The sequence below is a fragment of the Xiphophorus maculatus genome, chromosome 22, assembly GCF_002775205.1.
Source record: "Xiphophorus maculatus strain JP 163 A chromosome 22, X_maculatus-5.0-male, whole genome shotgun sequence".
In the NCBI taxonomy this organism is placed as follows: Eukaryota; Metazoa; Chordata; class Actinopteri; order Cyprinodontiformes; family Poeciliidae; genus Xiphophorus; species Xiphophorus maculatus.
Genome location: NC_036464.1, coordinates 8,427,980 through 8,572,158, shown reverse-complemented (window position 1 = coordinate 8,572,158; position 144,179 = coordinate 8,427,980). Strand labels below are relative to the sequence as shown.

Here is a 144,179-nt window from a genome sequence, read left to right as displayed (position 1 = left end):
AGAAAAGTTCATGTCTTGTCTACAGCAAAGAATATAAAGCGAGACATTTAGTTCCTGATAGATATCAATCCAATTTTCTTCAGGGGAACTCCATGACGTGGGTGTGCAACAGCTCCACAAAGTATTGTCTCTTGCACGCAACTCTCAAATGACTGCTATCTGCTGCTGCTGCCACTCCTGTAACACCTTCAGGGTTTTCAAAAGTGCCATTTCTTTAAAGAAAAAAAAACGCAGACTGAAAAACAAACCGAAACACGACAGGCGAGCCATGTTCATAAAAGTGATCATATTTGTCGGGACACAGCCCATAAAGTCGGCCGCCTCTCATCGTATGCATTTCACACAGCTATAATTGTGTGTAATTGCTGTGCTACCTTTAAGTTAAACATAAGGGAAGGATCCTCTTCAGCAGCTTAACAGTGAGATATGACGGCGTAATGAGTCCAAACTGGTTCTGCTCTGACATATTTCCCATGATAGGTAAATATGAACTTGAAGCAAAGCAATGGGGCTATCTGTGAAAACAAGCAAAGCCATATATTTTACTTGGAAAAACAGCGATCAGCTGTATCAACACTGGTCCTCCTACTGCAGCCAGCCACATCAAGTGAGAAACTGTAGAGTCTGGAGGCATCCTCTGAGCATAAGCACAGACCTGAGGAAAACATCGTCCGTCAGATCAGGGGCTTTCTGGACATATCAGGGTTTAATGACTAATCCCTACTGATTTTAACTGTTTACTCCTGATAAATGTTCAGACATAATAAGATTTTAGCAAAGAGAAACAGCTATGGGAGCTCTTCATCGTTGCTGTGTGTTCAATAGTGGTATTATGATAGTGAGGCCGGTCCAACTTTTCCTCTTGCAAATAATCTGTGTGCTGTTTGCACTGGCACAGCTGTTTGCTTCTCCTTTTTTCAGCTGTCTGTGCTCTCCCTCCTTTCTCCCAGTTTGATAACATAATACTCCAAGCATGTTTCCAAAGGGTCATAAAAAGAGAGGGAGCCGCTATCTGCTCTTTGATTGTGCAACAAGCAGATTTAAACACATCCTACAAACCTGGAACCTTCTGCCATCCCATGTTTTATTTTTGTCGGGGGGGGAGTTCCACAGTACTTACTGATTTCTTCTATTTCTGATTTTTTGTTAAATTTAAATGCTTAAATTCATCAAACAAATTGTAATATCTGGGGAACATAACCTGAGTAAACATAAAATGCAGGTTTCAAGCTAAACTGCCCCATGTGAAGAAGTAATTAGAAGAAAAAGAAGTCTTTTAGTATTTGCAAAATTATTTTAACTACGACACACTGAGGGGTTTGCAAGTTTGATCAACCTGATTAAAATCATGTCAGCAATCATGTCCAGACTTTGACTAGGCCTTGTTCAGAGTAAGACAATGTTTTACTTCTTCTGTTGGTCAAGTAATCACGCAAGCAAATCAGGTAAGTCAATAAAGTACACTTGCACTAAAACCCATGCTGTCTACAGCCAAACTATTCCGGTTAAGCCTGTTTTCATCTGATCACAGAAGCTAAACAGAGTCAAGCCTGGTCAGTACTTGAATGGGAGACCACCTCCGAATGGCTGAAATCCAGGTGCTGTAGGCATTTTTTTCTTTACCACAAAAGGGTGTAAAATGCCGGTTAAGGCAATTTTATTGCCTAAACCAGCAATAAAATGCCGGTTAAGTTCCTTTCAAAACTTTTGTGATTTTGCAAGAAACTTGTAGCATTCTATATTACAGCAGATCTGGAGAAGCCTCCGACTGTAGAACAGACTCATGAAGAGGAATCCTTTTTTCACCATCATGTGCAGAGGTTCCACAGCAGGCCTCAGAACAGAACCAGCTTTCTGTAGCAGGTCATTGAGTCTTTTTAAGTCCCTGATTATAAGGATATTTTCATATAGGTCATGGTTGGTTTGAGGTTTTTTCCCCCTTAATTATTGAAAATATGATTTAAAAATGTATAGTTTTAAACCCAAGTTATCTTTGTTTGATAATTACAATCACTTTGATGGTCTAAATCATTAAATACAACAAAAAAACAGAAACAGAACATATTCACAGTGCTGTATGTGTGAAACTGGTTTAATGTCACACAAACTGTTCGAAGCACAAGAAGACAGTTTATGGCTATAAGTTTCATAATGTCTCGTGTGTAGCAGCCATGTTGGATTGTGAACTCAGGGTGGCTTAGGGGCTCATATGGAAATCTGTCTTCTTTGTATGTTCTGTTTTATGTTTTACTTGCAATGTTCTTACTTTACGTTATGTAACTGAACTTGAGTCGCTATGTTTGATCTGACTGATTATATGTTTCTGGACAGAAATTGGATCTGCTTTTAAAGGGATCTGAGAAATTTGTTTGGAACTTGCAGCTTCATAAATAAATAAATTTTATTCTACTACTTTTTTCCAAGCAGATGATGCCTGTCGGATATTCTGTGAGCCTGTGAGATTGACTGACCTGTGTGGATTGCAAAGCCTCTTGGGACATGCAGCACTGCTTATCAAACATCTGATGTTGTGGTTGGATATTTCTTCATGGTGTAAATCCTTTTTAATGATCTCATTGTCATTTTAAAAGAAACTTGCATGAGTCAGTGACATGCCCACACATGGCTCCCCGCAGGGATCTTATTAATGAAACCATTTGTTGCATTGCATTTGTAAATCAGAAAGAATCTGAATATTTCAAAAGCCAAAACCAAGAACTTTTTGTCATACTAAAAAACCTTGGGAATATCTTCTTGATATCCTCTTTTTAAATGCTCCTCCCCATTCCCAGGCCAATATACCGCTTTTTTTGACAACTTGACAACTATCTGTCATCCTGCATGGGAATGAGGTAAAAACATGCTTTTTATTCTCTTACTAACATTTTAAAAAATTAAAAAAAACGTTTATTTATTTTTTTTATTTTCCAACATTGCGGATACTTGATAGCCACAACCAGCTAAATGCTGTTCACCACACCTTATGGAAACACACCCACAGGACATGATTTATACCTCAAAGTATTGAAAACATCATCCACATCTATGTGCTGGGTAAACAAATATGTCACTGGCCAAAAACCTTTGAATAAGCAACAGCTATACTGCTGAAAAACAGCAGACTTTTTCTGTTTCTTCTCCCTTATTGATTTATACTCGTTAAGAGTTTGTAAAACTTTGCTTTGACTTTAACCAGAACTGCACGCTTTTGTCAAATAAGACTAAAAAATTTCAAACACAAAGAATACCTAACCACTGTTAGATATGGTGGAGGATCTTTGATGCAGTGGGGCTTTTTCTTCTGCAGAGGCCCTTAAAAATATTTTTAAAGTGTGCCATCATGAACTGTCTGAAATGCCAGACAGTCTTAAATAAAAATCTCAGTCCCCAGAACTAAATGCTTAAAGAAACTGGGGTGAGCTGAAGACAGGAGAGAAAAACAGAGGACCTATGACAATCTGGAAAATCTCTCCAAATTATTTATGGAGATTGTGCAAAAACGACCAAAGGCAATGGATGAATAAAATGTGCTCACAAAAAAGGCTGAATTTTTCTCTTTTAGATTTATATTAAGACTTTTTAACACTTCTTTACCGGGGGTGCCAATGAATGTAACTATATAAACTTGCCTTGCCCTTTAAATGATGTAATGGATTCCAAATCCAATAAAGAGACACATTTTTACTGACTTTGTTCCACCTCCCTGTAGGACCCACTGCACAGCAATGAATAGGATAAATTAAAACTTTGTTAGACCGTAAAGCTGTTCTGTTGTCTCCACAATGTACGTGTCTGTTAGAAGTGTAGTGATGCATTTGGAGGATCAGAGATGATTCCCAATTAATTCATGAAAAGAAGGTTTTATTTTGTGTAAGTTCTAAGAGGTAGGACCCCACCTTTGACCTCCAAAAATGATGGTCATTTCTGGTTGTGTACTCATTTTCCTCATCAGAAAGCAAAGTAGCTTCTGCAAGTGTTGGGCATTTTTGAGCGACTTTCTGATCAACACCCATTGAAGTGAACACCGGTGTATTCACTGAAGCAATAAAAAAAAAAAAAACAAATGCGTTCAGATTTTGAGTGATGCCACTGGCAAATAGGCATGACAGCACACTCGGTCCCATGTCTGCAGGCGGTGGTCTGCAGGGGCTCCGTGTTTTGTTTCAATCATCAAAGCTATTGGGTTAGGGATCTTTTCTCTCTGCCTATCTCTCAGCAACACTCATGGCCACTCGGACCTTGAAATCTTACTCCGAGCTGCTGAGAGGAGTGGACGGCTGGGCCAAAGAAACGTCTGCCTGGCCTTGGTCGGCGCTGCCGGGGGTCACGCTGGCATTCTTCTGTTACACAAAAGACTTCTTCAAGTGGCCGTGTGACAATGGGCTTTAGATCAGTGGAGCGTTATGATTACTGGGTAACTTGAATGCATTCTATCTTAAGTGAGCCAGAATTAATATGAACTTTTTGATGTGTTTCTAAAGCAAACCTGCTTGTAGCATCCAGTAACTTTCAACAGACACGCATTATGTATCAACAAGACAAACTGGGGTTCGTTATGAGCCTGTTAATAAGCACAGCCCCTTGCTTTCAACCTTAAGCGCTAACATTATGTCACTCACAAGCCCCTCATAATGAATGTGCACAAACCACGTCTCCACAACGGCATTGAAGCATGATTTCACAAGACAAGCCTTTAACTGCACACAAAGGAATGTCAGATGTGCTGACACAAAAGATCTCCTCTTTTTCTCCCTGATTTACAAAACGTATAACGCACCAAGGGGAGTTGAGACTCTCATGCATTAGCGCACCACATTAAAATGCATTCAGGGACTCTGATTGGGGCAGAATGAAAAACATTATCAAATAAAATTAATTAAAACAAGGCGGTGAGTCTATAGCTTCCAGACTGCTTTTGTTTAGCTGTCGTAAACAGAGTTAGCGGCGTCTGTCAGTGAATTAAGAAAACGCTGGGCCCCTTCTACTGCGGCGGCCTTGATTCGTGAATCCTGTGAGGCCTGCCAGCGCTTTGCTCTCACTCAGCGCGAACCGACTTGGCCGGTGACAGACAGGCAGCCTCGTGTCAAAACACTGTCTGCTTCTGCCAGAGTGCAGGACGCATGCAGAAAGGCGCATTAATGTCACCATTTATATATTTCTGTGCATAACAAATGTATTCTGCATTTTATGCTAGAATTTAAAGCTTCAATGTTTTTTTATCAGGATTTCATATAGTAGACTAATGATGAATGTACAATTGTGAAGTGGAAAGAAATATGTATACTTAAAATATTTAAGCTTGTCATACCTTTATATTTAGCCCCTTTTACTTTGATACTGCAAAATAAAATGTACCGCAATCAATTACCTCTGATGTCACAAATAAGTAAAGTGTAAGTGTTGAATGACCTTGGCGCATCTGCAAACCTAAAAGAACACACATTCAAACAAAAACCCGAAAGCTCATGGTAACTCTGGAGGTGATGCAGCGGTCCACCGCTCAGGTGGGACAATCTGTTGACAAGGAAATTATTAAATGTTAACTCAACAAATCTGTCAAGGAGAAAGCCAGTGTTGACAGAAAGCAAATGGAAGTCCCATTTGAATTCTGGCATAAGCCCTACATTAAAACACAGTTTTGGCAGCATCATACTGTGGGATGCTTTACTTCAGTATTAGATGGTGCTACACACAAGAAGAAAATCTGTTAGAGGGTGCAAAAGACTTGAAGGGTGAAGGTTCACATCCCAGCAAGACCCTAAACATGCTGCCAGAGCTTCAGTGAAACGGTTTAAATCAAAGTATATCCTTTCGTGTGTTAGGATAGCCTAGTCAAAGTACAGAACCAAATCCAATTGAGAATCTCTTGCATTGATGCAGAAATTGATGTCTACAAATGCTCTCTTTGCACTATTTTTGAACTATTTTGCAAACAAGAGGGGACAAAGACATAAAAAAAAGAGTCACAAAGTGATTCTTAGTTATTGCATTTTGAAAATCTTTGGGCCTTTTTTCCTTTCATGTATTATGTGCTGCTTTGTGTTGGACTGCAACATAAAATTGAGGCACAAAACACTAAGATTTGTGGTGGTGACGTGACAAAATCTTGACAAGTTCAAGGGGTATAAATACCTTTCCAAGGCGATGTGTGACAGCATGTGCAATATATCAATGAAGCAACTCTGCCTCTCTGCTGTTCCATAAAAAACAGCCATGTCCAGGCAAGCATTGTTATTTTGCCATCAAACATAAAATCTGCTGCAGGTAAAGGCATAAGTTCTACATTTTAGCTTCGTGATCACTCTTTATTGAGTTCTGTTTAATTTGTTAACCATTAAGCCATTTCATTTTAAAGTTGGCGCCCATTTTGTATGGGTTGACCACAAAACCAGGCTACAGAGAAAGTGTCTAGTAAATAGAAAACCTCTTTAAAAAGCAATGTGTTCAGTTATCTGAAAGCTTATGAAACTTCACACTAATATTTTTATTGGAATATTTGAGGTAACTCTTTATTGTATTTATTTATACTGAAGGGTGAATGATTCACTGAGTTGGAGACTTGATTTATAGTTATCTAAGCAAAAACAGCTGAAATTGGCAGATCAAGACAAAGAAAAAAATCAGGCATGTAGAAATTACTTGTAACTTTATTAAAACTAAATAGATAGTATTCTGAGAACAAGCCAGTAATCCAGGCTATCAAAAAGGAACAATAGTGTAATCACAATGTGCTGTCTCTATGGCACCCATGCTTGTATTGCCTCTGTGCTGTTTGTTATCATGGTGTGTGGAAACATTTCTCCCCCCATTGACAGTTTTATGACTGCTTCACAGCATTTTGAAAGTCAAAGCCAAGACAAAATAAAATACATGATAATAAAGTCTCCTGTTGTCTCTTAAAACCCAGTAAAATTTAACTTTACTCTAGTTTATTGATTATGTTTCATATGACCAGCTTTGCGCACGTAGAGACTAAACTTTACCCCCATGAAAGTTGTTCACTTAACTTAATGGAGAGCATCTAGGGGAAAGAAATTCCAATCAAGACTTTGACTGGCCATTCCAACACACGGAAATGCAGTGCTCAAGTATTTCTGAAGACAACTGGGTGCTCTGGATTTTATTTAAGGATATCAGAGCAAAGGGGGTCAAATAGAAGTGCATGCATTGATTTTCAGGATTTTATTTGCAAATAAAAAATAAAAAAAAAAACATTCCTCATTTTCCTTCTACAATTACTGGCCACGTGGTTTTAATCTAGAATGCTGATTCCCAATAAAATACACTGTAGCTTGCAATGAAACAGAATGTAAAAATGTTTAAATTACTTTAAATTCTCTTCTCTGGGTTTTTTTCTGTTTACAACAATTAGTGCATTGTAAAGAGCCTTGAAAAACTTCATCTCTTCAGTTTAACTCTAACTACTTCTAGTTATACATCAGATTGTTGTTGCACATTGGGGTATGGATAGCTTAGCACACAATGCTTACTTTCAACATATCACCTGTTTACTTTTTATCATGTAGAATAAAAAATGTACTCTCTTCCAACTTCCTTCTTATCTCCACTTTTTTCCCCTCCCTGCTTGTTTTTCTCTCTGTTCATTTCCTCCTCCCACCAGATGAGATCCACGCTATATGTTCACACAGCAAGTCTTGATGGTCATTACCAATTTTTTTTCTGAAATAAATTCAGAATGGTTTTGCTTTTATTTAATAAAATTAAATTTATTTAATTAATTAATTAATTAATTAATTATTGGCTGGTCGTTCAAGCTACTAATTTACAGCAGCGTATTAGGGACATAGATGTTCTCTATGTCTGGATGTTCTCCAGTGAAGCAGACCCTTCACAGAAAAAAGTTTAATTATAGAATTATGAGAATAAAGTTATATTTAAAAATAACAGTCATAGTAATACCAGAATAAACTCATGTTTTGAGAATAAAGTCATAGTATGAGAATAAACTCCCAATATTATCAGAACAGCCCGAAAATATGACTTTATTCTTTTACAAGTTTATTCTTGTAATTTTATGACTTTATTCTAATAATTTTATTATATTATTTTCTAAGCATGGCCCTAATACTCAGTTGTACTAATGAAACCCGACCGCATTGAGACTTCTGTGTGAAGGGTTTACATCTCCACATGCGCAGAAGAAGAACATTGACGTCACGCATTGTTTACGAAAGTAATACTGGGTTGATGGATCGATTTTAAAGTTTGTAAAGCAACGGAAGCCGACGGTATGGACCTTACCACAGAGGCCGCTTTTCATTGGCTGATGCCCATTCTACGTGTAGCGTGGCTACCACGTGCGTAGCCCTCTCACAAACACACTTAGCTTCCCGTTAGCTACGTACAGCATAATGGCAGTACTGATGCAACTTCTACACAGTTTTACGTTAGCTAAACAGATCAATGTGCAATGTGTATTGTATCTGACATACACTAAAGATTTTATTTTAGCAGAAAAGGCTTTAGGCTAAACTGTTACTCGTGTTAGCCATTCTAGCACCAAGTACAGTGTATCAGGCCTAGGCACACTCTAAACATTTGCCAACAAACCACAGGAATCACCGACTGATTTCAAAAGTAACCTACAAAACGATAAATGCCCGACTTACCCAGCCTTGCAAGAACAATAGGCATCAGTGATCTTGTCCACAGCTATATTGTAGAGGGTGTGTGGATCTGCCGTTTTTCTCATCGAGCGAAAGCGAAAGTGACGTGCACAATGTTGAAGGCATCGTGTGGCTCAAACACCTTGATCTCATCCAAAAAAGATGACATGAACTTCTTAGTTCCTCTGTCCATTGTAGTAGCTGATAAATTGTGAAAATCTGGTAGAAATGATGCACTAATCGAGTCAGAAATACACTGCAGAGAATCAGTCAAAGTGGAATATGCCACATTTACATAGAAACAAGGCGCTGTGAGGCTTTGTTTGTGAGACTTGCGGCCACTAGGTCAGTTGTGGGCGGAGCTTGGTAAGGTCCATTGTCACAAGATCATAAAAATAAGAAGGAAGCTAATAAAATGAAAGGACAATTTATAGACCGTGGAGTATTGATTGCAGTTTCTCTAGGAAAGTATGTAGACAGAGTCAGAAGTGGTGGGATTAAGATGTAATGCAGAGACTTCTTCCTTAATTGCATAATTATAATTTTCAGCCATTGTTTGCATTCTGATTTACTGCCCCTGACTGTTTCTGGTGCAGAATTATGGTGTTTATGTCTCACCTTAATGATAAAGAAGCCAATGCACATGACCGTTCAAAGAGCTGATATGAAAGTGGTATGTATCAGATTTCTTTTCTTTTTTCTTTTTTTTTGAGGGGGTGAAAAGATCGAAATCGGACAGTTGTGAAAAGGCCAGATATATAGATCGCATATGGACAAAACAGTGGACTTAGCTTGTATTTACTTGCTGTGTGAATAGCCTTTAGTCTAATCAGCCAGCAATTTCCTCCTTAGTTCTGCTCTATATCCATTCACTGCCAGCCTGTTGACCTAGCATGGGGATGTTTAGCTCCTGTCTTTCTGTTGAAAAGGGAAAAAAAATCTTAAGTAAATTTCCTTTATTTTAATGTTCATCATAAACTTCATCATATTAATTAAGAAATATTACCTTTTAGTAGTCATAGTTACAGTGGACCCCCATCTACTTATTGTTCAGTTTTCAGTATTTTTTTTTCCACCACACAATTATTATTCTGAATTAAACAGAAACTAACTTTGTCAAATGACATCAAATGAGTGTTAAAGTATCTAAAAATATTGCTGCTGTGAACTATTCTGTGCCACCAAGCACATTTACGCCTTTTTGTATTGTGATTTACCAAGTGTGTTTACAAAAGCCTTAAAGTGACAACCCTAGAGAACGGCTCATTAGTTTAACATTAACAGGTAGTTGATATGCTCCAGTGAAGCAGACCCTTCAAATATTCAGCTGTACCCATTAACGGAGCAGTTCCCACATATTTCCACGTTATGCTCTGGAAGGTGACCGCTCGCATGCCTCCGACCCGACTAAGGTCTGTAAACAAACTCCACACTGTCCATAATATGTTAGGCAACAATCATTACACTGACACGCCTCATGTTGGCACTGGGCCTAAACCAGGGATTAAATATAATTAGAGAAGGGTTTATTGTTATATATATACCTGATCTTTTGAAGTATTTTATTGTATCTAATTGTATTTGAGGAAACATCATGACTTTTCCCCCTTTTTGTATTAAAGTAAAGCCTCTGTGTATTTTTAGTATAACTATACAGCAGAACCTGATACTAAAAATGTAAAATTAAACAATATCTCTATTTTTTTAGAATTACCTTAAAGTATGTAAGAACATATAAAATATGTGGACATCCGTGTGATAAAATAAAACTACAATAAATCACTTCACAACCTTTTCCACTTTTATTCTGACCTATAAATGTGCAGACCTTTAAATACTTTGTTAAAGAAACTTTTAATTTAGTTGTACCATTCAGTCTTTTTCTTAAATTTGTTCCTCTCCATCGTTACCATGGAGACATGGTTACCAAGGATCAAAAGAATTTCAGTCTTCAAAGGTAGCAGTCAGAAGGTGGGGACCAAATCTCCAGACTATATCAATCATATTTCAGGTTCCTCAGATTTAAAAGAATTTATAGCAGGAGTTGAAATCATGAAGCCTGGATGTTGAAAGAGAAACCAAAGTACATTTATGCAATCAAATTATGTCACCTTTGTTACATGTTTCCTAATGAGATTTGTTTGTTTTCCAGCTGAATTGTAAAGGATATTCATGTTCAAAGTGGAAAAGACCTTTGAAGTTAATGTCTCACACTAATAGGAGCATGTCCCCTGTAAGACACTTTTACAGTTGTTTTAGCTGTTTTTGACTATTTGGAATGCACGTATAAATATTTAACAGTTTTGTAACACAGTAAAAATGTGGTAATTTGGGTTGAGTTAATTTACATCTGCCAATCGTTTGTTACTATGTTAATAGAAACTGTCCCACTTGGATCAGATCTTCCTGTTGCTGATATTGGTTTGTGTCATCTGGATCTCTTCAGACATTGTAAGGATTTGAAGTTTGCTTTTCTATTATACTTAATGTATATTTTCTTTCCTATTGCTTACTAACTTGTGTTACTCTGTACAATTTGTTTTTAATTAGCTTGTTAGTTTATTATTTTTGCTTGGAACTCAGTCGCTCCATACGTTTCCAGTCAGTTTGTGCTCAAGTTTCCTGTGTTAAGTTTGCTTTGTTGACCTTCTTTTATGAGCTCAAATTTATTGCATTCCCTTGATATTTTTTATGTTTTGTGTAAATAAACTGAGCAACATTTTTGCAGATCCCCTGCGTCTCTGTGGTTGGTCCGTGTGCTCCCTGACATGCCACATGCTGGGGTGTAATGCCATTTCATGGATTTACATCCAGTTTCCTGGAAATAACATTGCGGCCGGCTTTCCATCTACAGGCTTACAAAAACAGACTCAGTCTCTTTCAGTCAGGAATGAGAAGACTGAATATCAAAACTGATATCAGCTTGTGACTGCCTGTTCTTCTTCAAGAGTTATTCCTGGAGTGTGCCTGCTAATATGTATGAGCCTGTGGATTTAGTTTGCTCTAGAAGAAAGTGAAGCGAAGGGGTCATCTATATTGAAACTGACAGGCCCATTTGGAAACAATCATCAAATGTGTCATGGAAAAACCGCTACGTCATGGTGCAAAGGACGTCAAGAGACTGCCAGCATCAATATTTTCCCCTCAAGGCTGGCAACGGATGTCGTTCTGATGGAGCTTATATTCCTCTTGGCAGGCCTGTAGGCCATTTTTCTTTCCTTTTTTTTTAGTAAAAGTTGCTGGTTTCAGAATCCCGGGGATTTCTCACCCTCATCATCCAAAGTGCAACATGACTGACAACAACCGGGACAACAGAGAGGAAGAGTTTTATCAGTGTCACCTCCTCCAGATAGGAAGTTCAGGTAATTAGGTGCACTCACCTCAAGCGGGGCCCAATATCCTGTTTGAAGAGAGCACTGTTCTGACTCACTGATCCTGAGGACACGCAAACCCTTCTAACTTGAGGAGACCACCTCGGTTAGTGTGATGCACAGTGGATCTAATCTTCTTGCCTCAATAGTTTCCCTCCACCCACTTGAGGAACTGTCACTATGATCAATAATGAAGCAGCAAACATTCCCCTGAATTCTGGCATCTTCTTGATTTAATCACAAAGTGCCTTGGAAAAATATTCACAGCACTGAAAGTTTTTCACATTTTACATATCACAACCACAAACTTTAACGCATTTTCTTGGAATTTGATGTACGGAAAATAAAAGGGGTATTATGCATATTATGATGTTTTAGCAAAATAATTTTTATCAAAAAATCTGAATTGCAGATTCATGCATTTGAACCCCCCCCATTACTTTAATATTCCGAAATAAAAACAGTACAAGTAATTGGCTACTAGTTCTTGGTTACCTGACAAGAAAGCTGCTGTCAAAAATGCAATAAATTCAGTTTAATTTTTACCTTAAGTCGTGTAGAGCGACACAAGTCACCCATTCTTCCATTATTTCCCACTTGCACCGTCCATCCATCTATTTTCTTACACCCTTATCCCATTGGGGTCAGAAAGGGTGCTGGTGCCTATCGCCAGCTATCAACGAGCGAGAGGCGGGGAAGATTGATCAACCTAAACAGGCAACGAAAGACTTGAGACTGGGGTTACAGCAGAGCAGAGTTAAAACTCTAAACATAAAACCAAGCACACAATCTGATGTATTAATAGATATTTCATACATCAATAGCCAGAGCTAGATCAAAGTATATTCACATGCTAGAATGGTCCAATCAAAGTCAAGATCTAAATCCGGTTGAGAATCTGTAACAAGACTTGAAAACTCATGCTCTTACACTCTCTATCATTGAACCTAAAGGTTTGTGCAAAAAAGAACAGGCAACAATGTTCCTCTAGAAACGTACAAGTTCTACAAAGTACTGATTCAGGATGGCTGAATACAAATGGACATCACTTTTCAGTTATTTTTTCCTTCTTTCGACCCACTTTACAATTAGGCACCACTTTGGTATATCACATAAATTCCCACTAAAATGCAATAGAAGATTTTGGCTCTGACGCAGGCTCTGGATATGAATCCCCGGTGAAAGGAACCTTCCTGCACACACATTTGGCCTAATCACAAGGGTCAGCTCAGCTGTATGAGACTTGATACTGTAGACCAGGTGGAAATGCAGCTATAGCCTAAGACAGGATAATCTATCTTCCCGCCCCTCAGAGGATCAAACACCCCTGGCCATTAAGGATGTGAGGGGACAGCACACAACACACTGATGATCCATTCACAGGGTCTTAACCTAACACGTGTGCCTGTGCAGAGAGCTGATCCTGTAGCCTTGTTATGACGCTGTTGATATGCACGCTTGCAGGTAACCATCTAAATCCTTCTGCCGTCATTTCTCCTCACTCCACTCCCCGTCCTGCTGACATATGTTGTACCACTTTAGCATGGGGGAAAAGACTAAAGACACTTCGAATAAACATGACATAAATGAGTCACCCACAGAATCACCACAGCAATTAGGCACAGTTTGAACCAATGAAAATCAAAACCAAACCCCTCAACATGTAATCCCTCTTTTTTACTCAACCTCCACATGGCAGCTAGGTTCCCACCACACCGAGGTGCTCACCGCATATTCACTCAGACATCCAAATACCATCACCTCACAGAAGAGGCTTTTGAACTGCATGCAGCCCTGCTTTAAGAAAGGGGGGCAGGGGGACATTTATCTGAGTGCAAAAAGCTGATACCATCTGTAACACATTTTGTAAGAGCAGCTCCCATAAACACACCATGTAAACAGTGGTGTATATTTAAAAGGAAAAACACCCCAAATGACAAAAGGGAACCTCTCTGAGCTCTAATCGCCCACTCAGATGTGCTTCATCACTTCCTACATTTACTCCTGCCCGGTATTTGTCGTAATCTCCTTAAAACTCTTAATACATTAATGCTTACGCTCCACCTTATTTTTACTGTAAGTGAGGTGGGAACCCTGTAAATTTAGGCAGAAGCCGAGTTTCTTAAACTAAGAGAGAGCCAAATAGATATCTATTACACCCATTTCATTAAATAAGAGCGGGCTTTATAGAACAGAATAGAAAGATTCAGGTGTAACAGAATCAATTCAAAATTAAGTGGGAGCATGCAGGTTTACACAAAAGTAAGAAATATGTGAAGATAAGAATAAGAGGCTGTTCAGTAACTTTACAACATAAGAGAAATAATACTGTATAGCTACTTAAAGCTATAGATTAACAGAAATGGTACATCTGAACCCCCCCCCGGTCCGCAGCTAAACTGCGAAGGGCTGACCAGTCCGCGCGACTAAAAAGGTTGGGGACCGCTGACCTATGACATAGTTGGGCTTCCTGATGAACATATATGATAAAGTATTGTGCGTCTTGAATGCCTGAAAGTTAGAATATACTAATTTTGTTTCTCAAAATAAACGTTGATGTAGAGAGTTGGTCGGACGTTTATATTATTCCCATACTAATTTTGGACTTTACACAATGTTTTTTGTGTAAAGGGTCAGATGATTATGTAGCAAACAACTTCAAGTAGTTTGTATTTTTAGAACTGAGTGTTCAACTTTCTCATGGCTGTCTCTAATCTTTCTCATGGATGTACATGGATTTACATGTACATGGATACACATGGATTTACCCAAACATTAGTGGAGGTAAATCTCCACTAATGTTTGGGTAAATGTCTGTTAACATATTGCAGAGACACTGCATTATATTTGTGACCATCAACAGGCTTCTGTTATAGCTCTGGATGGATGTTTGACTGCTCATCTTGGTGGAGTTTATTTAAATTGGTTGGGTCTCCCTGCATGGACTCAGTTTTTAGACATAGTCTATAAATTCTCAACAGGGTTGAGATGGGGGTCATTCCAGATTTATGAAAGCCTGCTTAATTCATCCTCAAACCAGTTTTGATGTGTTTTTTGGATCCTTGTCCTACTGAAAGAACCATTAGTGTCCAAGTTTCCATCAGCTAACCCAAACTGCTCCCCTGAGAGGGAAAGGTAATCGGTTAAGATGTTCAAGAACAACCCAGGAACCTCCCAAATGTAAACTACTTGAAGAGCAGTGCCACTGCCCACTGTATGTAACCATGGACTGAGAGGCTGCCAGCACTTTCAAGCATGGCTGAAATCTGCAGCTACCCACCCAAAGAAACTGAACTCCTTGTGAGAAAATGTTTCATGGCCAGATAAGGCAAAGAATGAGCTGTTTGGCCACGATGACAAAAGGATGTTTGGAAGAGTTGGGGTGAGACTTTCAGATCTAAGAACACTGTTCCGGCTATCAAGCATAGTAATAGAAGTATCATGCTGACAGTGTATTTAGCTGCTTGTTGTACTAGTGAAATGTACAAGATGGAATAATGAAATTCTTCAGCTTTACTTCAGCTCAGCTCTGCCAATAATGGGGATCAAACCTCCAGCCCTATTTTCCAGCTTCTCTGCAACTTGCTTAAGGACTTTTTTCCAATATTTACAGGGTTGCATGCATATATTTGATTCTATATGAATATATTTGACCGGATGTGGATTAGAAAATAATGCTGTTCACTTCCTGAAGTTGTACCTGAGTGTTTCAGTCTAAACCAGGGGTCTCAAACTCCAGGCCTTGAGGGCCGCAGTCTTGCAGTTTTTAGATGTGCCACAGGTACAAAACACTGGAACGAAATGACTTAATTACCTCCTCCTTGTGTAGATCAGTTTTCCAGAGCCTTAATGACCTAATTATTCTGTTCAGGTGTGGTGCAGCAGAGGCACATCTAAAAGTTGCAGGACTGCAGCCCTCGAGGACTGGAGTTTGAGACCCCTGGTCTAAACTAATGACATTAGGTCCATGGTAAGTGTATGAAACCTTCTGACTGTATCTTTGATCATGTTTAATTATATATTATGGAACATGTTCTCATCCTTTTGGTTTTTCTCTTTATTCTCACAGTTCTGAAAGCTGACATCTATGTGTAGCAGTAGTAAAATATTAGCAAAAAAACAAAATGAAACATTGTTTTCATTTCTACAGTCATCAGCCTCTGCTTGAAGAAAGAGAAGAGCCTGCAGAGGTGTTTCACGAGACTGACTGTGGTCGAGTAGGCTTCATGGCTCCAAAACGTGACTGAAGAGCACCTCATGTACACATCATTTCCTCCTTAATGTAATGCTGAAGGGTAAATGCACAGTCATGTTGCTTACTTGTATTTCTCTGTTGACTATTGAAACAACACAGGATCCTTTTGTTTGCTATGGATGAAAGAGGAAATTAACCTCTTCCTTGACTTTGGTGACTGAATGTTAAATGTTAAAAAGATAGTAGCTGTTATAAATCATTTCATGGGAGCATGTGTCATGGATTTTAATAAAAAGTAGGGGGAAGGGAGCACACTAAGCACCTAATCCACCACATTCTTGTTGAAGTCTGAACTCCAGCAGGCTTCAATGCCATGCTCTGCAACAGAAGGGGTTGCAAAAGACTGAGGTAATTGGATTGGAATACGGCATTGATTGTCAGACAACAAAAGGTATCCATCTCTTTCTCCCTCTCATAGCCTTTCAGGTTTTGTGTCCCTGGTCTGGAATGTATTTGGTCATTCACTTATCTCATCCAAGCAGAGAGAGGACACAAGAACAGGAGAGAGGGGCCACCAGGACCGGCTCAGTCTGCTGTTCTCATCTGGAAGTCACAGCAGACCCATGTGTGAGGATGTATGAGCCATGGATCGCCCCCCAAAAGCCCAAGGGTCATTTCTGTGATCATTACCATAATCACATTAAGGCTGCAGGAGATTAGCACCATGGCCTCAGAGGAGAAACCAGGTCTGTGCTCCATGAGGACAACACACCATGCTCATAAGGAGCAGCAGACATGCTGCATGATAAATGGGAGTAGTTATGATTAAACAGAAGAGATCCAGGTTTTTCCAGTTCTTTTTGCAGTTGTGTACCACTAGTTTGGATTTATCATTGTAAAAGGAAAGAACAAATTTATAACATGTTGCCAAAAGTGTACCTACCCTGTAAATGTTTTATTTATTTGATAAACCAAGACAAAATTGTGCATAGCTCTGGAGATGAAGAAACAAATTGTGATTTTGTTTTCACCCTAATTTTCTCCCCCAAAATCCTCCCAAAACTTTTAGATGTTCTCCCCCAAAATCTAAAAAGTGTGTCATCTTTAGATCTCTTTCCACGACTCTCCAAGCTCTGTTCTAGTTTGCCAAGGCTCGGCCTTCCATCTAAACTGACAGCATTAATCAGATAAGCAACTAATAAACCTGCAGTACCCCTGAAGGACCTGCAGAGATCCTTTAGAGACTTAATATGCCAAACAAGGCAAAAATGTGTAGTTATCAGCTCTAAGGTTGGTTTGAAGGACTGATGATAATGAGGAAATACTTGAGGTAAAAAAGGAATTGCAAGAAGCATAGTTTTTAAAATACTGACATAACAATATTGCAAATAATCAAATATCAAACAAAAAGTACATAATTGGTTAAAGGGCAAGAAGTAAAGTAAACCCTGAATAAGTCACTAAGTCATTACAAAGCAATAAAGAGACTAATGACCAAACAGAAGTGTTTTTGGATTGTAGGAGGAAACTGAAGTACCTAGAGACAACCCACCATGCATGTAGGAAATATGGTAACTCAAAGAAAAAAAAGAGCCCACACTGGACTTGGAACCTAGGACCACTGCACCACTTGAAATTGCAGATGTTAATAGATATAATTCAAACAACTGGTATAAACGTGTGTTTCTACAGAAGAGAAGCTGGTCAGAGTTGATAGGTAGGCAGATGGAGATTAATAGAGGAAAATCCTGGCAGGAATCCTGTTAGAAGATGTCAAAGAGTCGGCAACTTCCACCAAAACAACAACCGGAAACATAAATAGACCCGCAGATATTTGGTCTTCCAAATAAAAGACCATTAAATTGCCGTACATTAAAGTTTAGAGTTGTATAATGTGACAAAAGGAGAAAAAGTCTTGCTAAGAACTGTATAATCTGTATACATTTACCCCCTCCTCTCACCACAGCTCTCCCCCACCCCCATCATCCTCCCTAGCAGCATCACCTCTGGGCAGGTCGTGGGGGCACTGAAGGCAGATTTCTGACACAACCCCCTCCCCAAACTGTCCATAGCGTCTAGACTCAATTTCAGCTTTTCCCATCAAGGAGAATAAGTGAAAGCGAGAGAAAAAAGAAACTTACCCAAGGGTTAAAAACTTTTCCAATTAACCCTAATTACCCAAAGAGAGCATTTCAATGAGGCCTGTAACCTGAGATGTCTATCAGCTCAGTGGCTGAGGCCAGGAAGTGGTATCTTTCATCTTGAAGTTCAACTACAGGAAACGTGACATTTGAATATTGACGGCAGTGATTTAAGAGCGTGGAAGTAACACCTAGATACTCTCCCTCCTTGTGAAGGAATACAAGTTGTATCACGGCCTCTGCATTAGATAAAAATCCAAGCCCTGGCTGGTGTGCATCCCTGTGTCGCTGATGCTTCTGCAGATAAGATAAACCCTGCTGCTTTCCAGTTTAGGTGAAAACACAAAGCAAAGTAGAGGTTGTACAGTCTTATAGAAAAACTACAAAAAAATTATCTTTCAGCTTATCTAGTGCAAACATATACATCTACACAGTGCAACACCCTCATAAACAGCTATAAACTGGGATGGTGAAGCATTACATAGTTACTGATTGATTCGCTCCTTACTATGTAATACCACGGTTTCCAACGGTGCTTCTTTGATTGTGACCCTTTGAGTGACCTGTGTAATTGGTTCGCACAAATCACTAACGACAGGGGCAGAGGGGGTTTCCCACCCCTCATATAAATGTGTGTGTGGGTGGGTGAGTGCACAGTGCTGGCCACTGATCTAGTTCACAGATTACCTTCTAGAAGAGAGACACCTGGCCACAGTTACCCTTTGACACCAAAAGGAATATTTCCTTGATCACATGAAAATAAAGCGAATGTTAAATCTGTTAATCTGGTTAGCAGGAGTTTCATTTAGATGGACATCCATCCTGGTAGTGCCATGGATATTTGGCCTTACCATGACTTGTGGATATATTCACCTTTCTTAGATTTTTTTTCTTTTTTTTTTTGCATTTTGTTTGATTAAACCCACAAACTGCAGTGCTATTTTGCATAAGATAGAATCAGCACAAGATCATGTGTAATTGTGAAAAGGAAGGAAAATGAAACATGTTTTGTACGTTTTACATGTAAAATATTTAAAAGAAAGACATATTTTTGGATTAATTTGCCACATGTTCTAAAACGGATTAAGCTCTGAACTTTGACTAGGCCATTCTAACGCATTAATATGCCTTAATCTAAACCAGGTTAACTTCCAGTATTATTCTGCATGTAGCTCCATCCATATTCACTTCAACTCTAACCACCTTCCCTGTCTCTGCTGAAACAATGCAACTCCACAGCATGATGCTGCCACCACCATTTTCCACAGTGGATGCGGTGTGTTTAGGGTGTTAGTTTTTAGCCACATTTAGATCAAATATATTTTTAGTTTCAGTTTACCAAACCAACATTTTCCGCATACTTGCTGTGCAACTTATTGTTTTTTATTTTTAAGAATGTCTTTCTCCTTGCTGCTCTTCCATTAAATGTGTAAAGCGTTATGCTTGTATTTGTCCTGTTGACAGATTCTCCTATACCTGTTGGTCTTTGCAGCTCCTCCAGAGTTATCATGGCCATCTTGGCTGCTTTAATGCTTTCTTTGGTCAGCTTAGGTGAACATTCATATTTTAGTAGGCTGTTGTGCTCTATATTGTCTTATGATTCATTGAACAGACCTCTGTGAGATGCTAGGAGGTTGGCATGTTGTTTTCTTCATGATGCTGTTTGTCAACTCTTACAGACCTCTGTAGCCTTCAATGAACAGCTGGATTTATTCTGAGATTAAATTACACAAAGATGAAATCTGCTTACTATTTAGAGAATTTCTGAAGCCTATTGATTTTATTCGTAACTATCAAAATAAAGGCATCTGTTTAGAATATTTTCAGATTTTTATTTGTAGAGAAAGACCATGTATTATTTTCTTTTTACTTCACGATGATTCTCAACTGTTTGGTTACATAGCATAAATCCCAATAAGTACATTCAGAGTTGCCTTTGTAATTTGAAAAATGTGGAAAAAGTTCAAGTACAAATACTTTTCCAAGGCACTGTATATTCTGATTAGCAACTGATTTACAATATGTGCTCTTGACATTGTTGACATTCCAACAATCAAAGCATTTCTAGCAGGAAAAATATGCTTAAAATTTGCAGATGTTTAAGATGTTTCAACAGTAGAATTTCACAATCTCCTTCCAGGGCTTGCCTAAAAATGCCATGCTTTCAGCATTTGCCCTTGGCTCACTGCTGGCCTTGATGCAAGCTTTCTTTTCACTCCACATGATTTAGCGAACTGCCTTTACTAATCAGAGTGTGAAAGCTAACATTGGATCTGTCCACCTTTCAAGCAGACATAAATCTTTACGAAGTAAAAATTACTGGAAAAGCTGTGGTGAAGTCTATTAGAACAAGAGGTAGATGCAGTAAGAACTGAGGCATGCTTGAAAAATACATTAAACTTTTGTTTAGGCTTGTGGCTGTGGAGATTTATGCACGTCAACATGACTTCGGGTCATATGAGTCTTCACACTTTATTGTGCCAGCACTGTGATGCTAGAAATTCTTAAAACTACCATCCAGGTGTGTATTTTTTATCATTCCTGGCAATACAAACACAGTTTGTTAATCAAATATAGATTCCCACTGCAAGATTTCACAAAAAATAAAAGTAGACTGTGGCAATAAGAAAATAGTCATTCAGTTTTGATTATTATTTTTGGTTTGATGACATCACAAAAGACACAAAGATCGAGCTGATTATCTGATATTTGTAAAAGCTACATTAGACAAGCAACTTTATGGTGGATTTTGATTGTAAAGTGAGTTTGGGAAACTTTAAATAGAAAAGTGGTTGTCTGACTTACAACTATGACCCACTTTTTTGGGACCATCATCATTCCAAGATTAAATTTTGGAGACAATTCTAATGCTTCATGATGGCCCTTTTCCAAACGTTCTAGATGATTATAAGGGTTTTCCACTAGTATTGGCTACATAGTGCTAGTCTCTGTTTTTAGAATTTCTTTTGCTGGGGTTCCAAGTGTGCAAAGTGGGGCTTAAAATGTGACATCAGAAAAGTGTCGGTCACTGCTTGGCTAGGGTGTTGCATCACAAAAGTGACTCTCACTCCCCTTTACTTCTCTGCCCACAGACTTCTCTGGTTCTTTTCTTTTTTGAGTCAAAAAAAGCCCCACACTGAGAAGACTGCTCAACATAGCCTCCTTCACTGTTGCGTTTGTACAGCATATAGATCTCGCTGCGCTACGTTTCGGACTCTGGGGTCGACCACTATATGTCGACCACACTCACTAAACTTGTAATGGAAAACCACCAGAACTGTAAATGAGCCGAATCGAGCCACGCTTTAGAGGTGCTAGTGGAAAAGGGCCATAAGTCTCTTTATGTCAGTGGCGGATTTAATAGCAGCAATATGGTTTACTACCCAGCAAGGCATGACCTAGGGAACACCTGGAATAAAGTCGTCAGTCTGATACACCCCAACAATTTTTTGTTGCTTCGTTTACATGTCAGTTCCACAGTGAATAGAATGTTAGTAATGTAAAAATAATGTAATTGGGTATTAAATCTGAAATTTTATTTCGCTTAAATGTAATACTTCTTTACATGTTTCTTAATAACGTGGAACTAAACCCGAAATTCCACCAAAGTGGGCTGTGCTAAGAGACACTGAGGGGCGTGGCCAAGTGTGTGGAGGAGGAGCAGAGGGAGTTAATGAGGGGTGTGGTCAAGGACAGGGAAAGTGACGGCTAGCTTGAAACATGAAGAGCAACCAGAGTGACACTGGTAGTTTTGCCAAAGATCTGTCTTTTAAGGTGAAGGATTTCTATCCGTCGTCATCAGAGGTGAAGGTAGGCTTTATGTAGCCCAGCGGGTTTAAACCTTATCAGTTCAAGCTCAAGGCGCTGACTCAGCGAGTCCCATAGCTAGCACAATGCTAATTAAATTAAAAGACTATGCTAACTAATAGGTAATAAAATGCAAACCTGAAAATTTTATCAATTAATGCCTAGAATTCCAACTCCTGACTTGCTATGTCTGAGTGAGATGGTTTTATTCCTGATGCAGGGTTGTGACGTAGACATCAACCAAGCTGTACATTTGTTATCAACAGGAAGATTCACCTGCAGTAGCTAACCTCTAACCCAAAAACATCCAATCGAAATGATATGAAAATGTCACTTTTTGCACAGTAACATAAAGAAAGCACCATTAAAGTGCAGTTAATCTGCAAATAAAGTGTTCATTTTGTTCATTTGGGATTTAGCTAATCTTTAAAAAACTTCATTGATTGTTATTGAAAATACAATTTGTCAATCCAATTTATTAAGGCAATAACTTATAAAGTTAAGTTAAATAATAGAAAATATATATTTTTTTAAGAATAGACTTTGACTGGTTTGCTTAATCTCAACCAAAATCACTGGTAAAATCACATTTTCTGTAGTTCTCTACACAAAGTATTTTGATGAAAGCATATTTATTTATATTTTTTATAAGTATAAACAACAATATATATATATATATATATATATATATATATATATATATATATATATATATATATATATATATATATATATATATATATATATAACCTCCCAGTCAAGCACCACCACCGCCACCTGCACCCTGATGGTGCTTTAAGCCCCAATCAAAAGTCTGCAGCCCTGATCAGCCCAATGTGATGTCACCAGCAGAGACAAGTACCTGTGGAAGCTCAGGGAGGCTGGGTTTTATCTCGATTAAAACCGTTCACAGCGAATTTGCTAAACAGCGAGGTTGTATATTGTCCTGTAGGCGGTAACTGCATCTAAAGTGATTGTGCTGTTTTTTACAGAAAGTGTGAGAAGCAGCTTTAAGGTTGAGGGGCGGTGCTGTGTGCTAGCTTGCCTCATTAATATGGAGGAAACTCCCCTCCGCTGAACTTGTGTAGCTTGAGCTCAGACTCGGACCAGCAGTCAGTGAGTCAGTCTGCAGTGGGATCGGCCGCCGCATGGCTTCTGTGTAAACTTTCCTCAGCAACAAGTGGAGACGAAGAGCAGACGCTCCGGAGTGTTTGACGGACCTACCAGGAAAGAAACCACAGCTCTTCTATGAATCTGGAACCTGTGCTCCGCTAAGCAAACTGCTGTTTCCCCCCATTCGTGCATGTTCAAACCAGAGGAGAGCTCTGGTGCCGTGGGTCGGCCGGACGACTAGTACAAACGAGTGGCAAACAGCAGGCATGATTTTGAGACGCAGCTCCGCGGTTGCTGCCTTCTTCCTGCTCTGCTTTCTTGTGGAGGTATGTGCATCTGTTGGTCTGGGAGCAGCGGGAAAGGTCACTCGGTTCGGCTGAGTGGATGCACCGCTGTGTTCTGTGTGCTAGCTCGACATGCAGCCGTGCTTCCAGGAGAGGTTCGGGTCTGCACGCTGAATAACCACTCTTGTGTCTCCCAACAGGTGTCGCAGGGATCGGGACAATTCGAGCTGCAGATCTTGTCGATGCACAACGCGAACGGAGAGTTGCCCAACGGCATGTGTTGCGATGGCGCACGGAGCGCCGCGGATCGAAAGTGCGCACGGAGCGAGTGCGACACGTTTTTCAAAGTTTGCCTGAAGGAGTACCAGTCCAGGGTTTCCGCTGCGGGGCCCTGCAGCTTCGGAATGGGATCTACGCCTGTCCTCGGAGGGAATACGTTTTCTTTCAGGAGTCCTGTCAGGAATGACAAATCCAGGATAGTTTTGCCCTTCAGCTTTGCCTGGCCGGTGAGTGGAGGCTTCGATAATCATTTTAAAAAACAAACAAACAACACATTTCCTGATTTTCATCACCAAATAAAACGTATAGAGAAGTGAAAATAGGTGTTCGGAAGGCAGATGTATGTCCTTACATCACCTTCACTGAGGCCGGGTCGAAACATATGAAAACTTTGTGACTTTTTATGTGTCTCATGTTTTCCTGGGAATCCCAGGAAAGTTTGAATTTACAGAGGACAAGTTTGAAAACCTACCAGAAGTAAACACATTTTATGTATGAAAAAAAATTCAAATTAAAACAATAAAACTTGATGGGGGAAAAAAAACTATGGAAAAAAGACTTTAATGCACACTTAAACTACTTGTAAATACATCAATGGCTAGTTTCTTTTTCTCATTGTTGCTTGGTAAAGCAAAATCAAATAAGACATATAAAATGCAAAAACAGAAAAACGTGATTTAAAAAATAAAGATGTTAAAAAAATTAAGCATGGACAATATTAACAGGAAGTCGGTGCTGCTGTGGTGACTTGTGGGGTCCCAAATTAAATTCTGCTCCGGGCTTTGTTCAGACGTGGACCGACTCTGACTTTAACGTCCCCCACCCCCTTTAAAAAGTGGGTAGAAAAGGCAACAAACAAAGGAAAAGTTTCCCTTTGGAATCCTTCTTTTTTTGACACCCCTGACCCTGGTCCTGAGATTGTGTGCACTAATTTACAACGTGCAGATATTTTAGTCCACCAGGTTTAGACCTGTCCATCTTAATTGGTTTAGAGTGTTAAAATACTTTGCATATTGTTAAACTTGGAATTTGACTTGGGGTGAAACTTAGTTGCTAATTCGAAAGTATGATTTGAAGTTAATTATAGCTATCTGGCACCCATCAGTTTAAGTAAAGATAAAAGTGGCTCGAGTTATTTCATTCCTGTGTCCTGCTTTGTATGTGACGGTGTTAAAAGCAGTCGTTAAAATAGAGATGCACAAAAGTCATATAATATTTCTGCAATCAGCTTTAATCTGGTGTCAGATGGTGTAAAAGTGAGCATTTATTGAAACCATGCTTTACACATTGACTGATGGCATGTACTGTTCAGATACATATCAGAAAAAAAAATCTTGTAATTCCTTCAGTTTGTGTTGGATGCAAAACTACCTCTATCAGAAAACCTGCAGCACATCTTTTTCTCCACTACACATCATACTCCTTAGATTAACAAAAAAAAATCATTCTCTTAGGAAACCCCTTTTGGTGCTATCTTTACTTTATGTGATCCCGTTTGCATAATCTTAACAGATAACAGTTGACATGAAACAGTTTAAATCACAGATTTCCTCTCCTCTGCCTCTTCTGGTTGCTTCTCAAGTTGCAGCAACTCCAGAGTAGAAAGAAAAGAGAAAACTTTCTGGTTTTTTTGGGTCACACATCTCGTCTTCTTTTGGTAAATAAACGACCCTGACAAGCGGGAGTGCTGGAGCTTTGTGAGAGAGATGATTTGCCATGCTGGAGCACATTTCCATGAAGTGAAAAAAAAAGAAAAAAGGGACCCTGCACAGACTGACTGGCCCCAGAGCTTGGCCCACAAACTCCTCCACTGTGCCTGATAGCTGAAAGGCATAGTCTGCTGGTATGTGTGTGTGTCCAATTACATCAAGGCTATTTTTACCTGAAGTTCTTCTTGTAATATCCAGCATTATTCAACGATGATTTGTTGTTTCTATCAATCATGATTGGTTTTTGACTCTGATATCTGATGTAGATCCTTTCAGTTCATGTCGAAAAAAAGAAAAGGACGTTTGTGTTGGCTTGTGGGAATTTGATGCTTTGTGCTTTTTATTTGTGCTCTACTTAGACCCTGGCGTCTTGCATATTTTTTAAACGACAAAGGTTTCTGTTTACATTCCCATTCTGGCAGCATTAAGTCTGCATGAACCCTTGCAACAGCACTAGAGCAGAGATGGACAACAAACTTGGTGCCTTGTGAAGTTTGAGGACTCTTGGTTATACTCTTTCAGTTTCATTAATACTAAAAAAAACATTTTCTTGCCATACAATGAAATAAGAACATCTGGATTGCTTGGCCCACTGTTCCAATGCAAAGGGCTTTGGCGCAGACAGCCCTTGAATTGGTAAAGACCAGATTCTCTCATCCTTCACTTCAAGAGCTTTACTCCAGTGCACACTAACAATTGTCAGGTTAGGTATGATATCACTCTTTGTCCTTTTCATCAGTTGATTGGCTGTTGTGGACAGATGGTAGTGTGGTGCAATTGGGCTTGTTGGGTCCTGAGAGTTCATGAAGCCCTCTCCCCCACCCCTTTTCGTCCCTTCATCCTCTCTTGTGAGCTGCATGAAGTTGGCCTCTTGTCCAGACCGAGGGCTTTGTTTAAATCACGCTCGGTTGGACCGCAGGCATTTCATCGCTTTAACCTTGCCACCCACGGTAACTGCTGCACTTAATGAGGCTGCACACATGTCCTCAGATCAGGTAGGGCAAGAACCAGGCGTCCAGTTGAACTGGATGATGTTGGTTGGACCTCTTTAACACAAGCAAACCGCTATTTCGGAGACTTGTGTTGGGTTCAGGGTGTCTGCTTGGGGCTTTTATTCCACAAGAGAATTGAGGTCCCAGCTCCACTGGCCCTCACGGTGTATCAAGTAGAGACAATAGGGTGCCCTCTGTGACTACAGTGAGGATTACAGAACATAATGGAGGTAGCGCAGCTGTAAAGCCAGCGCAGGGCAAGCAACAGGAAGCAGTTGTCGTAGACTCAGCAATGATGGAAGACCGCATCTCTTTGGCTTCATCAGCGTATTTGGTCACCTAGGAAAAAGTGAGAAGAATTTTTACATTTATCTTTTGTTTAGAAGTCAGTAATTGAGTAAAGACTGAACTCTTGACATCTCAGATTGGATTTTGATTTGTCTTCATGTTAGGCCAGAACTGATATCGAGAAGTAGCAAGGTTGGGAAAAAATGTCTGGTTTCACGTTGCTTATGACTTTCTGTTAAATCTTTTCTTTATCTTGAAGTCATTTCTTTAAGGAGAAATTGGAGCAATTTTCTAATTGCTGTGGACTGCTGGTCAGCTGATTGAAATAAGGCTCCTAGACTTACAAGAAAGACAAATGCGGCCGGTTGAAAATATTTGCAGTTGCAAAAACACAGAAAATCATTGTGTAGAAGCAAAAGATTTATCATTCCTATTAAGGTGTATTTTTAGGCTACAGCTGGCAAACCCCAAACTGCATCTCCTGCAACTGGAATAGGTAGCCTAATTAGGTAACTAGTCAATACCAGCTTGTTATACTTGGGCTAAGGTCCTAAATGACAAAAAGCTGCACATAGATTATTACATATGCATGAATTAATTGGCCAAAGATCAGAATCATATTTTTCCTTTATCAGATTTGAGTGGAAAATGCAGAAAAATCATATTTTTGTTTGGCTTTGTTTTAATATTACCAAAGAACTTCCATCATTTTCTATCGGTATCAACTAAAACTGCCATCGCAATATTAATTGTCCAGTCTTGGCATCAACTAACATCATCCACTTGAATGCACTTTTAAAAAATAAGATTACATGATGGTAGGAAGATGTGCGTTGAAGCTTAAATTGAGATTCTTTTAGGATTCTGGTGTAAAAAAATACTCTCGCTCTCTCTCTATATATATATATGTATATATAATTTAAAATATTTGTAAATCGCTATTTAACCTGATGAGTGCATCTCTAAAAGCTATTGTAGAATTTTGCATCATATTCAAAACAAAAAATGTTGTGCTGTGCACTGCTGGTCAGATGATTGAAAGAAGGCTCCTGTATTATAATTTAAGTAGTAGCACAAATAACATTTTTGTTTTAGAGCTTTTGTAATTACTATAGCCTTATTTTTAGTTCTGGTACTGTGAGAACTCCATGCTGTTTTTTTTGTACTTTAACTATCTAATCCATTTAAATCAAATGACATAATTAAATTTTTCTTCCATCTTCCCCTTCATGCACAGTGTTGTAGTGTTACACTGAGCTGGGACATATTAATATCCCTGTGATTGATTTTTGTTGACGAGCCAAAGCGGTCTGAAAACATGAAGGTGTGTCGAAGGATAATTGCTGTTGGCTGCTATGGGAGTAATGACATGTTTGTTTTATGTACTCTTCTCTGATGTGGCAGTTAAATGCAGATTAGTCAAGTGAACGAGGGAAAAGAATGTCTCTCTTGTACCTCACCCTGTTCTGCTTTCTTTTTTTCCCACCTTTTTAAAATTTGTACTTGCAGTGCTTTTCTCTGTGACATTGCATAATGGCTTCTGATGCTTCACTGCTTATCAGACTTGTTTTGAAGTTAAACAGAAGCATGGCATCACATGCATTCTGAAGCGCATTTTAATCAGGATAACCTGTGCTTTGTTTGCATTTCCGTTAATGGAGGCTGACCCGTGGCAAAAAGCAATCCCTCGCTCTCTCTAAGCTTGTTTAGTTAAATGCACAACATGGCTTTCATCTCTTGTTTGGGGTTCGTGTTTTGATCTTGTTTGCCTTGTGAAAAAAAGTCTGTTTGCGGTGCCTTTGTTTATGTTGGCAAAAGGTGAGATTCCTTGCAGTTGAGATTCCGGTGTATCCTGTACCTTCATGGAATACTTAATGAGCTGTTATTTAAATGGTGCATTTTCTCAGGGTTATGTTGGGATGGGAATATTTACAATCTTTGCCTTCATTTTGGCTACATTAGAGTTGCCATTTTATATCTCAGACTGCCACATAGGTGATATATAGACCATCTTGCTGCTTTTTGGCTAGAGCTGCTAAAGAAATCTGATACAAAGGGTCAACGTCTCTTTGACTTGTTCTGTTTGCATTTCCTTTATTCTGATTGCAGACCTTTGTTTATCTTCAACCTTTTTCAACCAAGAATAAGCCCTTCTTTTAGATCTTGAAGTTAGGCTTGGGCTGAATACCTTTTTAACAGGATGTGTTAGAATTTAAAAAAGAAAATTCAATTAAACTTTTCCTTCCATCCTTTGTTTTATGGTTGAAGTCCTCTCAGACAGATGCCAGAGTGAGTGAAGTTTTCTTCTGCTGTTGCTGTGCACTGCTGACCATGTCGTTTAAAAAAACAATACACTTGCAAAGACAAATTTGGCAGTTTAGGAAAAGATGCAGTAACAAAACAAGCACCCATGGCGTATAAACTTAACAAATTTGCATTTCGTTTGTTTTAATTGAAGACAGAGAGGTTGTCTCAGAGCTAACATTTTTGTTTTTCTTTTATGAGCAGTTGCTTTCATATAAAGTTGATCTACTTAAAAATCTCAAAAAATGTATTTAGAAAGTTTCAGAATGGTAACATTTCCACTACGCATTTTCAAAATAAGATTACTGGGATAACTTAAGTTTTCTCTGCCCGTTGCCTGTGCACTGCCAGTGAGCTGGCTTAAAGAAGGCCACACTTAAAAAGAAAACCAAAAAGCTCCTCCTTTGGAAAGATTTCTAGTCACGAAAAGCAGTCATAATGTGCAAACTAAAGGAGTTTGCATTTCCGTCCTGCAGTTTGACGACCTCAGTTTATTTTCAACCTTTAGCTTTTCCCTGTTTTTCCAAGACACATGGCTCTCCTTATTTTGTTATATTTCTTAATAATAGCACATCAGATGGGTTCATTTTTTACAGTGGAGGACAGGGGGAGTGTGTTAGAAAATTCCCCTACTGAGAGGATTTAGTTGTGTTCTTTGGCAAGTGAGTGTGGTTTGAACTGGAAGGATCTTTATCGCCTGTGTTGGTTGTCTGTAGGACAGAGCCTGCTCGGCCAGGAAAGATAAGAAGACGTATGGCCACACTTACTGCACTTGGGTGTGTGTGTTTATATGTGTGTGTTGGAGAGAGGGAGTGTGTTCTCTGTAGTTCAAAGAGAAGCGGTGAGTCAGCTGGAAGCCTGGGAAAAGTGAACCTGGCAGTGGCAAGACGGTTTCAAGCTGATAAGAGCAGAGGAGTTATGGAGTGTTAGTGAATGAGGAGTGGGACTGTGTTTTACTCTCTGCAACTGTTTTTTTTTTGTTTTGTTTTGTCTGTCTGAAATTGTGACATTTTAGGCTAACTGAATTCAAAATAACATCAAAGATGTTTTAATCATTTTTAGGGCTAAGACTAATGTATAAACAGCCTTGTTGGGATTAAAGTGCTTCAATGGCCTCCATGTCAAGGCAAGTCCAAGTCGTTCAAGATCTGGGTGTGTTTTTGTCTTTTGTGAATGTGCCTTAAAGGTATTAAGATCTGAGGCGCCCTGTGAATTTAATGTGCCAATTTTTTTGTCTAGTTCAGCTTATGACAAACACAGAGCAGGGTTTCCATCCTGCCAGTCATTGACACAGTATGATGTTTCCTAGTACACCTTGTGTTGGAGGTGTACTAGGTTTGTTGATGTTTTCTCTTGGCAGAGATCCAACTAAAGCTGTTGTGTTTATAGCACAACAATTAGGGAAATGCTTCTGCAACGTAAAAAAACATGTACATGTACAGATCGCTAAAGGATTATCCAACTGAGATAGGCTTTGGTATTATGGTGTAACTTACCAAGGTTTTAAAACTGTGCTTTGATTTTTGCATACCATTTTTTTTGGTTTAAATTTCTTTTTAATAAAATGCCTGTGGAAATACAGGCATTTAAAGTTAAATTGTCTTTCAACTTATCTATTAAACTGTAGAATTTTAAAGTTCATGAATGTTTAGTCCATATAATATTAAGCCATTTCTAATGCCAACAAAGTATTGAAAAAATCCCGTTTATTGTTTTTGCAATGTTTATGCAAGTAATTGAGTTCAAGTTTGAGTTAACTTCAGTTTGAGTATTTTAGAGTTTCAACAAATTCTTTAACATAGAAAACTTTGAGATTTGTTTGAATATAAAATTAATTACAAGTAAAATATAGTCCAACTTCTTTAAAAACTGTAAATTCAGCTTTGGTTTAGCACCAATAGAATGTGTTAGCTGCTAACTGTTGATGTTTAAGCATTACTTGAGCTAGCTAGTTGCATTGTTAGGCGGTTACATTAGCATTGAGGAAGCCGGAAGCGTCAGACACATTTGTAGGTTTTGTGTTGTAGTAATCCCGGTCACCCAGTAAAAAACTGTGATAAATGATTTGTACGCACTGCAAGAAGATCAAGACTAGCTAACTGTTAGCTGCTAGCAATACTAACGTTAGCATCTGTTTCAAGAAAGTTATGTCATAAATCACATGAACATCTGCAGTATGAACTGCAGATGTTCTCTTCTAGTTAAAAATGAAATATTATGGCCGTCTAACCTGAAGTGGAAAACATTAGACTAAAAAAACGATACTTTTAAAATGATCTAAGATTTGCTAAACCAAACAAAAGACTGTTTACAATGCCTTTGTTTATTTATGTCTTAAATTTGAGTGCAAATATTGTGAAATTGTGGTATTTTTACTTAAGGCTGTCAGAATGCCATAGCGACCCACACCTAAACTGGGGTGGAAATCAGTTTTCCCAAATGCTAAATTTCAAAAAAGTACACTTGAATTCCTAATGAATAAATGCCTTGTGTGGGCAGTGAAATTGCATTAGAGTTCCCATTTTTAGGATGAGATCACTGCTTGTATTGAGCTGCTGTCACATGCGTGGGAGTTATTTCTGTTAGTCATTCCTAGCCCAAAGAGGTTTCAAAATGTCATGCAGTAAAATAGCTTGTAATGATGTTTTTGAGTGCTCTTGTTTAAGCTTGAAATTTAATCTGCCAGCAACTAGCACGCTAAAAAGCTAAAGTTCCTTTGCTGGGTTTTTAGGTGTTGGACACTGTGGAGGGAGGGAGGGAATGCCAAAGCTTTAACTTGATACTTGCCAGAACACTTTTTGTTCTGACTGCTAGAATAACTAGCTGCAGGTTTCAACAATGTAGAGGATGATTAGGGATCACATTACCACTGACTCGGTGCAGTGTTAAGCAACTGCAAGCAGTTATGAATCAGGACTTACTGTAAAGTTTTGATGAGTGTTGCATTTCAAATAATGGTTGTCCTGATTGTAGGGAAATGCTGGCAAGGGATCAAACAAATGTCTCCTGGTAAAATGGAAAGCTGAATGCCTGAGAACAAGGTGAAGGCAAAGCGAGAAAAAAAAATCCACTGGAGTGACTCATGCTCCTTGCTTTCTTTGTGTGGAAAGTGAGAAGGGGTTTTCCTTTGGAGCAGGTTTGTTTACCATGAAGTCATCGCAACGAAGACGGCCTTACTGACACTTCAGAATTTTTCAAATGCCTCCATGCAGCGCTGCAAGGAGCTGTGCAAGTACAACAAGTGATACTTATGTCTAGTAGTGGATGCTCGAGCACCACAAGTGGATTTCATTTTCTCTCACTTTGCTGATGCTTTCGTTCTCTCATAACTGCTGTGCATGCTGGGGTGAATGTGTAAACCGATATTGGTGTGAGCTCGATCAACCCTGGATTGGACAAAACGTGTTTTTGGGAAATTGAAATGTAGATGGGTGAGTTGGACACATCACTTTTTTTGTGCCTTGTGCTGGTTACTTGAAAAGCTTCAGAACTCTGTCATAAGTTACTTAAATTAGTATAAAATAAAATGGTTTTCTCAGAATGAGGATGTGCATGTTTTTCTATGAACTTCTAGATGATCTTTGGTGTTTTTTTGTTGTTGGGTAGGCACTCAGCTTGCCCATTGGCCCATACGTCTACCTTTCTAATCGTAGGGAGACCTCTGCACCACCTCAGGCTTATCTGTTAATCAGATCAGTAGGAACATTGTTGTGAGTTGACAGAATTTTCTGGTGGAGGCTTTGTTATTAGCCATTCTAGAGAAAAGAGGGGGATGAAACGTCACTAGGAGGACGGGTAAGTCTTTGGGAAATGGGGAAAGTTCTCCAAACGTTGGAAGTATTGTAACATCTAAAACTAATGTGGTGACACTTTTGTGATTATTCAGGTCCAGCAGTGAATGAAAAGACTTGGATAGCGTAGGGTTGGAGCCAACAAATTGAAACTTGCAAATACACATGCATGTCCTAATTATTACCAATGATTGTTTTTATTTATTTTTTTGTTGTGCTGATTTTCACTGACACTTCTTATCTCTCTCTTCTCTTCCTCAGAGATCCTATACTTTGATAGTGGAGGCCTGGGACTTTAACAATGAAACCGGTGGTGAGTATTTCTTTCCATTTGACATCTACGTCCTGCCCTATTTTCTCTTTACTGTCTTTTGGCTGTCCTTCTGGCAGCACCTGGGAGACATTATGTTGAAGGTCAGGGAAGGAAGTTTATCCTTCCCATACCCCACTACCCTTTTGCTCAAGATCCACAGGCTGTTTTTTTTTTTTTTAAGTGTGCTGACAGGTGCTTGTGAGGGCAGGAAGAAGAGATGGTGAGGCAGAGGAGGGGAGCCTCACTGCCCACACCGGCCTATAAAAATGTTTTTATATGGCCGATGACTGATAGCAGGTGCTGCCAACTGAGGTCGGGGTCACGCTGTCTCACTATCACTGAGGCGTAAAACACAAGAGTTCATCCAGAATGTGCAGCCCGGCCTGCAGTCTCCATGCAGGGGTCCGTGGCCTCTGAACCATGACTTCTCGCAGATTAAAGTTCCTGCTGGTGCAGGTGAGCTCGGAGCGCGCTCACTGGGAGGACTCAGTGCGCCATTCAAAGACTTTGCACGTTTTTCTCATGAGTGTGGGAATAACATGGTGGTCACACAAGGCAGAAATCTAAATCCTGGCTGCTGTTAGGACTCCTGCTGGTTGGTGGTCAGGTTGGAGATGGTGTGGTGACCTGCATTGAGGGCAGGGCCTCAACTGGAGTGTGTTGTCTGAGCTCGACGAGGTTTCGGTCTTTTCTGCTGCATTTGCCGTTCCCCGGAGAACTATTAGGACAGTAGTGTGAAAAGCCCTCTGAATGTGCTCTCACTGTTGGTTTAACTTTTTTATGGTTGGCAGGGTAGCTCACAACTCTGCTACCTTCATGTATGTGGCTGAGCTTGATAGTTTTCTTAATTTAAATACCAACTTTTAAGGAATCCCAATAGTCAGAGTTACTAGAAATGCATCTTATGAAGACTCAAATTTAGCTATTTTCAGTGTTTGTGACATGTTTAACAGTAAATTCAGAGAGAGGGCATGAGAGTTTATGAAAATAACAGAAAGACTGAACGTATTACAACAACGTTGCTTTGTTTTTGTTCTTTTAAGCTAAGCTTAGTGTTTGTCAGTTGTGGCACATACCTGATCTGTAAAAACTGACATCCTTTTTTAAATCTGAGTAACTTTAAAGATCTCAGTTTTCTGACCAATATGCTCAGAGATTTTTAATTTAGTAATACCAACCATGCTAAATGTGGCATTTACTAATTTAAGATGTTAAAATTAATCTGATTGATGCTTTAATTAGGAAGTCCTGGAAGTACTTCTCTAGCTGGAGCACAGAGAAACAGGGCAGTGCTGTTTCTTTACCTGTTGCTGATCACTAAGTAAAAAGAAACAATTCGGAGAAACTTTCGTCACAGCACATGCAGATAGTCATGGTGTAGAAACTTAAGGAGTGCCACCATCACTCTGGTGAAGCTTACAGTTGGCAAGTATGCACAACAGGTGTTAGGGAGACTGGACATGCTACCTGGGCAGAACGAATCACCAACTAATTAACTGGCTAACAACAGCAGGAAAAACGTTTTTGAACTGTATGCACTTTATTAATTCAGCATCCAAGTTTCTCAAGATCAAAATGCCAATGAAGAAATGTTAGATATTTTGCACCTGTAATAAGTATGTTTTAGTAGCCATAGAAATAATAGTTTGTTTAAAATTTGATGTGAAGCTGGCATATCAATGTTGTCAAACTGTCTCATGACAAACCAATGCCTAATTTACTGTGATACTCATCTTTTAATTCTTTCGTCACTCCAAAGTGTTAGAACAGGAGTTGCTTTTAGATAACATTGAAAGCTTCAAAAATGTTTCAGAGCCAGAATGATTTTTTTTTTTTATGGAGCTGGTGTGATTTATATTGGGCCCCACGGCAGGCAGCAGGTAGCGCGGCTCTGCTACTCCTGACACCACAGGCCAGCAGGCGGTAGAGAAATGCCACACAACTCCGCTCTGGATTCCACGGTACTGCGAAATGTTGCCGGGCACTGCGATTTCAGAATCCAAACGCCGCAGCGTGGTAAATAAATAACAGCGTGCACACACACACACACACACTCGGCATTGCGTCACACTACAGAGGGAGCGAGTCACCTCGCGGTCAGCCACCTCTGCTCTCGTGTGAGCCACAGTAAATAATGACTGACATCTTTTTCATTCTCTCCCAGGTGGAAGATTAGACATCAGGTAGTGAGTCGAGTGCTGCATGTGAGGCAGAACGAGTAGCATTTCATGTGTGGAGCTTGTAAGCAGACGGCGTCACGTCTGGAGATTGGGTCCAGTGTGTTTGCACAGTTCGAGTGTGTTTGCTCTCTGTGTGAAGCTCATTACTCCTGGCACAGCCAGCCCATAAAACTTTCTCTATGTCTGAGAAGATTCTGGGTTTGTCATGATCTTGAATAAAATACAGCTGTTTTATGATATCACAGCATTCACGTGCAGTTTTAAAACAAAAATAAAGCCATCTAATCACCTTGAACTTATAAGAAAGCAGCAAAAATATCCCCACTGCTCCAGAAATGGTTATATATTGATTTAATACAGTTTTATTAATGTTTTATAACATAACTTATCATTCTAAGTGTGATTATAGAGAATAAACAAGAACTAAAACTGCCAATTGTTTCTAAATCGGAGTGATTGGTTGCACTTGTTTTTTACACCCTTACTGTCCTGATGAACAAGTATCCAAGTTGATACATCTGTTTTCATGCACAGAAAGAAGCATTTGTTTATCAGCCAGCTGAGTGGTGGTGCTCAGCAACTTGTGTGGAAGGGGCAGCACAGCTGCTTCATACAGCTGAAAAACGCTGGTCCTAACAGCTCTTTCTCTGTCTTCTTGTTAAATACTGAATCGAGTTGCACAGAAAATTTGTCCAATTTCTAGAATGGTGAAATTCGGAGATGCAATGAGTTACTGGCTCATTGACAGGAAATACAGTGGAGAGAGAAGGGGAAGATGTGCAGCAAATGACACAAGATTGGGAATTGAACCAAGGACAAATGTGAATTTGATGTTTCAGTCTCTTTGTCATGGGACATGCAGGATTTAGAAAAGTTGGCACCCTTTTGGAAATCTTAAAGTTGAGCGTCTATGATCTGTAAGGTGCACATGTAGACTTGGATATGTGTGTCATCGTTTTGTTTGCATTCACCATGAAATGGTGAGTGCTGTTTTACATTGGGTCATAAGGTAGTTCTGGGCGATACGGGTTAAAAATCTCCAGATTTTTCATACCACATTTGGTGTCTGATTTTAATTGATTTTCTTTCCCCTAAAAAATACACAGCATCATAAAAACTCAGTTGACCTGAGTTCATAGTTGAAAAAAATCAAAGCTGTAAATATGCTATAGTTCTTAGTTGGCTGACATCACTCTAAAATATGAAATATGGAAACCCCAAGGAATGCATTGGTTAAAAAAAAAATAAATCAAGATTTTCCCAGAATTAAATTTTCAAAAACAGAAATGTTATTAAATTGACTTATTGCCTAGCTCTATGAGGGTCCTTCTGAACCTTCAATGCTTATTCTGACAGTTGAAATTTTCTCATAAGCAAAATCAAAGTGACGCTGTTTGAGGGAGCTGAACAGCAGTGTACAGCAACATGTGGGGGAAGGGTTACACCGTGTTAGTCTGTGCTCCCTTCACCTGGAGCTCTCATTAAAGGAATTTAACTGTAGGAATGGTGTGACATAAAACTTTTAGTGACCTGTGTCAACTAGTATCATTTACCGTGGAGACGGAGTGTGTGAAAGTGTTGATTTTAATACTTTCTGTTAACAAAAAAATGCATCTGAAAGAGGCCGGGGAAAAAGTCCCAAAGGCATGCTGGCAGCTCTCCCAGCAGTGACTGAGGCATCAGTGTCCTCGCACTGTAATTTATGGCTGCTGCGGTTCTGTCCTCGCCTGAGCAGATGCAGAGAGCAGCATCAGAGACCAGTATTATCCATGGGCTGTAAAGCTTCGGATCAGAAACCCAACCAGTGAGAGCTGGACAGGGAGCGTGAGAAAAAAAAGCAGTTAAAGCGCTCATTAAAGGCATCCTTTTCCCTTTTTTTTCCTGCATTTCCTCCTTGTACTTTTCTTCCTTTCTAGCACACATAGTTGCCTTAATTACATATAATCTGCTGTATCAGAGATCTCCTGCAATTTGTGTCAGAAATTTTTGAGGCAGTTTCGGGTTTCCAATTTATGGTCGAGAACTTAACAACTTAACAACACCCAATAGCACAATGTCGGACGTTGCACTCTGCACAGCTGTTCTCTCAAGCATTTGAAGAACAGTGAAAAAAGTTCTCATTGTGCTGATGTTGATGTGTTGTAGGTTCTGATGGGAAGCTGATAGAGAAAGCCTCTCATTCGGGCATGATCAACCCAAGCCCACAGTGGCAGAAACTGACTCACAACGGCCCGGTCGCTCAGTTCGAGTACGAAATCCGGGTCAGCTGCGACGAGCACTACTACGGCTTCGGCTGCAACAAGTTCTGCCGACCCAGAGACGAGTTCTTCGGACATTACACGTGCGACTACAATGGAAACAAGACCTGCCTGGAAGGCTGGTCTGGACCTGAGTGCAACACAGGTAAGCCCAGCGGAGGTGGCAGGCTTAAGCACATCACTGCGGTGGAAATGGTGACGGGCGGCAGCTTGAGGCAGTTGGGTTTTAAGCTGATGAACAAATCTTTAAAAACTTCACCACACAGACTGTGTAATCTGTGATTCATGCTGATGCACTGTCTGTTTCATTCAACAATGCCTTGTTTCAGATCTCTCTCCGTCTGTAGATGTTTCAAGATTATCTGTTTTTATCCTTCTGTACAGAAAACAATGTTTCATGGTAAAATAAAAAAAATCAGTCTGCACAGTAGTCAGTTTCTGATTAAATATTTTACTGTGCTATAATTCTGGGTGTTGGCAGCTGTGTTTATTCATACAGACAGCATAGTAATTATATTTACTGCTATAATTACAATGCAACCAAATCGAGCTAAATTTAAATCTAGTTATGTTTTTAAATGATCGTGTTCTTCTTCTAGCTATTTGTCGACAAGGTTGCAGCATTGAACATGGATCGTGTAAGGAGCCAGGTGAATGCAAGTAAGTGTCTCGAGTTGCTATGTTCAATTTATCCTCCTTAAATGAAAATAATCTCCTTTAATTTGGGATGTTCATAAAATTGCCCCTTTTTATACCATCTTGCTCATATGTATTGAGGTTGTTTTAAGTTCTGCTTTTCAAGAGTTTATCATGTTCAGGGCCATGACTAAGTGTTCATATTACTTGAAGTTTTGCACATTTTGTCACTTTTCTCACATTTTGCGTTGTATTTTATTGGGATTGCATGTTGTTTATCAGCGGAAAGCAAAAATGCAATTTGGAAGTGGAACAATTAGGAGGCATGCATTACAAATAAAAATCTAGAAAGTGTTGGCATTCAGCCTCTTTTACTCTAAAGCCGCTATCTAAAATCAAAGACAACCAACTGTAATCAGATCTTGGCACTGTGTATAAATTTTTGGGGGGATGTGAAGGGAGCTCCAGGACCATTTCCAAGGCCTTAACTGAGTTTTGGATTGAAGCTGCTAGACTGGGCCAAGACGATGCTAAACAGCCACAATTCAGTGCTAAAACAATGACATTGATCCGCTTACGTGGCAAAAGTTATCAGTCAAATCTGGTTCAACATTTGGATGAGCTTTTTGTGTAGCTAATGGCTTCTAATGCTATTTATTCACACAGCCAGAGGAAAAGCTCAAGCACAGATGGGTATCAGAGGCGCAGTTACATCTCCTCGTCCCGGAGGAGGTCCTGGTGATCAGCTCATTGCACAGATCAAGATTTCATTGCTTGCTTTAGCTGTCTGATTTGGCCATAACTCACTCACCAATGGATGATCGTGTTTGCCTTTTTCAGCTTTGTTGTTTTTCCCAAGCTTTTGACTGAATCAGATTTCTTGTAGGAGCCTGTGCTGCTATTGGCAGAACAAGAGGTTGACTCGCTTTAGTCTTCTGACAGGTGTGGCTATATTTAAAGCTCGGGGTTTAAACTCTCGAAGCTAGGTCCTCTGCTATTGTAGTCAGTGAGCCGTTTCCCACCACTGGGGCGGTTGCGGTGTGTTTAATAACAGCAGTACATAGCAACACTGGCTTCAGGCGAGGGCAGCCTCCTTGTTCCTAGTTTAATGTCTGCAGTTCCTCAGCAGATGATATTCCTGAGGGTGTTTTTTTCTTTCATTTCAGTCCCAGTCCTCTTAGAAAACTATGAAGGAATTTGCTAATGCAGATTCAGTAGCAGGGTACAACGTAACGTCACATTTAGGCATGGACTAATATGACGAGATTCGTAGTATTGTTGTATTTGGATAAAGAATAAAAACCGAAATGATTTCCAATGTTTAACTGATTCGATCCATTACAGAATATTCAGGATACTGGTGAATTATGCTGACATTCAATGTTATAACATTTAAGTTATTACTGAAAGGATGTTAAACCACAGAAATGATGTGACTGAAAATGTCTTGTATGATGATGCATCAAAATATCAGCTGTTAGCTGGAATTCAGCCTAATCGTCTCAGACCAGTTGGAAAACAAAAAACAATCCTCAACACTCCTCAATGTAAATGCTATAATAAAGAGCCAAAAAGCCAAAGCTAGGCAATGTTTTGATCAGTAAGGATTTAAAATAGTCATAAAATGCTTAAAAGGTCTTTTTCAAATATGTCCAGACATGTTTTTGATGGATTCGCGCTGCAAGAAGGCGAGAGAGAGCAAGACTTTCAGCGAACGGCTGGAAGGCTAAACAGAGTTTCTATTTTATTCTTCTTTGATATTAAACATGCTGGACTTGGGAATGGGAGTGTATCATAGATACCCGCTATGAGACTGTGCTAACACTTTAAAATTGTTTTACTAAGTAAAGAAAACTGAAATTACATTATGAGAGATCTAAAAAAACTCTTTGAAAGGCTTGTGTTTTCTATGACGTGTTCAGTCATGTCTGTGGTTTATTTAAACTGTGAGAAAGAAAAATACTTTTAGCAGATAATGGGAAAGCTAAACAGAATAAAGTGACATTTCTTCTTTATCCCTTTGAGCTTAAAACTTTTGTTATTGATTTGAAATGCTTAGAAATGTTGGTATCCTTTAAATCTAGGTCTGTTTTGTAGGGAATTGCACACAGAAACTACAGGTTTTTTTGTAATGCTAATAAAACATGCTACAGGCAGTCACATTCACTGCACTAACTAAGTAACTTGAGCTTCTGCTTCAAACCTTCCGATAGAGGATTTGCCCATTTTTAAGAGCGCAGAGTGGACTGGTGTTTACTTAAGCACCATGTTTATTTTTACTTTCCACTCGTTTTTTTGAGGCTAATCAGCGTGCCGCTCCTCCAGGGGGACGCTGTTTCCTGTCACTATAGGCTCCACAGCAGCAACAGTATCGTAGCTCCGCCACCTCCAAAGTGCGGACAAATCAGTCACGCTGTTGCAATTATGGAGCTGAGAACAAAAAGGGCAACGTTATCGGTGTAATTATGGACTCTAACGTTTGAATGGTCAGCAAACAGTTTATCCTCCTCCCGCTCTCAGCCTCGAGGCACAGGCCTGCTCACTGACTCATGGGAACCAAGACGAGCAGCAGTGAAACAGCTGAAAGGAGGGCCGAGCGCTCCTCTCTGTGTTAGAGACTCCAGTGCCAAGCCGCAGGCACAGCATCGTTAAAGGGAACGTCTGGTCGCATGCTAATGTTAGCCACCCCCAAGGTCCCATTGGAGCTGTAATTTAGTGTTTTTCTTTGTTTTCTGTTTGGTTAAAATGCTAAAGCACCCATGTATCCTTGTGCCCACGTATTGTAAAAATGCAGTTGCATAAACACTCGGCTGCTTAAAATTTATTTGTGGTGTTTATTCTTGTGTGAATACTGCCTCTTTGTTTTGTCCATACAGCTCCTGGGCTGCAAATGCTGCTGTGTACTTCATTAGGATCAGATTATTAGGAAGGAATCTGGAATAAGTGGAGGATTAGGATATTTACAGATGCCATGGGGATTATCTGGCCTTATTGTAAATAACATTCTGCATGTGCTGAAGTTTTTTATTTTTGACCTCTTGTCTCGTTTCCGATTGTGTTGCAGGTGTCTGTATGGATGGCAGGGCCTGTACTGCGATAAATGCATCCCCCACCCGGGCTGTGTGCATGGCACCTGCGTTGAGCCATGGCAGTGCCTGTGCGACCTCAACTGGGGCGGCCACCTTTGTGATAAAGGTTATTCCTCACTCTCCTTAGTTTCGGCTGCATTCACAGTTGCAGTGGATCTCAAAAACAAACATATCGCGGTTAAAGTGGCAGGTTTTTGAAATGTAAAAACAATGAAAACCGTCTTAAATGTAACCCATATCATTAATAATGCTACAAAACAGCAAAATGAATCTATTGGGATGAAAATTCTAAATATTAAACTTCATAAGCTTGGTTGTTCAAGTTTGTGCACCTTAAATATTTTGTTAAAGCAAACATTTTCATGATGGTGTTCATTCTGACATGAAAAAATTCTCACATAAATCAGATTGTGAGGACATGTCTTGTTTTTAGCCCCTCTCAGGGACCATACAGATTATTTTCAAGAAAATGACAGTAAGCTGTCCTAAAGCTTTAGTTTTCTGCTGATGAATCCATAATTATGTCAGTTACACCTCAGAGCATTATGCTGCCACCATTGTGTTTTGGTCTTATGTTTTTTTTTTGGTTAACACATTGCTGTTTTTGTGCCTAAAGTACACTTAATAATAATAATAGTAACACTTAAGAAATACTTTATTCATCCCAGCAGGGAAATTAATTTTATTCTATATTCTATTATGAATTGTTGTAAAAAATTCAGGTTCTATTTCACCAGATCAAAATGGATTCTCACACAAGATATATAGTGTGTGTGAAACAGACATATACAGGTGCTTTCTGTTCATGTGGAAGATCACCAATATTTGACCCATATTTTTTCACTCCCTGTGCCAAGGTGTTGGTATATTTACCTAAAAGTGATGTAGAAATGTTTTGTATATTTTCCTGACTGATATATTTGTACAATAAGATCTTGTGTAATTTATCTGCCAACCATGGTTTTAAATAATGGCAGCAAAATGCTGAACTTTATTCAAGGTTTCAGTCAGATTAAATCTAAATGTGTCTGACCATTTATTAGCTTAATCGCTTTTGCATGTTTTTTATCTTCTATTTTTTTCCCCCTGTTGAGTTTTTTTCAGCAGAAGTGTCATGTTAACGTTGCTCTCTGTTAAGGTCACATCAAATAAATCTGGCTATTGATAGACTATAGAGCAATGGATGTTTTAAAACCTCATTTCTTCCTTCATCCAGATCTGAATTACTGCGGCACTCACCAGCCATGCTTGAATGGAGGAACGTGCATCAACACAGGACCTGATAAGTACCAGTGTACCTGCGCTGAGGGTTACTCTGGAGCAAACTGTGAGAGAGGTGAGGCTCTGGGACGGATATTCTCAAGGGGTTTCAGCTGCAGAGAGCTAGAAGGTTTGGGCTCTGTGAGCCTGCAGACTAAAGGTCAGAGGTACTTTGGGTTTGTAATCAGAGGAGGTGGTAACTTGCAATAATCTGTTTCCACTTGAGTGTAAGTGCCCTCCTCCTCCTCCTCCCAAGTCAGGTAATCCACCGATTTTGATCTCTAGAGGCCGGTCGTCCTTTTAGCTTCTTCAGATGAATGCGGTGCTAAGGTTCAGCTGTTGTGAACACTTACCATGGAGATGGTTATTTTCCTCATTAAATCTGAGCCTCGTGAGGTGCTGACAGCTTAACTGCGGGGATGTCAGGAAACGATGCCCTTTGTAACGTGAGGTCTGCTGACCGGGACTATGGTAGCCCCTCCCCCCTCCTCCTGGCATACCAAGAGATGATCACCCCTCACTGCTCTATTTGTTTCTGGAGTAAATCATTCATTTCTGATTCATTTGGGATGCAATCATCCCTAAACCCGTCCGCGCCTCTCCGTTAGAACGGCGGGGAGTCTGAGGGAAGTTACGCTGCACTGGTCAGGTCAGCATAGCATGAAGTATGGTCTCCTGGCAGTCAATGCTGTTGAGGCGGATAGCGAGAGGGAGATTGGGGCGGGTTTTTTAATGGCGGGCTTTTGGAGCGGGGGAGGATGATCTATGGATGTGTTGTAGTGATAAAGGAAGGAATTTTGGCTGACTTAGTAAGTTGGGATTTTATGCGATAGATAAAAAAACAAATATTACTGCATAATTGTGACGTGGAAGGATGAGAATTTTATGTTTTGATATCCTTGGCATGCATTCATATTCACCCCCTTAACTTTGAGATCCTAAAAAATGGGTGTCTACAGTACGATTTTGTGCGGCTCTTTTCCACAATTCGAGAATACTACAGATTTATTTCACTAGACTGACGGTGAAATGCTTTAAACTAAGTGAAGTGGAATTTACTTCACTTGCAAATTAAAATAGTAAAGTTAATAACTTTAACAAAAGTTGATGGTTATTAAAAGTTATTAAACTTTTAATAACCATATTTTTTTATGTTCATTTTAACAGTAACTTTTGACAGTAGGTAGCACCACAAACATCCGGTAACTTTTACTCTGAGGTAGAATAGGGCACATTCATTTATTAAAAAAGACAAAATAAGAGGGTTTAAAAAATAACAACAAAAGGAGGGACACCTGTCATATTCTTATAGCAGCTTAGAATACATCTAAAATGATTTACAGATTCTTTTTGTGTATATATAAGGCTGGTGAATTTCATTAAAAAAATGTGTAGTTTGTTTACAATAAAATTGGAAGAAGAGCATTTTTTTTTCTTTTTTGCACACAACTACATTTTGCTCCAATTGTGGCCCTACTAGGAAAACATTTGCCCTCGAGTAAAACTCAGTTAAACCAGCAGGCCTCAGAATATACATTCCTTCCATTTTTCACTACTTTATAGTGTTCTAACACATTAAATCTACTTGTAATGTGACAAAATGAGAAAAATGTATTTCTATTGTATAAAATGATGCGTTTCTTATGTGACTTGTAAAAAACACTTTTTTTTTCTTTTTTTTTTTTTAGCCGAACACGCCTGCCTCTCCAATCCGTGCTCTAATGGAGGGAGCTGCTCAGAAACAGCTCAAGGCTACGAGTGTCAGTGTGCGCCTGGCTGGAGCGGCCCGTCCTGCACCACCAGTAAGACTGAATCTGCAACGTCTCAACAATTAACAGAATCAAAGAAAACATAATTTCAGGTTAATCATTTCCACCTGCTGTTGCGCAGATGTGGACGACTGCTCCCCCAGCCCCTGTAACCATGGCGGGACGTGTCAGGACCTGGTGAACGGCTACAAGTGCCACTGTCCTCCGCAGTGGATGGGGAAGACATGTCTGATAGACGCCAACGAATGCGACAGCAAGCCCTGTGTCAACGCCAACTCCTGCCGCAACCTGATTGGCAGCTACTTCTGCGAGTGCCTGCCTGGTTGGACGGGGCAGAACTGTGACACCAGTGAGTTGAAAGCTGCAGCTGTTGAGTGGGACACAAGTCCAACTCCTGGCTGGTGGTTAGAAATAATTTCCATTCAGTCAGTCCGTGCTGAATTTACAGCTGCAACATGAAGGCATGAAGCAAAGCAGTGACGCTTGTGCAGTGTAAACTTGTCTGCAGTTCAATTATTAGACCTTTGTGTGTGTGTGTCTGTTGTGTGTCTGTGGTGATTAGGATGGGCTCAAAACAATCTGAGCTTGAGTTTCACTTGGCAGCCGACTGGATTGCTCAATACTCTTGTTGTGCACTTTCTTTTTTTTCTTTTCTTTTGCATTCCCATCATCCACGTTTCAAAACAATGTTTTTAAAGGCCCCAACAATGTTTTATGTGCACTAGGAACATAAAGCAGAGACTTGTTTCCTAAGACTAACAATTACCAGAGCAGTTTAGAATTAATCCTCTGATTTGTTTTTTTCCCCATGCAGACATAAACGACTGCAAGGACCAGTGTCTGAATGGAGGAACCTGTAAGGTAGGTGACGGGTCAGAAACCATCCGGCTTGGTCAGGTTGTAGCTTTGACTCAATAACAGAGACGTTTACGGGGGCAGTTATAAATGCAACGGATATAAAAAGTTTACACACCTATTAAAACTTGATTGGAGTCTGCCTGGACCTTTCAAAAAATTTTATTCTTCTTCTGGTGAAGACATTTTCTTTGGGGCGTTGTCTTCATCTTCAACCTTCTGAAGTTTGGTGGTTCTGTGCAAACATTGGGTTCTATTTGACTGCAGTTCCAGCTTAAGGAACATCTATTACATGGTATGGTGCTGGCACTGCCATACATCATTTTTTTGAATTATGGATTAAATTTCATCAGAGTATCATGTTTTCCCTCATGTTTTTGCAGACTTCAAATACGATTTTGTTTGTTTGTTTGTTTTTCCAACTGGTTTTCTTTTCCAACTGGTTTTCTTGCCACACCTATCTCTCAACCTTTTACTTGTGAAGAATAAAGGAGATAGTTGTTACCGGTTCTACACACCCAGCCTCTTTAACGTTGCTGTTGGTGTCTTGGCATCCTCTAGGATCCGATTTTTTATAGACGATGCATCAACATCCAGTACTTGGTAATGCTACAGACGTTCTATGTTTTCACCCTTTAATGCCGGCTGTGTTTACAGTGATTTATATCTAATGCTTTGAAAATAATTTTCTACCTGTCTCCTGATTGACCTTTGAAATGGTGATCCACCTGGTGCTTTTAAGCTCTAAAGCTTGACTGAGGAAATGTCAGAGAGAGTTTCTGTCAAGTCTGTCTTTGGGAATCTGTGCCTGCGGAGATTTGGCATATGGACAAATGTAAATGATTACTTTTTTCTCCCAGAGTAATTAAGAATCTTCAGTTTGCTTCCTTATTGAAACCTGAAACAGGATCTTTAAACCTGGCATTTTAACAGTGGTGTGTAGACTTTTTGAATCTGCTGCAGCTGAATCAGATTTCCTCAAACCAGAAGCTGAATTGTTTCTGTTAAAAATTATCATGAGGAAAGTGATTTGAAAGGTTTTTAAAGGAGGAACATGCTTTTCTCCAGCTTACCAGATTAAATTACAGTGAGCTCCACTCAGTTGAGCCTGTACCAGGAAAATGTGTTGAAATAATCGTAACATCACCGCCCACCCCCGTCGTTCCCGCTTCAGCTTGCTCCCTTTTTTCTCACAGTTATTGTTTGGGCTCCACTCAGCTGGAGCCATTGGTCACATGCATCTGACGTTGATCTGAGTTTGTGCCTTTCTCAGGACCTGGTGAACGGGTACCGCTGCACGTGCGCCCCCGGCTTTGCTGGCGAGCACTGCGAGAGGGACGTGGACGAATGTGCCAGCTCACCGTGTCTGAACGGCGGCCGCTGTCAGGACGAGGTGAACGGCTTCCAGTGTCTGTGTCTGACCGGCTTCTCTGGGAACCTGTGCCAGGTGAGATGTCCGCATAAAAAAAACATGAATCCTAAAGATGTAGGTGGATATGCAAGAAGAAGGAAAAGCATAGAAAAAATGTTTTTTTAGTCTTTATGCAGTTAGCAAGACGATAAATGTCTGAATTTTTAACAAAGCTGCTCCAGCTAATCTAAACCTTCCATCCATCCGGTCTTTTCATCAATACCATTAGTTGTAACCTTCATCCATCCATCCTCCCTCCCTCACACTGAGAGTTTTGTAACATCATCTTGAGGAACTGTGTAGGACTGGTTCTGTTAACCCGTTGTGGGGCGAGGCTGCTGTATTGTGGCGTTTGCAGCCACACCCTGTTAAACTCCTGCTGCTCTCAAGTCCTCCCCTCTTAAAATGGATGGTTTTCTAGAAGCTGCTCCTGGCTGCAGTGCGATGCATTCCTCAACACTGAAGTTTTGACTCAAGAGGACGGCTCCTGTGTCTCTGCCTTGTTGTTTTTTCTCTCCTCCTCTCTTCATCCCTGCCTTGTATGTGTGCCTGTGTTGTTTCCTGGCACGGCCTGAGTGGAGGATGCTCGTGGGGATTTGCTTTGTTTTCTGTAGCAGAAACTATATCGGTTATCACGTTCTCTGCTCACCATTCAATGCCTTTTCTCTCTCTCCCCTTAGCTGGATATAGATTACTGCTCACCCAACCCGTGCCAGAACGGAGCGCCCTGCTACAACCGGGCCACAGACTACTTCTGCGCGTGCCCAGAGGACTACGAGGGCAAGAACTGCTCCCACCTCAAAGACCACTGTCGCACCACCAAGTGTAAAGGTAAATCTCCCACTTGCAGCAACCACAGGCTTTTTCCAGAAAGCTGCTGAAAGATGATCTGTGCACCGTGCAGTAGTGAAACATTTCACCCACATTTTTCCCACGAGAGCAATACTTACTTAGTTTTCATACAGTGAAGTTTCTTGGCGGAGTCGAGCAGATTTGATGCTCTCTGCTCTAAGCTAAGCCGTTCCCAATGAGCCCAAACGTGCAGAAATTTCCTGAAGATCTGGCAGAAGCCCGACAGCGCCGTGTGTGTTCTCAGTAATGACTTGGTGGGCTACCTCTTCTTTTCCCCTTCAATGAGTGCGCAGTCTTCAGTGCCTGCTCATGTAATTGAGTGAGTGGACCAACCACAGAGGCAGATACCAGACAGTGGGATTCTCTGCGCTTTTGGCACAAATTAAGTGATTTACAGGGAAGCAAATTCACCTCATGTGCCTAACCTGATCAGACAGGGGGAAAGGAGGGGATTTTAGTGCAGTGGAAAAAAAAAACAGTCACTCTAAATTGCTTAAGAAAGCATGACCTCTTATTGCTGTTTGTCCCATCAACGCCCCACCATGACCTTCTCCCCCACTGCCGCAGAGCCGAGTAGAAGCTTCCACTTTTTCATTTTGTCACATTACAACAACTTAATTGAGTGCAGTTTACTCAGATTTCATGCAATAGACCAACACAAAAGTAGAATATGAAAAGTGTGGTGTGCATATGTATTAATCCCCCTCTACTCTAATACCTTCAAATAAACTCAAGTGCAACGATATAAGTGCAATACAACTGCAAACTTATTAAAGATAACTAAAAGGACAGAAAGAGAGGGTCATGGTGGCACTGGAGGAGCCGCAGAGACACAGCTTAGGTGCAAAACCTATTACTTGTACGCTACACAAATCTGACCTTTTAAGAGTGGCAAAGAAACTCTGAGGTTCAGACAACATGTGGAACAAGGATCTCTGGTCGGATTAACTTTTTGGGCTGGTGGGAGCATCATGCTGAGGGGATGCTCTAAGAGCTGTTGAGAAGATGGATGGAGATAAAGATTGGACGATCCAGGATGGAAATCTGGTAGACCAGAGATGTCCAAATGTGGCCCCTGACCACAAATCAAAATGCAAAAAAGATAAATAAAAAATGGTGGCGTGGATGCAGACAGTCACTTCTTGCTTTTGTTTTTGAAAATTAGATTTTTGTTGGCAGATTTGTGGAATATTCTTGTTCCTGGGAATAGACTAAAAAGATTTTCTAGACCAAGAAAAATAAAGAAAATTAAATAAAAATGAGGAAACTACACATTTTTTCATTCTCTCTCAAATTTGTTCTTTTCTACTTTTTCATTAAAATATTTCAGATTTAATGTATTGCTCCTCTTGTTTAAAAGAAAAATAATTCACAATTGAATTATTTTGATATTTTAATTAGGGAAAAAAATACCTGAGTATTATTACCTTTTTGGAGATTTTAGAACACGCTTGGAGCTGTATTTTCAGCAGCAGCTGATTCTGTACGTTTTGACTTGGCGGCATGCGCCACACTTTTCGAATTTATATTTGTAGAAAGTTTTTTAAAAACATTTTCCTTACAGATAAAAATTGCACACTCCTTTGTACAACAAAATCTCAAATAAAATGGTGCAGTTTGTGGTTTTAATAGGTCAAAGGTGTGAATGTTAACCTTGTCTCCTCTCTCTGAATCATCAGACTGAGAGCAAATTGTTAATCCATCTTTAATATTTCTGGTCAGAACTTGTTCCATTAATGTCTGTGGTGTCTTTTTGCAGTGATTGACAGCTGCACCGTCGCCGTGGCATCTAACAGCACGCCAGGAGGAGAGCGTTACATTTCGTCAAATGTGTGTGGACCTCACGGTCGCTGCCGGAGCCAAGCAGGGGGTCAGTTCAGCTGCGAGTGCCAGGAGGGCTTCCGAGGGACCTACTGCCACGAGAGTACGGCCGAATTTACCGTCGCCATGGCAGCATCACATTTACTCTGCACTATCACAGTCGATCTCACCAAGTCTCTCTCAAACTCTAGACATAAATGACTGCGAGAGCAACCCGTGTCGCAACGGAGGCACGTGCATCGACAAAGTCAGCGTCTACCAGTGCATCTGCGCCGACGGCTGGGAGGGCGATCACTGCGAGATCAGTGAGTCACACCGCCTCCTCATCCTTACCTCATGTCGCTACTCAAACCGTCTCAACAGAAAAATGTGTATTCCATCGCCCGTTTGATATGCCGCCATCAAATCACACCCACCTAATATTTCCAGACATCGATGACTGCAGCACCAACCCCTGTCATAATGGAGGGACATGTCGAGACCTGGTGTCTGATTTCTTCTGCGAGTGCAAAAATGGCTGGAAGGGGAAAACCTGCCACTCACGTAAGAGCCTCCTCCATTTTTTTTCTTCCCTTTCTTTATTTTCCACACCTGTGTTGTCTGTCCGTGCAGGCTTATGGTATGTGCTCATGGCTGTACTCAATTATCTGTTACCTTAAAAACCCTGAGATTTTTCACGCATACCTTGCAGGTGAAAGCCAGTGCGATGAAGCTACATGCAACAATGGGGGTACCTGCCATGATGAGGGTGACACATTCCAGTGCAAGTGTTCCCCAGGCTGGGAGGGCACGACCTGCAACATAGGTGAGCAGCAGGCACTGCATCTTGGTGTTACTCCTTCATATTTAAGGTGAACTTCTCAGATTTTGTCTGGATTTTTGATGCCTCCAATAAAATCCATTGTAATAAATTTCTATTAAGCTATTATAAAGTCCAGATGTGTACAATTTAATCTCAGTATGAAGTAGGGCCAGGCGGTATGGTTTAAAAATAAAAGCTCAGAGCTCTTTTCTTTTTTTTTATTAGTCCTAAATTTGATTTCAGACTTTAATCAAATTTTTCCTCACTTTTTTTCTTTTTCTTCTATTTAAATTAATCCTTCTGCAAGTTGACCTGAATTCAAATTCAATAAATAGAAGCTGTAACACAAGTTGACCAAAAAGGGATGTATTTCTTGGATGGGCTGACATCACTCTGAAGTATGGAAACCCAAAAAGTGGGGGAAAAAATTTTGATTTTTCAAAATATAAATCCCACAAATCGATTAATCTCCCAGCCCTAGTATAAAGGCAGCCGATCTGTGACGTTCTGAGAGGTTTTGTTAGAGAACATTGGTGAACAAATGGCAGCATGAAGACCAAGGATCACAGCAGACAGGTCAAGGGGCAAGTTGTGGAGAAGTTTGAAGCTGGGATAGGTTCAAAAACAAACAAACAAAAAAAAAAAGATCGTAATATTCAAACGTCTCACCAAGCTCTCGTCAATTCACAGGAAAATGGAAAGAGTGTGGCACAACTGCAAACCAGAGCTGCAAGATATCTGGAAAAACGTGTCCTGATATGAAACTATGACTGCATCTCAGCCACTAAAATATATTGTGTGTTGCATCAACGGTAGAAAAAGTCTTATCAAGCCAGATATTTTATTTGGAAACAGAAATTTGCATTGCACTTTAAATGTGGTAATCCTTCCAAACTTGCAATGATTACTTCATGCTGTGCAGTAATTTCTGCAAGCCTACCAAAACACAATAGTCACACGCAGGTAGCTGGAGGAGCCGCAGAGATGCACACCTGAGATGGGAGAACCCGCTGAGAAGTCTTGCACTCTACATATCTGGTCTTGTTATGAAACAGTGAATGGGAGAAAAGGAAATCTTGAAAGAAAACTGAGGAACTTGTGGAAGAAGGGACTCTGTTCATATGACAAATCCTAACTTTATGGCTTGCATGCACAGAGCTATGTATGGCTGTGGCTGCGTCATGCTTTGGGGATGTTTTCTTTTTTTCCTCCCTAATAAAAATGCATTTAAAAAGCCACACTTTTTATATGCAGAGGTTTTGAAAACCATCATTTCACAAGTACACTTTACTTTAGTGTTGATCACACAGCAGCTCCAGTGCAGCTGTCCTGCAACTTTCAACACAGCTGAATTAAAAGGTTGAATTGCCTCCTAATGATGCCAGCAAAAACCTGTCCATAAACCATTAATTTAATTAAGATGCGTTGGACAGCAGAGTGCAGCCGACCCAGTGATTCAACACATAAAATCTAATTAAAATAAATTATAGTCAGCCCTGTCTCGTCTCAGATGCTCATCAGCTCCGTTGTGGTTATAGCGATGAATTTTATCCCTCCACTCTGTCAGCACTCCTCAGTTCTCCCATCTTCAGCCCCGCCCATTTCTCAGTGCCGACAGATATCAGCTTAAATTCCCTGATTACGCTGATGGCACACATCACAGCTGAAGCAAGAAAAGCACCCAGAATCAATTTTAACCAACTCATCTAAAGTTTAAGGTGTACCACTGCAATGATGGTTGCATTTATCACTTTCCTCCCCTTTCTTTCTCAGCCAAAAACTCAAGCTGTCTGCCCAACCCGTGTGAGAACGGAGGAACCTGCGTGGTGAAGGGGGATTCTTTCACCTGTGTCTGCAAGGAAGGCTGGGAGGGTCCTACATGCACTCAGAGTAAGTGGAAAGAACACAGAGGGACATTTATTGCTGAATAAATGATCATAAACCTCATGCTGCTTAATGCAAAGGTGAAGATCTGTGTCTCGTTAAAACCAGCAGTCATTTTTCCCTCTTTTTAATTTTTCTTTATAAATTTCTCCTTCTCCATGGCTGATGCTGGCCATGAGAAGAGGAGAGAGAGAGAAAGGGCAGAGGAAAGTGAAGACAGATGTTTCTTCCCCGGTCCCACACCCCAGCCCTCTCCCTCTTTCTGTCGTTGCATTCCTGTCCAAACAGTGACATGTCTGCTTGTTCTACAGCCTTCCTGTATTCCCCCAACTTTCCTGGGATCCCTGCCCTGTACGCTTGTAGTCCAGAACATAAATTCCTCTTGCGGCTGTTCCTCGTTCAGAGGGGGGAGGAAGAAATGGGAAATTAGGGTGTGGAGGTGTACGGTCATTTTTTATTTTTTTAGTGCTCTGGTAGTAATACAGAGTGATCAGGCAGTGTGGACCCATTATGCCTCTACGAACGCAAGCTCAGACGTGCTTTTCGGTTGCCAGTGTGCGCTGAGGACCTCCATATGAGGGTGGAGAGAGAGAGAGAAAATAACACCGCACTCACAAGTTTTTGTCTCTCTTTTTCCCTCCCTCCTTTTTTCTTTCTTGCACAGATACCAACGACTGCAGTCCCCACCCATGGTAAGTGAAAGCCAAACATTTCCTGTAGATTTCAACTGGTGTAAACAAGCTGCTCCTCCTGTGTGGCTCACCTCACCTGCATGCTTTCTTCCTGCTGAGAATCAGGACGAACACCTCCCTTCATTCCTGGGATGCAATCGCCTAACCCTGTTTTGCAAACTCTCCCACGTGTGACTCTTGATTAACACAACGCTTTCAGATTCTTAAGCACACGTTTCCCATTATCTATATAGTGATAAAAAACAGATTCATATATCTTACAATATTGAGAATCTGATTTTATGTTTCTTTAAAGAAAAATCCAACCTGACATGGTTTGTTTTTAAACCTTCAGTTACAACAGTGGGACCTGTGTGGACGGGGATAACTGGTACCGCTGTGAATGCGCCCCAGGTTTCGCCGGTCCAGACTGTCGGATCAGTGAGTATTAAACCTGCCTTCACTTTATGCCTGGTTTTTAGTAGATGTATACAGCAGTAAGTCTGCTCCGGGCTGGAATTTGCATTCTTTCAGCCAGCTGACAGTGCACAGCAACGAGTGGGGCCGGGGTCGTTCCATACACCCAGAAACGCATCCGGTCACCCTTACACTTTCCCCTTACCCGTCTCAAACAAACCTAGAACGACAAACCTTGTGGTGACCGGAATCGGTAGTTTATTCTGCTGCTTCTCCAACGTAAACGTAGAAAATCCAATCTTTTACCGATCTCCGAATGCACCACATCAAAAAGCTCTGATGTAATGGCAACACTCTTCAGTGTGGACACCATTGCTGACGGAAGAAGACTGAAAAGTTATCTGTTTTCACAATCTGTGAGGTTTTAACAGTGAAATCAGAGGAGACTTGTAAATTTTTATGACACCATTTATCTGGAAATCATATTTTCTGCAACTTGTTAACTTACTGAGTCACAGATTAGTTATGTGAAAGGACAGTACAAACTACTTACTTCTATTTTGTTCTTGTAGACAATTTAGTTTTTACATTTTAGTTTAGTATTTCTGTGATCCATATAGATGATATTGGTTTATTCTTTATAAATTCTGTTATATTAAATGAAAACTTAATATTGTGCTGCGTTTATTTTGGTTTTGATTCTTATTTGACTGTTATGATATGTAATTATGACCACTAATTAAATTAGAATGAGTCCTGATAGTAAAGTGTGCTTATTTGAGTCATTTGCTGATGATTAAAGACTGTTCAAAATATCAATGTGTAACCATTTTGTTGTTAAAATAAGATTTTACATACTGCTATATAAGTTGCAAGATGTTACCTCTGCTCCTAATATAAAACTTAATGACTGTTTAGGGTAAGAAGGCTGGCAAAATATTTACTTATATAGTTTTCAAGGGGAAATCAGAATCCTCTAAAAGCTCAGACATCTGCCACAAAACTCTGATCAGTGCATCTTTACTTTTGAGCCTGTCAGTCAGTCGGATCATGTCTTGCAGCCGGACAATCAGTCACTTGCAAACGGAAGGTCTAGTCGGCCAATTATCTGAACGCCGGGCTGCAGGCCAGCCTGAGCCATTTTGGTGTCACTCCACCGGGCCGTGTTTGTGTCCCCAGGGGTAAAGCAGCTTAGCGAGCCAGCAGCTAATCAGCCATGCTCTCTGACACTGATTACTCAGACTGTTTTCCCTCTTAAAGGCTTTCAGATGGCCACATTCTTTCCCATTGCAAACCCTTTGTTCTGCTTTGTCCAACCTTTCGGTCCTGCATACCTGCTAATGACGACTTTCTATAAAAGCTCCAGGGGGGGGCTGTCCAGGGCTCATTTTAGGCCTGTTTGCTTGTTTAGTTTTCTTTTTGATTTTGTTAAATATACGTGCGTAAAGGCACAGTTTTCATGACGCATGATCCCAAAGAATTAGATTTGAGCACTGATTTAACTTAACTCAATATCTGAACTCTGCATGCCTGTGCATTTTATTCCATAAACAAACAATTTCTCCTCTCTCACCCTGCTTCGCCGCAACAGATATTAACGAGTGCCAGTCCTCTCCCTGCGCCTTGGGATCCACCTGCGTGGACGAGATCAACGGATATCGCTGCCTGTGTCCCCCAGACAGAACTGGACTCCACTGTCAAGACAGTATGTCCTCGCAGGATGGGGAAAATAAGCAAATTATTTTGTAAGCAAGTTTATAACAATATGTTTGTTTGGCTTTTCTTTTTTCTAAAACATAGAAACAAGAAAGCATTGCTCTAGTAATGGGCATGTTGCCGCCGATGGAGCCAGCTGGGAAGAAGACTGCAACATTTGTCACTGCTCAAATGGAAAAGTGCTGTGCACAAAGGTATGTCAATACACAGAGTGGTGGACAGATTTATTGGCACCCTGGCTAATCAGAAAATGTGCTAAAATTACTTGTTCCATAGTTGTTGACACTAGTATTAATATAGAGAGTTAATGTTAAGACGGAGATTTTTTTGGCAAAAATTCGCCAAATTTTAATTTAAAATGCGATTCTATTTTTCCAAAGCCAATCGAAGCTAGCCCACAGCATCACAGATAATCCACCGTACTTAACAGTGAGCATGAGGTGTTTTTGACATATTCATCCATTGTTTTATCACAAACCCACCTGGAAAATTTCTTTGCTGAGTAGTTGTGCCTTTGTCTCGTCTTAACAAGGTGCAATCACAGTCCCAGTAGACTTTAGAAAACTCCACTAGTTAACATTCAGAGTAGTAGGACAGAAAAGGCTTCTTTCTTCTGACATCACTCCAAACAACAACCTAGGATGTTGATAACATCTAAAGTTGTTGCTTTGGTGACTGCAAGTTGTTTTTTGTTTTTACATAGCTCTAGATTTGAGGGGTTTTTTTTCTAGGGATGGTGCAAAATGATTGATTTCTGACTAATTTTTCTATTAATTATTCTTCCAAAAAAAATAAATAATTATTTTATTATTAATTTTTACATTGAACTTTTGCACTTTCCTCAGTTCTACAAAATACGATTAACTAAGTTCAACACACCATTTTTGAGGAAAACTGTTCTAATTTGATTAAAATTGTAGGCAAAATACTTACAGCTTGTGTCAGTCAGTTACAGAGCCCTAATTTGTAAAACTGGAGCTGGTTTGCTGCAGCTCCAGTTTTTTCTCGTAGGCACTTCTTGATTTATGAAGATCAGCACACATTTGGCTCACTGAAATGCCAGGTTCTTTTGTCTTTATCATTTTGGGGTTTAGCTAAAAGAAAGGGGTTATTTTTGCCTAATCATATTTTTTCTGGTCCTAAAAAAATGCATTTATCTTTAAAGGTGGTGTTTTGAGCAGCAACAATCAGGATTTGTACTCAAATTAAAAGTACATTTCCTAAACATTCAGTGAAAGTTTATACTGCAGCGTTTAGCCGTGAAGTGCACGATTCCTCTGTTTACTGATGACAGAAGCTCCCTGGGGAACCTCACACAAAGTGGTTATTGACACAAAGGTTGTGTTTGTGGGTGTGTCCTGCTCTCGGCAGTAGGTAGGGCTTGCCACTCACCCACAACAACACAGTTTGTATCTGGGTGGAGCCGGTTTGGGAGCGTCAAATTCTATACTGGGACGATACAGTTTTTGTTTTGTAAAGAAACACAAAGGCTGTATTGATAATTGGTGTCGGATGAATTTTCGAGTGAAGTTCCCACAGCCGCACTGGGCCAAACGGACCTTGGGGTTGTGCTATTATGCTTGGCTATCACTAGATGCACAATGGTTGTAGTAATGCAGCCGGAGGGGAGAAAATGATCCGGAAGTGTAAGATTTTACCATTGTTGCAACTTTTAATGCGTTCATTCCACATGATGCATGCTTTTTGGCACAAACTGAGAACCCCCCACACCCATCCATTTCCTAAATAACCCTGATATTGCGTGGAAATGCGTGTGACCTCATCCCTCATGGCTGGTAGGGTTACACCCACAGAGTGGCAAAGAGACTAATTGACGATGAACTGCGTAATGGGCTAGGAAAAGGAGAAAATGTGAAATGATGTGGAGCTGCAAGACAGACTGAACAAGTGATCAAGGGTGACCCAACCCAAAACAGATCATATTTTAGGATTGTGTAATTTATGTCACTTCTTTTTTTCCCCGCTGCAGATGTGGTGCGGCCCGAAGCCATGCAAGCTCGGCGCCAAAGGCCGAGGCGGATGCCCCCCGGATCAGAGCTGCATGCCCCTCAGAGAAGCCCACTGCTTTGTGAAACCCTGCCTGGAGCTGGGCGAGTGCTGGGGCTCCGGCCTCGCTCAGCCTCGAATCAAATGCCACCCCAGCTCCTCTTACCAGGACAACAGCTGCGCCAACATCACCTTCATCCTAAAAAAGGAGATCATGCCCACGGTAAGTTTCCTCGGCACTTAGAAATGAAGAGATTAAATTATCGTTTGTTTGATTCCTCTCCTGTGGGAGGAGGTCGTAAATGAATTAGATCAGCTCTGTGGGAAGGATCAGGTTTAGAGAAGGCCATTTCTCAGGATAACAAGCAACTTAAGAATTCATTCATGCCATTTAAACACGTTGAGTTCATAAAGCATGTGAATATTCCTGCTCTTTATAATTGAGTTGTCTTAATCTCCATTTTGTTATTGAAATAAAGTTATATGAATTAGAAGATTAATTTTAGGAGATCACTGCTGAAGAAATGGAAACTGGCAGATTTTTCCCTTGCTCAATACATTTATTAAATGGATCAAAGTGATATAAATGTACAAATAAACTGTTAGAGTTTACTAAAAATCAGCTAAAAGCATGTTTTTTTAATTTATTTTTTTAATTTTATCAATTTTTTTGTGTGTGTTTGTGTTTCCTGTCCGGTGATGTGGCATTCAGTACTGTTTGAGAGTCAAGGTGAAGCCCAACAGATTTACCTTCATGATTAGAGCATTACAGCTTTATTGAGACGTATTAAACATTATTAGAAATTCATTTGAATTTATTTAACCTGAAATGAGGAAAAAGTTTAAAGGAAAGAATAAGAAATGAGCATAAAGAGAATCCAAGTCGATGCCCTGGAAGTCTGCCTCTGCACCTGCAGAAAGAAGAAAAAAACTAAACCAAGAATCCACAGCAACTAACAATACATATAATTATAACATCATCCAGCATACACAGTACAAGTTAATACAAGATGCATTTAATGGCAACCACACCCCAGTGCATCTGAAAAACTGTGTGAAGTTTCTCTATAAAAGAATCTTTTAATGCATAAATGTGGATCATCATGTAATGGTGAACTACATGTATTGTCTCCAAAGATCTTTCAATCAGTAGTTTTCTTTTTTCTAAAAGAAATGTGAATAGAAATTTGTATCTGCCAAGAAAATCCTGATTGGTTGGTTTCTAGTTATAATGAGGGATAGACTCTCTACTTGCTGTGTAATTTAAGTTAGATAAACTTGAACCACATAAGAGTTTTAACCTTTTTTTTTTTTTGCTGAAACATCGTCAACAATCCAGTTTTAGTCCTAATTTCTTGCTGCATCATTATCTCATCTCTTCTTCATGGGTAGGGTTTGACCGTGGAAGGAGTTTGTAAGCAGCTGAGGAACCTGAACATAGTGAGGAATTTTTCCTTGGAGCATTCTGTGACTATAACCTGTGACCCGTCGTTCTCGGCCAGCAACGAGATCCACGTCTGCCTGGTAAGTGCCTCCTCCCACTCAGTCTGCCATATGTTTCTCAGGAAACTTTACTTTGATTTATAGCCAGCAGGGTGAATTCCCAGCAGCACTAAAAGATGCTTTAATGGGACGGGCTTAGACTGAGTTATATTGGGTGATTAGAGGGGAACAAGCAAACATGTGATGTATAAAATCAAAAACTGATTTTGAAACCTTTCTCTGAATCTAGTCTACTGAAGACCATCGTTTGGATCGCAATCCCATCAAAGAGATCACAGACCGAATAATCGACCTGGTTAACAAGGGCAACGGGAACAACACCATCCTCTCTGCCATTGTCAAAGTTCAGGTGTCAAGACCCAGCAAAACTGGTATGAAACGAGTCTGTCTCTCCCAGACGTGCACACACTTGATCAGTTGATAATGCCACACCTTAAATATGACAGCAAACCTTAAAAAGATATTTGAAGAGCATTTCCTTCCCTTCCTACACATGAAACCTCCCAGGTCTCACATGTGACGGCGGTTAGCAGAGTGTTAACGTCTAGCCAGAAGTTCAGGATACAGAGCAGAGCTGCTTTGCTGCGTGGATTTCAATGGACTCAGGGAGTGGTTGGACTTCTGCATGTCCACTGTCCATCAATGCAGTACCAGTAGCCTGTTTGTTGACCAGACAGTGCCTTTCAAAGGCATATCTTCAACTTTCACCTCATTGTACTTTACTGGATCTTTAACAATGTATTACATTTGAATATAAATCATGCCATCCATTTGAATTTAGGATGTCTTATTGCCATACCCTTCAATAAAACTTTCAACTTGTAAATTCAAAGACCCTAAAAGACCTGTAGCAAAAGGGGTTTTTACACAACTTGGACTTTGGGGTATAAACTACAAATTTTTATGTGTAAAGAAGTTTGAAAACCATGCATTGACATTGTAATGCAAAAAAAAATAATTTTTTTTTATGTTGAGTTCTTTGGGATCTGACTGACATGTTCTCATCTTCCTCCATCAGACTACCTTGTGCCCCTCCTCTCCTCCATTTTCATCGTCATCTGGTTCCTACTGCTGGTCTCCGTCTTGCTGTGGTGCATGCGGCGGCGGCGGAAACAGAGCAACCACAACGGGACGCTGCCGAGCAGCTCCGAGGACAACACCACCAACAACGTGCGGGAGCACCTCAACCAGATCAAGAACCCTATAGAGAAGCATGTGGGCCTGACTGTGGCCATCAAAGACTATGAAAACAAGAACTCGATCATTGCCAAAATAAGGACAAATCATCCCGAAGGGGATGAGGACGACAAGGAGAGGCACTTACAGAAGGGCCGCTTCGCCAAACAGCCAGCATACACGTTGGTGGAGAGGGACGAGAAGGCGCCCATCTCCAATCCCAACCCAACATCCAAGCATCCTAACTGGACTAATAAACAGGACAACAGGGACTTGGAGACGGCAAACAGCATAAACAGGATGGACTACATCGTATAGCAGACAGCTGTGTTGCTGTGCAACCAAGCCTTATTCCTTCACACCCAGGTGGTGGGTGAAAACGGGGAGCCTCGGCATGTGTAGTTAATAAAACGGTCATGTCATTTGTTGACCCCGTCAGTATTTTCACATATTCCCCGTGTTAATTTAAGTTTTGACAAGCTGGCTTACACTGGCAGTGACAGTTGCTTTGGTTGGCTGGAAACACAAGGCACTGGTCTACATTTCACCGTAGAGCTACTTGCAAAAGTGTCCTCTTGTGCATTTCATTTCCACTCCCCCCCTTCAACCCATGGTTTTTAATTTAGTGGACAAATGGAAGGGGGCTTCTGGCATAATTGTTGAATGACTAAAACTACATGACGTGTTCGACACTAGAGCTAATTATTTTTTAGTACATGTTTGAATTCCTTCTAGTTTCATTTGGAGGAAGTGCCTTTTCAGCTTTTAGACTCGAGCAACTGTCAAGAGGAAAAAAAAATCCACTTTATTATTTATTTTAATTTTCTGGGGGGAGCAAGAGAGAACAAATGGTTCAGTGTCAGCAGTTGCTGCCAATATGAAGAATTTATGTGACAATTTAGAACTTGTAGATATGTAAATTTTTTATTAATCATTGTGTATATTTGATTTATTAACTTAATAATCAAGAGCCTTAAAGATATCATTCCTTTTTATTTATATGTTCTGTCTAGTTTGAAGGTTCTGATAGCTGCAGAAGCTTTCCATTTCTTTAAAACAATTTTTTTTTCTTTAAAAAAGAGGCAAATTTCAAATTTTAGAAGACAAGAGACGGGAACTTTACACGCCTGAAAACTCCACTCTTTTTTTTGTGTTTTTTTTCAGATACATTTGACATTTCATTATTTGTTGCCAGGACCTTAATTGAAACCAAGTGAGGTTAGGACGACAAAAAGATCTCCTTCGGCTACGAGGGTTGGACATGGTGGCAGACATATTGCTTGCCACTATTGGATATTAATTCACTCGTAAGGGAACAAAAATTCTTCAGCAGTTTCAGTTTTTCACCCACTCACGTATTTCAATGGCTGTCGAATTCCCATCTGCTTTAGTCAGCATAATACTTGAACAGCAGGGGGGCAATGGGAACACTGATGCAAACACTGCCTTCCTCTGCTAGAGTTCGCTTTGTTTCTCTGCACATTTCAAAAAACAAACAAAAAAAAAAGACGAGGCTCTTTAAAGATCTCATTTGTTAACCCTTTAAGATCTTGGCAACATTTTGTCCTTTCTGACTTGTTTTGTGTTATAAACTTGAGAGTTATGTGTTGATCTGGCAATATATTTTTTGAAAAGTCATATTTATTTAATATTTTGTATGAAAAGAGAATTAAAGTCGTCTTTGTTCTGGAGAAATCGAGTTCAGAGTCTGTGTCTGTGACGCATCTGGGGCCAGAACATGTCAGAGCGCATTATGAGCGCGTTCTCATGTAGCTGGCGTGGGAACGGGAGCTGGAGACACTTCATAGGCTCCCAACGAGGTTCCTGTCCAAATATGTTTACTGCTAATTGTGTTGCGGCCGGCTGGCCGTCCTCGCATCGGGTCAAATATACCTTCACACCCCATGATCCGCTCACAATGTTTCCCCTTGTTGGTCTGGACTTTTCTTTACAAACCTTACAGAAGGGCAGGGATCAGAGTTTAAGGAGAATCTCTTGGGAATATGTTTGACAGGATTAAAACTGAGACCAGGGATTAGCAACACTTCCCGAGGATGACCCTGGAACATTAGGGGGCCTGGGCCAACCTAATCTGGCTCCAGCAACTCCGTAAAGCTGCCGCAATCTGTTCTGTGTGTGTGAAAGAAAATGGAAAATAATAAAAATCAAATCAGTTATTCACATGAAAAAGAAAAAAAGGGTAAAATAGAAAGACTGAATCACCGCTTATGCCCAAGTAGTCTTTCATATTTGGCTTGAATCCAGAATAAAAGCCACTCTGTATCCCTCAAATGGTTTTACATTTACAAAGTTATTGCAAATGTATTCCAACTTGTTGAACCTTTATACCTTTGTCACAGTGCTAAGTTAAACCATTTACATATGTCACAGGATAGATCAGGGATAGGCAACCTGCAGCTCCAGAGTCGCATGTGGCTCTTACTAATTTTGATCAAAAATGCTGTTTTCATGCAGTAGTGTAGGGATTTTTTTCTTTTTTTTTCATGTTTTATTTAATTAAAAAAAAAATCCAACAAGAAAATTTGTTTAATGCTGAATCTTATGCAGCTTTAAGCAAATTTTGTTTAGCTGGATCTAAAACAGACATGGCTGTTTTAGAAGGTTGTAAATTTGCTGACCCCTGGGATAGACCAAGGGAAAGTGGAGCATAATTATGGGGGGAAAAAAGGAAAAGGATGATTCATTAATGACTAAAAATCTGCAAGTTTGAAAAAGGTCCCCATGAACTCGAATACCCCTGAATTAAGTGGAGTGTAAGTCACCTAATTAAGTACAGCTGTGTGTAATATAACTTCAATATAAATCCAGCTGTTCTGTGAAGGGCTCAGAAGTTTGTTAGAGAGCAACCAGCATCATGAAGACCAAGGAGCCCGGCAGCCAGGTCAGGGAGACGTTTACAGCAGGTTTTAGGTTATAAAATATCCTAAGTAAAGCTGCACCGATGATAATCAATCTTTAAAAAGCCTGACCTGCCGATTTTGATTTTGGCAAGTATCATTTGTGTCTGCTAAATATAGCAGGAAAGTCTATCAGTCAAACCTCTCTCACGGGAAAGCAGTGGTTGATTTTTTTAGACCTTTGCTGAGGTAGATCAGATCAGGGGATAAGATTGTCGTCTCATGCAAGTACTGGCCGATAACCGAAATTCCAAAATTAAGGAAATTTGTGCCGAGAAATCGGTGCTTTCAAAATTTTGCAGTTTTGGAAATGAAAACCTACCAAGACTTGGTAGGTTGCAGTTCACTCATCAGAAAAACCTGATGGAGGCTGCAAAAAAACTTGAGACCAGAGTAAAGGACAACCAGCTAAGCATCTAGGAGGAGATTTAGAACGGCTTCAATCAAAACAGATCTATGCATTAGAATGGACCAGTCAAAGTCTAGACCTAAATGTTGAGATCTCTGACATCACAGATGCTTTCCACTTAATCTGACTGAGCAGGCTCAGTTACCTTTGTGTCACTGAGCCTGAGTTACACACAGGTAACTTTTTGCTACTTTGAGAACTTCTGAAGGCGGTTGCACCGAGTTTCATTTAGAGAACAAAGGGGTCCAAATACAAAAGGGCAACAAACTTTTCAGATTTTTTTTATTGTTTTTGCAAAAAGGAAAAAAAAAATACTGCTATCCTGTAACTTCACAGTCTTACTTTATGTTGGTCTATCATATAAAATCCCGACAAAACACATCATAAAAAAATGTGAAAAAGCTCAAGGGGTGTGAATACTTTTACAATGTACCGCCTTCAGTTGCTCAGGAGGTTAAATGTAAGTGACTGAAGTCAAACCAAAATAAGAATGAGGCGATGAAATAAGTCTGGAAACTACCATCAATCACATCAGAGCTTCAGCGGGGATACTGGACACTTTTCAGACGCGTAGGAGCCAGCGCTTCAGACTGAAAGCCATGACGTACTGCACGGCTCCTGCCTGTCTCAAATCCCTGATCTTTAACATAAAACCAAAATCTATTCTCTAATAAAGGTTTTCTACTTCCATTTGCAGAAATCTCTGGATCGCCGCTACTAAAAATGGGAGAGGCACCGGCCTGTTTTGGGTATTTGTCAAGAGAAAACAATAACACTCAAGTCTGAACTGACACAAAGCAGTTAGCATTTGATGCGAGTCACAAGAACAACATGTTAAGAATAACAAGTAAAGCCGACTAAAGAGACCACATGAGCTGCAAGCTTGCAGCCCAACAGAATAAAATCTGTATCTCCGTGGCGTCAGGGATCTTTACTTCAGCTTTCCTCTCCCTCTCAGGACCTCTTCGTTCGTCGTAATCTCGAGGTTCTGGGCACGTTTTCACTCCCCTCTTCTCCAAACGTGGATCTGGAACCAATAGAGGAGCCCGAAGATGCGGGCTTGACAGATAGGCCCCTCAGACTTGCGGCTGGCCTGTTTTGGTTTGTCTTTGCTGTGTTATTGCTTGCGAGGAGGAGCCTCTGGGCCTGTTTCCCTGGAGTAAGCAGCTCTACTTCCAGTGTGGTTTTCTTGCACTCGGAGACAGGGAAAGCCTTGGAGTTTGCCATCGCTCCGACTGGAGGAAGTGGCAGCAGGAGAGGGAGGTTATGGTTGGGTGTTTGCGAGGTGGAGTGGATTTGCGCTGGGGCTGAACAGCTTCCAAGGCACGTTTTCTTGGCCAGCTGCGAGCCAGGATCTTCCCTGGGCTCGCACCTCTTGCTGGTCTTCTGTGTTATTTCACTCTCTGCCTCGTGTTTCCGCCTTTGAGAAGACCGTACCTCAGCCTCAAGTTCAATTAAGGCATCGCTGCAAGGCACCTTGTGGTTTGCCTCCAGGGGTGCGTTCAGTTCAGACCTGGGCACGGTCTCTGGCCTCAATTCTGCCTCCTCAGCTTTACCTTCAAGTCCCTGTTTTTTGGGAAAGCCACTCCGCTCCATCGGCTGCATCTCAGTCGTGGAACCACAGATCTCTTGATGGACACAGGCTTGTTTGGCTCTGTAAAAAAAAAAAAACAGTTAAAAGCATAGGAACAAACACTGTGTGAGTGTCCTCTTTGACTGGTGGGGTTGGAAAGCATTACATCATACTTACATCGTTTGAAGCACAGACTTCTTTGTTTTTCTCTGGTTGTGTAAAAGCTCTCGGGTTTCTCCCACACTGGAAAAATATTCTGATCTGGTTTGCTCACTCAGCTCAGTCTAGAAAGGACAAACAGAAAAGGTGTAAACAAAGAGGATTTAGCTGGCAGTATCCCCTGATGGAAGGAGGAAATATAAACGTGTGTGGCGAGGAAGAGAAATAAGTATAATCATAACTTCATTCGAATGGCAGAAAAAGTTCATAACAAGCTCCCTAAAGGGTTAAGTTTGGGGTGAAAGTTTAATAACTCCACATACTAGAGAGGGGGAACCTCTGATGCAGAACACAGAACAAGCCAAAAATTGGATCTCACCAACATGTGCCCTCAACGGGCCACTAATGAAGGTTAATCACATGTTTTTTTCCTTGGCTGACCGAGAACAGACTCCAGTTTTATGAGAGAACAGAAGATGCTGGTAGTAAATTGACCAGAACTTGGAGGTAGAGAGTCTGTCAGTTTGTTGTAAATTAATTGCAATAATAAGGGCACAGTGTGCTAGCAGGGCCATTTGAGACTGGGAAAGAGCCAGTGGTAGATTGTTCTATTATTAGAGAATTGCAGAAGTATTCATACCCAGTGAACTTTTCACATTTTGTCACATTACAACCACTTAGTCATGACTTTATGTGATAGTCGAGCACAATGTAAATTAAAAATCTGGATACCCCTAAATAAAATCCAGTGCAAGTAATTACCTTCACAAGCTGCCTAATTACCAGTTGCAAAAGTTTAAAGCAGGTCTTAGGATATAAAACAAGTTCCCACGCTTTGAAAATCTCACAGAGTTGTGAAAATCCGCTATCCGTAAATGGAAAAAGTCGGTCACGACTGCAAACCAACTAATACAAGGCCGCCCCCATAAACTGCCAGGGCTTGTAGAAGAGCATTAAGCGGCGAAGCAGAAAAGAGGCTCATAGTAACTCTGGAGGAGCTGCAGAGAAGCACAGCTCGAGTGGGAGAATCTCATCTTTTCTTGAGCAGTGAAAAGGAAACTGGTCAGACTTGATGGAAAACGAAACTAAATACAAATCAATCCCGGAAGAGAAACTGTAGAAGACTTGAGATTCACGTTCCAGCAGAACGACCCTGAACATGAAACCACCGTAGGGCTGACACCAACAATTATTTTAGTGATTTATTATTGTGGCGATTAATCGGGGGGAAAAAATGGCAAATTGCTAATTTCTCATTTAACAACTTCAGCTCAGCTAATTTTAAACAATATTAAAAATACAAAAGAAAATGCTAATAGATCATTCAGTTCCTTTTTTAAATAAGAACACAAATATTTTATTGCCTAAAATGCATTGAAAGCATTCTTTTAGTGTACGCTCGATCATTTGTAGCAAAGGATGCAGTTAGAAAAACACTTCTAAAACCATGTCAAACATCTATACAGTGTAGCGGTGATCTGTTGATTATTTTTTTAATCAATCAATAATTGGACAGCAAAACGTGCTTCATTTCTTTTATTATTTACAGAATTTGAACCAGGTGAAGATAAATCTTGGTTTGTATCCAGACGTTGCAAGACAACCACGTTGTAGGACTGGAGTTGTAGAGCTTTTATTATGCACTAGTTGGTTTTATCACATAAAATCTTCCTAAAGTACATTGACGTTTGTGGCTATAACATAAAAAAAATGTGGGATGTGAATACTTTTGCAGGACATGTTATTAGAAATGTGACCCACCACTAAAATTTAAGAAATTGAACTGATAAGTGGAAAATTTAACCGCTGTGATGAAAGAAACATAAAAATCAGGGTTTTACCAAAAGGCATTAGTAGTGTCTCAGCCAATACGAGTGAGGTTACTTCACTGTGGACAACAATTCAGGGCAAGATGACAATGCAACTCACAGATCCGTGTCCCTTTCATGACTGGAAACGATAGACTGTCACAGTGGGGAAAAAAAACCACACGGACGTTTAATCTGGGAAAACTCAACAGAGTGGCCGCCATGTTTATTTAATATCGGCCATTTCTCAGATCATTGCCCTCCTATAAACTGGTTCGTAAAATGATCAATGTGCTCTTTAAGACGGGGAAAGCCGATGTGGTGAGCGCTGGCATCCGCCAGTTGTTTCTAAAGCAGGATGAAAAATCATTAAGGTCCACTTCCACAAACACGATACCAATGGCAACGCAAGAGAAAAGGAGTAATTGCCCCAAGCTGCAAGAGTGAGATGGAGCATTGTGGCTTAGCGCTGGATGTTGAGACCTAGTAACTGCAGAGAGACTAAAGAGGCCGGGCGGAGGGAGAGTAACGAAGGAGGAGAAGTAAAAAGGAAGGAAAAGAGACAGGCAGAATAAGAAAGAGTGTTTGGAGAGGAGCACAACAAAAGCAGAGGCACCTCCCAAAGTCACACCGCCTGACCTCAGACGTCTCTTCAACATGCCCACAAGAGTAAGAATCCTCACACAGGAAGCTGTCCACAAGCTGCTCTTTGTGTAAGAACGGACTCATTTTTCAGTGTGGGCAGCACTTCACTCTCTGCTCTCACTCGGAAGCCAGAGCTACAGCTGGCCTTTGGACTGGCGGCAGGGACACACGTACAAACTTGCATTCGCCCACACACTCACACACCCACCCCGACAACAACAGCAGGCAAGAAAGTGCAAAACGTGAGAGCCACAATTAGCATTGTGAGGCCTTGATATGCATTATCGGCTGTTTAATATGAATAAATCCTGTTTGAACGTGAACTTGAAAGAAAAATCAACAAGGACCCAAAGGGAGGCTCCTTGGGAAAGTTTAGAGTCGTTCTGTTCCTGTCGGGGAGACTTCAAAAGAACAAGAGAGTGAAAGAACCAAGTCTTGGAAAGGAAGAGGGACGAACAGAGGAAGGTCGGATGTACGAGGCGGACAAAAAAAAAGAAATAAAGAGGATTTAATCGACAGAAGGAGGCAATGCTTAAATTATTCTTGCCTGCCGTTGACCCTGAAAATTAAGATTGTAAATAACGTATCCGGTGTTCCTTTTACCCAATGAGATTGCTTCGTTTCAAAGTTTTTATCATGTTCATGTAAAACTTCCTTTCCCAAGTGGATATTATTGTATGCACTTTTATAATTTCAATTTCTACCACCGTAAATTTTTCATACCCTTAACCTAAATGGAAGGAAAATGATGTCTCTACCTGCTGTGCATATCTCCACATCAAAATATTTGCACATTCTGTTTTGCAAAACAGAGCAAGCTCAATCAGATTGGATGGAGAGCATCCATTAACAGCAATTTTCAAAGCTTCCAACAGATTCTCAATTGGATATAGTTAGGGATGCAATGATTTATTGGGCAGCTAATTTATCTACGCCAAAAGTCTGGAAGTCTGAAAGAAAGAAATCTGGCAACATTGTGTTTATCATAAGCCTTGTGGATAAAACTGTACTGTAGGGAGATTAGTTGTATATCTGGAGAGTCCTATGAATAGCAACAGTGACAGGCAATAAAAATGTCCACTATTGCTTTTACACGTCCAAACTTCCTGAAGCCCACAAAGCAGCAAAGCTCCACCAGAGCAGCTGCAACAAGGCAGCACATCTGGATGTCAGTTTATAAAGATAAGCCTGGCGAAAGGGCAGTGAGAGCAGAGACGATGAATTATTTGGTTTAAAGGGATGCTGGTACATGCTCTTATAACTTGACCCAGCTCTTAATGGCTCCTGGAAGCAACTTCAAAAAGATAACCAAGCAGATACTCCATAAAAACACCAGTTTCTCCTCTGTCACCTCAGATAAGGCAGGAGTACAGACAGCGAGGGATTATGTTGGTTATCTTGTAATGCAGCTGCACTTGGAGTAATGCAGCGATACGGCAAAACGGTCCGACTGATCTAAAACACTCCACTGCTGCCATGACTGGCTTTCTCACGGACTATACAGAGGCACACCGGACAAACAAAGATGCAAACATGCAGTCGTACCTAAAGGCTATTTAGGGAGACCAATTAATCAAACATGAATGTCTTTGGACACTGGGAGGAAGTGGAGCGTCCAGACAGAACCCAGAGGCGGACATGCAAACTCCATACAGAAACAATGGAAGCAGACGTATGATGGGATTTCATAAAATTAACTAATGCAAATCAGTGCATGATTGTGAAGTAGAAGGAAAGTGGCATGTGGTCCAATAAATGGTTTAAAGAAACATCTGAAAAGTGCAGAGTGAATTTATATAACCTTCTGAATAAAATACTGTACAGTCATAGTCAATAAGTTTGAAAATACGTCCCAATGAGCCTCTTTTAATGTCATGTTTTAATTAACTGCAAGCAAAAAATCAACAGAAATTAAGGGATTCAAACATCCATCTGTGTAAAATTAATATGCATAATATGTTTCACTTAGTGATAAAGTTCTTACAATAAATAATATTCTAATCTATTGAATGGGTCTGTAGATGTAGATCTACCGTTTGCTGCATTTAAACACTTAGGAACTGAATATTTATGCCATTCTTTGTAGAATAACAAGCTCAGTCAGATTGGACAGGTCTTGTCGTTATCACCATCAATTTTTCTATCAACTTTGACAAGACTCTCATACACTGCACAATAAAAACTCTCCCACACAGCATGACGCTCCAGCCACCGTGTTTCAAGGTTGGGCTGGTGTGTTTAGGCTAAAGTACAATGTTCATTTTCTGCCACATAAAGTGTAATTTGCATGCAGATCAAAAAGTTTATCTACAGTACAGACTAGAAGTTTGGACACACCTTTCTAATTCAATGGGTTTTCTTTATTTTCATAACTATTTATAAGGCAAGAAATCCCACTTATTAACCTGACAGGGCACACCTATGAAGTGAAAACCATTTCAGGTGACGACCTCTTGAAGTTCATCAAGAAAATACAGAGTGTGTGCAAAGCAGTAATCACAGCAAAAGGTTGCTACTTTGAAGAAACTAGAATATAAGGGGTATTTTCAGTTGTTTTACACTTTTTTGTTTAGTGCATATTTCCACATGTGTTGTTCATAGTTTTGATGCCTTCAGTGTGAATCTACAATGTCAATAGTCATGAAAATAAAGGAAACTCATTGAATTAAAAGGTGTGTCCAACTTTTGGTCTGTACTGTACATGCAGCTCCATACATGTGACCAGATCTTCTCCCTCTATGTGTGCTTCCCTAATATTCCCTAAGCTGAAAACTGCAAATGGTTTTATCTTCTGACTTTCCTTTTCAGCACATTTGTGAAGTACAATTAAAAAAAAACATAGATATGTGTCATTGCCAAAATATGGAAATTTCACAGATTATAAATGCTGATTAAAAGTGATGATATTACGTTTGATTGTTTCTTAATGCAAAGAGACAAGCAGCGACTTTTAAATAAGACTAAACCTTTTCAGTCAAGCATGGGGGCATTGCAAATTTGTCTGAAACCTGAAACAACTGCAAAAAAAACCCTTCATCATAGTAAATCAAAAGCAATGTCAGAGTGGGGAGCACCCACCGTCTCTCATCTACAGTAAAATAGTGGAAACAAGGTTGTTTGTTCTTGGATTACCCAAAATCTTTACATCTCGCCTAACACACAAAAAGCCAGTCAGATTTTATCCCGTAAATCCAATTACTCACTCATCATCGTTGGAGAGATAATAACTCACATCAACATGAAATGCCTGAGTCCCTCAAATCATCTAAATACTGAGTTATTCTTTCCACGAGAAAGCCACGTTTATAAAACCTTCAAACTGGCACCAAGAAACAAAAACACCAGCCTTCCAGGCAGAAATACCTCCTGCCGAGATGTTCACAAATTTATTCCACACATTCCACCAATCATCCTACACCCACCCTTCTCCCATAAAGAAAAGCATGCCATGTTTGTCTAAGCTCACCACATCTTCTCTGCAACAAAGTCAACAAGCATGGGCACAGACTTGTGTAAAACAGAGGACAGCTCTTATCCTCCAACAATGACTAAAGTTTTTGGATCCACCCATGAGGATGGATTAGCAAGAGCTGTTAACTGTTTGCACTTTGAGAAAAATCAGAGAAGACATCAAAAGGCCTAGTGGAATCAAAGAGACTTAACAGTGTATTGCGAGAGATCCCACCCGTGTATTTGACCTAGAGGAGGAGATGGGTAGATCCCGGAGGTTTGGGAAACGGCCGCAGCTAGCTGTTGGGAGCTGCGAGAAACAGAGCCGTGCTGAGGTCATGAATAAACACAAAGCCTCGTCCAGAGCTCAGAAGAGGACGGAGCGGGGCGGCGGGGTCTGGAAACACATCTGTGCTCCCTTTGATCCAAACTTCTGCGGCACAGCACGGCGCTCACCTCAGCTGCCCACTCTTTGCCTGACTACAAAACATCGACAATCCTAAACAAGCTCTTTCCTTCCCATACTGCCCTCCTTCACTGCGGGCTGACTCACAAGCAACTTCTCATGAGGGGACTTGAAATTTTCAAAAAGTCAAGAGGAAAAAAAAACACAAAAAAACAATAAAATCTGGTAACACACAAAACCTCTTGTTTGCCTCCCACTGTCTTCTGCAAAATAAAGCAGTCTGAAAGCTTCAACCTTTTCTGAGCCACAGTTGTTTAAAGGTTTCTAGGTCATAACAGACTGAGTGCATCTGGCTAATATAGATGTCAAGATTGACTTCCCTAAACTTCAAACATCTCTGTCACAGTTTTAAAGGCATCGCTGTGCTGAAACCAAAGCATTTGTTGGATAGTTCAACTGTTCCTGACAAACCATTGGTTTCTATCTGTTAAACAAGAGCGGCTGCGTATGACAACCTAAGAACTGCTGACAGAGTCCAGAAAAACTGATTTAGAGCCGACATCCAATCACGTACTAAACAAAAAGACAGCTGTCTGCATGAGAGGAGTCCTACAGATTCAATTAGTAAAGCGGTGAGATGAGCACTGGTCATCTGTGTAAAAGTTGGGGAGGGAAGAGAAGTGGAAGTTTGGCATTAATTATAGCAACACAGAATCACAAAAAGAGGCACAGATCAGAGTTCTTAGGCCAGTTCCAGATCTCTGGTTATGGAAAATGCTGATGTATCTCTACTGGAAATAGATTATTCCATTTTCTCTTTGAGAACAGCAATTAACAGTAGGGTTGCAAGATACAGTACAGACCAAAAGTTTGGACACACCTTTTAATTCAATGAGTTTCTTTTATTTTCATGACTATTGACATTGTAGATTCACACTGAAGGCATCAAAACTATGAACAACACATGTGGAAATATGCACTAAACAAAAAAGTGTGAAACAACTGAAGACACCATTTATATTCTAGTTTCTTCAAAGTAGCAACCTTTTGCTATGATTACTGCTTTGCACACACTCTGCATTTTCTTGATGAGCTTCAAGAGGTAGTCACCTGAAATGGTTTTCACTTCATAGGTGTTCCCTGTCAGGTTAATAAGTGGGATTTCTTGCCTTATAAATAGTCATGAAAATACAGAAAACCCATTGAATTAGAAAGGTGTGTCCAAACTTTTGGTCTGTACTGTATATCTCCATTAAATCCTGTATTGGTCAATTTTTAACACATTGGTATTAGTCTGATAAGTAAAACTGGTCCAATATTAATGTCAATGTTCACTTCCATTTTGTTGCTCTTTGTGTTTCGGGAGGGGTCATGTGATATTTATTTGGTCATCTGACAGCGATCGTGATGCAGAGTGGGATTGTATTTGTAAGTTGTTTAACTGAAGCAGAGAAGCAACGTCAGCAGTGTGTTCAAAGGGTTAGTACCATCTAAATTACAAGTTTTCCAAGTACTGTTATACTGAGATACTTTAAAGCAGTACTAAAACTGGATAAGTACTTATTCGGCTGTTTTGTCGTATCCTTTTGTGCTGCATGAGTGAAATAAAAACATTTTCCAGTTCCAAGTTGGAAAAATAAACAGGGAGGAGACCTGAAGTCAGATGTCCAAGAGGGGAAGATGAAAGTTTCTCACCAACTAAAACGTCACTATGGCCATTGGTTTAAAACAATCTGATGTCTGCAAGAACAACATCTAAATTTTATTTATGAAACAATGAAACAATTATGTCCACACTTTAAACTGGATGAAATGACATTTATTCATACTGACTCAAATGAAGTTAAGTTGATTTGTGCTTTTGGGTATGATTATTGACTATTTGGTGGACTTATAATTTCTTTCTTCAAAGTTTAAGGTTAGATAATGTTTCAATCCTAATCTTCTTTTCTTTTTTATTAAGTAATGCCCCCAACTCAATCACTAAATACTTACATGCAACGAAGGCAGCATAGGTAGGTCTGTCACAATAAACAATAAATCAATTAACCAAATTGAAAGAAACTCAATTTTCATTTGCTTGAAAATTGTTTATTTTATCTTTTATTTTATCTTCTGTTTATCCATTTTTTCTCTCTTTTTACCAAAAACTGACTGATAAAAGTCTCCAATCTGGTGTTTTGGTCTCAACTATCCTTTTTTTTCGAAAGATAATTTTGTTTATAGAGACGTCGCAATTTATTATATTTGTTGTTTCTGTTGTTTTCTACATTTATTTTGGATAATCAAAATGTCTTCCAGCTCCAGTGTTTAAATGTTCAACAGAATTTAAAGTTTATTGATCTTCGAGAATGTGTTGTTGCATTTTTATACCATTATTACTATTATTTTTACTTGAAAATGTTCTCAATACAACGATGTTATCGTTTATCGCAATAAGCTCTGGGACAATTTATCGTCCAGCAAAAGGTTTTACTGTGACAGGCCTAATCATAGGAAAGTGAAGTACATTCCTCTGGCCAGGTACGTAATAGAGATGCACAGCTTCAACGCGCAACACTTCAACTATTATATCTCATCAAATGCAATTCAATATATTGTGTACCTTCAGTAAAATAGGGAGAATGTCAAATATGTTTATTTAATTTACTGGATTCCTCTGTGTAGCACATCTGGTATCATAGTTTAGCGTTGATTGCTTTTATTCAGTCATGTCTTATTTATACTGTAGTTCCGCTTCATATTTCAATTTATGCCCGTCTGCAACTGCAGTCCTGGAGTGCTACTGTCCTACAACCCTTGGAAGAATCCCGGCCCTCCTACACACTTGAATCAAGTGACCAGGTCTTCGCAAAACTTGTTGGCATGCCAAGGAAGTAATTAAAAATTTTGATTCAGGTGCGTTGGAGCAGGGATGCATCCAAAGGTTGCTGAACAAAACAGAAGTTGGAAACTTGTGACCGATGCATGTGGGGAGAAACAGAATTTAATGCCTTTTTGCATAGAACACCTAAGAAACTTCAATGAAGTAAATTGTGAAATAAAACAATATGCTGAAAGTCCCAACTTGATGCATTTAACAGACAAAAATTTTAACAAAGTCTAGTATTTTGGTCTTGTCAAATGGAAGTTATTAAATTTGTCTCGACAGACTCACAGCCAGGAAAAAACAAAATTGCTACTTTGTCCCAGAAGAGGATGGGAGTGCACAGTAATCCTACATGAATGGGATCCGCGATGGATGCCATGATGTTACCTCAGTTCCTTCACAACTCAGCTCCTCTGACCTTATAAAATGCTCTCATTTGTCTACATTTCCACTGTGGTTACAGTTTTTCTTCTGCAAGTCACACAAACTGAATCCTGACAAACCTGAAACTTCTTTAAACACGCAAATGTGGTAAAATAAAAGTAAAAAGCAGAAAAGTTTTTTTTTTTTTGAAGTCTCGCATGCAAATGCTGTCAAGTATTGTGGAATTACAAACCTTCAAAAGCAAGATCAAGTCTGAAAGAAGCTCCAAAGACCACATTCATCTTAGACAGCAACATTATTATAGTTTACATGAGAATTCTGATATTTGACGTGCATTTCAAGTTAAGAGTAGAGCAAGAGGAAGTGAACAAAAGATTCCTTTTGTCATGTGAAAATCCTTGTGCCTCTCTGTCTGGTATCTTTCCCCTCACAAACACGGCTGAGCTAGTGAGAGCCCCACCACAAAACTCCCACCCTCCAATTCCCTCTGCTTGTACTGTATGATCCCAGTGTACCACATCCTGAGCAGAGAAACGCAATCGACAGCAATGCCTCCTTGAACTGGAAAATTGGTTACACAATCTGAACTCTTCGTCGACGACTATGCAGCTTGACAAAAATATTACAATCGCTGCTTTCATTGGAAGTCGAGCTGCGGAAAAGGCTGAGGTATTTAAAAAAAAAATCTAAATAAAAATCTCTCACAGAAAAACAGCAGGCCACTTATCATGGGATGGGAAGGCGGTGCGATGTCTGTGCCAAGGTGAGAGGCTTCACTGCCAATTCCCAAAATACTCAGGGGGGCTTTCAGGATCAAATATACACTGACCATAGGACAGTAGATTATATTAAAAAGGAAAAACAGCATTTAGACTGCAAAATAAATGTAATAGTTCTCTGTTAAAACACTAATGATGAAGACAGTTTACTTGTTTTAATCCACCCAAGTTAAAGTGCTTTACAAAAGTATTCACACCCCTTAAAATTATGCATATTGTGTCACAACCACAAACGCCTTTAATATGATTTTATATGACAGATCAACACAAAATAAATTTATAAATGGTTTTCAGATTTTTAAAGAAATTTGTATATGGACCCTTTAACTCCCAGGTAAACAACAGGCTTTATACGTCACCCAACAGGTAAACAGTGGCCGTGGCTGTTTTGTGAAGACCTCAATTTATAAAACCAAATTCCAAAGTTTGGACATCTTACTGAGCTCTGTTCTCTTCCTCCACTGAAAAAGGAAAGAGTTTGGCTTAACTGTGAACCAACCAAAGCATGGTTATCCTTCTAAACTGACGAGCCAAGCATTTAAACAGGCAAGGAAGAAAAATGTCATAGTGACTCTGGAGGATCTGAAAATAATCACTGAACCACAAGTAGTTTAGCACTCCACAGATCTGGCTTTTATGGTAGATTGGCAAGATAAAAGCCACAGAAAGTCCTATATGAATTTTGCCACAAGCTATGTACAGGACACCAATCCTACAGTGAGCCATAGTAATGGCAGCATTATGCAATGGGAATGTTTTCCTCAGCATAGATGATGGGATGGATGTGGTTAAATACAGACAGAAAATCTGCCAGGGGCTAAAAAACCCAGAAAACTGAATATTGGTAAATTTAGACCAAACCATTTCAGTTTGTAAATGGGTCCAGTCAAAGTCCAGACCTTAAACCAATTGAGAATCACTGGCAAAACTTAAACAGACCGTCTTCATCTAATCTGGGATACTCTGGAAAGACAGGATGGGCAATTGGAAACTGCCAATAAAAACTTACGGCTTTACTGGTAGCATGACGAGGATGAAACACAAACACGCTGCACTTTTTTTAGATTTTTATTAATAAAAGCTTTAGAAACAAAGAGAGATTCATTTCAATTCACAATTACGTACTACTTTGTTTTGATCTATACTTTATAATGCTCCCCAAAACATTAACATTTGTGGTTGTAGAGTGACAAAATGTGAAATTCCTGAAACAATCAGGGCTGACTTTAATGCCAAAATGAACTTAGAAGTGTAGAAAAGCTTTGCAATTAGCTAGTTACAATTTGACAAATCTCTCTTTTAGCAATATAAAACTATAAAAATATAATTAATGTTTCATGTTTGATCGTGGTAGGTTAGACTTGATCTCAAAAAAGGCGACCCTGAACATTTTGACACAAATCTCTTTGTATTTTCTTTTCTAGGTCTACAAGATGCTCCAACAGAGTTCAAACCCCTTGTCCTGTAGTAAAGCAGACCACTATGCATAAAGGGAGAGCACAATTTGGCAATGAAACTCTATAATAACACACAGACCAATGCTGAACTTTTTGCCAAGCAACTGGAAGGGGAAATAGAGGAGTATAAACAGCACTCACCGCGGCCAGGCTCGGGTTTCCATGGTGCACCGAGGCATCTTCTGGGCAGCTCACACACACGACATATCGCTCAGGAAACAAACGCAAATCTGAAAGCAGGCAGGGAAACAGCACACATCTTAATAATGTGGGCTTACCTCTAATTATCAGTCCATGTCAGACAGGAGGAATTGTGGTGAAAGCTTGAATTAACATCTACAAACTATTCATCACACAATGGGAGCTTAAATATATCCAGAACTTTATGAGCTGAGTAAACAACATAGAAATAGTTTACATTTTTACATTAGCTCTGGGTTTTGGAGTAAACCTACAGTTAAACTGATTTCAAAAGGAAATATGTCCACTTCAAAAACTAATTTTGTTTTATGTGGCGCCATATAATTTTTTTTTTAATATAAATCAAAGAAAAACAGATGAATGTAAAACCTAAGCTAGACTCTTCCTTCAAGTAAACAATTTTGATGATGGCAAGTTAATGAAAAACCAACACAAGAAAGGATTTTTAAAAATAAAGGGAATAAATCTCTAACTTTCCAGTTTGATTAATTTTGTCTGTAACCTTTTAATTGAGGGCTACATAGCTCATAAGCTCCGTTTCTAAATCCTCTTCAATGATTTTCCTCATGTGTGGAGGAGGAGAAGTATTACTTACATGTACTATGTGTATGTGTAATATTAGACGTCTACGCAACTACTGCAAAAAACTTTGTGACAATTTCTGGCAAGAACTGAAAGCACTAATAAAACGAGTCCGAAATCTTCTTTCCAAGTCAGGCAGCGTTGGTCGCAATAGCAAACACTGAATAGATGCGGCATTTGCTTAGTTTTTATATTCGGTTCGTCCAATCTCCTTGGAAACAATACATTAAGCAAGAGAGAAGGTCTCATCACCTTTTATGTCCTCACCCGAAATACACCTTTGTAACAAATATGAGAACGCTCATGGAGGACGATGGATCCACTGCGATGATGGGGAAGAGAAAAGTGAAGAGTGATATCATGCAGTCCTATTGTTCAGTAAGATTTTTGAAGACTGAGGAGATCAGGAGATCCGGTTTACAAACTTCTAAAAAAAGTAGAGTAAGAGACTTCAACACAGTCTGTAGATAGTATAACTCATTTTAATATTCTATCGTTCATGAGCAACATGCACTGCAGCCATTCAAGACCATTTAGAAGATGTTGCCTTAGGACAGGGTGTCCAAAGCCCGACCTGCACATAATCATTCTGCAGCTCTCAGAATGATTATGTGTGAACCTGCAGTGTTTTTTGTTTCTTCTTTTTAGTGTAAGATCTTAGTAAAAGTTGGCGTGTTCTCCTTGTGAATACATGGGTTCTCCGGCTTAGGTTAATTGGTCACACAAAGGTGTGTGTGTGCGTGTTGTGTGTGTCCCTGATGGACAGGGACACACAAAGTCCCTGGACCCTGTCCTAGGAGTATCCCACCTCTTGCCCAATGACTGCTGAAAATAGCAACCAGCCCACATAGAACACTGCATTAACAACCGGGTAAAGATGATGGATGGAAATTATAATCTTCTTAAAATAGGGTACAAGGTTAAATAAAATACAGCAATTTTTAATGAAAGGGAGACCTTTGCGTACACAATTCATTAAAGGGGGGGTTTTATGTAAAGTCGACTTTTAGGAGCTTTATATCATGTTATAATGTTATCCCTTTATCAAAACATACCTGGAGTGTTGCTTTAATTCTTATGTTGCTTTAATTCTTGCTCATATTTTTGAGATGCCTTTAATCTCTGGTGGCAACCGTTCAGGGTGCCTAAACGTTGGCTCTCCAAGTTTCACCTTTTCCACAAAGCTCCTCTGAGCTTCTACATAGCAGAGCTCCCCTCCACCACAGCCCCCCAATCAGCACCTTCAGACTAGCAGCAGCAGCAGCAATTAGCAAACAGCTGGTAGAACTAACAGCACATCTGCTGAGCTCATCATAGAAACTACTTCTCCTAAGAACAGTTGCAAATGTCATCATGGAGGAGAACCATGTCATGACATACTGAAGACAGAGTGTCGGAAAAGTAGGAGCTTCTTAAAGAAACAGACGCCAATAATAAGGCGTTAAATTGCAAAGTCACGTTTTATATATATAACATTTTTTAACTGAAGGTACATAACACTGCCCCTTTAAACTAGGATTAATAAGTACAGCAAGGGCGTGCGGTGGTGGCGTAGGGCATGGTGCGACCCATGTTTGGAGGCCTTGGGTCCTTGACGCGGCCGTTGCGGGTTCGATTCCAGGACCCGGCGACGTTTGCCGCATGTCTTCCCCCCTCTCCGTCCCCCTTTCCTGTCAGCCTACATTCATGTGGGGGACACTGGAGCCCACAAAAAGACCCCCTGGAGGGGTACAGCAAACATTTTCGAAGAGAGTGTGACCCATTTTCGCTGAGTACAACTTTCAGGCGACTTCAAGAATTCAAAGTTTAGACTTGTTTCAATCAAAGCGGCTCAAACATATTCTACACTAAAACAAGTTACCCAAATAAGCAGAAGATGCATCTGCGGTTCTCAAAACAACTTCACCAGGAGATCTGATGAATCTTTTATTATTCTCTAAAGGTTTTCAAGGTTTTTGGCGATTCAGTCTTAAAAGTAGGTTGAGATCTTGTACAAGGTTTGTACCAGCAGATTTTCAGGTAAAAAATGATTGTGGCCTTGCATGGGTTTTCATAGTTTAAAACTATTTAACATTGACAATGTTGCAATGACAATATAGATTACAATAAATTCTTCATGAAGATATGTTTGTGATATGTGTGCAGCTTTATTAATGGTGCACTAATTGTACACAAATTCATAGGGAAGTTTGCATTTCTTTCTAGTTCATGCTGCTTTATGGTTTTAATCAGAAAACAATAACTACAACTGGGTTTCATGTCCGGCTGGAAGATCTGAAACATTGCTGCTTTGCAGTATTGTTTCTTTGCCTTAAACTTGAAACCTAATTATCAAAATCTGCCTTAGATTTGACACCATTTCCAGTAAGAGAACAGAACACTTAAAATGCACTATAGATTACTTAATAAATTATATATATATATTTAAAAAGAAGGGAAAAACATGAAGACACTTGAATGGACTGAATTGTTGGGCCTTAACGATGTATTTGAAGTATCCATTTTTTATACAGTGAGCTGAAATATAAAACGAGAATAAGAACAAAAATAAGTACAAATTGATTGTGGATTTTTCTAGTCCACATTCACATTACATTACAATGTAATGCAGATTCAAATATATCAATACATCCCGTCTGGATGATTATTGCACCACTCTCATACACTTGCAGCCATCATCAAGCTTCTGGGTTCATTCCTGTTGAATGATCGTTAGTCATGGCAGAAAAGGTTTGCCACTTTTGAAAACACAACACATTTTAAACAGAACTGAGGTTCGGGGTTTGGGAAACACATTCAAGAAACTTGATCTCTTGATTCCAAAATGAGTTTTGATGTGTTTTTGGGGTAATTGTCTTTTTGGAACACCCTGTTCCATCCAAGTTTTAATTATCCGACCTAAACTGTTGACCTCTAAACAAAGGAAATTAGTTTTGATGTTCAAAAAAAAAAAAAGACAGCAACCACCCAAGTGCAGGCCTCCTATGAACAGGAAACTGCTGGCACACCAATACCCACAGAGAAACCACTTTTACTTCAACACTGACAGGCAGAATGCCAAACAAGAAATAAGCCTCCCGCTCCTAAAGAGATACCTTTATGATTGACTTGAATTTGCAACTCCCAACTGAGCAAGTCAAATGCATCCTGGAGAAGATTTCATACATAAATACAAAAACACTGAGCTAGTTAGCCACAAAACCAGAAAGTATCTTTGGATTAGTGAGGATGAAGCTTCCAAACTTAAGAACTCTGCGCCAACTATCTGGCTTGGTGGTGGTAGCATGATGACATGCTAGGGGTTCTGGTGCAGTGGAAAAATTCAATGAAATAATGAGGAGCATCTAGCAGTGGCATCCAGTCAGGGAGGCACTTTTTTGTGTATTATTTCAAAATTTTTAAATGTTGAAATTTATGCCCTGCTGTGCCTCACCACTGGAGGCACTTATGCAAGCAGCTGAGGCATGTCCATTGCTATCTCTCTTAATATCACTAATATACATCTTGGATTACTCAAGCGCTACACGTGAGTAATCCACGTATAGCATCTTAAATACACAAGACAGTCTGTCTTATGTATTTAATGAATGTAAGTGACGTGTTTAGACTGATCGGCCATACATGCAAAGTGAAAATACGCAAGGTGATGCAGAAAGTACCGGGCCGCACTGACAGGGGGCAGTGCTGAGCCCTAGTGTTGAAGATATTTGTGGAGACGTATAGGTGAGGGGACTTTATATACAAATATAGGTAAGATCATAATTTAAGAAGAAACGAGATGAGCCATAAAAAAATGTGAAAAAACAAAATCTTATTTGACCATTTTGGTGTTATTTTTCGTGCTCTTCCATTGTTAAACTGGAATTAATTAAAGCACAATTAAACGCTGTAAAAAAAAAACTACATTATTTCAAAAAATTCTCAAAATCATTTTAGGCAGAAGAACTTAAAACTTCCCAGAAATACCTGCTTATTGGAATGAACATCTTTCAACTGTTATCAAACTTTCAGAATGTAATTATAATAAGAACTTCTTACAAATGCAATTTAAAACTAATTACATGTTTTGACGTTAGCTAACCACATGTGTAGGCCGTAGTGAACTCAGCAGACTAAGTTTCACGACCTTTGACCCCAGAGGACCAGGCCTAATTTGATCTGTGACGGACCTACTGAAAGAACCCGTCATTTTACTCTGCAGCAGGTCACCGTTGCCCCAACATCCAGGCCTCCGTCCTGTGGGAGCAGATATTAACTTTACTGACAGGAAGAGAACCATGTTGGTCCCATGAAAAGGTGACCAAGGGTCACAAGCACTATATGGGCCGTGAAGATAGATTCCCACTGCCCTCCATAGACAGTCGCACAGTTCCTCTCTCTCTCCTACTCCTTGTAGCCTCTCAAGGGGGCTATTTTAACGGCTGCCTGTTCTCAACAGCACCCTAAGCAGGTAGGGACAAGACATAAAAACAAGTGGGGGGGAGAAAAATCAACACGAGAGCTGCAGATGACTTGCTCTTTCTGTGGGAAATTTGGCTGAAAATGAGCCTTTGAGACAATCCATTTCTGATTCTTTCAAATGGGACAGGGATCCATAAAAACATGTAGGTCACATACCCTGCTCGACAACACATCTGAGATAGGAGTGCCGCCTCAGGAAATTTGCCACAAGGTTGAAGTTTCCCCCTAAGAGAGGCAAAGAGAGACAATATTTATTTCAGCAGGAGTGTACGTGGAGGAGTTTATGTTCAGAAGAAGTTCACTGTGCATAAATATTTTCTAAACAATAAGAAAATAGGTTAATTAATAGATCTGCATTGCCTATGCATTTTAAGTTACAACCACAAACCCAAAGTTTTTTATTGGGACTTTATGTGACAGAACAAAACAAAGTAGTAAACAATTGTAAAGTGAAAGGAAAAAAAACATGGTTTTCAAAGGGCACCGTCCAGTTTTATTCAGTTCAACTTTCCTGATACACCAACATAAAACCTGGATCAGCAAACTGTAATTCAATCTCAGCATAAACACAGCTATTCAATGAAGCCTGAGGGGTTTGTTAAAGAAGTTGGGGAGTCTTTTAAGCACTGTTATGTTATAAAAAAATAATCCAAACCCCAAATATCTCCCAGAGTTCTGTTCAATTCAGCATCTGAAAATAAAATGGGGGTTTGGCACAATTGCAAAGCAACCAAAACATAGCTTTCCACCTCAACTGGCAGAGTAGGCAAACCTTGACATTAAAAAAGTGTCAAGAGGTGCCTAGTAATGCTAGAGGAGTTGAAGTCCATAGCTCATGTGGGAGAAATCCATAGGTCAAGACAGCTGTTGTTGACAAGTTTTGAACTATGGACTACATAGAATCAAAACTGTCACTGCACATTAGGGATGTCCATGTGAGACTTTGGTCACGGGAGTTGTGTAAATGAGTGGCTAGATTGCAACAAACATGATTTGGTTTCACTGAAAGCCGGCTGCGTGTAAACGGGGCCTAAATTTGTAACATGGCTTGAGAATATACACTCACTCAGTAGCCATTCCAGAAAAAATGAGCTTTTGGCAGGAAAAGATGACTTCACTTCACAAATATGTGCTATTTTCTGACATTTGTGACTGTAATGTGACAACGTGCAAAACTTATAGTGGTGTGAATACTTTTGCAAGGCACTGAAAAGGTTTTTTTTTTTTTATTCTTCATTGTAATAGCATTTAAGTTTAGAAGAAACAGAAAAGTCATGTGTCGAGTCTCCGCTCTGGAATGTTTGTCACAGTGTTTAAGATGCACTGGGCAGAAACTGTGGCCTGTTGCCTAATCTAGCAGGAATTTGTTGACTAAAAGCAAAGATTTAGCTGACATGCAATTCAGTTGTTCTTTGCTTCTCAATGCTGGGAAGCTGACGGAGGTTGCTTGGCCTTTGACACCCTCCCGGTACCCTCTGCACCTCTTTACTCCCTGATATACTAAACTGTCCTTAACTTTGTCACTAGTTCACTTCTGATTTTGTGTCTTTATTTTCAAACTACAGCATTAGGGGGAGGGTTTTGGTATTTTGCCTTCAGTTAAAGGATTACATGTCCTCCGTAGTTTGAGAAAATCCTGACCTTTTGGACTCCAGGCTCTTTCAAAAAGTCCCTGGATAATGTCAAATATGCACTATGACTTGCATCAAGCCCAAAACAAGACTGTTTCGTTTTTGAAAACTGACATTTTAAAAGTAGAGAGCTGGGGTTTTCTTATTTTTGCTTTTGTATTTTTTGTTTTGCCCTTTGGCAACAACACAGACAAACATCCATACATTTCTTTTAAAAACCTGGAATTATTTAGGGAAAGTCTCCTCCCAATGTTGGCTTACAGTTGAGACAAGTATGCCCCCACACACTGAGTGTGTATGGGTGTCTGACACAAACAGCAGACAATACAAACCCCTCTGGCTCAGAAACAAATCCAAAGAGGAAGTTGTGGACATTTCTCTGTGGCTCATGGAACAATTCACACCATTTAATAGGCTTTTTGTAAAAAGAAGCTGGTTTTCAACAATGATGAGCAGCTTGCGGAGCCACAAAACTGCCACAGGCTTAACTTTATAAAAGGAATCAGTTCTGATCTCTTTGTTAGTGACACTGCAGAAAACTAAAGAAATCGCAAATTTAATTTATATACTCTCTATGACATCAATTACATAAACCACTACACAGATGCCAGCAGTTTTGTAGTAGTGAAGATGCAGAAGATGCATTTCTATCTTTAGTTTGAGAAACTTCCACCGAGAAATAATCTTTAATAAAATCCGTCATGGCACAATAATTGCCCCCCTGCTGTTTAACCTTTCTAGAACAATGTATACTCAATCTCAGTTGTCAGTCCAATATGAATGCATGCAAAAATGTAATTACAGACATTACCATACAGTATTTCAAGTGCTATGCCTTAAAACTCCTCTATCCTATAAAATATTTGGCCATGTGGAACAGGATTTAATTATCCTCCATGTATTCATCTGATACAGAGCTTAGCGATCCAGATTAGAGAGCTCAGGGACGGTCTTGCGAAAATTGTTATGATGATGCAAAACAAAGAGAGGAGAGAAGGAAATGCGTCATTTGTCATCAACTTTTCCCTAGCATGAGAATAGCAACTATGGTTATTTTATTTTTTATTATTTTGCGACCCCAACCGTGAGTGTTGGTGATTTAAAAATCACCAACACTGCCTGCTCATTACATGATGGCAATATTAACTTGGTTCTCGTTCACCCAGTATTTTATTTATTTCTCGGTTGTTAAAGTGACCAGTGGCTAAAAGAAAATGCCTCTGTGTCTTGTCATTTATACACCAAGGAAAAACAAAGCCATAGATTACTAAAAGTTACTAGAAACTCTGATTAACTTAAAATAACATTTGAATAAAAATAATTTACGGTACGTAAATAAGTGGATGATTTAAATTTTAAGTGGATTGTGACAGTTATCAATAATTGTGCTAGGGGTGATTTTGTTCCTCAACATAGAATTTCTTTCTCACTAAATAAATGTTCTTAATGGAAAGATTATCGGTGTAAAACAATGTTATTGTAATAAAAAGATCATTTTTAAAGCTTTTTACTCATCTTACAAAGGGTAAGACTCAATTTGTTCTTGTCATGGAGTTCATGGTGAGACAAAAACATCCTCTTTTCCCAGGTTTGTAATCATAATCCTCGTTATTCAGTCATTTCTTAAATTAGATTAGCCATGTAATCCAGGCCTGACTAATGTCTGAGAGATAAAATTATTTATTCAGTGAAAAAAACACACTAAATGCTCCAGCATTAGCAGCATTGGGTTACAATCCCCTGCTCTGAAGCATGGCAAGCAGCCAAATTACTGTGTTTGCTGAAGAAAAGTTGGGGATTTACAGGAGTCTTTTACAAACCGTTTTATCACCCAGAATCAGTCTGTGTAATTGCAGCACTTACAATCTAAGGCACAACTTTGTAGTATTGGGTGTGTATCACAACCTGAATTGGAATCAAATTGCACTTCTAAATGTTTTGGTGTATTTCATCCTGTTTTAAATTCAGTCTTTTCTGTTATAATGAGCAGCAGAGATTACATGAAGTCAAATGCTGGGTTCTGTGTTTTGATAGAATATTTGTATTTATTAATGCCTGCTGGGTTTTAGCCGCAGACATGAGTTATGATTTATTTTATATAGTGTTTTTCTTCCAGGCTTGCAATGCAACTGGTCTCAGTTTTAGTTGTTTTGGCAGAGCTGTAGCTAAAATGTAATGCTTGGCAGGTTATAAATTAAAACTGTATTAGAGTGTGGACAGGCTATTGCCATGACATCCCTGTTAAAATACAATAATTTATCATATGTCTCTTCCCAAGCACTTCAACTCCTTAAAGCTTAGCATATGTTTATAAACATTTGCTTGATCTTGTCCTTGTCCCTCATTCATTGTAATGACTATAATATGTAATGAAATTTTTAAGCCCCCCTACAGTTAAAAGGATCAAACTGAGCAACTTTGCTGCACTCAGTTAAGCCTTCCTGTTATCTGTTCAAAGTGACGCTCTCTTTCAGTCTAAACGAACACTGTACATGTATTTATTTATGTCATAGAGCAAACATTTTCCTTTTAAATAGTTTAAATCCTCTCATTAATTTTAAAAAACTTACAGTTACTCCAAATAACTAACTGTGTCTCGTCTTCCCTTAGTTACCACTTTTCCACAGATGAAAGCTGATGTTACAAATCTGGTAGCATACAAATAGGAGATAATTACTGAAAGAAGGAAAAAGATTTAAATGCCATCAACAGCCAAATTCTCTGTGGATTTCTAAATGATCGACATCTGAGACTTTGCTGGGTTTGGTCAGCATGTTGGTGCATTTGTACTATAAGGTTAAAATTGCTGAAATCTACCTTAGTTCCCCTTGTAGTGTTAATTTGTATTTGGAGATTTCTCACAAATGCCATCCAGTATGGGTGTCATGTGCATAGAGAGCAGAAAATTTTAATTTGTTCTTAAGACGGTTTGTATTTCATCAAAGTAGCTCCACTTGTTGCGGTTTACAATCCTTTTTTGAAAGTGCTGTGGTAACATAAACAGCTGAAATATACACCACCTAGGGCACAGCTGAAATGGATGTCGTTAGCAGATCTAGTTCCTACTTTCTTGATAAACTGTAAGCGGCATAAAAGTTACAATTTATAAAACATATACATTTCTAAATCTCCATCTACAGCGTACCCTCTGGTATTTGCAGAGGATTAACAGCCACAGTCACTTACGAATAGCTGAAATCTGCAAATGCTTGAGACCATTTCTAAAAACAACAAACTACCCACACCAAATATACCTTAATATGCATTAATGCAGACAGTGCAAAGTGTCTTAGCACTACTACAAATGCGAACATCTAGAGTCTTACTTATCTTCACTTTTTGCGGTACGGTCAGTCAGAATGAATGCCACCGCCAGATTGGCTGCTTTGCAAATGCTAGTCAATAGCGTGTCAAGTAGCATTGAGCCTAGCGTTTTTGTGGTTCCCAAGCTGTCTTTTTCATTAAACATTATAGACATGCACTATGGAAAAAAAATCTGTGAATAGACCAGTTTTATGAGTCAAGTTCCAAAGAAAAATTCACAAATAGGCTGGGGTTCACTATCATTTAAAAGAATCTATCCTTCTTTTAAACAGAAGATGACTGATAAGACAACTGGATGGATTTAAGCATGTTATGAAGCAGAGCAAAAGTATCTAAAACGCAATCATTTGGTTTCAAAAGTTGCATCTGAAAAAACCACAAGACTTCTGCAACAGTGAAGAGTTGTTGGCTGTAAGCTGTAGCATTAGCTAAAAAGAAAAGCACATCTCACACCAGCTGTGGAAAGGTCATGATTTGACCTTTTCCTGTTAGAAGTGTTGCTGAGGTCCTCAGTGTTGCTTGGGACATCAGCAACACTTCTGAAACTCAATACAACAGCAGTAGGAGTTTAACCTGTAATCGGTAGGTTGCCGGCTCAGGCCCCCACTCTGTCCATCTCTGCCGTTGTGTCTTTAGGCAAGATACTTCACCGACCTTGCCTATGTGGCAGCCTTGCTTCTGTCAGACTGCCCCAGGGCAGCCATGGCTACAATCCAGTAGTTTGCCACCATCAGTGTGTGAATGGGAATAAATGATTTCCTTGTAACTCGACTGAGTTTCTTAATAAAGTCCTAGATAACTCTGATGTCATTTCATTTCATTAACATGATGTTTTGAACCAGATGATTTAAACAAATCTGCTTTGTCATGACAAACAAAACCTTAGAAATGAATTGTATACTAAGAAAATGCTACCATAATACTGCCTTATTTAGCTACATTGACTTGAAGAGCTTTTCTCTTTTTAGCTTATTAAACAACACAATCTAATAATAATAGACAAGTCACCATTCCTTAAGTAGACTGTTATTAATCAAAAGGGGAAATAACATTAGAGCTCTCCATGAGTATGTTGAGCATGTTTGTAGTTAATAGCAGCAATCCTTTATTGGGGAAAAATCTGATATGCCGTTTCTCCTTAAATAGCAAGGCAGCGGTCATATATCACTTGTTCTGGATATCTACCCGGAGAGGAATGCAGATCCATATCTCTGTTTTGTTTTCTATGCTCATTCTGGATCCGTGGGGCCAGGACCTAAGCATCTTTCATTCCTTATTCATGGCTCTTATGATTTCAGAGGCTCTGATTCAGGCTGCTAGACATTTTAGCCGCATGTCTTGCTTTACAACTGTTCTCACTGCTTTTCCATGGTAGGTTGAGTCTGCCAATTCCCAGGACAAATTTGACAGGGATGTCTGAGCACAGAGTTGGGAACCAGTGCACCACCATGGCCTTAGACATCAGCTGTTGCTCCAACTTTTATAACATCCTGCAAAGCACAGAGTTGCTCTTGGCTCTTTGCCTGGGCTCTCTCGTGCTAAGCTTGCATACATGCTTTTCTCTCACAAACAGCTTGCTGGTGCCTCCTCTGGGAACGAGTGGCTCCTTTTTGCGGCAACTGCAGCCCACAATGTTGCAATACCCAGATCTGCAGAACAGACATTTTAAAAGGTTTCATTTGTAATTCATTATAGCAAAGATCTTCTTGCTTAATTGTTTTGAAATCCAATACACAGCAGTATTATGACAGGTCCGTCCAAACCGTAAACAAGTCGGCACGCCATGTTTTCCGAAATGTGGTAGATAATATTGGAACCGCTCGTCTGAAGAGGATTCTGCCATCTTGTAATGAACCACAGGACAACGAAAAGAATAAAACGTAAAACCTAGACTCCATTGGGTTGCTGCCAAGGCAAGATTACTGTACTGACTACACACACACAGGCATACACACACTGCAGCTTTCACTCCTTCCTGGGAAAACAATGAGGGGAAAGAAACATCAACAAACTGAAAGCTATCCACAGCAACAAGGACAGCAAAATGGAAAAGACCAGAGTGAGAACCTCTCAGTTCGGGGTCAAAGGTAGGCTCCAGTGGGACAGACTTCATTAACTTCAGTCATATCCTGAAGAGATCATTAAAAAGGCCCTAGAAAACACTGAGGACTTCTTCTCATCATCTGCATTCCTGGCCGCCAGTGCTTTTGTGAGTAGTACAAGAATCCATAAAAGATTCAACTTTGAAGTAGAGGATTTTCAAAGCAGATCCCAGCTTTGCATTATCATAATCACCACAACTATTTTGTTTGTGCAAAACAGTAAAGCTTCAAAATCACTTCAATAATCTCAGACGTGAAATAAAGCAACACTTGACATCATCCAGAATTTTTCATTCTTAATGTCAAAGAAATTTCTATGTTTCAAATTTTTTGGTAGGTTCTAAATAAGTTTCTATACAGAGATAGGAATGTGAATGTTTTTGTTATTGTCACAGTTTTGGGTTCCTAAACATTTTTTTAGGTCAAAGTTCACACAGATTGATGAATTTGTATTTTTACTCAATTTGTGTTTCATTTGCTGTTCTCTGAATTTTATTTTTATTGTTTTGTTCTTTGTTTTATGTTATGACGGTTGGTGTAAAATGTGACGCACATAGGTCAACTGCTGTTGTTTTTAAAAACAAATTTGACATTGACATAAAAGAAATTTCTACAGTTGTCTGGCTTAAGATATAGAACCAAAAAATATGACGGACAGTTGGTTGGTTGGCAGAATGAACTAGCTTTGGATGGATGAATGGATGGATGGATGTTTTAAACCATCTGCTAGGAAATAAAACACAGAAATATTTCTAACTAACTTTTTCCAGGATTTATCCAGATCTCAAATATCTAAACCAAATTCTAGACTTTTACAGACTGTGTTAGAAGCCTGCGTTACAGCAGCATCCATCAATGACTTCTGATTTCTCGGATTAGCTAGATTTGTACCTCAAATGCTAAAAACAGACAAAAAGGGAGAGTTTACAGAAAGTGGACTGGATAAAGTATTCTTTACAGACACTATTAAATACATTTACATTATTTGATCAGATAATGATTAAAAATAAAGAAAGAACCAACAGTCATGCTAAATAGACATCACATCCCATCAGGATATCTTCAGTTCTTATGTTTGTTCCTTTATTGACTTTCGCACTGTCCACATTTCTATTGTCCGTAGAAATGCAGCAAACTCTTTGTGAACAGGAGTACAATCAGCAGGACAGTCAGACACCAGCGCCTGAGAATCCTGCTTTTTTGACATCTCTGCTTTGATGTTGCACTCCCTCCCCCTGTCCTCGAGTGTGGGTGGAGAGTTTGGGGGGGGGCTTAGAGTGAGAGGCAGTGGAGTGGAGTGGTGAGGGAAGAGAGAGCCTGAGGAAGTTACCCATGAGCAAAGGGGGGGCTTTCCTGGAAGGACATCACTCTCTCTGTGCAACTGTAACTACGGCCGTGGCGGAGTGCTGCGCCTTATCGTCCTGCGCAACGTCCACCTGAAACAATATTTGCGCATGAGTGTTCAATTTAACATTTGGGTGACCCCTTGATCGCAGTTACAAAATACGCCGCAGCATGGTAGCTCAGGCCAACCCATAATCCAGCATGTGACTAAAGTGGTGGGGAGCATTCTGGAGTGCAGAACAATTATCAAGCGAAAAGATGTTGTTTTTATATATATATATATATATTGTACACACGGGAAGATAATCTAACGAGGGAAATGCATTCACAATACGAAATACTCAATCATAATTATACCTCAAGCAGCCTAAAAGGCCACAAATCTTGCAAAATGTGGCCACCATTTATGCTTTAGAGCAATCAGAAGGAGGAGGACATTTTAAATCCTTTGGTTTGGTGGTGTAAATGTGGAGCACTTAGCGGATTTAAGTTATGTACTGCACCGGCCTTTAAAAAAACAGAATGAAGTCGCACTGGATACTATCTCTGCTAAATTGATCATCATTAAAAATGCTAATTTGTACATAAACATGCAATAATGAAGTAAAGGACATGAAGATAAAGAAAGGGAAGGTTCATAAGGTTGAAAACATTATGATAACAGACATTAAATGACTAAAATGAAACACCAACAGGAAGACATCTCGTGCTCGTTTTTTTAGAGCACAGCCCATCAACAGTGGCGTCCTCTCCAGCATTTCAGTAATTCTTGAAACAGGGCATTCTGGTCAGGCTCGGGTTCAACAGAGTGTGTGCCGTCTCCCAGACCAGATTGTGGTAAAGGGGAACAGTCACATGAATGTGATCCATGCTCAGGCTCAGGCTTAGGCCCTAATTATATGGGAAAAAAAGAGTGTGGTGTGACAGCTATGGTGGAGCTTGTGGTTATGTCCTAAAAGACTCCAGCTGACCCTGTAGAAAAGTAGAAGGGAAAGTGAGAAAGAGATGACAAGAAGAGGACTGAGGAGCACAGAGATGGAGAGAGAATGGATGATGCATACAAAGATTTTTGTTGCTGTTTATATAAAACGTGTCTCCATATCTTTTAGTCATGGGCTGGTGACAGGTATGAAGGTATGCAGAGCACTGAGGGTCCCTGTAAATTGTTAAAAAAGCTTTTACTTAGATCCCATAGAAGGTGCCAAAGTTTCTGGGGGAGGGGAAGGTCTGGCTGTACGGAGGGTAGTGCAGCTACCCACCAAGAAAAGCATTTTACCTCTTAAAAAAATAAAAAAATCTCTTTCAGCATTTTTCTAATGGGCTACATAAAATCCAAATCAGCTCTAGAATCGAGCTAGTACGTAATACTGTGTAAACAACAAAAATGAGTTAAGAAATTTGATGAGAAAAGCAAAATCCTCACAGATAGTCATGATGGACAAAGGAACAGCACCCATCTTTCGAACTGAATAAATGCTACATTAGAACTACAGAATTTAAGCTGTGTACAGCCTATCAGTAAAGCAGCAGACTGCAGGCTAGCTGCCAGAGCAAATAGTCTAATTAAGAAGCTAATATCAGCTTATTTTGCTGGTCTTGTACTATAAAAAACAGAACAGCAAAAAAAATGGATAATATATGCCTGTTAACTTTAAATTACCACAAAATTTTAGTGGGTGTTTTTATTATAAATTTCTGCTGAAGTCCATGTATTAAGATAATCATACCGTCTTAATTGCTTTCCCATTTTAAATAAAAACAACTGCATTATGTTAATTATGTTCAGACTGTGAAATATGTTATTTTTACTCAGTGTAAGCATACTAAGAGAATCTCACACTGGTCCATACTTAGCCTCTTAGTGTAATAATATGGATTAGAGTTAGCAATGGAGTCAGATTGTCCTGTGTGTTTCTGCCTAGTAAGGCCAGAGGCTTACATGGAGGATTTAAAGAGCCACAGCAACACCACAAGCACCAGGGGGAAGGGGGTTACCCACCGAGGGGCCAAAGGAGGGAGAGCAAGCAGGGAGAGGGGCAGGCTGGATGGGATGGCTACTCTGATCAGGATCCATTTCCAGCCTGGGCCTTGGAATGCCTTTGTTCTAGTTACAGGTCTCCATTTTCCTCTCGTCCTAATCCCGGCCCGCCTCACGCCCAGTAACGGAGCAGGGGCAGGTAACTCTGCCACAGGCATGCCTCTCTATTTACAGAGCCGGCCCCCACATAGGAGCCCGCTCGCATATGTGGTCATAGATGAAGCAGCGCTGAGAGGAAGTCAAGTTTATGGAGGCTGTCGCTACCCAATTATTTATGAGGCACTTATTTTGGGATAAATCTAAACAGAAGTGCTGTTAAATCTCCTAGTGAAGGATTGGCAGATATTAAACTTATACTAAATCACACGGGATGGTATTTCTGTGCATTCAGAGCAGAGAAAATGTCACTTTGACTGAGATGTTTCTCCAGACTAGATCAACTGTTCCATCTTGGGGGCGATAGGTTTTAAATAAGCCAAACAAAATTAAAGCTATAACCACGTAAAACAAACCACCTCCCATGTAGTGCTCAGACATCCTCCACATTCTTTAGCAGAAGAGAGATGCTCCTACATAAACACATTTTTCCTAAAGTAAAGACATCCAGCAACACTTGCGCTTTCCATGCAACGGCCTCGGCCAGGCCGCCTTAAGCCCCCTTCATAGGCCTGCCAAGAGGAGTCTGTGGTACACTGTGCAGGACTCGCAAAGCCCTCTCCCACGGCTATTAGTGACCATTCATCTGGGGAGCCTGGGAAAATGCCTCTCCAGCCTGCCGTGGCCATGGGGAAACAGGCTGGCAGGTGTTCCCTCCCCCTAAGCCCTGGCACCTGTGCAGGGAGAGGAGTAAGGACCCAGCTATGTCCTGTGCGCAGACGCGCCATAGGTACCAGCTTGCCACAGCCTCTCCAACCTGACAGGAGACTAGACTCTAAAATACAGCAATTCACTTTACCTGAGCTGTGCTGCACACAGAAAAGATCAATGTGGCGACTTCAGCGGACATCTGGTAATGTACTCTGGCGGTCTGAAATGGCCATTTAACTAAATCCGTGTAAAATTGAACCTCTCGGTTTACACTCGACCCACGGTAAAATACGGAATCAATATTGCATTACTTAAAATAAGCCTGAATCAGACTAAAACACTAATGTGTTGGATAAAACAAAAAGGAAAGGTACTTAATCACACACCACCTCTTAGATGCCTTGCATAAACAAGAACACTCTGCAGAAAACAAAACTCCTGCAGAGAACTGTGAAACTTTTTGTCATAGAGCACAACCACAAGCTGCTTTTACTCAAATATCTTCCTGAATGACAAAAATGCCTTCCTCAAAGAGCAGAGGACCTATTATCCACTCATTTCGATCTGTAATTACACTGAGAAATGTGGGTGTGTTGAGCACAGTCTACCAGGGAGAATGCATGAGGTCTCTCCCAAGTTCCTCTTCCCTGGGCTACTAAAGCCCAACATGTCCGATCTAGATGTCCAGGAGCCAAAATGTTTGGTGGGAAAACTTCCTTCTGTTTATCTCTCTGAAGGCACAAATAAATCACATCAGTAGAAGTTATTTATCAAGTCTCAATTACAGTAGCTGGGAGAAAAAGTATGGAAGAAATCTCCTTTTAAGATCTGATAACGCACAAAAAAGCCCTTAAATTATTATGGCACAAAATAGTTTAGGTACAGAGTCTTAATTTTGTAAAATTACCACAAACCTCAATGTGTTTTGTTTGAATTTTATGTGATGGATCAACTCAAAGTAGTGCATGATAAATTGAGGGGAAATGATACAAGGTATTCAACTGTTTTTACAAATACAAAATCTGAAAAATTGTGACATGCTTTTTTTTCATATACTTTGATGTAATATACTTTGATGTCACTAAATGAAATGTAGTATAACTGCATTCAGAAATTGCCTAACTCCATCTAAATGCCATGAGAATTACTGTTTAACAGCAAACGTGGAATAAATTCCTCTGATCAGTTGAAATAGTATATGGCACGTCTCCCTGCATCCTCACTGAGACTGGTGGCAGCATCATGCTGTGAGCATGCTTTTCTTCAGCAGGGATGGGGAAGTTGGTCAGAATTGATATGAAAACCAAATCAGATTAATTGGAAGCTGATTGCTACTGGAGATCATTCCTACCCAAAGCACCTCCTTCCACAACAACTTTCAAGATTCTTGGGTGATGAGTGACAATATTTACTTTCCCTTTGGGATTAATAAAGTATTTTTGAACTGAATTAAATTTACACATGCTCTCTGTCCAGTCTGTGTTTTGCAAAGAACTTCAGTATGTAGGTGAGCAAAGTTAGTAGATGCATACCCTACAATACTTGAAGCAATACGTGGCTCTAAATATTGACTCAGAAGGAATGAAGTCAAATGCACGCCACACTTTTCTATTTTTTACAAAATACTGAAATATTTAACTTTCACATTTATTTTATAAAAACCCAATAAAATACATAGCAGTTTGCAGTTGTGATGTGGAAAAGTTTAAGATTTACAAACAGCTATGCAAGGCAGTGTATATGTTAATCCAATCATCCACAGAGAAAACACTGATACAAACGTTTGCTCTGAAGCACTTTGGAATGCTTTAAGCTGTTGATGGCTCATTTGTAGTGCCAACAGCTGAGGCTGCTACCCTGTTTATACTGCCCCTGTGATTTCACACTGGCACTGATTCAAACGCTGCCTCACACAGGACCCACAATCACCACCGCAGCTCCTCTGGCCTATTCTCAGGCTAGACATCAGCACCTGACACTTTCTTCCTAATGCAACGACATACAGGACGTGTGAACATGTTAAGGCACATAAGCGCCTCCTTCTGATACAACTCCACTGTAAAATAACAGAACTTCAGTTTCAGTCATTGCCTCCGGATAGTTTGATGTCAGGTTAGTATATTATCTGCTAATAGAACAGACAGGCTCTGTATTTAATACTTAAGGAGGAGGGGGGTTGAGTATGGCGTTATGTTCCACTGGCTACCTTCATTTTGGCAAATCTGTAGGGAGCTTAATAATTTTCACATGCATATTTAACTGGTGAAATAGCGATGGTTCCCTTGTTCATGCAGTGGGGTGTATCTGTGTCAAATGGGGCTTCAGTCTGTGATCTTCATCATTACAGATTTCTGTCTCTCCTCCGTCTGTCACTGGGAATACGAGTCAGGCATTTCAGTAACCGTACACTGGCAGCCTGTTCACACCTAGCCCAGGGGGAGGATATAAACTCTGCAACACAGTCGCTCCTCTGACTTCCTCCACTCGTGATCCGCATGTAAGTAAACATGAACAAGAAAAGCAGGTGACAGGTCTCCATAATTGCGAAGTGGAAGGAAAAGGCTAAGTTTTCCACATTTTTTATGTCTTTTTTTTTTTTTTACAACAAAAAATCTGAAAAGGTGGGCATGCATTTATGCTATCCCTTGTGAGTCAGAGCTGCAAGTCTTTTAAGGTATGTCTGACTGAAAAATTGCCCTATCCTCAGATTGGATGAAGAACATGGGTAAACGGTAATTTATGTTTTTTCACTCTTGCCACACGTTCTCAAATAAATTCAGATTTTACTTTGACTCGGCCATTTTAACAGATGAATATCCACCAATCAAAACTGTTTCACTGCAGCTGGAAGGTGAACCTTTGCTTCAGTCTCAAGTCTTTTGACACCTCTAACAAGTTTTGTTCCCAGGATTTACCTGTATTTAGTTCCACCCACCTTTTCATAAACTCTTACCAGCTTTTCATGTACCTGCTGAAAGAAAAGAAAAAAAGTCACATTCCCACAGCATGATGGCCTTTGATATGTGTTTATTTTAAGGATTAAAGTTTTACCATAGTGTGCAGTGCTTTGCATGTAAAACAGTTCCCGTTTTGTCTCATCTGACCTTTTTCTTCATGTTTGCTGTGTCACCCACACCTGGCTTGTGACAAAGTTTAGATTAGACCTATTATAGCTTTCTGCCAGCCATCGCTCAAAGAACACTGTATCTCTCGTTTGCTTCTCAGAAAAACGTTCTCTAACAAAATAAGGCGGCCCTGACAGAACAGATGCGTTCATTCTTAGCTTAGGTTACACATTTGGATTCTATTTACTCCGCTAACAAGTTGTTACCTCAGTTACACTGGATTTTATGTAGGGTTATTAAAGTAACGGTCATATGAGTTTCTATGCAGCCGTTATCAGATTAGAAGTATGTTTTGAAATTTCTTTCCGCTTCATAATCATGCCCTACTTTGTGTTAGTCTATCACATAAAATCCCAATAAAATACATTGAGGTTTGTGGTTGTAACAAAAAGAAATGCAGAAAAGTTCAAGAGGAACATCTTTGCAAGGCATGGTGCATGTGTATGCGTGAGAGGCAGAGATGTAGCCAGAGGAGAAACTTTATGAGATTGACTGCCCTGTAATCCCACTCCCACAGTGCTGCACCGCTGAGTGAGCCCAGTTTAACAGTGCTTAAACGCTACCTGTAACAAATGCGTCTGTCTTACAACGCGCAGCTGGAGGTTCCTTAAATGCTAGCCTTAGTTGGTGCTTCAAAGTCAAGTCTGCACGTCGCTGAGGGAATGTGCACACATTTAAAAAAGAAAGAAAAAAAAGAATAAATGACCTCAACTGACTCGCATATCTGCATAATTTGTTGATCATGCTCAATGACTGTGCAGGCAATAGCGGCTGTTTTTGATTCATTTTCCACTCAAATACAAGCATGGGCAGAAAGAGTCCACAAATGTCCCACCAACAGGAGAGAAAACAATGCTTACTGCTTTAACAGATCTTGTATGAACAAACATGGAAGACATGCCAAGCCAAACAGCGCAACACAATATAAAAAATCTCATATCAGCGCTCGCCTCCACGGGTCACGCCCTGGGTGTAGGACTCTGCCGTGTCCCGACTGGTTGTGTTGTCTTTACACCCACACACCTCGGAAAAAAAATGAACATAAAAGATGGTTTTGACGGTTTCGTGATTCCTTTCCCATCCTGCTCATGATAATCATTTCGGCATCATGATTTAATGGAGTAATGGTTTCCGTTAACAGTCAAAATAAATCAATAACCTCGCAGTTGACGGAAGACACACCTAAGACAAAAATGAAGGAAGGCAAAGATGACTTTATTTTGGAGGAATGAGGAAAAAGATGCAGGCGATTAGATTAGGCGGATTTTCCTTAGTTCGGATCTGATCAGTGAACTGAAAACCCAAATTCGAGAACCAGCCCCATTCATTTAATGGACTCAGCCCCTATTCAAAAGACAAATGCATCTCTCAACACAAAGTACTTTGTTTAAGGTAAGAGAAATATGCATTGGTGCAAAAATTAACACACCTGTAAGAAACCGAGAAATCAGTATCGGCCAGAAAGATTCTGATCGGTGCATCACTCTGGATTACCTCTCACAAAGAAGGCCGAAGCAGGGACCAACTCCTTCTTCTGTTTAGCTCGTCTTCTAACATGCAGAACCTCTTCATATTGCTTAACCCTCTGGTCCACTGGTTCGCGAACAAGGGATGCAACCTCCTGCAAATGGCAGAAGTTTGCCATGTAAATGTAGGAAGCTGCTAGGAAAGGTTTGAATTTAGACATAATTACGACAGGAGTCACAAAGCAGAAAAGAGGAAGTTCTACATGACAGGTAAGTACAGAAACTGTGCAAATGCCTGAAGGAGAAAAAATACCTGTTTTTTTTTGTTTTTTTTAACTTATTTACTTGCTTGGTTTGTACCTCAACTTGGTCTGTGGTAAACCAGCTGGTGGACTCGGGGCTCCCCAGGGGCAAAACATGTAGATCCACCAGCACAGCAAAGTTCCCACACTGTTATACAAAGAGAGAAAAATAGTCACAGGTTGTTGAGCACACAGGGAACAAAGGAAATCAGAGTGTAAGTGACTGACAGCACGGCAAACCACAACGACCTCCCGTGTCCTCAAACACAAGCCTCAGGCCACTCACAGCATCATTCCCCTCACTCTCATTTTGCAGTCTAGCTATCTTTACCGATCTCTTTACACACAAAAAAAAAGATATGACCCTGTCTGTTTCCTGATATTTTCCATCTCACAACACAAAACTATTTTGCAATAGAGCTCTTGCCTCCAGCCACAAGAGATTGCAGAAAGATGCTTGTTAAATGCAAAGGTTTTCTGTTTACTCTCCTTGTTTGCAAAGCATTAAGGAAAAGGCTGCAGAGTTTATAACAATGAGCTTCCAAAAGTATTCATACTCACATGTTTTTATGTGAAAGCCACAAACCTCAATGTATTTTGTTGGGATTTTACATGATAAACCAATAAAAAGAACAAAGTGAAGGGAATTGGAAACAGTGTTTAATTTACAAATAAAAACAGTGGAATGCATCTGTAAGCATCCCCTCTTCCTTTATCCAAAGTCGTCTTATAAATCAACTGAAATGTAAGTACAGCTGTTCTGTAAAGGCCCCACAGAGCTCTGTTCAATCTACTATTTGAAAATAAAAAGAAGATGATGCAATAACAATTTACCAAGACACAGGTATCCACCAAAGTTCAGTCTATGAATTAATCAGAGAAACAGCCAAAGGCATCATGCCAACTCTGGAGGAGCTGCAGGGATCTACAGCTCAGAGGGGAACATCTGTTCGCACAACTATTAGTCCTTTACTTGACAAATCTAGGCTTTATTAAAGAGTAGTAAGAACAAAGCCTTTGTTGAAAGAAAGCCTTTCTTTCGATGTGGCTTTGAGCAGTTAAGATTTACCACGATGAGCCATGCAGGGAACACAACAAACAGATGGAAGAAAACACTCTGGCCAGATGAGACTGAAACTGAACTTTTCAGCCTACATACAAAACCCAATGTGTGATGGGATACCAGCATGTGCCTGAACACAACATTCCCACCAACACATGATGGTGGCCGCGTTACGCACCGGGAGTGATTTGCTTCAACTTGGGAAGCTGGTCAGAGATGATGGTAAAGGTGGATGGGGATAAATGCAGAGAAGGAAATCTGTCAGAGGCTGTGAAACAGTTATTGCTGTACTGAAGCATAAACTTCACGTGCAGACAAAACTGCAATAGAAATGTTTGGTTAAGTGTTAAAACAGTGTATTCAAATCTTAATTAAATACATTAGAATACAACAGAATAGAAATATTCCATATTGTCCCACTGTGGGGAAATTCAGATGTACCAGCAGCAAGTTACAAATAAATAAAATAAGAACAAGAAACTGAATAGTAGGTGCAACAGCAAAGGAAGTAAAATACTATACAGGTATTAAAACTTGCATAATTCAGATCCCAAAAAAATTGCATTTGAGTTGAAATATTTAAAAATGTACAATATTTCTGAACAAAAAACAAAAATAACCATCGAATTCAGTTTAGAGACGTATACTAGAAAATGAACAGATGCATTTTAAAAATATATATATTGATAAAAGGAGGGCTAAATCCAAATGCGCTCCTCCTGCATTTGTATTTACAAAATTATTTGTATTTTTTCAAATCCGAAAAAATACAAATATTTTATCCTTTTCATTCCACTTTGCATTATTATGAAGTTACTTCATGTTGCTTTATCACATAAAAGTCAACTGAAGTTTGTTATTATAACATGAAAAGATGTGGATGATATTTAATTAATAGGCAAGGATGCCAGACAGCTGTTCCATCTTTCTCAGGCTAAAACGACTTTGCACATCAGTGCAAAAGCTGCCGGCAGCAGAGAACAACTGGAATGTGGGTCTCGTGTGAACTTCGCCTGTCCCTGGACGAGGAAGTAACGGATGGACCGCGACCACCCACACCCCAGACATCGCTGCCCCCAAAAACCCAAAGTGACACTTCAGCGAAAACAAAAAGATCCAAAGTCCTGACACGGATTCCAGCCTCCCTCTGCAGACCTGGGAAAGAGCAGTACTGACAGCAGAGCTACTGGTTTTACAACAAAGAATGTTTTTCCAAACCCAGGCCTTTGTTGTGAGTCAGGCTTGTCCCCTGAGCTTCAGGATCCCAGACAGGATGACTAAATGTCCCAACTCAGACTGAAGGGATGCTCCTCTGACCTTATTCTCAGGATGTTAAGAGAGGTTGTATAAGGGAAGGCTCGGCTACTGCAGAATTTACTCTGCTGCCTTTCTCACAACTTTTCCTCAAAACATTAAAAGAGAATACTGATGATCTTATCTGCTGTCATAAAACTAGAGCTGGGCTGTGACCACGGTCCAAATAGAGCTGCCAAATATTTAGCATATTCTTCTTCCCATGGGAACGTTTTCAGTTCTCATTGTCTTTCTGTAGGAAAATTAATAAAGTGAAGCCGCTTCCTGGTTTCCCCTACAAGCTCAAGCAGAGGAGAGGGCGCCCCCATATGACTGATCAGGGAGCGTCTCTATTTCTTCCACAGAATATTTTCCTAGGGCTCTGCTGTGTGTAGATGCATAGTGAAAACACAATGCTTTATCTTTGTCAAACTTTCAAAGGGGTGAGAATGCTCTGGACCTTAAAAAAAGGTCCCATGTTATGTGCCACATCTTCCATGATATTTTTTTATGCATCCGTCCTGTCAATATCAGCTCATCCCCAATGGATGAGTATTCTCTTCATGTTGTGACCTTTGTCTCGCAGAGGTCCACCGGTGACTGGTGGCCTCTGACGACTACCCATGCATGAGAAAGCCTAGCAACAAAGGGTCAGACCTTGTCAATCAAAGCGTGGACCCCAGTAGTGGACTTGACATATGCAGAGTGGGATTCTCATACGAAGTCTCAAAAGTTTGACTTTTAAAACACGGGAAGAAAAAGTACGAGACCAACATGGATATAATTTTTTTCTCACCTTTACTCCATTAGTGGCAAAAAAATATATGTTAAAAAGTTGCAAAAACATGGTTGCATAAGCATGCAGAGTAGTTTAAAGTAGTATCTATTTATTCATGTGTTACTTTTGTGACACCAATTGAAATTAATTTTATTAACAAAAAATGTCCTGCTGGGTGTGCCGTGGTGACTTAGGGGATAGCGCGACCCATGTTTTGAGGCCTTGAGTCCTTGACGCGGCCGTCGCAGGTTCGACTCCCGGACCCGACGATATTTGCCGCATGTCTTCGCCCCTCTTCTTCCCCCTTTCCTGTCAGCCTACTTTCATATAAGGGACACTAGAGCCCACAAAAGACCCCCCGGAGGGGTACAAAAATAAAATAAAAATGTCCTGCTATTCACTCATCTGCATCCTTCACTTAAAATCAGAAAGAAATCAAAAAGATGGGAAAGCCTAACGAAGTCAGCTAAGACATCAAGAAGAGAATTATGAGCTGAACAAGTTTGGTTCTTTGGGAACAACTTCCACATGCTTGAAGGTGCCGCATTCATCTGTTCAAACAATCATATGCAAGAATAGACATGATGATGTATACTTCAGATGTCGTCTATACTTTGGTGTAGATATCATCATGTCTACACTTGCTGATGAATACATTTCTGACATATTCTTTATGTCAATATTGTGGCATTTAGCAAAGAGAATTAGCCAGTTCTAACTAACCTGAAACAGTAGATGTTTGTAAATTCAGAGAGTGAGGCGAAGAATGGGTGTGTGTCTTTTTGTTCGACGTATGTAAACTGATGAACCACTTATGGGAATGAGTTAAACCTCTCCAAATCAAAAGTGCGTTATAGAGTGTAAAGTTGAAGGAGATTGTGCAGCAAGCTGATGCGTTTTCTGTACTTCTTACTGAGCGTTTTAGGACTGAAAGGCGAACATCGAGCAAAAACTCAGACCAAGTTGCTGTTATCACATGAGATCAGGAGATGAGACGCAACTGGGAACTGGATGCTGATGATCAACAGTGGTCTGGCCTCTTGCACAAAGCAGCATGTGATCCTACAGACCTCTCAGAAACGAGGGAGGGTGAGTTAGTCAGGAATGCTCACTAATGCAATCATCCTAATGAGAAACGAATTAATTTGCAAAGCAAAAGTGCCGGTTAGAGGAAGGAACAGATTTATGGCAGGGGTGCCCGTCCCTGAGCTCAGACTGTGCTGTTCATGTGGCGCTACTGAAGCATTTTTAAAAAGGACAATTGAGTCGAGTGGGCCAGATAACACAAAAAACATCCAAATCTAATTTTACACAAAGGCTCTGACTACAATCTGATCATGTGGGCTAATTTTGTCAACTGCTAGCACAAAGAGTGACCAGTGGTCTCCTGGCTGAACTATGCCATGACCTACGACCCAGTAAATTTTTGCGTATCCCCTATGAGGCCCAAGCAAAATCTCCCTGCAGAGTCTAATGAGATATTGTTGTACATTGAAAGGGATTTGACTTCATTTACTAAAGGGGAAATACCCTGATTATTGCTGAATATTAAGACAAAACAAACAACCTCAAAGTTCACTTTAATGGCATTATAATTACCTTAAGAACACCCAGAAGCTTTCTAAATCTGTCCCAGACAGTTTAAGAGTATTTCCACTTCGTATAGCTGGTTTGACACGTTTAAGGCTCATAGTAACTGTTGTTGTTTTGATAAGGCAATAAGTTGTAAAGGAAGTGTCTCTATTCAGGCTTTCTAAAGTGGACCAGCACTGCTTTGTTCGCCGTCCTGCACCAGCCTTCAAAATTCCTGAGCAGAGGTAGCGAGAGGCGCTACTTAATACCAAATCCTTTATTGTGCCATCTTTTGTGTGCTGTCACTGAATAGATGAATAGGACTGGGTCTTCCCGCAGGCTAAGATTACCTTCTTTATACTTTGTGTCCTTGCTGCCAAAGTGATCAATATTACACAGTGTTTCCCAAAAGTACCCATTCAACTTCAGCTTTTTCACAGTTTGAATCACATTCCAAGCATGAGTCTTATCTATTTTATGACAAAGTACTGCATCGTTGCAAAATACAAAAAGGGTGCCCTGCATTTGGTGCAATTACAGCAGCTTTGCACATCTAGAGACTGAAATTTTTGCTCATTTTTTGCAAAATACTTCAAGCTTCATCAGGTTGGACAGTCTTGCCACTGATTCCCAACTGGATCAAGGTCTCAACTTTGGCTAGGCCATGTCTAGGGGTTTTAGTCTCCATGCAAGGTAAACCACTGCCTCATTCGTAGATAGTATTTTGCAGCCTCTAACAGATAATCTTCCAGGATTGCCCTAAATTCAGCTTTAGCTCCTTGTCTATCTTGAAACAATTACCGTACTTAAAAAAAAACAATCAACTAATTTGGTAATTGATTAATCATTAACTGGATTATACAGACTAAATAATAGCCATTTGCTAGAAGAATTTTTTGCTTCCCTTTGTCTAATTTTTTTTGTAATGTAAATTCATCAAAATAAAGTTAATTTTAATCTGAATAGTCAGAGCAGCAATTAAGATAAAACTGTACAAAAAATATATTCATATTGTATTAAAGATAAAAAACAACAAAAAACTTCTTTGTCTGTAAATATGTTCTACCCAGATCTCTTCCATTAAAAAATAATCTGCTGTTAAGCATCTTCTGCTCAATTTTTAATCGCTTGATCCAAAAAAAAAAAAGTCAACAGATCAGCCTTACACTTTATTGATGCTAAGTCGAGCAGAAAGGGCAGAGCTTTTCACATGTTCATGATAGAAATATATTTTTAGCTGTGGATGCATCCTTTACTACAAACGATGAAGAGTTCACTAAAGGGATGCTATGCTATTGTATTCTAAACAATAAAATGTACATTTTCTAACTAAAAAATATATTTGCATCTTTAATTATGGCATATAAAGATTTGAATGAAAAATCTGCAGAATGTAACAATATTTTTATCCAATTAATCATCAGTATAATCAAATACTAAGATAATCGTTAATAGTTCAAGAGGCACAAATGAAAGTCGCAATAAGAATCAGAGACTAAAGTTGCTTCTCCACAAGAGAAAACACTCTTACTTCTGTCTGCAAGCAAACACGTCCTGACTTCAACTTTCTGATGACCACTTTGCCTTTTCTAGTCTTCAGAGTTCTGGTGTGTATCACTTTCAGTTCCCAGAACACTCTCCACCTTCCCTTATCTCACTCCCAGACCCAGCTCTCCATCCTCCTGCCTGAGCTGCTTCGAGTTGGGCACCGGGCCCAAAATCTGGGAGCAGCTTCACCCGCCTCCCCACCTCGCTGCCCTTTGCCACTGCTATCGAACAGTATAAGAACCAGACCTTCTCGGACTGCACTTAGCTCAGAGGCTAACACTAACCAGCCACAGATGTTTACACTGGGAGGGAAGGGGCTGGGGATGCAGTCTCACTCAATAAAACTTGCATCTCTCCCTCTTTTTTTTGTGTCGCTCTTTTTCTGACTCTCTCTCTCTTTGCAATCTGCAGAAAACCCAGGGGAGCTCTTAGAAGTGTAAGCTTGACAGACCTGCTTTTTGGCTTTATTTGCTTCATTCCCAGCTCTCTCTTTCTCTCTCTCTGTGCAGTGAGTCACCTGGGTTTCCCCTAAAAAAGAACAACTTTTCTCCTTTCCAATTTCTTAAAATGGCCAAACTACACAGAAAACGTGAGTCTTGACTAACATAGACCCAGATGCTATTTAAAATCAGAGGATGGAAGCGTTCCATCTGAGTGCAAAACTCCTTTCATTCATTCAAATATTAACACACCCGAGTCCTTTTTATTTGATGACACAAAAAAAGAGAGAGACACAACCCAGGAGTGGAATTTCAGCAGCAAGAACAGACAGGAATATCTCCAGGTAACAACTCAGCAAACAAAGCATAGGCATACACTGGAGAAATTAGTAGACAGAAATAAGCTGGGAAGTTTGCGTCCCATTTGGAAATATACAGAACCTTGCAAAAGTATGTTTGCCACATTTTGTCCCGTTACAATCAGAAACTTCGAAGAATTAATAAGGATTTAATGCAACATGCATTTTTTTCGATCTCTTTTTCCCTTACACCCATAAATAAAATGCATTGCACTCCGACAGGACTACCGTGGATCGCCATATTTATGCACGGTGGGAGCAGCATCATGCTGCGGGACAGGGAAGCTAATTAGAGCTGTTGAGAAAATGAATGGAGCTAAATAAAGAGAAATCTTGATAGAAACCCTGTTAGAGGCTGCATTAGACTGGAGACAGGAAAGGAGGTTCGAATTCCAGCAGGACAACAACCTTGAGCCGTACAGCCAGAGACACAGTGGAGTTGCTTGGACTGAAGCATATTCATGAATATGAAGAATGAACAAAGAGTTCAGACTCTAGATGTGCAAAACTGATAAGGGACTTCATCTCAAAAGACATCTTTTGCTTTTAACGTGACAAAATATGAAAAGTTCCATGGGTATGAATGCTTTTGTGAGGCAAAATGCATCCAACAAATGGAAAACTGATTTTTTTTTTTTTTTTATCTTTTTGTTTTGATTTGTTTTGTTTCATGAACCTGGGAAGAATCAAATTGTTTCCAATCGCAAAAATCCCAAATATTTTGCTCGATGCACTATGTGTGGTCCTCTGTGAGCTCATCTACAGAGTGACAACACTATGCAGCACATAAACCTCTGACATTAAACTGCTCTGCAATACCTCAAACAGTTTAGTTTCTAAAAAAAAAAAAAAAAGGAAACATCTCGGCCTCAGACAAGAACTCGGGGCAGCTGGAAAGTCAGCAGTGAATAATGCTAATAGAAGGCAGATCTGCTGCAGCAACGTCCTGCCAGACAAGCAAGCACATCGGTGGATCATGTTTTTAAGCCTGCAGGCCCCCTTTTCGGGAGGTCTGAGAAGTGGCAGGTCACTATATAGTCTAAGCCCTTTTAAGAAGGAGCATACCAGAACTTAGTGCAGCTCTACAGATCCACTGAGGGAGCAGCTTTAAAAACACTTCAGGGAGACAGAATCATAAAACAGCTGAACAGCCTTCTTAACATGGCTAAAAATTCATGAAAGTGCCTCAGAAATCCTTTGATAAATATTATGCTATATAGACAAGCAACACCTCAGCTCAACGGCTTTTCTAAGTATTTAAATCAGTAAAAAAACTTGTTTTGTCTTATGAGAAGTCATGGGCTGAGCTTTGGCTGCTTTTGTTTGGACTGATTCATTTTAACATACTTGTTCGTGGTTAGTTGGTTAAGAGTGGTGGAGGCTGTGCGCATTTTCTCAGGCCGACTAACACAACAGTATCATTATGTGCCAAGTGGGACGGAACATTCCTCGAACCTTCAGGGTTTTACTCTCCCACAACCAGCCAGCGGGGGTGGTGGTGGGTTAACCCGTATGCAGGCATGCATATGAAACAAATAAGGAGACTGAATCCAATATCTGGTCAACTAGGTGCATATAGCATTAGGGAGGATGTGAGAGATCAGCGCAAATGTCTGCAGCCCTCATCCAAGCCTCTCAATAAATGAAACGTCAACAAAAAGAGAGAGCAGCAGCTTTTCCTGCACTTAACAAAAACATCTGACGTGCGTTATTCCTGAGAGAGAAACTGACTGAGGATGAACTGCACGGCTTTTTTTAATAGAGCAAGTTTCTCCTGTGCTGGATGCTTGAGCCCATTAGCAACAGGATCAAGGGTTAGTCAGTGAAAAATTGCACAAGGAGATCAGACACTTAAACACGCCACAGTGGGGAGAAGCTGAAAAGCATATCTGTACTCCCCTCTAGTGGACAAAGAAAAATCCTCCAAGAAGAGAAGAAAAGCTGTCCATCCTGCTTATCCTTGCAGAGTCTCAGGTGCCTCTCTCCAGCATTCATTGAACAGGTTGCCTGTTGTTTTTATACCTGACATAATGCATTTCAGAAAATGATTAATCGTTTTATAATGTTTTTTTAACACAGACAAGGTCTAAATTTAATTTGTAATCAGCCTCCTTTACTCAAATACCCTTTAAAAAAATCCACTGCAAGCATCCAGACCTAAACCAGTTAGTAAAATGAGTCCAACTGTGTGCAATTCAATAAAACTCCAGCTCTTCTGTGAAGGCCTCAGAGGTTTGTTAGAGGTCTGCATCACGAAGACCAAGAAACACAGCAGACAGGTCAGGGATGAGAAAAATTTAAAGCAAGGTTAGGGTTTAAAACATTATACCACATTATAAATTCTCACAGAGCACTGTACAACTTATCATCTAAAAATGGAAATATTGTGGCACCAAATGCATTCCCTTCCAGTTAAACTGCCAGGCAAGGCAAAGCAGGTCAGTTGTAACCGAGGCAAAATGTGATCCTACATAATATTGACTGGTGCTGATTATTTGTATACAATGAAGACTGAATAACTATCCACTTAATCAGGCACTACTTTGTTTCCCCAAATCAAAAAGATATTGCGTTTACAGGACAAAAAGTGGAATGGTCAAGTGCAAAACGTTTGTCAGTTATCAAATGGTGTGCACAAAAGCCATCATTTTGGGGTCAGATTATTTTTTATTTATTCTTCATTTTGAAAATATCATCACAATTTGAGAATTTGTAACATTAACTTTGCAAGTTAATGGATAGATTTGTTTTTGCATAACAATGTCTGAAAATTGCATTAAATGTGATAGACATGCTCCCTAAAATCATATTGATTCATGGTACACGGGGCCTTTGGGGTTTGACTTACTCTACCTACCTTAATGACAAACTTGAAGGGAGACATTGCTTCACACCACCTGACAACAAGAACACAGCTTGAATTATGTCTAAAGTATTGGCCACAGATCCTTACAAATACCTTTAAATGACACAAAAAGGAAATTACTTCTTCAGAAATTTAGTGGAGGACAAACTAGCACAGATTTGAGAAACCTACTTTTCAGTAAGCTGAAAAGTAGTTTGCAGTCGTGAAAACTACTTCTAGTTGAAAATCTAAGATTTAATCATATTTATAGAAAAAAAAACAAGACAGGGTAAACTATTTTTTAAATACTACATAAATTATGCTTATTTTAATTATTCAAAAAAAACTAAAAGGGCATCTCCAATGCTCTTAAACCGGTCTTTAGGAAGTCAAACATGGACTGAAATAATCCACAGTGATTGCAAAGTATTGAAATTATATTTTTTATATGCATAACATTTAAATGTATAGCATTTTAACACCATTTTTGCAAGTAACCCACCTTATTAGATGATCCAGTTCTAGATTCTTCTGTAAAATGTGCACCAAGTTGTTCTACACCGCTTACCTTTAAAAGACAAAAAAGCAAATTACTTCTTCTGAAATTTAGTGGAGGACAAACTAGCACTGATTTGAGAAATCTAAGTCCTGTGTTTTTTTTAACACAGCCTCAGAATTAACATAATTTACATAATTGTCAATATATGCATATAAAAATTCACACAGCTTTTTTGTAGCTTTACAACAATAGTGAACCTCAGTATTTCAGAGGTAACAGGTCCAAGAGGCGTCACTCAGCCCTCTGCGTTGTGACTGCCTTGAGCTTTTTGGGGATCTCAAGGTGTTCTGGGGCCAAGAGGGATACACAGTCTCTCCAGTGAGATCCAAGTCTGATACAGGGGACTCTTCCAAAGGGACACACCCGGCAAACCAAAAAAGGAATGACCAGGTGGAGTCCAAAGCAGACCACCTCAGCTGACTCCTTTCTTCTCAACAAACCTGTTTGGACGTTTATGCATTGGATCTCAAGGTGTAGTCCTGGCTTGACAATCTAAGGGTCCCCTCTTTACTTTTTGCAGATCAAAAAGTAAAGAGGGAAAAGTAGTTTGTAGTCGTGAAAACTTATGTGGAGTATAAAGGTCAGCCTAAAGTCATGACCTTAAGGCTGTGCTCAAGCAGTGTGAAGGGGCTGAAATGAGAGTCAGCTCATATAAGTCCAAGATTTCCAGCAAGAAAATGGTGGACTGCACTCTTCAGGTCAGGAGTCAATCTCTGCCTCAAGCAGAGGAGTTTACGTATCTCATTATCTTCTTTATGAGTAAGATAAGATGGAACATTAGATAAATAGACTGACTGGAGCTTTGCCTGAAGAAACATAGCCGCTGCTTTGTCATGGTGAAGAAAGAGTTGAGCTAAAAGGCCCAGTTCTCTATTTACAGGTCCCTCTCGGTTCTGACTCTCAACTACAATTATGGGACATGGATGATAACAGGAAAAAAAAACATATGAATCCAGGCATAAGTGGATAAAATTGGATGGTTGAGCTCAACCTGTAGATTGAATATCAAACTCCATCATCAAGGCAGAGAGACAAGAGGAGGCGTTACTCTTCTGCACTAAAAATAGTCAGAAGGGCATCTAAAATAAAAGTTTTCCAAATCGTTCACTGTGATTTAAAGTATCTGCAAGCAGAGGAATATAATTCAATCTGGGTTTTTATCAAAATTGCTCATTTGCAAGTTATTACAAACAAATGAAAGACTTTGTAATTTACAGACTGTTTCAAGTATTTATTAAGCCGTGAAAATAAAGTGAATCCAGGTTTGGCTATTGCTATAGTTTAAATTTTAAACAATTAAAGTTGTTCAGATTCCCTAAAAACAGGCAAATAGTCCTACAGTAACGACTGCTAAACGCAGAACACAAAAAGGCTGTGAAATTTATCTACAACCACTGGATTGGTTTAAAATTATGGGAAAAACAAATAAATGCAAAAAATATTAAGAGTGTCATAAAGTGGCATGTTACAATTTTAAATTCAAACCTCGAGTATTTTATTTCCTTCAGTAAACAACTAACTTCAAAAACGACAAATCGCTGCCATTAATATATATAAGGTTGTTACTTAATGGCATCACAATTACACACTATTAAATCAGTCAAACAAAACATCGTTAAAGTGCGATATATGTGAAAATTTCATACCGCCAAACGTTTTGAACGAAATATGAGAAAGCGCCTGGAGATGACGTCAGTTTATTTTGCTGTCCACCAACTGCCATAAATATGAGAAATTGTTTTTACTGGGAAGATTCGCAAAACAGACCCTAATCAAAATATCAAATAATGCACATGAGTTATATTTTCACTCTTCTGTGGAAAAAAAAAATAAGCGAGTAAAATAAACGAATCCGCTTGAGGGAATTACTGTGAAATGCGACGGGCGGTCACTGAGGACCATGGAATCAATACGCCACAACAGCCGCCATATTATAAGTGGCAAGCTTCTATGTTACAAGGCATCTGTGGGACTAAACACTGTAACCGCTACCATGGAAACGAGTGGTGTTCGTTTGGTGCCTGTTGTTCTTTGCTACTTTGTCTGTCGTTAATTTAAATAAAATTGCTATTTTATTTAAAAAGAATAAACTTTTTAAAGCACTGCAATATTTGTTAATATGTTTTAAGCATGTATGTAAAACCTTTGCATTTTTTGCTAATGTTTCAGTTAGGCAGTGTTAAGAACCACGAAGTGAGTAATAGCGAGTTGACACCCTTACATTTGAAGCAGCATTGATGTATATAGCGAGTTATTTACGTTTAAATTAACCTTCACTGATGCAAAATGTCTCGACTCGTGAAGAAATCTCCCTCTGTCTGTACGGATCTCCCTCTGAACAGCTCAGATGTTTGTAACAAACTCCGCCTGATGAAGGAGCTTCTCAAGTCTTCTTACGGTCCTACTGCCAGGCTGAAACAAGTTCATAACAACATCGGAGGGGCCGTAGTGACCACCTCCACCTCATCTGTTCTCCTTCAAGCCATTTCCTGTTCTCATCCCATCATCAGTCTGATAAAAGGCTCCATTCTGAATCACGTCTCCCGCTTCAGTGACTGTGGTTTGTTCGCTTCTGTTTTCTGTCTGTCTCTAATTGAAGAAGCAGGGCGATGTGGCCTCAGGAAAGACGTGATGATCAGAGTATACAAGCACCTTCTGTCTCTCTGCACTGCTCATCTACAACAAGAGGACTGTGGTTGTAAAGTCAAGCTGGACTTTTGCAGCAGCCGGAGTTTGATTACTTTAGCTCGCAGTGTTATCGCCAGCAAACCGACTTGTGTGCTTTCAGAACCAGAATCAGCCCACATCAGCAGGCTGGCTGTTCAAGCCTTCCTACTGACTGTTCCTTGCAACATCCCAGATAAAGTCCGGCTTGGCAGAACAGTTACTATCCCAATAGAGGGACACTCTGTGCTGGAATCAGCCGTGTTTTCTGGCCTACTATTGGACACGCCTGAAAACATTTCCCTTGGCAGTCTTTGTAGTCCACTGCGTATGGTTCTGTTCAGTGCATCTTTGGCTGGAGATCTTAGTGAACTTGGAGATGGTAGGATCGAGGTGCATCAGGGTGTGGACACTGACTCACAGATCCTGGATCAGCTTTTGGAACTTGGAAAGCAGGTGCTTAAAGATGAGGTGAAGTTATTTGTGTGTCAGAAGGTCATCCACCCAGTGCTGCAGCACTACTTGAGATGCAATGGTGTAATAGTCATAGAGAGACTTGGAATCAGTCTCATGGAGCCACTTATTCAGCTGACAGGTAGGACTTTGTGTCAAGCAAATATACAGATAAGTACAAATACAATCTAGATTGCATAATATTGACTAAATGTATAATAATGGTGAAGGGGATGCAAAGCATCTCTGAACATTAATTTTTTTCTTGGAGCTTTTTTTGTACAATAGCTTTTGTGATTAATGTTCTCCCTGTCCAGTCGGTCAGATTAGACAGTTCATTACTATATAGGGGATTTCTGAATTCAATGGTGGTATCCACTGAATTTTATGTAGGAGTATCAGAGTAAGGGTGTCTAAACTCAAATAAACAGACACAGTTCAGATTTTTATTACTAAGCAAAATTTGAGAAAAATGTATAATTTTCTTTTCATTTTACAATTATCCATTACTTTGTGTTGACCTTTCACAAATAATCCGAGTAAATCACATTGTAAGTTGTAAAATGACCAAATGTGGACAACTTAAAGCTAATTGCATTCTTTTGGAAGCCACTGTAAGCACCTACATGTACACCCCGTTTCATCAATGTGTGTAGTTTGCAGTTAAAGTACATTTTGCTCCTGGTTTACTTATCTAATAGGTGCTCAACCTGTGGCCACGCTTCACACCACAATCCCACGCGCAGCCTATGGGGAGGTCCATAATGTCAGTGTCAGGCAGTTTGGATCCAAGACAAAGATGCATTTACACCCTGCTGGGAAAACAACCACCTGTACCATGATCCTCTGCCACAGGAATGAAACGATGCTGAATGAACTGAAGGTGAGATAAAATAGAAACTAGAGCTGCATTGTTGGTTTTAATGCATAACATAAAGGAAGTTAAGGATGTAAAATGCATGGTTGTGCTATTCTTCTTCAATGATACATGCCTCTTTGTGCCTGTGTTCTAAAACAATATTTTTAAATGCAGCTGGTGTGCCAGAAGACGGAGCATGTGTTGAGGCTCACTCTGAGGGAGCCGTGTGCTTTACTCGGAGGTGGCTGCACTGAAACCCACTTAGCTGCTTATATCAGATACCAGGTCAAAATCCTTTCCATTTATTCATTTTTCATTAAATTTACTAGGGCTGCACAATAAATCAGTAATAATATATATCATGATAGGCACGGGATCAATGCCAATACATAATATATCTGATAGAATTTTCAATATATAGAATATTCACCAAACTCTTATCCAGAACCACACGGCATTCTGGGAGATGTAGGCAGAGGAAAGATTTTAGCCACTCAGCCTCTCACAGTTAGCTGAGCAAGGTGGGTGACATCTATTAACTCACTCACTCTTTGGTTACCTAGCAACAACCTGCAACTGAGTAACTTATGTAGTATCAGTTTAAGGTTTTGCCACCCTGCCTCATAACTGCTTAATTTAAAAAATAAAAAACAGCATGTAGTGAAAACTGGATAAAAGAGAAAAGGTCACGTCACTAGTTTGTCAGTATCTCAGATATTAAAATTAAAAATAGACATCACCTGATCCGAAACTCTTATATTGTGATATGTTTTTCAGCCATATCTTCTAGGCCTAAAGTTTACATTAATCTTAGCTTTTGTAATGATAATATCTTCTTTTACAGAGCAAGAATGATGTTTCGGAGTCTTCACCTGTTTTGAGCTGCTCACAGACGGAGTACCTTCTTGCTGCTGAGGCATTCTGCCGCTCTCTGGAGTCGGTGGCCACATCTCTAGAGCACGACAACGGTGCTTCTCTCATCGACCTGACTCACGCACACCACTGGACTCTCCCTTCAGATGTTACAGAGGAACACCTGAAGGACGCTACGGCACTCTGTGGCTGTGGAGTGGTACAAAGCTGCCAAAATAGAAAGTGGAGCTACCTAAACACTGAATATGCAGAGTTCTCCCCGGCACCCTTGTTAACAGCAGCACCACTGCAGCCGACCGTACTTGACTCCTTCACAGCTAAAGTTAACGCGTTAGAAGTTGCCGTGGAAACTGCTAATCTTGTACTGGATGTGAGATATGTAATTCAGGATGTGAACTAACTATGAAGATGTGTTATCAACAATGAGATAACATCACAGACACTCTTTTTTATTTTATTATTATTTTATGTAAACAGTAAATTACATTTTTACTATTATTATTCAGCATGCAGAACACTCTGGCAGTAAATTAATACACATCAATAAAGCATCCCCACTGTAAAGCAAAATGGTGGCACCATCATGCTTTGGGAATGTTGGTCTTCAGCAGGAAGCAGGAAGTTACAACCATCTCTTCCATGGATCATAAAGAGTATTATCCTCAACTCCAATGTCTTTCTAACCATATGGCCAGAAAGAGATATAAAGAGGAGCAGCAAAAGCAAATGAGGATTGGCAGAGCTTGTTAACAACATATGGTCTCATCCAGGACATATTACTGTGGAACATTGTCTCTACTGCCCAGATATTGAGCTGTTAGCATGTCATAACAGCCTTCAGAATGTTCTTCAGTCTTCAGTGAGAACACTTTTCAGATTTATTACAATACTGACTGCTACCAAAGATCCTTCCTGTCCACAGCATCACCATCCATGACAACTTTCTGAAGACACTTTAATATCAGTTACAATATCTATTTTTCCTTTGCAATAAATTATTTTTTTAAATTAAAATACATTTTGAATAGTGCAACACATAAACACAGAACAGTTTTGTTCATGTACTACTGTTTGCAATCAGCAGAGCATAATTGAATATTAGGAGTACTGGTCAGAAGTTTATATGCATTCATCTTGCACTTCGGTCCCTCAGTGTTTGCAGCAGGATGCTGCATATCTTCTATAAGTCTGTTTTGGAGTGTGTAATCTCTATGGTCATCATCTGTTGGGGCAACAGCATCAGAGCAAGGGACAAAAGAGTCGGTGAAAAAAGCTCAACAAGCCGATAAAGAAGATTGGCTGTTTTCTGGTTTGCTCAGGAGATGATGGTGCAAAGAAGAACTTTTTATAAAACCAGGAAAATTTCAGACAATCCTTAGCATCCTCTTCATCATAACAAAAATAGTTTTTACTCAGAGGTTTCTTCAAAGCTGCTGTAATACAGACTGCTACAGAATATCCTTCCTACCCAGAGCCATCAGCATCTACAACAACTCTGAATAAAATTTTATAAAATGAGTTACAATGTTGAACTGCGTAAAGCCTAATACCAGAAATAATGGTAATTGGTCTGAAATTTTATAGTTCCTAGTTCAGAGGGTCAAAGTGCTTTACACTACAATTAGTCATCCATTCATCTAACAGATGGACCGGGGATTTGAACTAGCAACCCACCGTTTACAGAACAAACTCCTGCCTCAGAGAATCAGAACATCAAACTTTTTTTTTTAAGTTGAACTGGTTATTACTCACCTTTAAAAAACTTTAGCAAAGTTTCATGAAACACTGAATGGACTCCCACTGTTTTTCTTCTAAAATGATTTCTTTGTTACTTTTTTTAAATATATATTGACTATTTACAAAATAAATGTCAAATTCTAATTAAATAATACTTCTTTCATCTCTTAAAAAATAAATAAAATTGCAGTTTTGATGTGGGCACATTATATATAGTAAGTTATGAAATTTCCTTAAAAAAAAACAAAAACATTTGATCCACTGACCAATAAAACAGACCTGAATAAAAATACTAAATGCCTTTACTTCACAGTTTTCTTCCAGTCCAGTCAAGTCAAGTTTATTTGAACATCACATTTTAGCAACAAGACAGTTCAAAGTGCTTTACACCATAAACATATCACACAGTATCCAGTTATGAAACAAGTAATAAACATTACATTTCATCAAATGCCATCATCAAAATCATCACATATATATAAATTAAATATAATCATCAATGTTCCTGTAACTACGAATCAAAGGTAACTCTAACACATGAGGGTTTAGCCTTGATTTAAAGGAACTCAGTAATGCAGCTGTTTTGCAGTTTTCTGGAAGTTGGTTCCAGATTTGCATACATCACTGTATAGTGCATATTGGTGTATATAACATTTAATGAAACAATAGGTTGTTATGAGTTGCTGGACACTATTAAAAGCTCTTTTTTGTTAGTTTGTTTTGGTGTTTATTTGTGCGTACAGTCATTTTGGATTCCTGAATAAAAGATGGCACTCGTACCTGCAATTCTGAGAGCATCCACAAGGCGTCATAAAGCAAAAACAAGATTCTGTCATCAAGGGTTTTGACCTTGAATGGCCTCAAAAGGTTTCAGAATTATCAGTGTATAAAAGATAAATTAGGTGTTAAGAGGGTTGAAACCACAATTTGGATGCAGATTCCTAAAGCCATCTGCCAAAAAAAAGAGTTTTCATGCTTACTTTCTTTCATGGTCACAAGGGGTTGGTGCCTTTCTCCAGTGGTCATTGGACAGATCCCCAGTCCATCTCAGGACAACACAGAGAAAAACAACCATGGAACCACACCCTCATATAAACAAATTTAGATACCATTTAATCTAACAGTTATGTATTTGAATTGTGGGAGTACCAGGAGAGAACCATGCATGCACAGGGAGAACATGTAAACTCCATGCAGAAAGACCCCAGATAGGGAGTCGAAACCAGCACCTTTATTCTTCCAAAAACGAGAATTTGCAAAACCCAAACATATGCTCAGAAGGTAAATTCAGCTGTTTGACTCAAGTATGATGAAACATGGATGCATTTAGAAGTTGAGGGACTGAAGCTGTAAAGCGGGGGTGTCAAACTCCAGTCCTCAAGGGCCACTGTCCTGCAGATTTTAGAGGTACAAAATACTGGAATGAAACAACTTAATTACCTCCTTCTTGTGTAAATAAGTTCTCCAGAGCCTTGCTAATGACCTAATTATTTTATTCAGGTGGGGTGCAACAGAGGCACATCTAAAAGTTTGAGGGCAGTGGCCCTCCAGGACTGGAGTTTGACACTTGTGCTGTAAAGGATGGACTGGGAACACCTGACTAGATCCTCCATCAGGGGGCAAATAACAAGCACAGATACAATTTGATACAGAATGAGTTTGAGGAAAACATTAACTTTCTTAAAAATAGTAGAGGCCTCAAACACATCCATAAAGGCACAGCAAACATCTGTATGGTACACTGAATTTATAGTCTTTTTCTTGTAATACTGAAAACTCAAAATGGTTTAAAAACCCTAAAGTGCACAAAAATCACATTCTTCTAGTCACAATCACCAACACACACAATTGCATACACTGATACGCAGACAAGTAGGCAACTCGGGGTTAAGTGCCTTGAGCAGTGGAACATCAACATGTGACAGGAGAAAGCTGGAACCTGCATTATTATGTTTTTATGGTATGAAGCACTTCAAACTGTCTTGTTGCTGAAATGTGTGATATAAATAAACTTGACTTGACTTGACTTGGAACCCACAAATTCCCATTTCAAAATTATTACTCTACCCAGTGAGCCACATCTGCCCTCAGGTGAGGAGAGTGTGTTCTTTTTCTTCAAGGCATGAATAGATCAAGGGCTGCATGGTGAGCAAATTGTGGCAATAAAGTTCTGGGTTTGAATTCCAGTCTGCAGGCTTTGTGCATTTAGTTTGCATGGTTTCCCCCTTTATGTGTGGGTTTCCTCTGGGTACTCTGGTTTCCTCAGCACAGCACATCTTTAAAAAGAACAATCTTAAAACTAGAGATCTCAGAAATATGTGTCTAAAATATCATGCATTTGGTGTTCTAGAGCTAAAACTAGAACCGTTCCCCAACAAAAGTTAATGAGAGGATGTTTCAGAAGATGAATGGAATCAAAGCCTTTCGAAACCTGGGGTATTCTTTAAAATGTTCCTTATAAAACCTGTAACGAAGATAAGAGAAATTAGGAATAAAATAAACGACAGTACAAAAACAGGGATCATTAATCTTTTGAAAATATTGTAGGTACTTGTGATGGTAATAGGCTCTTGGTCCAATAAAACAGAGGCTAAAAACAGCGATCGAGAACCCTGGAAGGGACCATGTCACTATGGCATAGCCAAACCACTCCACCAGCTCCCCAAAGTAGTTGGCACCAGACACATATTCAAATAAGCCTCCTGCAGAAGATTAAGGAGACTGTGTGAGTGCAAGCCCATTTTGGAGGACAGTTTACTTGAGTATAATCAGGGTCATACCTGCTGGAATTTTGTAAACTATCTCTTTAGGTTTCCTCAGGTTGCGCAGAATGTAATCGCTGTGTATATTAATGGCCATTCCGATGTAAAACACCACTAAGCCTGAAATAACATGCAACACAGCTAACATTTCACAAGTCATCTTATGTTTAAAAAGGATTTAAGATGAGAGGGGGGAAAAAAAGAGCGTGTGCTTACCAATTGTATAGCGGTAGTCAGCTGACCATTCCTCATCAAACTGGGCACAGTGCAGCAGATAGTGACCCTGCAGAGAACCGTTCAACAAGCAGAAGAAGCCTGCTGTGGCCATCACACTCAGAGGGAAAGGCTGTCCTCTGGTCAGAAGGGAATACACAAATGTCCTGTGATAGACAGACAGATAACAGAAAGAGAAGGTAGACCAAGAGGTAGAGGTGTAATGTTACTACAGCTCATATCCTGGATACGTTCAGCCATTCCTGAAATCAAGGTCAAAGAGTTTGGAGGCAGAGTAGGTAGGCACAGAATCCAAGTTGTTTGAGGTCGAGTCTGAAATGCTTTATTTGGCCAGCAAATTAGCCTGACCTGAACCTCGAAGACAATCTTTGGAGTATTGTTGGAGGAAGTTGAGAAGATGCAGAGCCAACAATGTTAATGAGCTGAAGGTTGCTTTCAAAACAATCTGGGCTTCCACAGCAGAGCCACAGTTTGATCACTTCCATGTTAAGCTTCACTGATGCAATAACTCACATAAAAGGAGAACCAATCAACTATTGAGTGCAAATACAGTTCATGACAATGTTATAAGAGAGTGAATCAGTAAAGACCAAAATTGAATAGAAATAAACACTTGAAATACATCTTATGAATTTACTGTCTGAGCTGATTTACTGAAATAAATTAACTTTTTCAACATTTTAAGATACAGCTGAATGTAAATGACTTTCCCATTGCTTGTATTGTCTTTCAGGTAAGATAATAGAAGTTTTCAAACATAAACAAGGTCATATGCGAGCCCTAATACCCCAGTACCAGGAGCAGAGCTTAACTTTTTCCCCTACACTCATTACTGCACGCCCCTCCAGTATTTGGCATCAACAAAAATGTCAGATTCTTGGAAGCTGATAAAAACCATTAGAGTTGAGCAGGAAGCATCTGAGTTTATGTCCAAGGGCTGCGGGACAGATGTCAGTGACCAGAACCTTCATCAAAAAAAAACATTGTACATAGCTCTAGAAATGGCAAAAAATATATATATTTTGGTAGTTCAGGGGAAAAAAATCAGTAAAATGTGTCTAAATTTGGTGTTCTTTTTTTTTTTTTTAACAATAAACAGTAAAAAAAAGTGGAAGTAAAAAAAACTTATTGTTTTATTGTAATTGGACGAAAAATAAATGTGGGTATTAAATAATACAAGCACATAGATATGTAAAAATAATTTTATTATGTTTAGTAAGTAAAAACACAGGAATCTGTTTAGTAAATGGTGCCAACTTGTGCCAATGGGAAACCACCTGGGAATTTTTTAATGAAACCTCTGTAAATTTGCTCTAGTTTATGTCAGCTGCATCAATCTGTGCGCAGGTTTATATTTCTAAAATATAAAATATATGTTGTTTATATTTCTGAAAGGTTTATGTACTGTATAGTGCAAAAATATACTGGCAAGGGACAAAAAAAAAAATCTAAATTATTTTATGTCATCCACATTTTTAACTAAACCAGTATCCCAAGGGTTCGCTTTATTTTGATACCAAGATTATTTAAATACTTTGTCATTGCTTAGTAAAACTAAACTAGATTTGGAAATGTTATTTTAAAGACATAATTCAGAAAACCCTGTGAGGCTTATGAGGTTTTATATGTACTCTTAGCATCCTAAATTAAGCCCCTCTCTTTGCTCTTACCTGTGGAAATAGTGCAGACAGAAGGTCTTTAGCAATATGGCTCTCCCCATAGTAGAATATTGGCGTGAAAGGTGCATCAGCAGCAGCGGCATCAGAAGAGCTGGCATCTCCTGCAGGAACCAGGCAACTCTGGCAGGGACCAGAATAGCTGGAGCGGTGGGTTTCATGTGGCGTCCATAGGAGGCCTGTGCCTTCCTGTGATTGATCAGGTGAAGAAGTCCTGCCAGCAGCATCCCACAGCTCAGATAGTTCACCACGCTCTCATAGCAGTGCATCTTGCAGGTCTTGTCCTCCGCACTACAGTAATCCTTTCCAGTTCTGAACTAATCCTGAGTATCTGTTTAAAGCTGAATGGATGTAAACAGCCTCTCTGTGACTCCTCCCAGAGAACACAGCCAAAGTCTGTCAGCCAGCTTGCTGAAACATGAAAGTGTTCCCTTTTTCACAGCTTATGTACATATTTTGCCTGAGGCGAGGTTATGATTATCCCGCCCTCCCAAGCACAAATTTAGGCTTTGCAGCAAACCTGGAGCAACAGCCATGGAGTCATCTGTAACAGATGACTTCTGGTAAGAGCTTGCTTCATGTTAAAACTCCCTAATCTATGAGTCCATCCAGTTAAAAAGCTCACAAAGCAACCTGAGCAAAGAAGAAAATATGAAAATCTGATTGTTTTAAAAGATTTATTTGTGCATTTGCACATTATTTTCTAATTGAAATGGGACCAAGTGGTTAAAGCTTTTTAATCTCCTCAGCAAATGCTTGGATTACATGAATGTGGATGAGCAAATCGTTGGCAGGCTTGTCATATTGCATAAACAGGACTAGATCTAATAGATGAGAAAAATGGAAATAACTGAAACAAGTTCAATTAAAAGCTGAATAGACTTCAAATGGTGAGAAGCAATCTGATTTCTACAGTATGGCTCACAGGAAGCTACAGAGCTGAAAGGATCATTACCTCCTGTTGTTGGAGATAATAATCATAAATTTTCTGCCAGTTGTGTCAAGGATAATGCAAATGTAATGAGATTGAACTGGAGTGCTTTTGAACAAGTTATGCTTCTTTGTAAGTGCTTCTCCTGGTTGGTGGTGCTGTCCTGAGTACACAACCCCAAAAATTAGATCATCACTGAAAAGTTAATTTAATTCATTCATTCATTCAATTTAAAGAGTGAAACTAGAATTTCATAGAGACCGATAACACAGAATGATTGGTCTAATTTCTAGAGCAAATATATTAGTATACTTGAGACAAAAACCTATGAGTGACTATTCAGCAAAATATAGGAGCATGTTTTGAGTAAATAATTCCTTAATATTGACAGAAAAGCACTAGTTCTGCTGGCAGATTATTTCACTTACAACATTGCAAAAAGTTTTGTTATAAGTGAAATAGTCGGCCGGCAGAAATTGTTTCTTTTTTTTTTTTTTTAAATCAACCTGGGCTAATTAAGGAATTATTTAGTTAAACAATAGCACACTTGAAATCAGGCAAATCTAAGATATCTGAAACTAAATCAAAAATACTTCATAAAATGTTTTTGCAGTGTATATTTTAGGTGTCATGTCTTCATTTAGAATACATCTAAATGGCTAACAGTTAATGAAAACCCAGCATTTTGACTCTTAAATTAATAAAAACAAGGCTTTTTAATACAGAAAAGTTATGATCCACATCATAATGGGAAAAACTGCTGACTTGATGGGTTTCCAGCACAGTCACTGACACTCCCCAAGGATGGTAACCTCATTGCTAAAGCAGCTGGCTACAGAGTGATGCATGCAAACTCCTTTGAAAGTTTGGCAAAAGGAAAAACTGTGGTAGAGAATGATGCACGAGCAAAGACCATTCAAATGCTTAGGGAGATTCACAAGGAGCCCCACAGGACATAAACTACAGCTGCTAGAAGTAGATGTCAGAAGTGTCTTATATGGGACTAATAAGACAAGGATTGGACTGTTGATTAGTGTCCAACAGTTCTCTTAAAATGAAAATAAATTTTGTATTTTGTAAGGCAAAGAATCTGAGTTGCTTGAGAACCATTGTGAAGTTTCAGTGACAATTTGGGTACCATGTCACCTGCTTGTCTTGGTCCACTGGGTTTAAAAAAGAAAAAAACTCAAGTTCAAGACATTAAGTTTGACAGAATTGGGACGTTTTAAGTACTTCCCCTCTTCTGACAGGCTTTATAATGATGCCGATTTCCTCTTCCAGCAGGATCTGGTGTCTCCCCAAACTGCCAAAGGTTCAAATGCTGGTTTATTGCTTTAAGGCACTCGAGTGGCCTGCAAACTGGGCTGACCTCACCCCCATGGATCCTCTATGAACTTTAGGTCAGCAGGCTGATGAGACACACCAGACCCAACAGTGCAGATGACCCAAAACCAACCATTAAAGCAACCTGGGCTACCACTACATCCCAGCAGAACCACAGCCTGAGCTCCTCCATGCAGCACTGATATAGTAACTAATGCAAACCCCAGAATATATAACCATACTTTTCTGTATTAAACATTCTTTCTCATGTTTCTTTATTTGCTGTACACTATAATCAAATTAATTAAATTTATGAAATAATTTACCTTTTCAATGATATTCTAATTTAATCTCAGAACGATCTATAGAGGATAAGACTTTCTGAATTTCCATGAGTGAAAGTATACGCAGCAAAAATCGATTTTTTTTGTGACAGAAAAACAAGACACTTAAGCAGACATGCTTTTCAGTACATTTTACTTATTTTGTAACATGAATCTTCTGCCTTTTCTGAAGAGCCTTTTGGGATGCTTTGTCAGTGGAACCTGAGATCAAAAAACTCCATTACGGGAGCAGATAAGCAGTATTTTTCCTTTTTTTTATCTTTTTTTTTTTTTTTTTAGTTTAACGATGTGAAAACTTCCAAATCCTAAATAGAGAGGAAAAGAAAATACAAAAGAAAAACATCTCTAAAAAGACAAATAACCGAAGACAGAAATGAACAGTGTCAAGGTTAAGCTATTTGTCTCTCGCTACAAGAATGAAGTTGACAGAACAGAACTCCCTCGCCGGAGAAAGGAGATAACAGTGGGTGCCATTTTAGCCCAACAGACGGGTGTGCAGGGTAAGAAGTGATGAAGTGTTGGGCGGTCCGGAAACTAAGTTGGGCTGTCGGCAAAAGGGAAGAGGAGGGGAAAGAGTACACAAAAACTGAAAACACATTTTAGAAAATAAGACTGAAAGTGAGAATATGCTTTATATATCTATTTATATATATATAAATGTGCAACAGTGATAAAAGGCACAATAGCACAGTGTGTCATGCTTTGCTAGTTTCCTGTAAATTAGCATAAGAGGTCATGTGAGTCTGGGGGTTCAGCCTTCAGTCTGAGTTCCACTCGGTTCAACAAGGTTTGCATTAATACTAGATGTGGAATGAGGCGGGAATTACCTTAAAGCAGCAAAATATAAATGTAATTTACCATGAGCAGCAAACGCATCACGCTGCATATTGTCAAGTTTCTATTAAAAACTCATGCTGCTTTTATTAATGATTAATGCCCAATCAGCTCCTGTGGCCAATCTGCAGAGTTATAAAGCCTTGCAAAAGTATTTACGCCCTTAAATTTTTCAAATTTGTGCCTAAAATTGAAGTGTGTTTTATTGGTATTTTATATGAGCACAAAGAAATACATTATTTTGAAGTAGGAAGAACGTTATGCATAGCCTTCAAAAACAGTATTGCACAACCACAAGTCTACTAATAAGATAAGATGGACCAGGCAGAAGCAGCCACGAGAACCAGAGTAACTCTGGAGGAGCTGGAGAGACCTGCAGCTCAAGTGGGACGACCTGTCGACAGATTCACTCCACAAATTTGGCCTTAAAGGAAACGTGGCAAGAAGAAAGCCACAAGAAGTCCCATTTGTCATGTAAGGTTATTGCAAACACACAGAAAAATGTGTTCTCGTCAAATGTGGTTTAAAAGCAACACTTGTAAACACTTTAAACACACTCCACCTGCACAACAGGCTTTGGGGAGGCTTTTCATCCGCACACAGGGAAGCTGGGAAAAAACATGGCAGAGGCTGCAAAAGACTGGGGACCGAGGGGGAAGTGTGCCTCTACTGAGAGAACTAACCCCAACAATTTATGTCAGAATGGTCCAGTCAAAGAATAGAATTAAATGCGATTGAAAATCTAAGTGATTATCAAAGATCATTTCCATCCAATCTGACAGAAATTAACCCATTCTTGAAGGCTGCATGTTAGAAAAAGATAACATTAAAATATCATTAATAAATGTTGTAATGATGTTATTGATCACAACTGACCCACATTTTCTCTGCTCTCCTTTGACCAGTAAGCTCTTTAACAGGTGGTGGAAAATAAAGGAGACTGAAAACCCATCCAAATGTGTCATTGGCAAGCAAAGTTTGAATGCATTGCCATTGAAATATACACTGCTGTCTAACACTTCAGTCTCCATATGTGCAAAGCCAGTAGAAACATACCCTATAGACCTGCAGGGGAAGGGAAGGTGGCTAAAACCAAATCTATGCCACATTTCTTAGACTGATTTTTATTTGTAACAATATTTTTTATTGATCTGATATATAAAATACAATAAAATACCTTAACAATTCAAGTGGGGTGAATAATTTTGCAAAGCATTGTAAAAGCAACAGTCCTCTTGGGCATTTGTGCTTCAGTATTTCCAAACCTTTAGCCAATGAATTCAAAATGCAGCTGGTAGCAATATCTCTCGGTGTTCTGTTCTGGGAAAAGTTTGACAGATCATTTTGTTTTTGAGCAGATTTAGAAAACTTTGACCATCCACTATGTTCTGATTTATAACAAATTTAGACCAAACCAATTTTGAAATAATTATGACATGGAACTTTGAAAAACAAACTTTCAAAAGTAGCCAAGACAGAAATTGAAATGTGTTGTGCAAAACTTTTTGGCATTATTCAGTCAAAAACAAGAAGCTGTAATTAAAAACCTCCTTCACAGACGTGACATGTAATCTTTGAAGATGGTGGTCATTCCAGCTTGGCTGCTTTGTTTGGATCGCATTGGAAGAAAGCTCTACTCAATATGTAACAAAAACATTTTACAATTCAAGGAAAAAGGAAAAACAATAAGTAATCACTTCAGTGTGAAGAGCGAGTTACTACAGAGATCCAAGAGGGAAGTGTAAACTGTAACTAGAAGGTGCCAGAGTCAGGATTTGATTACATTTCTGTGGCATCCATAACTGCAGCGAGGTGCTGAAAATGTCATTTGTAATGCCATAAACATACGACTGGATCAAAGGATTAGTGGTACGTACATCGATCTACAGGCCAAACCATGTTGACAACCTCAGAGCCAAACTGACAAAGATGCTACTCAAATCTACACACTAATCCAGTTAATACTATCACATCTATCAAAACTTCTATAAAGTAAAAAAAGGTTCAAATATGAATAAAATATATATATTAAACTAATATTATGATTATGTGTGTGTTTTGGGTTCTTTTTTTGGTTTTATACAGTAGGGTCTAAGTGTACTTTGTCGAGCGCAGCCCTTTTTTATGCTGTATAGCGGTAGCAGTTACCTATGACACGGTTTCCCAAGTTAGCGTAGCAATAGGCCTAATGCAGTCAGAAGACTCACTCCATCCTCATCTAGGAAGAGCTGAATATTCTCCAATAACATCTGCAGTTTTATTTAAATTGGTATTCTTCAGGGGGGGGCAAGTTATAAGAGAACACATCATATTCAAATAAATCTTTTTTTTTTACATCTCTGTTGCTCCTCATTGTTGAAAAAAAAGGAGGGTCTAAGGGATAATGCAAAAAGAAAGATTTGCTACTCCCAGAGCTTCCTCCAACCCAGTCACCTCCATCCTCTCCTGAAATTTCACTGCAACAAAAAGATCGGAAGACACTTCAAACTAAGAGGCGGGTGGAGAAAAGCGAAGAAGAGCTGAGGGACTTAAGGGAAATTATTTTATTGGCTTCAATTATCTAAGTTTTTCCTGCACATAGTGGGCATTACTGAGGGAGTTGGGGGGCATCGGGATAGGAATTGGAGAATCATGGGTCAAGGTTATGGCATTAAGATAGTAAGGGCAGGGTGGCGGCGTTCCAGTGGCCCCTGCAAAAGCTGACCTCAATGAACGATGAGCGCCCCAGCAGCATAACTCACGGAGCTGTCCTGCCAGTTCCTGCACTGACTCGACTGGGCGTAGTTCAGGAAAGAAAAGTTCATTTCTAAACCAGACTTCCTAAGCTCGGCCACAGCCTGCAAAACAGAAACAGATCGTTAGTTTCTAAATGATGGTTTGCAGGCAGACAAAATTTTGCAAACATTGCTGTGACCCTTCCTTCATCATACTCCTTGAACTTTCTAAATTGCATTAAGAGACAATCAGTCTTTGTTATTGGGAATCAATGTGATAAAACACAAAGTGGTGTTTTAGCACAAAAATCTGTTAAAATCTTAAAATAATTGAAAAGTTTTTATTTCTCTCCGTTTTGGGAGTCTCCCTGTGCATGCATGGATTTTCTCCAGGTACTCTGGCTTCCTCTCAGTGTAAAAATTAATTGATTTTTTTAAATCACCTGAAGGTGTCGGTGTGTGTGTGCTTATATACACAAACTAGATAAAAACTTAATTTATTACCATCTTAACAACAACAATATAACAGTTTCTCAATAAGTGTAACATTATACCAACAGTTTTCTCATATCATGCAGAAAGAGTGTTAGTAAAACTTGGATATTTAACCAGCAATGAGAATTATTCACTAAAAGTCAGTACTAAAACAGTAGATTAATTGTTCAGCTGTTCTTACATTTAGCAGCACTCCAATAGGGTGACGTCCACAGATGGTGTTACGGTACTTCTTCAAGTAGTTTGTGAAAGAAATAGGATCCAGTTGCTCTATAATGCCCATCCCCTACAGAAGAAGAATAAACTACATTTTAAAAAATGTAGGCCAAACCATGTTGACAGTGTAAAAAATAAAGGTATTTTTGGACTTTATGTTTTCTGTCATTAGGGTGTTCAACAAAAGCAAGGGAGAACCTGCCCTATTTTTAGATTAAAACATTTTGGATATGCCTTCTAATATGTTGATTTTTATTTAGACAAGGAGGAATTCCTCTTTGTCTTACATTCAAACGTTTATCTCAGTTTGAACAAGCTCTACCATTTTCACAAAAAAAACAACTTTTGCTGGTAATACACAATATGACTAATTGCTTTAATATGTATGTTCAATCATAAAGAAAGCCTCTTGAAAAAATATACTAGAACATATCTTTAATTCAACCATTATTTTAGTTTTCTCCATAAAAACATAAGCAGCAGCAAGTAAAATCAATATAATCTAAAGGTATCAACATTATTTCCATATCCGGTAAATAAGATAAATTTAGTACCATTTTTGCTAGAGCTCTTCAATCTACTAATACATTCACATTTTACCCTGTCTTTCTAAGTAGTTACCATTTTATCAAGATGCTCAATAGATCTGTAGATCTCTCCTTGAGACTCGTCGTAGTACGTGTAGCGAAACCGCTGGCCTTCAGCAGAGAAATTAACAAAATTAAAAAATTGATTCTTTTGTCATGCTTGACACAAACTCAGTGAAAATGTCAGCATTCTTTCAGTTTCTGGTACCTACCCCAGTGGCAGAAGTCAGAAGAGATTATGAAAAGGTTAGTAGGATCTGCCAGGTATTTGCTGAGCAGCCTCCCATATTCCTGCTCCTTAGACTCACTCAGAGCACCCACAAGCACAGGAACAATGCTGAACTCATCTTTGTGGCTGCAAAATCAGATTAAAAGAACAACTCGAGTTGCACTTTAGACACACTCTGTACAACAGCTTCATGCATACAGAAATCAAAGGTTTTTCTACATAAAGAACCAGAGTACTCTGTTCAATATCTTGCATAATCCCTCTTTAAGCCAGTCACCACCCGAAGTAACAGAAGGTTTTATCAATTATTCATGTGAATCAGTGTAATTTGGATTACACCAAACATAAGGGCACCGAGAAGCAAAACAAAAAAAAAAAAGAATTTCATATTTTGCTTTGCAAAGAGTTGAAAGAAACAGAACATAACTGGTATTATCCATTAGATTGCTAGATGACTTTTTCTCCACTTATCTGCCATGTTGCAGGACATTAGGAGTAACAATATACCGAAGTCAATGACTTGATACAATCTGCAGGGTTTCCTTAGACAGTTTTTAAACTAATTTGAATAATAAACTGAGCTTACTGCACTGTTTGATTACTAGAATCATTTGGAATGTATGTATGATTGAATTGGAATGATCTGTGTAAAGGGTCTCAAGACAACACTTGTTGTGAATTGACGCTATATAAATAAACTGACTGGAAAAGCACTATTGGACACAATACAAAAACATTTTCAAGTTTCGTTTTCCTTAACTGGAGACAAAGTGCAGCACAAGCCAGACAAGACTGTAGCAAAGAGCAAAGTGCTCAACAGCCACTGTGCAACGCTGATGGAAAAAGGGTGTGACTGGTTCAACAATTTGTAGATGCAAGAGGAATCACAGGTGTTTGTTCCATTTTGCTCCTCTGCAGATTTTTCAGGTATGCAATGAAAAGCTGTTTGCCTCTGGATGCTTCATTCCAACTGTGCTATAAGTCATACCTACTTTGAAGATTGATAATTTAAAGTAATTTTTTCTACTATATTCAGAGCAGTCTTTCTCAGAAAAACTGAACAGTTGAACGAAGGTCTGTTGAGTGGTATGTTGCGTGTTGAGAGCATGGTTAACGTGGTTTTTGATGTTTGCGCAGCTAATAGGTGAAGTTGGGCCTGGGCTCCAGGATGAAGGAGGAAAGTGTGAGAATCAGTAGGAGACATTCTGTGATGTTATACTGTAGTTCTATAATCTCCATCTGGATGTGTGCATGTGCCTTCTCCACAAGAAAAGCATATGGATAATGTTTCTACACTTCAAAGTCAGCAAAGTGCCTTACGCACTCATTGTGCGGAGTCATTAGATATCAGCAAAACTGCACCTGACTTGGGGCTGACTTGGTTTGTTATTTCTTTGCAATGCAGAAAATGTCACAGTCAGATCAGCGATTAGCTTATTGTGATGTATTATTAGACATGTAAGATGTTTGCTAAATGACACATTATTTCATTGGATGGATACAACTGCATCCCAACCGAGATTTGTGCTTTATGCTATACATATACAAGGGGAAAATGTGGCTATGCGTCTCCACTAAACAAAGTTTGCCAGCAGAATGTCATCCATATCTCGTTTCCACTGAGCAGTACAGTTCAGTGTGGCGCTGTACATCATTTTATGGTCCTACACATTCAGGAGAGCGTTTAAGCCTCCAGTTGGACTCTCACTGGTCATGCGGGGTTCAACCCAAACGCCTCACATGGAGTTCTATTAAAGCAATGACAAATGTAAGTCTCCTCTTTGTTGCAAGTAGTGACATTTTCTGTCCCTCGTTCAATAAAGTGTGTTCTGCAGCGACGCCTTAGTTGTACTGTAGTCCTACGGACTACAACTGAAACAGGGTAGGATTGTTTCAGCTCTGATCAGTTCTATGGGCCGCTTTTACAATATAAACCGACAAAATTGCGTACCGAATCAACTGGCATATTGATACATTTCCACTGCAATGTATCAACATGCTGAGTCCCTACTCAGAAATGATCTGAGCAGAGACTTAGTATAGAAAAAAGGTTACAGATGGGAGGCAGGACTATTTAATTTACAGGAGCCTGAAGATGGAGTTTTGTGGAAAGAGACTGCTAAGCATTGTAATATTATTTAGTCATCCCGTCAGCTGATCATATTTTTTGCTAGCTAAAAGTGCAAAACATTATAAATCATTCTGTTTACAGCACACTGTGGTGAAAAACAAAATCAAACCTTCAGTCAAATTTATGTCCTAATGTTCTAGGAGGTTTATATCGGGCAAAATTAAAAACACCACAAACCCTGAACATCATAAATACATTTCTAAGAAATTAAGCTCGGCTGTGTGCATGTGATTTTAATTTCTTTGGACATAAGACTGCATGGGCAGATCAGTGAATAAGTAAAATCCAGCATTCTTCACCTGAGGCCAAAAATAAAATCCATCTTGTTGGAAAGATGTCTTCCACGTAATCTGTGCCTTGCTACAGCTTTGCAGGATTACTTCAATTCTTTGCATCTTGGATTAAAAATTGTGAAACTTTGCACCCTTCCCATGTGCATTACCTCTCCATGGCTTTAGCAGTGTAAGGCAAGTGCATTTCAATACTGTGCTCATCTTCATCTGTCTGCAGACTCATCCTCTCAAACAACCCGGTCTTCCAGAGGTCTGCGTAAACTGCAAAATACAGAGTTTAATTATCAGTGCACGATAAAGCTCTGGTTTGGCTTCAGATCAAATTAATGAGTACAATAAGCATTAAGATGTAAATAAAGATGACACAAAGAAATTTTTACCTAAAAAAATAATTAAAAATCACAGAATCAACCTTTAAAAATTGCTGAAGGATGTCTAACCTATCTGAGCTGTCAAATACAACTTCAGACTTTTCCTTTTCTATGTAGAGATTCATAATTAAAAAGAAGTAGGTCAACTTTGTTTTTATCTTAAAATATCCATTCTAGTATTACAGCTAACAGTTCAGATAAATCACTATGCTTCCAAGTAATTTCAATAAATATAAGCATACACCCGGTAAAATAATTCATACTCCTGGGCTTTTTCTCATTTTGCCAAGTTATAACCACAAAATTAAATACATTTTATTGAACTTTCATGTCAACAATCAACAATACAAAGTGTATAATTGTGAAGTGGAAGAAAAAAGAAATATGTTTTTCAACTTTATTTACAAATTACGTTCTGAAGACATTTATATATATATATATATATATATATACATATTGCTAAACCCCTAATGGATGTTCTTCAATCCAAACTCTCTGAATAAATCAGAAGCTGGAATACATTCGCACATAAGTCCTAAAGACAAACATATAGAGAAGAAGCAGAAATCACAGTTAGGAGTGAAAGCTGCAAGTACCCTTCTGGTCGATTCTCAGGTCATAGAGGGGCGTTCTATAGACGTCTGCAGGTGACAGGGCACAGCGGGAGAGGGGCACATGGTGTGAAGGTCCCAGAATGAACACCCTACGACTGAAAACCAAGAGGAATTTATCTCACTCGTGCCATTATCACACAAAGCACACAACCAGACAACCAGCACTGCCTGGTTGTGGTGTCTGGTTATTATCTGTTATCTACACAGCATCTGTTTGTTCAGTTTAAGTACTGAAGCACCTTAACCTCTAACCCTAAACGTAAGAGACTTTTATTTAACACATTTTTTTCTTGAATGAGGAATAAAGCCAGAAAGCTGAAGGGACTTACGTAACAGAGGGATCCACCTGCTTGTAAGCGTGTGCTGCACAAGCACCACAGTAGGTATACCCGGCATGGCTGCAAGCAGAAAACATGTTGGTAAAGCGTGAATACTATTTTCACATGCTCTTGGGATGATTGTCAGTGTGCGCTTACGGTGCAATGATGGCTCTAGCAGGTCTGATTGTGGACTGTGCTTGGGACAGCCAGCCCTCTAGTTGTGCATTCAGCTGGGATCCTGAAAAGTAAAACAAATAAATAACAATAAATATGGTGACGTGTGCAGAAGAGCAGATATATACAAAAACCACAGAAAAGCAGCTATAATAAACTGTAATTAGTTTTATCTAATTAGATTATTTGTTTGTTATTTTAATTGCATTTTGAGCTTGTGGTTTTATAATTGGCAGCCATCTCTGTGTTATTGCCCTTCCTGGCCATGTCTCTCTTGAAAAAGAGATTTTGAATCTTAGTAAGATCCATCCAATTAAATATAGGTTATAAATGAAAAAAATAAATATTGAAATTTCAATGATTTGATAAGAAAAAAATGCATGAGTAAAATTGTTTAAACGTAGGAAGACTGATTTTAAAAGGAAATGCATTATTGGATTTGTAATGTTAAAAGCTCAGCTAATAACATGAAAATTGAGCGTTTGCACTCTGCTCAGCACTAGTAGAAGTGAGTAGTAACCAGTTACATTACTTCAGTAACATTCTTGGAAAAAGAAAAATCTACTGGTAGAATTGGGTTTACTACACCATACTTTTATTTAAGTGTTATTATTATGAAGTATCAGTGCTTTTACTTGAATAAATGTCTGGATAATTTTCACACTGTGAAAAATATCACTAAATGAACAAACACAATTTAACAAAAACAAAAATGCTACAGACACACACCTACAGTTTATGTTAAATTGAGACTTGTTATTTATACACAAGCTTGTTCTAATCTTATTTTCTATCTGCCAGTTGGAGGCCCAATCAACATACAGTAAACACCATGCTCTGCCACTGGACATACAGTACTTCAGCCTGTTCTAACATACATTACTTCAAGTAAGTATTAGCTTCATACGTTTTATATAGAAAAAAAGACTTCTTCTGCCTGAATTTAGTTAGTAATCATGCTGTTCATTTGTATGATTTATTTTAATCTTTAAAATAACAGAACTTCCAAATAATATTACATCATATGTTGTGATCAGTCACTATGCACTCGAGTAGCATTTTTACCAAATACTTTTGTACTTCTACTCGAGTAATAATATGTTGAAGTAGTGTTACTCTTGAGGAAAAACTTGGGCTACTCCACCCATTCTTCTTTTGAGTGGAAACACTGAGCGGTTTGTAGGGATTTTTCTATAAGAAATAGCTCACGGTTTGTAAAATGGGGGAAGGGGTGCAACATGAAACTTCTGGTTTCTGCCAAGCCCTACCCAGTCCTTTGTTTGACGCCAGGGAGAATTTCAACACATTACCTAAGCGGGCCGGAGAACAACAAGAGACCATAATGACAACAGCTTCTCATACTGCTGAATGTTTAAAGAGCGCTGGGACTTTTCTAAGAGTGTACCAGTTAGCATGTAGGCCAAGAAGTTCTGCTATGTTAGCCATGTTAGCTTTGATTGACTTCAAAAACCCCATCAATGTAATTTTGCTCCCCGCAGAAGCCCGTCTGTTTACAGACACAACCAGAAGATACAGAGCTGAAGGAGCTTAAACTCACCGTGCACCTCATGGGGTGACACAGAAAAGGATCATCATATAAGATAAATGTTAGCCTATCGACTTTATCTTATCTTTATTTGTCGGTAATCAACGTCAGCGGAGGAAGATTTGAGATTAAACCGTTATTATATTTTGCAGGTTATACATCACAAAAAATAATAATAATAAGACACACAACCAAAGAAAAAACACGAGTTAAGATTCAGCATGCTAACGCAGACCGTGCTGAGCTGACAGTTACCCGAAGCTGAGTACCAACTCCCGGCGTGACTTGCTTCTCTGCACACCACTCGATTTGACATCTTGGTTCCCAAGCCGCCTATCTTGGTTCGCTAGATTCTCGTCAAACCGGGGGAAATGAAACAGAATTGTAAACTCCGGCGTTTGCCCACTGACAGATTACACAGCGCCTTCTGCTAGCTGACTTGAATAGACAAAGAGCACTCGGCAGTTGGACTGTAGAGACAGCTGGGCTAGCTAGCTTATGGCCTCTGTGTGGTTACCGGTTAGTAAGTTCAGTCAGCTCGTTCTGACAGCCCGGAAATGTAACCGTGGAATCTAAAAAGGCACAAATTACAAAATACCGTGCCAGTTTGAAACAATAACGACAACAATATGAAAGGTTGGAGCTGTCACAGTCGCTATCAGAGGATTACTGATTTGTCTGGAAAAGCCAGGTAAGGGGCGTGGCTGAAACTGTTATCAAAGTGACGCCGGGTATTTTGATTGGTTACATACAGAAGTAAAGAGGGTGGAGCCTTTACATGGACGAGAGGCTTCGCACCATTTGTTAGCCGGCGAGGAGAGTGACTGCCATCGGGGTGGAGTTTCTTCACCACTTTCAAAATAGGACAAGGGCGCTGCATCCTGCGCATTCAAAACCATATTTTAAAGCCCTCAAACAATTTGTCATAAATATTTTCTTTTTGCATTAAGCGGGTAGGAGAACAACTGACCCGGTCGATGTGGGAAGGAAGAACTTTAGTATGGACGCTTCAGATAAAATGATATTCTAATTTGTACAGTACTTCTGTACTTGTCACAAAGAACGACATACATCTTCCACAACGGTAGGTGGCGATAGCGATCTACGAGTTGACATCGCGGTCTGTTTTCACCATAACACATAGGAGAAGAATAGTTGAAGAGGTAAAAACGGAAGCTAGCGGCGGGATCGAGCGATGGTGTATACATATTCAGTAACATTTGTCACACAAAGTTTATGATATAAAACAGACTACTTCCTTAACAGGCCTCGATATTTGGATGTTAAATGCCGCACTGTTTGTTTTCACAACGAGCTAACTGAGCCAGCAGTGAGCAGAAGGAGGAGAAAGTAACGCTGGAGTAATGTCTGCCAAAACAAACGCTCCTAAGCACAAAGACAGCGGAGAACTTATTAAAAACTACCACAAGCAGGCGTTTGAGCATATATCGAAGGCACTGAGGATCGACGAAGATGACGGCGGTGGGTTGGTTTGTTTGTTTACCACATCAGCTGGCTGACAGCTCTGTAATTAACCTGTCTCACCTCGGCGTGTAAACAGGAGAGAAGGAGGAAGCCGTGCAGTGGTACAAGAAAGGAATAGCTGAGCTGGAGAGAGGCATTGCTGTGGAGATCACAGGGACAGGTAAGGAGACTCCCTGGTCTCACCTGAGGGCTCTAGTCAACACACATAAACTTCACTGTACACTTTCGGTTTCACCAGCAGGAGAGCAATATGATCGATCGAAGAGACTGCGAGATAAAATGAAGGCCAATCTCACCATGGCAAAAGAACGACTTGCTTTGTTAGGTGGGTGGGATTTCACTAATCAAACATCAAACAGTGCAAAAGTATAAGTCACTACCACAAGCCTCTGTGTATTTTTTAAAGGTTTGATGAGATGGATCAACACAAAGTAGTGGAAAAATTTTGAACTTAAAGGAAACATTTGTCAAAAAAACAAATTTAAAAACAGAACTCTAGAACATGTGGCATTCATTTGTTATATTGGCACTTTTGTTTTGTTGTAATTGCAGGGAGGCATCCTAAACCTCCACCCTACTCTCACGTTTTTTTCAACCTCTCTCCAGGATTGACCCACATTTAGCTAAATTCATCATCCCCACATCCTGATGCTGATTCTGCCATGTTTCACAGGGCAATAGTATGTTCAGGGTGATGTGCAGGGTTCATTTTCTGTTCCCCCTAAACTGCTTGTGGCAACCAGTAAACCAAATGTGTTTTTTTTAAGCTTTCTTTCAACAATAACATTTTTCTTGCCACTCTTGCACAAAGATCATCATACTGACCATGATGCAAGTTGCATCTATCAACATAAGGTGACTTTTGAAGTCAGGTGGTTGCACTGGATTTTATATGGAGGTATTACAGATAAGGCAGTTGAATAAAAATGCATGCCATGCTTCTCTCGTTTTATTAGTAAATAATTTTTCACAAACATCATTTCACAATTACCTACTAGTTTGTGTTGGTCTATCACAGAATCTGATAAAATCCTTAAAGTTGATGTGACTAAATGTGGAAGAAGCTTAAGGGGGATGAACTGAGAACAAGGTGCTGTGTATTTACTCTGCTCTGTTGTTCCTTTACAGAGGCCACATTAGCATCTAAGAGTAAAAATCCTCTTGTCTCAAACTCAAATCTTGCTCATTCACATCCAAAGTCCAAAAGCCAGCCTTCAGTGTCCTCCACCATCAGGCCTTCAACTTCTGTCAGAGCGCCAACAAGACCCATTGAACCAAAGGTGATGTTTTTTTCTGCTATTTGGATTCATATTGAGATAATTGTGAGAAACAAAACATACACACTTTTTTACCTGAAGAGTCTGTCAGAAGATAACAAGTGAAGCGGTTTGGAAATGCCCTTTATAATGTTACATCTTTCTTTTTTTATGTATAATTAATGAAAAAAGAAGAAGAAGAAACAGAATGTTAGACGCTTTAATCTTTTTGCTGCTTTTACACATCTTAAAAATAAAGATGTTACAAAAGATCCTTTAATGCCAAAATGAAAACCGACTTCTACAAAATAGACAATAAAACAAAAATATGCAACTTAAAATAAGTGATTGCATAATTATTCACCAGTCACTGACCTAATTCAACAGAGGTCCAGCCAGCTGGCGCTACTAGTCTCACAATGAGAGGAATGGAGATCACCTGAGTGATCTCAAGCTCCAGAAAATACATTATTTCCACTTTAGTCAACAGAGACCAGAAAGATATGACAGCTAAAGGATCTGAAGAAAATATACTACAGTTTTCTGGGAGGCTAAATATGACTATATAAGGGAATTTGTCTATATTTATAACAATTACATTAGACAAGCTGTTTCAGTGAAAATGCTAAAAGTCAAGTCAGAAAAAAATGAGATGGAGGGTATGAAATTAAGTTTCTCATGGGAGTCAACTATATTGTGATAGATTTAAGCTTTAAAGAGATGAATCATGCAGAAGGCTTTGATCAGCAGACATGTGAGCAAAGCACAAATTAAGCTGCTGTAAAAGTAAGAAGCATTTTTGACCAGTCATATTCTGGATTGAATCGCAGCTGACAAACTCAAGATGTTTTTGTTTGGACAACAGTGAAGATCTGAATGAGAGGAGTGGACTACAATGAACGATTTTTGTGGAAGGTCTTGATTAAGGTATTTCTCCCACAGATGAGGTTAACAGGGTTGCCAGATCTGACTGACAGCTTCCAGCCCAAACAAAACAGAAAACCCACCAAACTCCAAAATGTTGCACTGGGATTTCTATTTTACAATACTAATACACAGTTACAGCTGATTAACCAATGACTAATCATTGGTGTCACATTTGACAGATTTTAGGTATTTGAAAATAACTTAACTAATACAAGTGCAATATCATGCCATTCTACTAAAAGCTGTGTGTTTTTCTGCCACACAATAAACACTTTCTAAAAACCTGCCAAATGTTGTGAAAAGCAGCCTAATTTTTTTGTTCTGGCCTAACATGTTCAAAAGCAGCCCAACTAGGTGGAAACCTGCCCAATCTGGCAATACTGGAGGTGAAGACTTAAAGGAAAAACTTTATACAGACATTGTAGATGAACTGTTGTGTCCAGGCTCCGTGAGCTTCTCTCTGAAAGTGCGTCCAAATCTACTTTTATAAAACTGAATATATACCCAATGTTTATTGTAAATTTTTCTCCGTCCAGGTGACCCCTCGCATGGGAAGGGCTCAAAATGGAAGACCTCCTGCTGTGAAACAGCCTCCAAAGAGGGATATGAAAAACTTCAAGAATGTGGACTCTAAACTGGCCAACTTGATCCTGAATGAGATTGTCGACAGGTACTTTAAGGCATCTCCTTCATATGAATTTGTTAAATAAAACTGGTGCCACATTTAAAGCTGTCCTGCCTGTTTTCTACAGGGCGGCTTCTGTCTCCTTTGAAGACATCGCTGGACAAGATCTGGCTAAACAAGCACTCCAAGAAATCGTCATCCTTCCTTCTTTAAGACCAGAGGTTATTATTTCAAAATGTTTAATCTCGACTTACTGTTTTTATGCTTTTTAACTTATAACCCGGTCTCATATTTACTGTTTAGCTGTTTACCGGACTGAGGGCACCTGCACGTGGTTTGCTTTTATTCGGCCCGCCTGGAAATGGGAAAACCATGCTGGTACGGTCAAAAAACATTAAAACATGAAAATGTATTATTTTGTAAACATTCATGGACATATTATGATTTAGCCTTTTATTATTAGTGAATTATAGCTTTTGTTTCCACTTTCTAGGCCAAAGCAGTTGCTACAGAGTCTAATGCCACCTTCTTCAACATAAGTGCTGCCAGTCTTACGTCTAAATATGTAAGAAACATGCTTTCCTTTCTGCAGTAAGTAATCGATGCTACAATTCTTTCAAACCTTCCCCTTTGTCTTTGTTGCAGGTGGGTGAAGGTGAGAAGCTCGTCAGAGCGCTGTTTGCAGTTGCAAGAGAATTGCAGCCTTCCGTCATCTTTATTGGTTGGTATTACTCTGCTCCAGGCTTTTACTTTCCTATCAGAGGCCAGAAAGAAACAATATCTCTCTGTTTTCTGTTTTTCTGTCAGACGAAGTGGACAGCTTGCTGTGTGAGAGAAGGGAGGGGGAACACGATGCCTCCCGTCGTTTAAAAACGGAGTTCCTCATCGAGTTTGACGGGGTGAGGATGTGAGCATGCTCAGACATTTGATCTGGGATTCTGCTCCGAGCATCTCTGTCTCCATCACACATGAGAACTTGGGTGTCATTTTCACAAAAGCACCTCTGGATCTCAGGTGCAGTCAGGCGGGGAGGAGAAGGTTCTGGTGATGGGAGCAACTAACAGGCCACAGGAGCTTGATGAAGCCGTCTTAAGGTGCGAATCAATCTGTTCATGTTGCAGAATGATATTTTTAGGATGCACCGATCCAATTATTTTGTGGCCAATTTTAGATCACTGATCTTGTAAAGCTCTGATTCTGATTTCTCTTCAAGAACTATTAATAACAACAGTCATGTTTTTCTACCTTCTGCAAGAATTAAGAGTTGAAATCTCTTACTGAAAAATGTTTATGGCAAAATAAAAACAGCCAAAAGTAATAGTGCCATCTCTCTATGTCTGCATCAGTGGAAATCTATAAATATTTTCAGGTTCTGGCACAGAGGTATCTGTAAAATAAGATCCTAACAAAAAAGAATTACAGCATATTGTATTTGTTTCTTTACAAGACAGAAAATATCTCACTAACTTTTAAAAAAAAAGCTCATCTGTAAATCTAATCAGCTGTTGTTCAATAGTTGGTCAACTTACACTCATGCAACACACTGCGTTAGAGAGCAGTGGGTGTTACACAGCTCTAGATTTCATTATTATTTACAACAAAGACAAAATGATTAGCTGTAATTTGTTAACATGATTAGCATTAGTTGTAGCAGACTTTGTGTCAGATGAGTTAGACCTTTACTGTCAATATTACCTAATTCAGTAAGAAACTCTCATCCCCTCTTGTGGCAGAATGGGTGAACAGCAGTTGTCTTTTCCTTTACAGAGAAGTCCTAAATGTTTTCTGTTTCCTCTGACCGCATTTTTTTCACTTGATAACAAACTCTAAGTGTCATTGTAATTACCAGTGTGCTTGCAAATGATGCGTTCACTGACCCGCCGGATGATTTCTCTGCGCATCTCTAGTTCTGTTTTATGTTTTCCTGCAGGCGCTTTGCAAAAAGAGTTTATGTGGCGCTCCCTGACGAGAAGGTACTACCCATCCATAAGTACACTCTACTTTTACAGATAATGTGATTTATCTCACGTTTTGACTCTTGCTTTCTTTAGACACGATGCACGTTGCTTAAAAATCTTCTGGGAAAACACGGGAATCCACTAAGCACGAGTGAACTCTCCCAGCTTGCAAAGTGAGTGCTGCACAGCCTTAAAGGAGCAACATTTTAGTTTACTTTTGCATTAATTCTTCATAATGTTCTCTGACAGAGCAACTGCAGGATACTCAGGAAGCGATCTGACGTCATTAGCCAAAGATGCGGCACTGGGCCCAATTAGAGGTATTACTCATCTATCCTCCTGGTCACATGGTCACAATTATTGGCACCCCTGGTAAAGAAAAACCTTAGAATAATACTCAGATAGTCATGGGAACCTCTTTGTGTTGATTGATTATCAAGAACATTAAAGGAAGTTTATTAATTCTGATTTTTTTTCTCTCAGAATTGGGGCCTGAACACGTCCGCAGCATGTCTGCTAGTGAGGTGAGATGATGCAGATAAAATACCCAGAGTGCCACTCACACCTTCTGTTTATTGTGTGCTGTTGCATCCCTATATGTGTGTGGTTCACATCTTTTTGTGCTCACAGATGCGCAACATCAAGATGAAAGACTTTGAGGAATCCCTGAAACGCATCAAGCCCACTGTTAGTCCAGCAACTCTAAATATGTACACCAAATGGAACAAAGATTTTGGAGATACATCTGCTTTTTGATCCTGGGTGGTCTTCTTTGTTTACCTGTATGGAAACCATGAGGTGATTTGGAGAAGCATTATGCAAAGATTTTCTGTTTTATGGAAAGGCTCTCCAACTACTTAAAAGTTCTTAAAAGTTTATTTGCTATCTGTGATAAAAATCATAATTTATTGTGCAAAATTTCCTGCCTTACCCCTGGAATAAAAACATCCTGTTAGTTAGTAGCTGTAGTACACTTACAGACATAGTGATGTTAAAAAATCACTATGTGATGTCTGTAAGTGTACTTACAGACATCACCATGCTTTCAGCTTCAAAAAGCTGAAAGCAAAGTTAAAAAGCAATAATAATTGGGAAAATTGCCAAAGTGCTTGGTTTTGCTGCTGTGTTCAGAGAGCACAGGCAGCTTATACAGTAGATACACTTACTTAACTTTTATTTTCAAATAAATGAACTGTTTCTTCTTTTAGTTATGGCATGTCATTGAATAACTCCAGTAGATGTAAAAACTCATCTGTGAATAAAGACATTCATTAAAGTGTCATTGTCTCTTCACTAAATGTTAGAATTTTCTTTTTAATCCAAGGTTTCAGTCTATCATGGATTTTGTGTCAGGGGAAGACACAAAATCCATCCATCCATCCATCCATCCATCCATCCATCCATCCATCCATCCATCCATCCATCCATCCGTTTTCATATTAATCTTGCCATCCATCTATTCTTTTCATGCATCTATCTGTTTACAACATCCAACAATCAATCTTTTCTGTCCATCTTTCCATCTATCCTTTGTCATACAGTCACAGCACTTAAATTTTTCCACAGTCTTTTGTTACAGTCTTACTTCAAATTGTATTCATTTAACATCTTTACTCAAAACTTTACACAATGTAAAACAAAGTTTTTGAGTGTGTTTGCAAATTTATTAAAAACAGAAAACCATGAAATTATATTTACGTAAGTATTCACAGCCCTTCTTTTTCTTGTTTGGTTTTCTATTTTTAATGCATTTGCAAAACTCTAAAATGTTGTTTATGAATTTTCAAAATGGGGTGTGTAAAATTCTGAGGAATGCAATTAATACAACTTGGAATAAGGTTGAAACACAAAATGTGGAAAAAGTGTAGCACACTGAATACTTTCTGGATGCACTGTATAACCCATCCATCTACCGATTTATTCATCTATCAATTTTTCAATCCATCCATCTCTTTGAACCATCTATCTGTCCATTTTTCCTTACATCCAACCATCCGTCTGGTTTTATCAGCTTTGACATTTTTAGTCTGACCATCAGAAAAAACTTTCATAAATTATTTTTTAACTCTTGTATTTATATTTTTTAAAAAGCCTAAAATGAACAGAGAAGTCTGAGACTTTGACTTTTCAAATCACAGTTTGCACATAAAATGTAGCTGCAAAAATAAATGATAAATATTACAAATCATTTAAATACATTATTTTTTTAAAAGCTACATCAAATTAAATGGGACACAGTTTTCTATTAATTTAAGGGGTCACTGAATCTTTTGAAATCTTATAAAATGGTAAAAACTTAAATTGTTTAAAATGGCTGAAAGCTGATAATTTAATGTGCATTGTTGCTGTTTGAATTCATTTTTTAATTGTCTTAACAAATCTGTAGAGAGCATTAAATATTCTTGATAAATAGCAAGTGAGATAGCATCATTGCCACATTTTAGCTAAACAGAAAACCTAGCAAATTTTATTGGAGTGAAGTAGTTGAAGCTCCTCCTTTCTGCATTTAAACTTCACAAATTTACATTATTGGTTCATTTACAGTTTACTACTAATCTTTTAAGGAAAGTTGGTTCAACAGCATGGGGGTGGGTCACTCCAATTGGTCAGATTTGGTCCAGTTATTACATTTCTTAAGGTAGAAAGTTGTTACTGAATCAAATATACTGTACATGCATGTGTTGGTGACATTTTGATGTTTATTCTTTGATATTGATCCTTTTGTGATACTAGGGACTGAGCTTGGCCTGCAAATTGGCCTCTTGGCTAAGGAATATTTATACTGGGAAAAGTACAGTGGCATATATTCTGTCCCTTATCAAATAAATATGAAGGACTGAGACCAGTTCAAAGTTTGCATCATGGAGTAAAATAATGCATCTCATTTTATATATATATATATATATATATATATATATATATATATATATATATATATATATATATATATATATATGTCACAACACATACAAAATATAATATTTCAATTATTTCCTGTACAAAACACATCTGTAGAAAAAGTTGTATTAAATTGCTTTTTCTGGTAAGATTACAGAGAAGTTTTCACATCTAACTCAAAACATTTTCTTTCTTGTCGGTAGATGGTGCTGCAGCTCTTCTTCCATCCAACTTCTTTCTAAACCTAAGTTGCAACTATTAGATGTGACTAACAGAAAACATTCTCAGATGTATTCAAGTGATTGAAATGTTTGTAGCATGAAGAAGAACTATGTATTTACTTTTTGACAGACGAGATGAAATCTTCCGTTCTAGGTTTCATTTTCTTCATCCATATACTTTTATTGTGGGTTCAGTGACTTTACATAATCCAGCTGCAAAAATGTCCATCACCTATTGTGGTTTGAAAACAGTTTCAGAAATGAGTTACTACATGGTGAGAATGTGTTATTTTATGCTAATAAAGTTCCTTCAACAACATTCAAATGCCTACGACCTTCCCATATTTAGTCACATAATCAGAAACTTCATTGTTCTTTTGGGATTGTAAAAATGTATAAACCCCCTTTTACTCTGGTATCCCTCAATAAAATCCATTGCAGTTGCCTTCTGACATCACCTAATTCCTACTCAGAAACCACCTGTGCGTAATTTTTTTTTCAGTATGAATCTTTGAAAGCTTCACGTTTGTTAGAGAACAAACAGCAGACAGGTCAGAGATAAACCTGTGCAGAATTCATGTTTTAAAACAAAATAATCAAAAGCACTCTTCAAACAAACAAAAAGAGTATGGGACAACGCCTTTTATTCTTAAGTGCCTTGTTTCATATCGGCGCAATTTGGTATTCAGGGCAGTATTTCCACCATTAAATGGACTTTCATTGGGCAGGCTGGGTTAAACCCAAAAGCCTAACGTTGCATCATTGTAGTGCAACGGCAAACATGACGTACTAGTGTTTTGTGATGTTTTTCTGTCCCCAAATTAGTAGACTGTGTCGTGTGATGCCAGACGTTCCACCCTAACTATGCCACACTGCTACAACTGAAGAAAGCCCAGGAATGGTGAAGCATGGTTTGATTGTAGGTCCACTTTTACAATGGAACAGACAAAATAGCATCCTAAACCGCACTAAGCCATGCCGTACCGCTGTGTGGAAATGGGCAAACTTAGCTTTAAGTCTTCGTGCCTTGTGAATTCCAGTGACTGCATCACCAGCTTCTGGTTATTCTCTTACCTTGAAACATTTTCCTCAGATTCATGGAGTTTGTTGGCCTTTTAAATCAGATCAACTTGTAAAATGCTCTCTGTCAGCAGTGTAACCACACCTACTCTCCTTCCCTCAGGGGACAGATATTGGATAGTGTTATTTTTTAACATGTCATGACTGAAGAGCTTCTTTCATAGCGGCAGACAGGAATGAAGACTCGGGTTATAGTTTAATCATCACCTTTTTTTTTCCTGTTTACTTGGCTCTGAGAGCTTCCTGCATGGCACACAAACTTCAACATACTTGCTGGCTGAGTTAGAAAAAGCATGTTGGTGAAAATATAGATATATTGTAAAAATGGGCATTACAGGATGTCTGTAAATGTGTACAAATCATGTGAACAGATCAAAAATTTGATTCATGTGCAGAAAGTGACGGATTAGAAGAAAACATGGTTACCGGAAATTGAATAACCATCAGTTCACACATGGAAAAGTTTAATCCAGAGTCTAGCACTCACTTAAAAGATGGAATCCCTGACCAGCTGGGTAACAGACCAAACAAATTGTCTTTAAAGTGATTCACTTCAACATTTCAGCACCCAGCTGCAGAACACCTGCCAAGATCTGGCTTTCACTGCATTTTTTTTTTACCCCATATTAAAAAATGTGCTTGTCTCATTGAACAGCTAATTGATAAACTAAAACCAGCCAGTGGAAAGTGCTTTTGTCCCGTAACCCTTTGAATTCTTGAAACAGATAGTTTTAATTTAAACTGAAAGGTTACATTCCATAAAATTCAACGCACCTATAAATCTGGGCAACGCACCTATAAATCTGGGAAGAGTGTTTGGAAGAATACAATAAATTTGCTCCTCCTTTGAGGATTTCAGTGGCATGTGGCTCACAAATGAAGGTTTTGAATCACATTGAAGCATTTATTCATAAGCAGGAACTTCTGCTCCTATGCATTATGTCAGAAAGAACTGGGAGAATACTCACAGGTGAAGAATGTGTCAGAAAGAACTGGGAGAATACACACAGGTGAAGAATGTGTTCAAATTGATGCCAGGAAACCTTTCATACAAACAAAGTGGTTCATTTCACATATGTGAAAATAGCAGTCTTCCTGGTGAATTCCCTATGGCTTAGTGGATGTATACCA

General features: G+C 39.4%; 6 protein-coding genes across 8 annotated transcripts; 3 read left to right on the top strand and 3 right to left on the bottom strand.

The window, feature by feature from the left end:
• Positions 1–23,232: 23,232 nt before the first annotated feature.
• Positions 23,233–61,216, top strand: jag1 (jagged 1). Its single transcript, XM_014469377.2, has 25 exons — positions 23,233–23,580; positions 23,739–24,044; positions 33,163–33,214; positions 37,540–37,797; positions 38,252–38,312; positions 41,353–41,483; positions 42,594–42,713; positions 44,326–44,439; positions 44,528–44,755; positions 45,221–45,267; positions 46,535–46,708; positions 47,353–47,503; positions 49,284–49,448; positions 49,537–49,650; positions 49,775–49,888; positions 50,037–50,150; positions 51,921–52,037; positions 52,696–52,723; positions 53,058–53,143; positions 54,711–54,824; positions 54,920–55,029; positions 56,826–57,065; positions 58,235–58,366; positions 58,575–58,716; positions 59,364–61,216. The coding sequence occupies exons 1-25, from the start codon at positions 23,521–23,523 to the stop codon at positions 59,837–59,839; spliced, it is 3,654 nt and encodes a 1,217-aa protein (XP_014324863.1). The 5' UTR covers positions 23,233–23,520; the 3' UTR covers positions 59,840–61,216.
• A 1,952-nt stretch (positions 61,217–63,168) lies between these two features.
• slx4ip (SLX4 interacting protein) lies at positions 63,169–115,853 on the bottom strand. The gene is made up of 9 exons (XM_014469666.2): positions 115,785–115,853; positions 108,162–108,227; positions 107,672–107,711; positions 97,820–97,909; positions 97,488–97,614; positions 81,779–81,847; positions 76,520–76,608; positions 64,599–64,705; positions 63,169–64,502 (listed from the first exon to the last, which is right to left on the bottom strand). Exons 3-9 carry the CDS (start codon positions 107,696–107,698, stop codon positions 63,803–63,805), a joined length of 1,209 nt encoding a protein of 402 aa, XP_014325152.1. The 5' UTR covers positions 107,699–107,711; positions 108,162–108,227; positions 115,785–115,853; the 3' UTR covers positions 63,169–63,802.
• On the top strand, positions 110,432–113,486 carry mkks (McKusick-Kaufman syndrome). Its single transcript, XM_005795213.3, has 4 exons — positions 110,432–111,477; positions 112,037–112,218; positions 112,369–112,479; positions 113,039–113,486. Exons 1-4 carry the CDS (start codon positions 110,505–110,507, stop codon positions 113,465–113,467), a joined length of 1,695 nt encoding a protein of 564 aa, XP_005795270.3. The 5' UTR covers positions 110,432–110,504; the 3' UTR covers positions 113,468–113,486.
• Positions 113,507–120,809, bottom strand: srd5a2 (steroid 5 alpha-reductase 2). 2 transcript variants are annotated; one of them, XM_005795121.2, is made up of 5 exons: positions 119,471–120,809; positions 117,783–117,946; positions 117,585–117,686; positions 117,356–117,506; positions 113,507–117,268 (listed from the first exon to the last, which is right to left on the bottom strand). In XM_005795121.2, exons 1-5 carry the CDS (start codon positions 119,743–119,745, stop codon positions 117,202–117,204), a joined length of 759 nt encoding a protein of 252 aa, XP_005795178.1. In that variant the 5' UTR covers positions 119,746–120,809; the 3' UTR covers positions 113,507–117,201. The 2 variants fall into 2 exon arrangements, with proteins under 2 accessions (XP_005795178.1, XP_023183725.1); XM_023327957.1 differs by having other exon boundaries at positions 113,507–117,506.
• A 1,381-nt stretch (positions 120,810–122,190) lies between these two features.
• memo1 (mediator of cell motility 1) lies at positions 122,191–133,331 on the bottom strand. The gene is made up of 9 exons (XM_005795122.3): positions 132,854–133,331; positions 131,035–131,116; positions 130,888–130,956; positions 130,541–130,653; positions 129,723–129,834; positions 127,133–127,275; positions 126,955–127,031; positions 126,299–126,403; positions 122,191–125,745 (listed from the first exon to the last, which is right to left on the bottom strand). Exons 1-9 carry the CDS (start codon positions 132,912–132,914, stop codon positions 125,614–125,616), a joined length of 894 nt encoding a protein of 297 aa, XP_005795179.1. The 5' UTR covers positions 132,915–133,331; the 3' UTR covers positions 122,191–125,613.
• Positions 133,332–133,493: 162 nt separating this feature from the next.
• On the top strand, positions 133,494–140,129 carry spast (spastin). Of its 2 annotated transcripts, none has more exons than XM_023327499.1 (16): positions 133,494–134,080; positions 134,160–134,243; positions 134,325–134,408; positions 135,212–135,363; positions 136,803–136,936; positions 137,019–137,112; positions 137,195–137,269; positions 137,385–137,456; positions 137,537–137,612; positions 137,699–137,790; positions 137,906–137,985; positions 138,822–138,864; positions 138,943–139,022; positions 139,099–139,169; positions 139,333–139,373; positions 139,480–140,129. In XM_023327499.1, exons 1-16 carry the CDS (start codon positions 133,963–133,965, stop codon positions 139,603–139,605), a joined length of 1,422 nt encoding a protein of 473 aa, XP_023183267.1. In that variant the 5' UTR covers positions 133,494–133,962; the 3' UTR covers positions 139,606–140,129. The 2 variants fall into 2 exon arrangements, with proteins under 2 accessions (XP_023183267.1, XP_014324764.1); XM_014469278.2 differs by having other exon boundaries at positions 134,322–134,408.
• The last annotated feature ends 4,050 nt before the right edge of the window (positions 140,130–144,179 follow it).

Excerpts from the sequence above, each read along its gene's own strand:
- jag1 (XM_014469377.2), top strand. The coding sequence starts at position 23,521 with ATGATTTTGAGACGCAGCTCCGCGGTTGCTGCCTTCTTCCTGCTCTGC. Across the intron at positions 37,798-38,251 it reads TGGACCTGAGTGCAACACAG|CTATTTGTCGACAAGGTTGC; the intron begins GTAAGCCCAGCG and ends TTCTTCTTCTAG. Across the intron at positions 50,151-51,920 it reads GGGCACGACCTGCAACATAG|CCAAAAACTCAAGCTGTCTG; the intron begins GTGAGCAGCAGG and ends TTTCTTTCTCAG.
- slx4ip (XM_014469666.2), bottom strand. The coding sequence starts at position 107,698 with ATGTCTCCCTTCAAGTTTGTCATTAAG. Across the intron at positions 81,848-97,487 it reads TTCGGCCTTCTTTGTGAGAG|GGGGAAACTTCAACCTTGTG; the intron begins GTAATCCAGAGT and ends TGCCTCTCTTAG. Across the intron at positions 76,609-81,778 it reads CAGATGTGTTGTCGAGCAGG|ATTTGCGTTTGTTTCCTGAG; the intron begins GTATGTGACCTA and ends GCCTGCTTTCAG.
- mkks (XM_005795213.3), top strand. The coding sequence starts at position 110,505 with ATGTCTCGACTCGTGAAGAAATCTCCCTCTGTCTGTACGGATCTCCCT. Across the intron at positions 111,478-112,036 it reads GCCACTTATTCAGCTGACAG|GTGCTCAACCTGTGGCCACG; the intron begins GTAGGACTTTGT and ends CTTATCTAATAG. Across the intron at positions 112,219-112,368 it reads CGATGCTGAATGAACTGAAG|CTGGTGTGCCAGAAGACGGA; the intron begins GTGAGATAAAAT and ends TTTTAAATGCAG.
- srd5a2 (XM_023327957.1), bottom strand. The coding sequence starts at position 119,745 with ATGCACTGCTATGAGAGCGTGGTGAACTATCTGAGCTGTGGGATGCTG. Across the intron at positions 117,947-119,470 it reads TGTCTGCACTATTTCCACAG|GACATTTGTGTATTCCCTTC; the intron begins GTAAGAGCAAAG and ends TGTCTATCACAG. Across the intron at positions 117,687-117,782 it reads TGACTACCGCTATACAATTG|GCTTAGTGGTGTTTTACATC; the intron begins GTAAGCACACGC and ends ATGTTATTTCAG.
- memo1 (XM_005795122.3), bottom strand. The coding sequence starts at position 132,914 with ATGTCAAATCGAGTGGTGTGCAGAGAAGCAAGTCACGCCGGGAGTTGG. Across the intron at positions 131,117-132,853 it reads GAGTTGGTACTCAGCTTCGG|GATCCCAGCTGAATGCACAA; the intron begins GTAACTGTCAGC and ends TTTACTTTTCAG. Across the intron at positions 129,835-130,540 it reads CCTGAGAATCGACCAGAAGG|TTTACGCAGACCTCTGGAAG; the intron begins GTACTTGCAGCT and ends TGTATTTTGCAG.
- spast (XM_014469278.2), top strand. The coding sequence starts at position 133,963 with ATGTCTGCCAAAACAAACGCTCCTAAGCACAAAGACAGCGGAGAACTT. Across the intron at positions 134,081-134,159 it reads GATCGACGAAGATGACGGCG|GAGAGAAGGAGGAAGCCGTG; the intron begins GTGGGTTGGTTT and ends GCGTGTAAACAG. Across the intron at positions 139,023-139,098 it reads GAACTCTCCCAGCTTGCAAA|AGCAACTGCAGGATACTCAG; the intron begins GTGAGTGCTGCA and ends GTTCTCTGACAG.